Source organism: Mirounga angustirostris, unplaced genomic scaffold, assembly GCF_029215605.1.
Source record: "Mirounga angustirostris isolate CCGP_5_RB_7025 unplaced genomic scaffold, mMirAng1.0.hap1 SCAF_6, whole genome shotgun sequence".
NCBI classification, from domain to species: domain Eukaryota; kingdom Metazoa; phylum Chordata; class Mammalia; order Carnivora; family Phocidae; genus Mirounga; species Mirounga angustirostris.
In genome coordinates this window covers 115471486-115593381 of record NW_026991714.1, presented here as the reverse complement: position 1 = coordinate 115593381, position 121896 = coordinate 115471486, and the positions used below count along the sequence as shown (strand labels likewise).

At 43.3% G+C, this 121896-nt stretch overlaps 2 protein-coding genes across 5 annotated transcripts in view; both read left to right on the top strand.

Moving 5' to 3' along the window:
* Window positions 1-499: 499 nt before the first annotated feature.
* ERCC6 (ERCC excision repair 6, chromatin remodeling factor) lies at window positions 500-72983 on the top strand. Of its 4 annotated transcripts, none has more exons than XM_045878290.2 (21): window positions 500-618; window positions 4062-4497; window positions 6365-6485; window positions 8379-8490; window positions 12200-12917; window positions 27904-28029; window positions 33017-33175; window positions 40300-40435; window positions 51188-51358; window positions 51721-51897; window positions 56560-56676; window positions 60651-60746; window positions 62651-62866; window positions 63305-63415; window positions 63828-63947; window positions 64348-64442; window positions 65775-65920; window positions 66210-66911; window positions 68436-68640; window positions 69234-69312; window positions 70441-72983. In XM_045878290.2, the coding sequence occupies exons 2-21, from the start codon at window positions 4076-4078 to the stop codon at window positions 70858-70860; spliced, it is 4449 nt and encodes a 1482-aa protein (XP_045734246.1). In that variant the 5' UTR covers window positions 500-618; window positions 4062-4075; the 3' UTR covers window positions 70861-72983. The 4 variants fall into 4 exon arrangements, with proteins under 4 accessions (XP_045734246.1, XP_064451012.1, XP_045734247.1 ...); XM_064594942.1 differs by having other exon boundaries at window positions 69968-70583; XM_045878291.2 differs by having other exon boundaries at window positions 509-618; window positions 4066-4497.
* Window positions 72984-115793: 42810 nt separating this feature from the next.
* The window catches only part of DRGX (dorsal root ganglia homeobox), a 27331-nt gene continuing 21228 nt past the window's right edge, over window positions 115794-121896 (top strand). The window contains exons 1-3 of the mRNA XM_045876256.1: window positions 115794-115827; window positions 119947-120044; window positions 120943-121044. Coding sequence (XP_045732212.1) covers window positions 115794-115827; window positions 119947-120044; window positions 120943-121044 — 234 coding nt within the window. The remainder of the gene's footprint in view (window positions 115828-119946; window positions 120045-120942; window positions 121045-121896) is intronic.

Genomic DNA, 121896 nt, shown 5'->3' with positions numbered 1-121896 from the left:
CTAATGCCATCAAGACATTCATGTAGGCCCACTACACCCACACACCCCATCTCCACCCACATATGTGTGTCGGAGATGGAGGGGCAACAGAGATAAATAAGTCCTCTCCCTATTCTTTGCGTGCCAACAGCCGTACCAGAGGACCAAGAGGTAGCAACAACGTCTACCGCGCGTGGCTATTGAAATGTGACATTCAAGCCGGCTCCCTTCCCCAAGCTTATTTTCTTTGGGGTTCACGGAACACACGTACTTCTCTCTCCCTCTCTCTCTTTCTTTCTGGAAACACGTCTTTTAATTCTTATGATCGCTTTACTAAAGAGGTATTTTTTGACCAGGACTGAAGCGCGTGCCTGAAGCCGCACAGCCGGTCACCAGCCCTTAAAACACTCACACAAATCGTAGCTAGAAAGGCGGGGCTACACGCATCCCGCCAATCACGTGGTCGCGCACACTTTTCCAGGGCAGCTTGGCGCATGCGCTGTGGTCGGGTCACGCTTGGGGGCGGTGCTTACGGCGGACAAAAGACGCATGCGCCGCGGCCGGCCCCGTGTTCGGGTTCCACGGCTGGTGGCGGCGGTGGAGTCTACGTTGACGTACGGGTGGCCGCGCGGCCCTGGGGTGAGTGTTCGGGCGGCCGGGCTGAACGTCGAGCAGGGGATGTCTGGGCCCCGCTCGGACTCCCAGGCGCCCATGGCCTCGCCTCGGGCATCTGGCCGCCATGAAAGCCCATCGGCGGGGCTGGCCGGTAGCTGGCCCTCGAATCGGGCGCGCGCCTTCTGTGCCGGCGCACCTGCGGCCGGAAGTGACGAAGCAGCGCGCTCTCACCTGGGGCGGCGGGCGGCACACTACAGTGCCCTCCACGAAACCTCTACTTCTGGGTTTTGTGTCGGCCCCGGAGCGCAGGATCAGCGCGGCCCTGTTTGATTTCGATGAAAAAACTGGAGTTGTTTGTTACTTGAAAGAATCGGGGTAAATACAAGTCAGGCGCTTTGGGCATTGTTACTGTCAAGTGGGAGTGTGTAAAGGAGGATTGAGCAGTCCGTATACGAATGCTGTAACATTGATTTCCTACGTAGCATCCATCTTCACCCTGTTCCAAGCTGCAGTCATTTTTCACTCGTGTGTCTCCCATCATTTCCTTGTTGTACTGTTTCCTCCAATCCGTTGTCCATATAGTAGCCCAGGTGGTCTCTTAGGAACTTGAAATAGGTCATGCCACCGTCACCCTGTTTAAAACTCTTAAAAATCATTCCATTGTAATTGGAATAAAATCCAAGTTCATGTTTTCCTGGGTCCTTTGTGATCTTGACTCCCCCTCCATCTTCACTTATGCCCCACTCCCTCCCCAGCTAGGCATGTTTACAGCCAAATCTGCAAACCAGAATCCAGCTCCTCCCAGAGGAGCCCCAGTGCTCAAAGGGGAGGACAGTGAAGATCCTGTTTTTCCAGATGATTAAGCCTTGCAGAGTGTTAGAAGGTATTCTGTAAGATTTATACAATGAATGGAGTCTTTATCAGCAACTTTAACTCAGTTGTTCATGTAGGATAAAGTAAAAAATTCTCACTGCGTTCCATCCTTCTTTCATTTTCCCAAGTGCCCCAGCTCTTACCAGCCTTAGAAATTACACGTTTCTTTGCAAAATGTTCATTCCAGTTTTGGCCTTATTAATCCTTTTCATCCTTCAGATACTGGCTCAAGTATCACTTTATCAGAGAGGTCTCCCTTCTCATATCTACCTTTGCACTGTCAATTAGGCTCCTCTGTTATTTTGTCCTAAAGAATCCTGTACTTTTATAGCAGTTACCATAATTACATTTGTGGGTATAACTTATACATGAACATACATATTTAAATGTGTAAATATGTATGTATGTAATTCTTAAAATGTATGTCTTCCCCAAGAGACTCTAAGCTCTATGGTGACAGAAACTAGTTAACCTAGTACACTGTCTGGCATAATTGACTATCAAGTATTTGTTGAATGGATGATTTATTTCACTTCTGAAACTGTTTAGCTTCTGATGAGAACCTCCTGGTTTTCTGCGCTCATTCCCAGGAGACTTGCCCTTTGGTCCACGGTCATGCTCCAAGTGGCTTCTTGATGTCTCCCTCTCTCCTTCCCTCCCTTCCTATCCCAGTCCCTTCTGGCTTGTTTTTTTTTTTTTTTTTTAATCTCTCCAGCTTGGACCCCAAGTTCAGTTACTTGAACTACTCTTCTCAGCATTTGTATCCATGCCCTTTTGTCCTTCTGTACTTCTGCCTGAAAACTCCCAACAGTGACATTTCCCCTGGGGCTGTTAATTACCAAAGGAGGAAATTGTGCAGCCTTGGGGATTGTTGGCAATCCGTGGTTTTGGGGGGCCCTCCACACCTGTCACCAGTGTTTGTTTCCCATCATTTATTCCAGATTCTTATTCTTCTCCGGCCCCTCCTTCTGCTTCCTATCTGCTTCCTTTCTGCGATTCTCATTTTCATGACTGAATTCACCAGTGATTCAGTTGTCCACATCAGATTTGTTATTTTAGACTTCTTCATGAACCTTACTTCCCTTCAGCATATATGGAGTATCTTTTATGTTATCAGACCCTGGGCCAGGGATTGAGATCTTAGCTTGTATATGTTTCTTTAGCTCCAGACCCAAAGCATTGTCCCTTCCTCTGTTTCCAGGTGGCCTCTTGTTGGTGCCTCTTCTACAGACCTGCCCTGCTGTGTTGTTATTGACATGTTTCTTCTCCCCTAGAGAATGAGCTGCTCTGGAATGGATAGTGCAAAGTTCCTGGTGTCTTTGTATCCTAGTGTTAGTCGCCAGGACCAAAGTTTTATTTAATGAGAAATCAGTGGGGCTTATTGGGAGAACTTCTGGTATTTTTATATAAATAAAGTTGTGGTGGTGAAAGAAACCTTAGTTTATTCAGTTAAATAAAAAGCAAGGCTGTCTCTTGGTTATTGCATTGCTTTTTAATGTATTTATTGGAGTTACACAGGCAATATAGTGAACACATATTCACTATTTTCATTATTCCCCCCATTCCTTCTGCTTCCTCCTCCTCAGTGGTTGCAGGTTTAGTGTGTATCTCCAGATCACTTTGAATGCATTCCAAAATACAGGTGCAGATGTATATTTTTTTATCCAACATAAATGTATTCGTACTCTGTGGTATTTTTTCAGTTTACAAGACTTTTATATCAGTGTCACTGAAAATACTTAATGCCTATACTAAACTATTGGCATGCTACAGTGAACATCCCGTATGTATGTGAGTATTTCTCTGGAATAAATATTTGGTCACGTGCATTTTAAATCTTGATAGATATTGTTAAACTGCCTTTCAAAAAAGCTTTAGTAATTTATATTGCCACCAGTATTGTGTGAGGGTGGATCTTCCTTGTCTGTATTGGATACAGGCCCAACCTGTTTTTGCCAGCCTGATTGGCGAGAAATTGTATTGCACATTGAAATGGGGTTATTTTTGAGAGTACTTAATCTTTCTCAGATTCAGATTTTAGTGGTGATACTGTGTCTTGTTTAGAGTTTGTTTATTAGAGTAAACGTTCAACCTCAGTTTCTGCTGGTCAGATTTGTAGAGAAGCTTGTTCCTTACTTCACAAAATTTGTATATCACAGTTCCTCATGCCACACTGTATTGTGAATCTTTTGTGCCATAATGCAGTGAAGATGCTCACTTGGAAAGTAGTCAAATGACTTCAGTTGATTTGGAGAAGACTCTTAGGGTGTCAGTCAAGATTTTGGTTGCCAGTTTTCTTAGCTGGCTCTCCAGATGTCCTTTGTTGTTGATACTGTGCTTTTTTCTTCTTGTTTGTCTTTTGTTTTTGTTTTTGTTTTTTTTGGTTAATTTTTCTTATTTATTATCAGAACTCAAGAAGATGTATAGCTTGTGCCCTTTTAAGAAAAGTAACACTTGAAACATCGAATTTATCTAATTGGAGGATTACTTGATCTTTTGAGAAATCAATCTTCTTTAATTATAAAAATTTTAAGGAACTATATAAATATCAACTCTTTATAACCAAAGGCTTATTACATTTTTTTTCCTTTTAGATAGTCTGTAGAGGATGCAAAATGCGAGAATCCCCCACTCAAGTCAAACTCAGGAACAAGACTGTTTGCAAAGTCAGTATGTCAGTGATAGACAAGAAATGACAAGCAAGCAAGAGAATGATGACAATGCAGAGGTGGAGGAAAGCCTCCCTTCTTGTTCCTCTGTTAATGGACCATCCACTTCTGCTGAGGGGTGTTCATCGGAAGTTCCGAGAAGAGGGCCGGCCCTGCTGCACATCGACAGACATCAGATACAGACAGTGGAGCCGAGTGCGCAGGCCCTTGAACTGCAGGGGTTGGGTGTGGATGTGTACGACCAGGACGTGCTGGAACAGGGTGTACTTCGGCAAGTGGACAGCGCCATTCATGAGGCCAGCCGTGCGGCCCAGCTTGCAGATGCGGAGAAGGAGTATCGATCAGTCCTGGATGACCTCACGTGAGTGTAGACTGTCTTCTCTGATTGCAGAATTTGTGTTTACATGTGATGGAGAATTTCAGATAATAGCTGTGGTATTCCAGAAATCTAGGAGATTTATAGAACCTCTTATTTGGAGGATGGAGTCAATTAGGGCAGTCCTTGAGCCTGTGTGTGAACCCCAGCCCTTTCCCTCAGGAGCAGCACTGAATGTCGTAGTCAGGGTCTCAGGCCAGCTCACAACAACCTGTTTATGCATAACGTCCTAGAGAGAAATAGTGTTCTGAGTACCCTAGAACTCACAAGCATGTGCCCAGAATGGTTTTCAGGAGAAGTGAACCTGAAGGTGTGACATGTGCTACTTGAGATACAGGAGCACATCACCCTCCCTCCCCTCACATTTTTCTCTTGTCCTATAGTTTCTTGCCAGTTTCCTGTGTCTAAACCAAGTGTCAGTGTTTTGGTGATTTTTCAGATTTGCATTTCTGAAAATAATGTGAAGCAACTCCTTGCTTTTCCTTCCTTCTGTCCTACTTATGACTCTACAGGAAAGATGAAGTCCCGTGGAAACTTCATTTGTGTGTTAGAAGAGAAGCAGGCTCTGGACCTGGGCTAGAAGGCTGGGGCAGGTGAAGATTGAACTCCTTCCCTATTGCCAGCCTGCCCTGTCTTGGCCAGTGTTCTAGGCTGTGTCAGGCAAGCATGAAAGAGGAGAGTAATGAGTGGAGGAATGGTGCAGTCTCAGATGGGGGTGGCTGGGGGAGGGGAGAGGAGGGAAGAATGAGGAGCTGTTGGCTACCCTCAGCCAAGGAGACTGTGGTACAGATGGCTGTTGGAACTTAAAGGACATGTTTTCTGCCAGCAGCTTCCTGGTGTGTTCTTTTGGCTGCTTGAGTAGCAGGTATTCTGGAATACTTGTAGTATTCCAGGTGTGAGGAGCTCAACTCCTGATAAGGAGCACACTTTTACATTTGACCTTGGAAATGTGCCTACTGCTTGCATAGGTGACGTCAGAGTGCTGCAGAATTACCACGGAGATGAACACTAGATCCTTGGTGACATGTGGTTAGACTGCTAGTAACTTGCATTGATAACATCTTTTGTCCTGAAATCCACAAAGGATACAAAGAGCAGATTATACAAGTGTCAAGATTGAATTTGTCTTTTGAAAATTGGGAGTTACCATTCTGTGGTGTCTGTTTTAGGAGCATTATATTAGAGATTTTTTTTTCCCCTTCAAACTATAAAATATAATGCTACAGCAAATAAGTCTTCAGTATTGTGAAAGAAAAATATTGTCGCAGAAATCTGACTTATATAAAAAAAAAAAAATGTCAGCATTTTTAGTACTTTTCCAAACTTTGGGTGACTTCCAAATGAGCTTTAAAAACCCATGTATGGGTTGTTGATAATGGGGGAGGGTATATGTGTTTGGGGAAGGATATATGGGAGTCTCTGTACCTTCCTCTCAGTTTTACTGTGAACCTAAAACTGCTCTAAAAAAATAAAATCTTAAAAAAAAAAAAAACCAAGCCATGTGTATGTATTTTTTTATCTAAAAGGACAATTTATTGCACATTGTTTTAGCACAGTCTCTTGAATCTAGTACACACTTAAAATGCTTGTAGAGTGAATGAAACAGCTTACAAATGGGAATGTGCTGATTTCAGTCAGCCAGATCAAAGAAAACACTAGCAGTTACCTTGAACTTCTAATAACCCTTCAAGTTGTAGATGTGGCCAACAAGAATATGCATTCTGGTTTAGTTTCTTTTATCTTTTAGTTAATAAGAGGTAAAAGGACATCTTTGTAGCATTTCTGTTTTCACATTACACTATTAAAAAAATGTTACCAGAGTGGAAAATAGACATTTTATTTTATTTTTCAGGTCATGTACAACATCCCTACAGCAAATCAATAAAATTATTGAACAACTTAGCCCTCAAGCTGCTACCAGCAGAGACATCAACAGGAAACTAGATTCTGTAAAACGACAGAAGTATAATAAGGTGATTCCAAATAACACATTAAGTATTTCATTTTTGAAAAAGTCATCAGTTCTGTTCATTTAATATTTGGGAAGTATTCTGAAAAGTAGTTAAGACGTGAAGGAAATAGGTATAATAGAAAATTTTGAGTTCCTGTTTTTATGTTTAATATTTCAGCTATTTCCCTTTAATATCTTCTGTTAAAGAATATCTTTTAAAATACACACATACACATATTTTTGAGAAAAGGTTCCCTTGTTGGCTTTGCATGCTGCCTTATTGATGTTTATGATTATGGTCTTCCTTGCTGTGCCATTTTCTTTTACCCAGCTTAGGCTCCTGTTTGGCATGCCGGCCTCTCCTCAGTCTCTGTGTGTTGTGTGAACTTACTTTCTTTTTTGCTTGGCTCTTGCTTGTCCTGATTATATACACTGTGTTTCCTTTTGCTATAGCCATCACCCCTCACACACTCATGCTCACTGTTCTTAGGTATTATGGTCATCACCTGGACACACTGATGGGTCTGCACTTAGGGTTGTACAACTTCAGGGTAGGGAATATCTGTTATGACACTGTTTTTTTGAGGTTTGTAACATTTTTTAGAATTTATGCTTTATGAAAATATATCAGAGTAGGCAGGAATGACTAGTTTTGATCATTTTATTTCTGCCATCCAAAATGATGAGCAGATATCCTTGTGCTGGCAATTGACCCACTGCAGTGAGTAAAGTCCTTGCATCTCTTATTTAAGCTTCACTAGTGATGTCTATAGACTCAGTGCCTCCTTTTGCTTTCCACACACCAGTCCATTATCTTCACCATCCCATCGTCTGTCCCCTACCTCCAGAATAGCAGCCCAAAGCTTAGAGCTAGCAGTGGCTTCAGGAAGCTGGGGTCTCCCCAAAGCAGAGAGAGGACATCTGGCCTCTTGTGCGAGCATATGAATGAATATTCAGAGACCTCTGACCTTGGGCTTCTGGTGGGCTGAAGTTTCAAGGAGCAGTGAGGACCAGACTTTGGGCCATTTTACGTACTAGTCTAAGTCAATTGTATATTCCTATCTTTCTAAAACAGCCCTTTGATGGTTGGAGATAGACTATTCAGAGAGAAAGACTGTGTTTAGTTTTTAGAAAGGCTGTTTAAATGAGATGAAATGAGGGAAAACTGAAAGAAAAGGAATTCCAGTTTAGTATAACATGGCATTATACTCAGCATTTCTTCTCATCCCACTCTCATATTTGGTGTTCAGACATTCTTGAACTTGGAAGAAGAACCAGGTACCATAGGCCTAGTTAATTGGAGATGCCCTGGGAATGGCTGCATAGCTGAACTCTCGTGATGTAGAGGGAGATAAGACAAAGAGGGGTCTGGGGTGGGTAGGGTAAAAGGGTATATCCAAATGCTTTTAAAGTATAGTAATTGGGTAGAATACTATAAAAGACTATAAAAGACAATTGTAAATATGGTAGATGAGCAGAGGAGGCTTTTTCAAGTGTTTGAACATTTGTGTTTGTTTCTTATCCTTACAGCCATTGACCTCATAGCCTGTCGTTTGCAGAAACAAAGTTTAATAATTTACCCAGTGTGCAGTGGGGAAAACCAAGTAGAGCAGTTCTACCACCTCTGTGGAGAGTCAGTACATGTGAAATTAAGTGCTCAGGCACGTAGAAAGCTGGGCCGCCCAGACAGGAGAGTGGGTGGGGACAGGGATGCCTGCCTGATGGAAATGCTTTTAGGCCTACATCCTGCTAGAAAAGTGGCAGTTGCTCAAATAAGGTGCTCTATAATAATAGCAACATATGGGATTTCTGTTTTATTTTGCTCTTGATTAAAGTTTTTAAATTTATCTTTTGTATTTAACAATAAAACACTCACTTCATTGTTGTTTTCTGTATTCAATATTTACCACTCAAGGAACAACAGCTAAAGAAGATCACAGCAAAACAAAAACGTCTCCAGGCCATCCTTGGAGGAGCAGAGGTACAAGTTGAACTAGATCATGCCAGTCTGGAGGAGGAGGATATAGGTGAGGATACTGGGAGCAGTGTCTCTTTGTTCTTTTTTTTTTTTTTAAAGATTTTATTTATTTATTTGACAGAGAGAGACACAGTGAGAGAGGGAACACAAGCAGGGGGAGTGGGAGAGGGAGAAGCAGGCTTCCTGCTGAGCAGGGAGCCTGATGCGGGGCTCGATCCCAGGACCCTGGGATCATGACCTGAGCTGAAGGCAGGCGCTTAACGACTGAGCCACCCAGGCGCCCCTCTCTTTGTTCTTGAATTGGTGCCTGATGCCTGTAGTGGTGGAGAGTATCTCCTCAGTCCTGGCCTGGGTTTCAAGAAAAATCCCTTTCTTTGCCTTACTGTTAAAACAGATTTAGGAAAATTTTACTCTCTACACCTGCAGAACCAAATATCTTAAGTTATATGGGGGTTTTTGGAGAATGAAAGTAAATGCTTAACTCCATCTACTAGAGGCTGCTGGTGCACCTTTGGTATTATGTTTAATAAATTAGAGAGCTTAACATTCTTGTGTAGTTAATTTTGTAGAGACAACTAACATCTTGATCAAATTACGTTTTTACGCCCAGCATCATCAGTCAGCATTCATAGAATTGCTTTTACATATGTTTTTGGGATGTATTTGGCAGGTTTTCCAAGCATCACTTCTGTTTAAGAAAAGCTATCTTCATTCAGGTTATACTATGGCTCTGATTTTGTTTTTATTACTGCCCAGGATGGGTGTCTTTTGGAAAATGTTTTGAAAAAATGCGTAAGCTCTGAAACGAAATACCTTTGTAGTCTCTGCGTGTGTATATGTAGGTGCGTGTTTAGAAATTGTTGGTAGCTGCTCAGTCATTTAATACTTGAAATATAGACTAAGGCTTCTTAGCATTTAAGCTTTCCAAGCAAATATTTTCTACCAGCTCCTGAAGTTTATTCAGTAATACAGGAGAATTATTATGAAGAATTAATTGAGGCAATAGAAAAAAATATTAGAGAGATGGATTTCTAAATTTCAGTCTCTTAGAATTCGTTTGGCCTGCGACCAAGACTTTCACTGCTGAGGTACCGTGTTTCTTGTTCCTGTCTGGCTGCCTAAAACCTGCTACTGCGTTTTACCTCCTCTTGCTTCATTGGTAAAACTTTGCCCAGGATTAATAGTTACTTCCCCAATTCCAGAAGCCCCTTTTCGTCCTTGCTCCACTTGGCCTGTCTGTAGCAGCTGATACTTCTGTGCCTTCCAGGATCCCAATCTCTCCTGGTTTTCCTTTTGGCCCTCTGACCGCTTTAGTAGGTTGTTTGTTTTTCTTTTTTGAAGGAGAAAGTCTGGGGTGGGAAGTATAGGGTGAGGGTGGGGGCATTAACAAGCTGATTCTAAAATTGATATAAAAATGTATTGGGCCAAGAAAAGTTAATCTTGAAGAAGAACAAAATAACAAGATATGTTATCAAGCTATAGTAATTAAGACAGTGAGGTATGGGCACAAGGAAAAACAAATAGACGAATGGGACAGAATGTAGGGTCCAGCGAACAGACCCACCCATACGTGGTCACTTGGTTTATGACAGATACGGCAGTTCAGTGCTGTGAAGAAGTATCATCTTTTCAGTAAGTGGTGCTTGGTTAATTCACACGAAGGTAAAATGAATCTTGGCCCATTACACCATGTACAAAAATAAATGACAAATAGATTTTAAATATAAATGTGAGTGGTAAAACAAAGCTTTTAGAATATAGCATAGGAAAGTATTTTCATGATCTTAGGGCAAAGACTTAATGAGACACAAAAATGCTCACTTGTAAAGGAAAAGGCTTGATAAGTGAGCTATATCACAACTAAACTTCTGTTCAAAAGATAGCATTAAGAGAGTAAAAAGGCAAGCTGCAGAGTGGGAGAAGATATTTGCAACACATGTATTAATTGAAGGACAGGAATCCAGAGTGTATTAAAGAACTCTTGGGAAAGGGCTAAAGACTTGAACATTTTCTTCAAAAGACGCTATTCAGAAGGTCAATAAATCTATGAAGAAGTGCCCTAGTTCATTAGTTCGTAGGGAAATACAAATTACAACCACAAAGTGGTACCATTACACACGTACTAGAATAACTAAAATGGTAAGAATGTAGACCAGTTGAAACTCTCAAACACTGTTGGTGGAACTTAAAATTAATAGGACCATTTTGAAAAACTGTTTGGCAGTGTCTCCTAAAGCTTAACATACTCAAAGAATTATGTAGAAATGTATTACTGAAGGATGTGTACTGGAATATTCATAGCAACATAATTCATAGTAGCTAAAACCTGGAAACTACCCAGATGTCCATTAACAGTGGGATGGAAAAATTATAGCGTAGCTATATGATAGAATACTAACAGCAATGAAAATTAACAACTGCAACTATATTCAACAATAAGGATGAATCTCAAGCATAATGTTGAGCAAAATAAGCTGACACAAATGTACAAACATTTCCATTTACATAAAGCTCAAAGCCAGGGACAGCTTGTTTGTAGTGTTAATAGTGTGGTCAGTCATTATTTTGGGGTGGGGTAGAGACTGGAAGGTGCCATGGAGGGTGCATCTGGCGGTGCTAGTAATTTCTGTTTCTTGTTCTGGATGTTGGTGTACAGGTATGTTTTTTTCTGAAAATACACTGAGCTGTACACTTAGTATTTGTGCACTTTCTGTTGTGTATTTTTCTTCACCACAAGTTCAGTGAAAAACTGGCTGTGGCATTACTGCACTACAAGAAATGTAGATTTTAGAATATGGATTCCTCGTGTAATGTTGCCAGAGATTAAGTTCAGAGATTTCTGGGTGACTTTATATTATTATGACCAAACTTCCAGTTTATGTCCTCTGTTCTGTTTGCACATCTAACACAGTGCTGTCCAGTAGACCCGTTTGCAGTGATGGAAATGCTGTCTGTGTTGTCTGTTGTGGTCGTCCTTAGCCCCACACGGCTCGTTGAGCACTTGAAATATGGCAGGTGCATCTGAGGAACTGAATTTTCAACTTAAATTTAAATAGCTACATGATGACTATTATATTGGGCAGTGCAGAGCAAACATTTACCTATTTAGGTACATGTTGATTCTTTATACATTTGCAGTTTTACTGTCTCTTGAATTTTAAGTCCGTGTGGATGCTGGTATTCAAAGTGACATGGAAGCTTGGGAGATTGCTTCCTTGGGGGCTATTCTTTGATAAGGAAATAGACACATTTGTCTGTATGTTACATATGAGTAGGTCTGTCTTTGGCTGCATTATTTTAGAAAAAGTTATTGAAAATTCACCTTTTTGAGTAGGAGTATATTGAATTTGGCATGATGAATGCTATAATAAATTCATTCTCTTCTTTATATACAATATGCTTTAGTACATCCATGATATGTTTTAATTTTTAAAAAATTTTAATTTATCTTTCTTAGCATGTGCGAGTGGGGAGCAGAGCAGAGGGGGAGGGAGAGGGAGGGGGAAAGAATCTTAAGCAGACTCTGCACTGAGCGTGGGGCCTGCCATGGGGCTCAGTCTTACAACCCTGAAATCATGACCTGAGCCGAAACCAAGAGTGAAGACCCAAAAGACTGAGCCACCCAGGCACCCCCATCCATGGTATGTTTTTAAAATGTGAGTTAATCGTAGGTGCTGTTTGTTGAAGAAGTGACTATTTGTGTTGTACTCTTGGAAAGGTTTACGCTAGTGCCCACTACATTGTCATCCCTCTTTCAGAACCGGGGCCGTCCTGTCTCGGCAGCATGCTCATGCCTGTCCAGGAGACGGCTTGGGAAGAGCTCATCCGCACGGGCCAGATGACACCTTTTGGAACCCAGATTCCTCAGAAACAGGAGAAAAAGCCTAGAAAGCTAATGCTCAATGAAGCATCAGGCTTTGAAAAATATTTGGCAGATCAAGCAAAATTGTCTTTTGAAAGGAAGAAGCAAGCTTGTAATAAAAGAGCAGCTAGAAAAACCGCAGCCTCAGTCACTTCGGAACTGAGCGCAACACTCCCTGAAAACAAACCAAATGAGCGAAGCAAAGTTCTCTCAAAAACAGATAAGCGCTTGAAAAAACACATCAAGAAGCTCCAGAAAAGGGCTCTTCATTTCCAGGGGAAAGTGGGCTTGCCAAAAGGAAAGAAACCTTTGGAGTCTGACATGAGGCCAAAGGCGGAGGGCGACTCCGAGGATGACGAGTCCGAGTACTTACCCACGGAGGAGGAGCTGGAGGGGGCGGGGGGTACCGAGCTGCTGGGAGAGGGCACGGACTATGACCTGAAGCCCGGGCTCATGCCCCGGAAACGGCAGAGAAAAGTCACGGTGCAGGAGATCGAGGATGACTTTTTTCCAAGTTCTGGGGAGGAAGCAGAAGCCGCCTGTGGAGGAGGAGGTCGGAAAGTAGTGAGATGCCGAGATGATGGAGATGAAGATTATTATAAGCAGCGGTTAAGGTCAGTCTGCAGATTGTAAACAGATTGTGCTGCTTGCTTTCTCTTAGGCCACAGGTTTATTAAATAAGAGTTCTAGATTCAGCTTAATGTATTAGACCCCCGTTTATCCAAAGGTTGGACTTCCTTTAGCCTTAGCCTCCTTGGACCAGCAGAGCCCCAGTGGAGCTAATCCCCAATGCTTCTAACTTCTGTATCTTCATTCAGATTTGGGGCAAGTCTCAGAAGAAAAGCTTAGGGGAACGGCTGGGGCAAGAGGCCTGTGGAGGACCGAAGGCGGAGCCGTATGCCTTTATACTCAGGCCACCTGTAGCCAGGGGCAGGAAAAGGAACAGGCTGGCCTGTGTGGTGTATGCTGCGTGGTTGGTTTTTTCTTTTGAAGCAGGAAAGTAATTGTCCAGGACGTTCCTCCAAAAAGGAGCTGAAATTTAAGCTCTAGTGTATGAAAGAATAAGCTTGTTTTCTAAATTCCACCTTCCTTGTCTTGAGAAGGCGGCCCCCTGCGGAGTTACTAACTCCTGTCCTGCTGCGGGAAAGGCGGTTCACACGCACTGCCAACCCTTCCTTTTCACTCTCAGTTTTGATGCCGGGCACTGACTTTGGCTTTTCTTGCCATGACTTTCTCAGTAGATGATGCAAATAAGATGAAAGGGAAGGTGATTGTGTTCCTTCGGGAAGTTGGTTGCCACATATTTTTTGTAAGCCCTGAGAAACTGGATGCTGCAGGTACCCAGTGTGCCCACCGAGCACAACCCTGCCGCATCTCTGGCCTCCCACATGAGCTCACGCAGCACTAAGAAAGTCCAAGGGAAAGGGAATCTGTTTAACAGATTAGTTTTTAAGTATTTGCTCCCGGGATGGCTTTTTCCCAGTCCTCAACAGTTTTTTCTTGTTTTCTATGTAGGGAGACCTCATTTATAGTGTTTCTTGTAGCTTTCCACTGACCTCTGAATTCAGATTGTCCTGATATTTTTTCCTTCTGTTATTTAGAACTGATGACCCACATCCAGACTGTCACATAATTCCCTAACCCTTTAAAAGCAGATGTGGCATAGTTCTTTTCACAGAGTTTGAGGACCTGTGACCTAAACCGAGTTCTTGACCTCTTGTAGCATAGTTGAGGAGTGGCTTACATTTGTTACTTCTCATTGCAACTTTAACTTTATTTTGCACAATTAATATCAGTAGAGCTGTTTGAGGGATATCAGCGGGATACTCTTGAACCCTGAGCAGTGTCAGTCTATTTCTTAACTAACTGTAGAGAATTAAAAAAGTGTTAATCTCAACATACTGATTGTAAATGGAACAATATTTTCTTCTCATTCAATATTAAATTTATTTTAAATGTATTAGTATCTTGATCAGAAGCAGTTTATTTTGATTGAATTTTAAATACGGGCTTAATTTAAATTCATGGCAACACTTTTTTCTTAATAATCTCAAGACTGTAGAATAGTTATTTCTAAAGCCATATCAAAGCCAGTTTTTTGCTGAAGTTACAGTAAAATCTCAAATGAATTTCAGAAATATCAATAACTCTAATTGCCACCAAAATGCTATAGCTCTTAAAATTTTATGGCCACAGTTATTAAGGCTGTTAAACTGCAGATAACACATTGAAATGTTTGTATTCCATCTCCTTTGGTACTCTTTGGATTGGGGGATGGTAAAAGAAAAGGCTCAGGACTGAGAAGCATTATTAAGAACATTTTAGAACTGCCAGTTGCTTTTTTAAATTTTCTTTCTTCTTGTTGCTGATCTTTGAATACAGATTGAAATTGTGATGGTATTCCCTTGAGTGAACTAAAAAAAAAAACTTTAGGTTCCCTTATCTTAGCAGTGGTTTGATGATAGATGATCAGAATAAAGCCCCATAGAGTTTGCAACATAGAAAATGACTTTTTCTCTATGGTAAGAGCTTAGGAATATGTACCTAGGCCAGGCGCCTTTTATTGAACTTGTATTGGTTCTAGCCCTGTGAATTATAATGCTCATTTAGACTCAGAAGTGAAAGTGAGTCACTCCTAGAGATCTCAATTCCTTTATTCTCTCAGCTGGAGCATCAGAGGTCTTTCCTTAGCTCTAGCTTAGTCCCAACTATGTATCTTTGTTTTTAGCTGTTGCCAAGTGTGGGAATTTCCTATCAAGCCTTTTCTATAGCTTAACCTTTTCTGGAACAGGATAATAGCATTTAGGATCCTACTTTCTCTGACTTAGCCCAAGACCTCAGATCAGTCTTGGAAGTGTTACCCGTTTTTTAAAGTGCCCGTATGTTTTTTTGCCTTTCCCACATTTGTATCCTGCTTCTGTCTCTGTACTAAGTTGCATTTGGAGGCTATCTCCTCAGTGGTGTTCCTTGATTTTCATACCTCTGATAATGTACCAGGATGGGTGAGCCAGTTTGTAGAAGTACATATTCTGTCAGTTCTTACTCATGTCCTTAGTATGCAGATCCTAGAAAACATCCATTATTTTTTAATTTTCATTTTGTAGCAGCAGAGTTTCTATTAGGGTATTGCTTTTAGTTGTGAGGTTCAGCTTTCCTTAAAATACATTGCTGCTTTAGAAAGCTAGGGTCTGGGAGCTCCAGGAGTCAAAGACTTCTTAGGAATGATACATGTTCTGTGTTTGAGCAATAGGTGTCCCTGGTGAACACTTACGTGTCACTTATCTCATCCAGTATGTACAGCCAGGACAGGTCAGGGTGGCCCAGAAGACCACACGTTTCATATGTGCACCTTTCCCCTCAAAGTGATCAAAGATCAGCAGTCCTTGTTACCTCAGTGTTTCTGATTGATTTCCACGTGAGATAGGAGGCAGCTCGCATTGCTACATCTTTGCTCTCACTGCCTGAATGCATGTGTGTGCTCCAGGGCCAGGACTAGGGTTTCCGGCAAGGAATTTGCAGTCTTTTAGGGGACATGGGCACCAATAGGCCCTAACCAGTGTGAAGGGAATAATGAATTCAGACAGATATTTGGGGAAGACTTTGTGGAGGAGATTCAAACGGGCATGGGGCCTTGTCTGTTGAGTAATTCAGATATGTTAAAATAGACCTTAGGGTGCAGGTTGTTGAGAAGGAAAATCCTTGCTTTGCTTTGGAGGCACATCATTTCTCATTTGGATTGCCTTGGATAGTGGTGTAGTGGCTGTGGTGTGCAGAGATGCCTGGTTTCTAAGCCATCAGCTGTAGGACAGGCAGGGCACAGGCCCTTGCCTTGCCGGAGAACTCTTGGGCAGTGGCCATCTGTTCAGGGGGAGACCGAGGCCCGGTGTGGACTGTCTGGGAAGGAGTGCCGCAGTCCATTAGCGATGTCTGCCATGGGCACGGGGGCCTCGGGGAAGCAGCAGCATTCATGCCAGGTGTTTGCCAACCTTGAGATACAGCACAAACAAAAAATGTCACCAACCCTGGCCGCCTCCGGCAGCGGTTGGCACTGCTTGGGCCAGGCTTGGGCTGTAGGTCAGGTTACGTCCTGAGTGAGAGGATGCACTTCAAAATAAGTGTCGTCTCCTCCTGGCACAACTAGGGCTAGTGTTAAGACTTTGACTTAAACCCATACCCTGAAGCTCTTCTTTCTATTTCTGTTTGCCAGATGTTACTGTTTTAGTTGCTAACCTGACGGGCTGTATTTCCTTGGCAGTGAGCATAGAGTAAAGCAGAGGTTCCTAGCCTATGGGCTGATTCTGCAGAATCACCTGGGAGCCCTACCATTGGAGGTGCTGATTCAAGAAGTCCAGTGGGGGGCTACCAAGCAGTAATTTTTAAAAGCTCTTCTAGGTGGTTCTGATGCACTGTCAAGTTTGGGAACTACTTGATGTGTATAAATAGATTTTATATACTGTTTTTCCTTTTGCGCTTATGGCTTTTGGCAGATTCAGTTTGTATTTGTTTCTCTAAAATCCTCTTATATATACCCTGCACGAGTGTGTTTATATAGGGTCGGGCTTGAAAAGGAACTTTGAGGTTAGGTCAAAGCTACATGCTGTACATAATAGATCATCTGCTTCTTATCAGAGCATATGCTTCAGAATCACCTGGAAAGCATCTTCAGGACTCAGCCTGGAGTGTCTGAGGCAGCAGGTCAGGGGTGGGGGGAGCTGGGCACTGCGTGAGTGCTTTGACTGAGCTTCAGCTGAGTCTGAGGCAAGGGTGGTGGCATCCCTCATTATTGCAGGCCCTTACTATGTTCCCACTTAGGAAACCCTGGAGGCGATTGGAAAGAACTGTGGGTAAGGATGTTGGGGTTTGAAAATCAAATGCTTTTTTTTCTCTACTCTAGCCCAGAGTCAGCTTGGTATCGCTGCTGCAAAAACCCCCTCCTGCATTCCACTCCCACCTCAGTGAGTGAAACACAGTAGAGTTCAGAAACAGACTCTTGAGTAGGTGGTGCCTGAGTTTCCTCAAATAATCAGGTACTCGGGGGCCAAGCTGCTGAGATCACAGCCTGAAACCGATTTGAGTTGCTACCTGCCAATGGTTTGAAGGCTTTCCACACTCCCCACCTTGCACTTTTGGTGATTTCTTTTTGTTTTTTTTTTCAATAGTGAATTTATGATAACGTTAAGATAAAAAAAAACTACCTACATCTCTATTTTTCACGTTATTTGTCTACATTTCATTCCAGGCTTTGATCCTATGTATACATATTTTTCAGTTATTATAATTATAGTAAGGTGTTCAAACATTTGATCATGCCCTGTTCAAGTTAATCAACTTGCCTATGATCTCACTGTTAAGAGGTAGAGCTGGGATTTTTTTTTTTTTTAAGATTTTATTTATTTATTTGAAAAAGAGAGCACAAGCAGGGGGAGCAGCAGAGGGAGAGGGAGAAGCAGGCTCACCGAGCAGGGATCCCGATGCAGGGCTTGATTCCAGGACCCTGGGATCATGACCTGAGCTGAAGGCAGACGCTTAACTGACTGAGCCACCCAGGCTCCCCTAGAGCTGGGATTTGAAGCCAGGACAGGGTTGTGTAAATGTCATTTCCCTTCTATTTGTGGAATTGGGTGGAATGTGCAATATCTAAGTGTGACCACAAGGTGGCGCCAAGAATCAGCACATAGCTGCCTCCACCTCCCTGCGATGGAAACCAAACCGAAAACCTAAGCCGATTGGATGGGGACTTGGGGAGATTGTAGGGAGTCTAGAAGACTTGACAGGATGGGGATAGAATTTGCCTCATGTCTTGTATAACCTGCATCTGTAGTCATGATGCCTGTTGGTGTAACTGGTTTCTAATCCATCTAATAAAATACCTTTAAACCTTGAAGATTTTTCTTTTCTGCCTCTCCCCTCTTTTTTTACGTAACTACCTTTGAATGACTCCATTCATTATGTAAATCTTACACAGTGTCTTCACACTGCAAGGCTTAATCATCTGAGTAAACAGTATCTCCGTTGTCCTTCCCCTTGAGCACTGGGGCTGCTGTGGCCAGGGGCGAGTTGGATCCTGGTTTGGAGGGTTTGACTGTATATATGAAGAGAAAAAGAGAAAGAGACTGAGAAGAGAAAGGCTGTCAGCATTTTCAGATGCTTAGGGGGGTCAAGCCAAGTAGGATAAATGTTGAAAAAAAGTCTCAGGGTTTTGAAAATTTGGAGGCTTTGATGGCCTGAGCAAGGGTGGCATGTGGGGGATGGAAGGAGGTTCTCTGAGAACTGAATGCATACTACTTGGCAATGTTTCATGTCAGGTGGGCTCGTTGGTTTAAACCTCACAACCCCTGAGGAAATAGGAACTGAGAGCAGAAAGGTGACATAATTTGCCCAAGATAGCATAAATGGAGAAGGCTGGGGAAGGGGTCTGAAGGTGGATTGCGGTAGGCAGGAGTGATCTATCAGTTTGGTCAGTGCAGTGGACTGAGAAGAGCATTACTTCAGCAGCAGGTTTCTGCTGTCACTTGATGGGGACCGCCTCCATATTTTTTGTGGGTCCCATTCCTTGCCTGAAATGCTGTGGAAGGCCATGCCTCCTAGAACCACTCTCCTAGCTGCCTGTCTCCCATCTTATTGTCCTCACAGAGCCTCTTTGTCTTGTTTTGCCCAGAGCTGGCTCCCTTTGCACTGGGATTGTCTCGTTTATTCTTCAGTTAGATCTTTGTTTGCACTGGATGACAATTCAGCACATTCGGGAAAGTTGCACATAGGAAAAGCCAAATTACATTGTAGACCTTGTAACTTTTTAAAAAAAGTCACTTGATCTCTAAAATCTGAATTTATTAGAAGTTTAACCTAGATTTGATCAAGAAACCTAAAGCTAATTTGATCAAGAAACCTAATGATTTAAAGATTGTTCTTACCATCGGTTTCTGGGAGTTAATTTCTCAAGAAATAAACCTGTGTTCTCCCCGCCCCGCCCCCCCAGGAGTCTGTATTTTAAAGAGAGAAGAAAAAGTTATTCCCTTAAAGAGTTTTCTTAGAGAGAATCTTGGCTTCTTTTAAATGACGAAGCTAAGACACAAATGAAGACTAATTCTGCTTTGTGCTCTGCACACACCTCTCATTCCCAGCTCCAGTGCATAATTGTCTACATCAGTCTTAATTTACTCTGTGAGATCTGGACTCCTCACTGAGGGTATTTCATCTGCGCAGATATGCCAATTAAGTCCACCCAGATAGACCATAAAAAGGCAGATAAGAAAAGTAAAACACTGAGTATCTCAATTTAGCAAATTAGACTAATCTGTAAGGGATTCTTAGCTGTCTGAAATAGAAAACCTATCGCACTACAGAAATGCAAACTATATTAAATACCCAGCTTGGTGCCTTGAATATATTTTTTAAAAATCAAATTGTACTCATTGTGCTTCTGTTGTAGAATTTCTTTCATGGATATTGCAATAAGTGGAGAATGAGCCTGAGATTGAAATTTCACCCCGTATTGAGAGTTTAACTGTGTGGTGTGTGAATTTTTCCTCATAGTGCAGATCCAAACTCTGGGCTTGGTGGCCCTTGCAATGTGAAAATGAAGGCAGAGAAGTTAGGTGACTTTTGAATTTCAAGCAGCTCAATATATGACTTTCTTGGAGTTTTGGAGCGGGCATGTTCATTTTATTACTAAATCACCTGAAGCTACTAATAATTGACAATTCTTATTGATGGGTATATTTTGCCTTTTTGTGAGTTGGTGTAGGCATTGGTTTGTTTGTTTATTAAGTAAATGTATCCTTTGTGTTTGTTCAGCCCAGATCATCTGTAGTGAAAAGAATTGCTAAACAGATTTTACTGTTAAAAGTTGGCAGGTGTACAGTGAAGAATGAGTTTTTTTCTTTTTTTAAGATTTTATTTATTTGTCAGAGAAAGAGAGCACAAGCAGGGGGAGCGGCAAGCAGAGGGAGAAGCAGGCTCCCCGCTGAGCAAGGAGCCCAATGTGAGACTCGATCCCAGGACCCTGGGATCATGACCTGAGTCAAAGGCAGACCTTAACCGACTGAGCCACCCAGGAGTCCCAAAGAATGAGTTTTGACTCACTCTGTGCAGTATTGAGGTAGGGAAGGACATCTTTTGAGACAAATTTGAATTGAAGCTTTAGAATTTGGTTTGTCTTGTACAGTTGTTTTCATTGTATAGTGCTTAAAGAGGTGATTATTGACTCTTTGGCTTACACTATGAGACGAGAGGTGGTTTTAGGTAGTTTGAAAAATATTTTTGAGAGGCAAGATTATGTAACAGGAGTACGGATTCTGGGGGCCTATTATTTGGGTTTGAATCTTCATGTTGGTGATCTTGGCCAGGCTACTTCACCTCTCCCTGCCTACTTTAACTGTGAAAAAGAGATTAAAAATAGTATCTGCGTCAGAGGGTTTGTAAGGAGTAAATGAATTAATACAGGTAAGTTATTTAAAACAGTGCACAGCACACTGTCAACATCGGTAGCTATTCTTGTTATTATTAGTATTTGTTTTCTGACTGTAAATTAAAAAAACATATACATAGTGTGGATGTTTGTATGTGTAATTTCAAAACACAGCTGGTCCAGAGCTAGCAAAGGTTACTCAGGAGGCGATATGTAACATAGGGTTTAGAAATCACAGACCATGGAATCGAATGCCAGAGTCTTACCTAGTAGCTGTGAGATTTTCTACATCTCTTCATCTTTGAAATGGGGATCATAGCAATACTTTCTTCAGGGATGCTATGGGGATTATAAAAGATAATATATCTAAGCTATTAGGCATATGTCAGGTACTCAGTAAGTATTAGCTGTTCTTATTTGCATGCCCACTAGGTAAAACATTTTTTTTTTTTTTTAAGATTTTATTTATTTGAGAGAGAGAGAATGAGAGAGAGCAAGCACATGAGAGGGGGGAGCGTCAGAGGGAGAAGCAGACCCCCCGCTGAGCAGGGAGCCCTATGCGGGACTCGATTCCGGGACTCCAGGATCATGACCTGAGCCGAAGGCAGTCGCTTAACCAACTGAGCCACCCAGGCGCCCTAGGTAAAACATTTACTACAGAGATTTCATCGAGCCAGTAGGAGGGTCTGTAAGAATCATGAAGAAGAGCCTATAAATATTGATACATATGAAAAGGTGTCCTTTTTCCAAAGTAAAAGGCAGTTTTACAGTTGGTATTAGTATGCATAGCCAGATCATTAGCTATTATAATACTTAAGTTTTGTTGATGTCAGGCTTTTCTCACCTCTTATACATTTTTTTATTAATACGATAAGGCTCACTTAGTGATAAAATATCTGTACAAATAGGAGCACATTATCAGTAGTTGTTTGGGGAGAAATAAAAAATTATTTCTCCTTTGAATGCACTAGGGGGCACTAGACCTCTGCCCAGGGGGCATCTTCAAGCTTCACAGTCTGCTTGTCGGTTCTAAGTGTGTGTAGGTCAGGATTACACTTTGGTTCCTCATGGTTTTCTCTGTTCTCAGGTCAGTGTTCCAGATTATTCTGTTGTGTCTTGTAAGGCTGGATTTCCACACTCCTTGCTGACCTAGATGTGTAGGAGGACATCATACCCCAAGTGGACTGTGATAATCTTACTCTTGGCTGATGGCATGGGTGGACTAGCATGAGGGCCTTCTAGACTTGGGAGCTACATCTAACTCCTGAATGCCCAAGATTGCAGTAGGTGTTTTCACAGTTGTTATTTTTTATTCATATTTAACCTACAATTAACTAGAATGTCTCAATTTTACTTTTTTGTATAATCTCCTGCCAATAATTAATGTTGAGATAGCGTCTGGCATGTATACAGTGTAAAAAAAAAAAAAAAAAGTTTCCAGAGGGTATAGTACATATATTATCATGTCGTGCTGTGACAACCTCTTATTTGGCTCCTTCGGTGGCCGAGGAGACAAATGCAGTGATGTTGAATGATATTTTTAAAATTCAGATCTCCCCTTGCCATTTATAGACCTGAAATGTAGCTCTCTGCCCACATCTGGTTTTCACTTCTCAGTGGGAATCTGAAATCTGTTTTTTACTGGGTTTTCCTCTAGTGGCTGCCACTGAAGTCTGAGGAACTGTCGGAGTTAGAAGATCTCCCCAGTGACTAACGTACTTCATTTTATTTGGTTGCAGCTGTGACTATTACATGGGTGGATTAAAGAAAAAGACGAAGGTGGGATCATCAAAAACATTATTTCCTTTCTAGTGATGTCAGTGTAGTTTAGGGCTAGTTAAACTTTTTTCCCCCTCTGTCAGAAGATGAATTCTTTCATTTAAAAAGGTTGAATCTTTTGCCCATCCTTTTCCACCTGGTCCTAGGGAAGCTTGGGCTCAAACCCAGGGCTTCTGATTCTTCCTGAGGACTGGTATACAGAAACCAGTTTTGTTGCAAAGTAAATCTGCTGGAAAACCCAAAAAACCGAACTCAGGACTTGAAAATAACTTACAAAATTTTTATGACTCAGTGTAATGAGCTTCCTCTCCTGTCCTTTTTTTTTTTTCTCCTTATAAAATTAAGAATTTCTCTGATTTTGTCCTTGCCATGCCTCATTCTTTGTTGTGCACCTTAACCATGTTTGTCCAGTGGATGAATCTTGGAGTAGTACCTTAACATCATACATGTGGAAAGAGGAGGAATGCAGCAGGAGGTAGGCTGTAAATGAGCCAGAACAGGACGATTCTTGAACCCATTTTTGAATGACCTACTTTGACCATTCTCAAGCCACGCTTCTGTCCCTGGTGTCTTCCTTATCCCTAGCCCAATTCTGAACCTCATTCATTCATTCATTCATTCATGCAGCATTTACTGAGTATCTCTGTTGAGGTGGGCCATTGAACTACTGGTCTCCAGAGGTATGAAAATGACTAAAAACAGTCACTGGCCTCAAGTGGCTCCTGGTCTAATGGGGGAGATAGATACGGTTTTCAAATGAGGCTGAACACTTGGTGAGTGCTCTAGTAGAAACACCAGGTGTGCCCAGGGTGCCGTGGGGTTGGGAAGGTACCTGGAGGACAGGACACCTGACTCTGGCTGGTCAAAGAAGGCTTCCTTCTCTGGAGGCACTGCTTGAGCAGACTCTGAAGGGTCCATGGAGGGTGTGGATGTGTGTGTTTGTGGGAGGGAGGTTGGGGACAGTACAGGAATGCACATGGCACAGGAAGGAGGAAACCACCAAGTTGTGGCATAAAGACAGCTAACTGTGTTTTCCCGCTTAAATATTTTGAACATCCTTGGCATTCTGGAAATTCTCCTTTGAAAAAAAAATTAAGTTTAAATGGTGGCAGCTAGCTCTCAGGTGTATTCTTAGGGTTCCATTGACAAGGTGCCCCAGCACCTGGAGGAAGTGTTGTTCTCGGTATAGTTCAACTGGTTATGCCGTGCGTTGTTGCCAGCAGCCCGGCCCTGGGTCCGAGTTGCTTCTGACAGATCCTTGTGGTCTCCGCCCCAGGCCCCACAGCCTGGGCCAGGTTCTCGTTCTTGCATGAACGTAGCAAAGCCAGGGAGCAGTTTCTCTGCCTGCATCTGACTGGAATTGTCCGTTTATGTTTATTGCTGGGTTCTTTTCTGAGTGGCTGCCGGTGGAGTTGCTAGCAGGCTGCCGGTGGCAGGCGTGTGAGGAGCTAGAAGCGCTGCCAGGGAACACCGGGCCCACTTGCTTTTATGTGGCTGCAGCTGTGACTATGACATGTGCGGAGGTTTTTAAATGAGAGCGTAGAAAATATGAAAAACTTCTTTCTTTTCCAAAAATGTAAGTATTGGACTATTTACTGCCCCCTTCGACTTTCAAAATCCATTTTCTAGCTTATTTATTGAAATAACAGAATTTAGACATTGGGGACCATGTCTGATTTTTGTGATTTTAAATCACTGGGGTCCAGATCTTAATCTTGACCTACCCCCAACCAATTTTAAGTCATTCTGTATCTATTTTTTTGTTACTGTCACATAAAAAGCAGCCATACTTCAAACAGCTCCCTGTTTACACATCTGTTACAGAATTTTAAAATTGAGGTATTCCAGCAGGTACCTTCTGATGGGTAGGGGTGTTTACTCATGGTGATCAGTGGTCACAGTATTCATAATAATTTCTGGAGCATCCATTTGATTCACAAAGGTGGTTTTTGTCCAAATGTATGTGTTCAGGTAGTTCTCTTAAGCCGTTGTGGTGCATTGTATTATTGCAGGCAGATTGTATTGTGCTGTATGTTGCCTCCCCTTCCTTCTCTGTACGTGAACAGAGTGACAGTGCCAGTCTCTGAGGATCGCGTCTGAGTTTGTGTGAGGATTTCAGTAAGCAGACATGATTATGTAGAACGGTGTATTTATTTGTTGAGTACTCATACTCTAGGCTCATGCTAAGGGCTTTACATGTGACACCTCATTTAATCCTCCCTCAGTCTAGGGAAGTACATGCCATTGTTCTCCCCTTCTCACACTTGAGGAAAGGTAGGTGCCACAGAAGCTAAGTGACTTGCTGAGGGTCAAAGAACTGATACAAAGCAGTCAGGATTTGATTCTAGACCGTCTGAGTGCAGACTTTTCCTGTTTTGTCCTGTGCTTATTCCATGTGTCAATCCCAGGTTATTCATAGGTCCTTTTACACCTCCTGGCCAGACAGACTGCTCAGCCTGCCAGGCTGCAGGACAAGCAGGTCAAGCACACAAAAGAGAGCAACTTTAAGACCCTTGTTGGCTTCTAGGATGAGCAAGACATCTGTTTCTCTCAGTTCAGGTGACTCTGGCGCCCCTCCCCCTCCCTTTTCTGCCCTGGCGGCCTTCTCAACCGTCAGGACTTGGTGCGGCACTGCCTCAGGGGACATTGGGTAGACGGTCAGAGGTCTGTTTTGGCTACAAGCCACCTGAGGAATTACTGCTTTCTATAACAGAAGGACGTCTTAGCCTGAGCCGCATATGCATGTGGTTTTATAACCCTGGTATTTTCTGTCTTTAATATGTGTATATGATTCTACTGGGGCGATTTGTCTTCACAGTGGTACAAATGCTTGTAGGCAATAATGACTTTTCCCTACCACCTTTAGTCATCCTTTAGCCAAACTGAATAAATGTTCGGCTCTTTTCATCTTGATGAAGCGGAAGGCACTGGAATGCAATCATTTCTGCAGTGGCTTATGTGGTTTCCTAGGTGCTGTGTTCTGTGGTGACATGATGCCTGTACATTTTAGGAGGGAGGAGAAAGAGGAAGCTGAAGCCCTGTTGACTCAGAGTGATGCAGTGGGAAATTGAACAGCCACAAAGACTTACTGGCTGAGTCTGAGGAAATAGCTATCATCTATCAATGGAGTTTAAAAGTGATACTCTTTATGTAAAGTATTTAATGACTTTATGCCAAACTTCTAAAACCGGTATCTTCTGGTGTTTTTCTTTTTCTTCCTGTAAAATTATCTTTGCGTAATTGCAAAATGGAGTATTTTTAAGTGGATATGGTAGTTTTTGTGATTCTTCTGAGTTTTGTATTATTCATAAATTTGCTAAACACAAGTATCTTTTGTTTTGCAGATATTTGGTTTTGAGTTCTGATAGTAAGGAATTTGGATACTGAGGAGTATCTCATTATGTGAAATTGCTTGCTTACTAAATTTCAGATAGTAGGTAGCAAGAATCCAGATATATACACTAGGAAAATGTATGTACATCATTTTGGTTTCTAAGTTTCAGTAGTGGGTCTACTTGTATACCAGGGCCTTTCAGCCTTGGCACTATTGACATTTAAGATCAGATAAGATTTTGTTGTAGAGGACTGGCTTGTACATTGTAGGATGTTGAGCAGCATCCCTGGCCTCCACCTGCTAGATGCTAGTAGTATATCTCCGTCCCCACAGCGGTTGTAACAACCAAATATGTCTCTAGACATTGTCAAATTACCCTGGGGGGTGGGGAGGATGGCCAGATTGCCCCTGGTCGAGAACCACTGCTGTATACCATTGCACTTCACTAAATTTGTAGATACTATGAAACTCAGAAGAATAGCAAAGACGATTATAGCCACCGAGAGGTACTTCATTTCATCAGTTGCACAGAGATAGTTTTTAAGGAAGAAAAATAAAAAAGAGGAAGAGATCACCTTTAGAAGTTAAGCACAAAAAGGTCATTAAACATTTTATATAAAAAGACTACCTCATGGTTTTATGACAGCTATTTTTTTAGGCTTGGCTATGTACTGCCTCTTACATTTGCTGCTCTTCTCTGGAAACTACCAACAGTGCTTATTTATAGGTACTCTTAGTACCCTGAGAAGCAGCTTCAGATCACCAGCTACCTCTTCCTTACTGATCGCAGTTAAACCTCAGGTATCCCTTCTTTTTGTTACTTCAAAGAGTTGACATTCTCAACAAGGCGAGACTTTATCAGAGGATGTGCTTTAGGGTCCTCCAGCAGCTGCCGCGGTGGGGTTGCCTGTTGCTCTTATATTTGGCCTCCTGTGCTTGGTAATTGATACTGGAAAACACCATTGGTCTAACCGGGCAGCGTGTATGATACTATCCTTCCATTTTCTCGTTTACTTTCCCCCACACATTCTTTTAGTATTCTTACATAATCAATGGCGGTTAAATGTCATCTTACACATGTTGCTGTTCTCATTCGCTTCCTGTGAGCTTTTTACTTTGAAGGCATTTATCTGTATTGCTTTATTCCATTCCCACCATTTTGTGAAATTCACATTGTGAATATGCATACTGAGAAAGGTCATCCTTTTATTTTGGAAGTAAACAGAATGTGAGGCTATTGAGTTTTGTGTATGTGTATACACACACACACACACACACGTATTAACTCACGACACCGGTGTCCATTATAGAGTTATTTGGATGCAGAATTAGTCTGGTTAAATACTACACCTTCCCAACAACCTTAGTGTGTTATTAAGACTTTCAGATCTTTAGACATTTTTCTGGTATACATACATGGCGTCACCCCTCTGAAATAGATACACTCATTTTATATCTGAAAAGCACCATATTACTAAATTTATAACTTAGATTTTATTTAGTGAACACATTTTTTTCTAAGTTGTTTACTTATCAGTCCTTTGATATTGTTGATGCCCCCATTAAGTAAACAATATGTTAATCTGATATATAGCAGTTTTGACCCAAAATTTGCTTTATGTTCAAAATACTATGCTGTTTTATGCTATGACTATCATATCTTTAGCACAGAAATAGTAATTATAAATAAAATCAATTTTTTGTTACATTGCCATTTTGGAGATAGTTATATTGAAATTTTCACTGAATCTTTTCTAGAATTAAGTTCATATATCTTAGGAAGTAGCAGAGAAATTCCCCCTTAGGGTATGCCAGAAGAGGCACAAGTAGTTTTGATAATGAAATGGGACCTTACAGAAATATTTCTAAAGCAGCTGTAATAATTCAAATAAGAATTGAATTGAAAAGGAAGGAAAAGAGAATTTTTTTTCTTTGAATATCAGAGTTTTGGGTAATGACGGTAGCAGAAAGCTAAAAGACCATTCTGATTTCCTTCTTTTTCATGTGCATTATGTAGAACTGTATTTTAATCTGTCTTGTAACCAAAATAATGGAAATATGACTTTTATTTTCATGGTAGGAGATGGAATAAGCTGAGGCTGCGGGACAAAGAGAAGTGTCTGAAGCTCGAAGACGATTCTGAGGAGAGCGATGCGGAGTTCGATGATTTTAAAATGCCGGGTTTTCTGTTCAAAAAGCTTTTTAAGTATGTGCCATGTGTTCTTTTCTTTATATCTGTCGTCAAGCCATTGTGTACAAATTAATATTTTAGATATGACTCAGTAGTTACCTGTGGGCCCCTAAGGTACTTGCAGTAGTTTATTGCAAATATAGATACTGTCAAATGAAATTTTAGCCACGTGCTGCTCATTAAAGTAGATGATAATAAATTGACTAAAGTGCGCATGGGGCACGTTGGTAAGCTGGTGAATCTGTGTGGACCTGTCTCAGCCGGCTAAAAGCAACACATTTAAAAGCCATCTACATTGAATTATTTTTTTGTTCTTAGTAATTCTAAGGGACCAAACCTCTAATTTCTTAAGTCAGATGAATTAAGTAAGAAGAGTAGTATATTAAAATCAATATTGAGGTTTTTTTTTTTTTTTTTTTACTTCTGTGTAGAAATAAAAACTATTCTGAGTAGTTTGTTTTATGTTGTACCTAAGGGTATAATACTTTTGAGCTGACCAAATGTGCTTCTAAATATTTTATGTAGATGTTCTAATGTCAAAAGAGAAGATCTAGGCAAACACCTTCAGCATTAAGTTGCTATTTGAAATTGACTACGTTTCATATGTGAAGTGGCTGAGTGTTCCAGATAACTGGAAGCTGTGTGATAGATGCCTGGGCCAGTCTCCCGTGATGAGTGTAAATACTGAGGCACATTTTCAATCTCATCACTCCTGGGATTTACTTAACAAGATACTTTAGGAAGGCTTCTTCGATGCATATAGGAAGTTAAGCCATTAAATAGCTACTTTCTGTTTAGTAGCATCACTTGGTAGTTGGGTGTGGGATGTAAACTTCTTTCTTTGAAATGATTATGCTTAATCTCCTTCATAGATTCGGTTGTCTGCCATGCCTTAAACTTGTGCAGGATGTCTATTTAAAAATAACATGCTTTTTATATTTCCTTTCAAAGGGCTTATATTATAGTTTTAACTCTTACCTCAATGAGGGGAGGGTGGGCAAAAGGAGTTGGGAGTAGTTATTTTATACCACTAAATATATAGGAAAGCTGAAATCCTAAAAATGTGAAGTGTCTTGGTTGGGCTGCCGTAACTGGGCAGAAGCCGACCTATGTAGAAATTCAAATCTGAATCGCTCTAGTAATTTTTGCAGACAAATCATTCTTAGCCCAGAGAGGTGGCCACTTTATTGCTTCTCCCAAATGAAAATTAACTATGGAAGGGTATGTAAACATTTATTGACAACTCTTTTTATCTTCTCTAAAGTGATTGCTTATTAAGGAACAGTCCAAATAGTATCAGTTTGTACTAGCAAAAGGAATACCCAAATTATAAATTAAATTGATTTAATGAAGAAGGATACTTCTGCATGTGTAGTAAGTTGGTATATATCCTTAAGAGTCGAGTTGAATGTGCATTGTTGTATAAGTGTGAGATTTTCTGCTAAAGAAATTTCAGTTACTAGAACCAAACTTTGCTTACTAAGAGTATATAGGCTTCGGTGTATTGACTATTAACCCTATAGTAGTTAATGTAAATACATGTCATATTTGTTTGTTTTAATTAGTCTTAATTATACATTTCTGGAAAATATTTTGTGTTTCATTTCTCAAAAACAGGTTTTTAAACATTTCATAAGTGTTATTAAACTTCTGTTCCTTTTCTTCTGCTGTATGAAAAAAATTAATAGGATTGGTAAGTTTCCATTTTTCTTTTATGATTAAGTTTTAGCTAGGCCAGTTTAATTTTAAACCATAGATATTTTTTTGCTGTATTTACTGCACTCTGTGGAATTAAATTAACAGGGTATAGTTGTACGCAAGGGAGTTAGAGGTACAATTATCCATTTAAGTGCTATTTTCTGCAAGATCATGTTTAACTTTTAAAATTCTGTTTTGAAAGTTTGCCCAGCAAATGCATTCATCTGTATAATTTAGCAATAAAATGACAAACTTCAATCTTTTGACCTTACTTTTAGCCACACTAGCAAATGCAATCTTGGGTTAGTGTGACAATGCCAAGATATACCAATTATTTGTGGTTATTTTGTGATACTTCAGTCTCATGGGGGAAGCAGAGTATGGTCATTTTTTTTATTATTGTACAATAGTTTGTAAAAAATCTTTACAAGGAGTAATTTTTTATATGCTTTTCAAAGGTTCTGAAAACTGTATTCTGTAACCTGCTTTCATTTGAAGTATGTCATTGTTTATAGTGTTTATTAGGAAATCAAAGCAACAAAACCTAAGTTAGTTAGTGGCACTGCTGAAACCAGAACCCAGGTTCCCTAACTCCTCCTCATCCAGCGACACACACCCGCCAGCCAGCGTGCTGATGCGATCTGAGGGCCTTTGTAGAAAGAAAGAGCCACTCTTTGCCATCTTTGTACGATGTCCCAGTTGTTGGGGATTTCCATGTAGTGATGTGACTTATAGGGCCACCTAGTAGATATTTTTCCTTAAACCATTTTTTTAGTGTTAATCATTTTATAAACACACAATCATATGCTCTTGGAGATTACATTTGTTGATGAGGAGACACCCATCACACTACTCTTGCCTCTCCTGGGTCACATAGGATGCAGTTGTCTTAATGCCCTTCTAAACTCCCTTTGGGATACTGTGCAGGTTGCCACTTTTCCTTTCATGGTTTCTCAAGGTCTCCTCTAAGGATTTTCCCTGCCTTAAGTTGATTGGCCCCAAACAAAAAGAGGTGTTGGACCTGTGTTGGGGGAGGCGGTGTGGTGTAAGTGGTGGAACACTAGAATGATCACTGGGAGATTTTGGTCCTTACTCTGCCTGGAGGAGTTGCTCCCATACTTGTTCTCCACCTCAGTAAAAGGAGGTTGATTATTTAGTGCTTCTGATCATACATCAGTTTTTTGTACTACATCTTTATCCACAGCTGAGATTGGTCCAGTGTAATGGTTCACAGTCAGCTTTTAGTCTAGATCAGGGGTTCTCATCCTCAGCACAACTGACATTTTGGATAGAATAATTCTTTTGTTGTAAGGACGATTCTGTGCATTGTAGGATGTTGAACAGCATTTCTAGACTCTACCTCCTAGATAACAATTGTACTTTATCAGTTTGAATGACCAAAAATGACTCCAGGGATTGCCCAGTGTCCCCTAGGGAGCAAAATAACTCCCCATCAAGAACTGCTGGTCAACATTATCTCTAAAGTAGAGTCACTTTGGAAGGAGAGGTTCTGGATTTCAGTTCAGGCTTGCTCATTTTTTTCCTAGCAGTATGATCTTTGGCAAGTTACTTAACCTCTACGTGCTTTCATATCCGAATATAAAATGGGTTGCTCATCTTTATGTAGGGTGGTTGTGAGGCTATATCCAAACCACTTGGCCCTCTGCCTCCCCAGCAGTTGGCTTCTTAAGGAGTTGGTTAGCCATTATTCTCTGATTATGTACCATGTATTAATAGAACTTGTCCTTCTTCCTCAATTCAATGATCTTTTATCCATATAAGACTTCACCGTGTTTTGATTTTTAATCCTCTTCTTCAGGGTGCATATTCAGTGTGTATAATAGCAAACTTAATAAGCAACAACATTCTCATTCAAAGTTTTCTTTATATGATAGATAGTAATAGCAACAGCTAGAGGTAAACTTCTGGAATTGATTCTAGGGGAAACTACTTCCCCTAGTAGTGATTAAGAGTTGAAATAAAACTAGTTCAACAAGGACTAGAGTTCACAGTGAGATTTTAGCTAGACATACCACACAAACTGGAGTAAATATCGGGCCAGTAAACCAACAACAAAACCACCTGTGTTTAAGATCGGAAGCTTATCAGCCTTGGTATTTTCTTCGGGGGAAAAAAAAATCTTTAGATTTCATGGTCTTTTTTTTTTTTTTTTTTTTTAAGATTTTATTTATTTGACAGAGAGGGAATACAGGCAGGGGGGAGTGGGAGAGGGAGAAGCAGGCTTCCCGCTGAGCAGGGAGCCTGATGTGGGACTCTGTGACCTGAGCCGAAGGCAGACACTTAACAACTGAGCCACACAGGTGCCCCTAGATTTCATGGTCTTTTAAGTATTTTTTGCCTTAGATTGGTTTTTAAACTTGGCATATAATTTTCATACCATTCTATGATGTTTTTCCTTAACTCTCAAAAATTCTTCTTGCATTAATCCTTTTTTTAGCTTCATTTTTTTAGATTATAGATTGACTATGCCATTGATGGAGAAAGGAAAATACCAACTTTGTTTTTAGAGAGGAACATATTATTTTTCTTTGTCTTATACTCCTTATTTAAAATTTTAATAGCTCTGATCTCTCTGTATTTATGATAAAGCCCCAGAATCAAGTTCTGCTTTAAAAAATTAAAAAGACTTTTTGTATTGTTGAGTCTTTAAACTGTTCTTTTTTGCATCTGCTAATAATACAAGAGAATCATCTGTCATGTACTAATTTTGTGAGCAGCCTTTTATTCAGACTTGTTTATGGCCTTAAAATTCAATTAAATTTTTCCTATAGAAGATAATACAATTGTCAAGTGACTTTTCAACAGTATATGATGTAAATTGTGGTGTTCTGTCTCTTGCTTTTTGATGCTGTTGAGATAGAAAAAGTAAACGTTAATGCCTCTTTTTTCATAGAAAAATTGTGGGAACTTTATATAACTAAAAGTATTTGAGATTTTTTTCCGAAAAGATACTGAATAAAATATAATAAATTTATGCTTGTTTACCAAGCTATTTCTAATGTTGAAAAAGAAATGAAATAGTCCCTAACTACCCGGGTCATCTATCAGTTTAATTAGAAATGTGTTAACATGTTCTATAAAGAAAAATTTGTGATTTTATGCCTAGGTAATCAAAAATGTATGACCTTATAAATATAATACTCATGTAAAACACACATCCGGCATGTTTCTCTGACTGGTACTAGAACCTAGCCAAATGATTAATTCATGAGTACTTTCTGTTATGATCTCTATCATCCACCATTTGCCATTTTCTCTTTCTTGTTGGTGTTTGTTGTTGTAGGTACCAGCAGACAGGTGTTAGGTGGCTGTGGGAATTGCACTGCCAGCAGGCCGGAGGAATTCTGGGAGACGAAATGGGATTGGGCAAGACCATCCAGATAATTGCCTTCTTGGCAGGTCTAAGCTACAGCAAGATCAGGACTCGTGGTTCAAATTACAGGCAAGTGCTCCTCTGCAGACTGTCAGTCTGTGGAGCTCAATTAATATTTCATCAGCTGTATTGCTGTGGAGGAGGGTCTTGTGAATTATTGATGACATTTCAATTACAATATTCCTTTAATTCTTTTAGTGGGGGACATCAAAGGAAAATTTTTACGAGACAATGGAGCTGTAGGGCAGGAGAAATTAAACATGTAACGCTTTTAATGAATTCCAGGCATTGATGCTTCATTTTGCAGATGAGCCCCACTAGATATTTTGGGTCAATACAGTGTCTAAGGTTAGCTTCTACAAATGGATTGTTTACAAACTCAATTATGTTAATATCGATAGTTTACACAATATGGAATTTTAAATTGGGCATAATACCTTTAGTTCCATTTATTAAATTTTACATTAAAATATTTGTTCTGGCAGGAGACCAGGTGAGCATTACAGTAAGTACAAAGTCTGTTCATGGGGAAAGTTGGAGCTTTGGAGAAGCCATTCTCCCGAATTTCTTTTATAATCAGTATGTGCGATAGCATTTACAGATAGTGGTAGTGTTTTTTTGTTTGTTTGTTTTTTTACATGACATTGTCTGCTCACTATGGTTTCTTCTCCCTCTCCCAGTCTTCAAGAATTTTATATCAACTCTAAAGCCAAAGCCTAAATGATTGCCTAAAATGATGGAAAATTATGTTTAGATTGTGATCTTTATTCTCTTTAGGAATTTAAATGAACTATTAAAGCTGTGGTATTCGGAAAGAATCAACATTTAAACTGTGTTAGTTCAGTATGTTGGGACTGAAATATTTTATCTTGAAATACAGTGAGCATTTATTTACATACTGAAGCTGTAAATTGGCTTTATGTAAATCAGTATTGGTAAAAATAATACGAGGTGAATTATGTAGGATATTTATCTCGAACCCAGAAAATCTGAGAGCTCCTTGGATTCAAGTAGGTTTATCTAATGAGTAACAGCAAGATATTTACCAGATGGTTATGTTGTAGCAACCTCAGACACTCACTAAATAGGGTTTGGAGACACCTTTAACATAGTGCCAATGTGCTGGAAGCTAACAACTGCAGAAAGTGACTGTCCTTGCACTTGGGTTTAGCCCCAGAGAAACGTTTAGTATGGAGCCAAATGCAAACCATAAACTATTGAGTAAAGAATTTTTTTTTAATCTTAAAAATAGTGCTTTGTTTTTATTCCTATTCCATTAATTTAACAGATCATACTTTTCACGAGGAGTATTTGAAGTTCTAGAATATTTTAGGAATATTTTATATGATGTAGGAAAGGGAAAAAACATTTAGAGATTTTAAAATACTAAATGCTTTGTTGTTATTACATGGAAGTTGTATTGAAGCAGAGGTTTTCCTTCAAATATTACAATTCTATTGCATATTTTATTTGGAACCGTGAAGACATTCCAGCCCAAGGGAAAAAGAGTTGAAAATGAGCATTTAGTGTTTTCCTATCTATGAGTGTCATTAGTTTAGCATTTGCAAAAGTGCTTTCTCTGTTTTAAATAAGCTCTTTGATTGGCTTGGCTCTGCATCTCTACCTGGGTGTTTTTTGTTTGTTTTTTTCTTTTTGGATAACTGGAATGCCCCAGGCTGCCCTAGATTGTTTCTAGGAGTGTCTTTCTTTCCTTAAATGATTTCTGGGATTTTCTTACTTCCCATCTCTTATCTTTCCTTCCCTTCCTGTTATCATGAAACTTGTGTGGAGTCTAATACTCTGGGCCTACGAAAACTCAAGTCATCCCTGCAGTGTAGTTTTGATCTAAAAATTAAAACATGCTCTCCAGAGTGGTGGCAATCCTACTAGGAGTGAAGGCAGGGCTAATAATGAGCAGCAGCTGTAATCAATTAACTATCAATGCTCATATCCTTTTTTCCATAATGAAATAGTGTGGCATGTTGGACGATAGCCCAGATTGTCTTTATTAAAATAGTATTGGTAGAAGTGGCTTCCCAGAATGCAGATGTATCAGCCAGCCAGGCTCTTTATGAATAGAGGTGTGCTGGGGAGCTTGGTCCCCTCCACTTCCATGTGCCAGAGCAAATTGTATCATATTTTTCTCACAATTTTATAACCTGTCCACCTCTGCAACTGGATGAACTTGGAGTTCTTCTCTGTGTTTATGTCCTAAAGAAAAAGAGATGAATGGTCAAATGAAGTTCTCAGGGAGCTGACATGGCTCATTTTGGCTATTTACATTTTCTCGGAACCCCTGTGAGCTGTAGATTTGGGGGCCCAAACTTGAGATGGTCTTCGTGTTACAATTTTATGGTCCATGATCATTGAAACAGTGTAAGTCTCTGGGATACCAAGAAGAAACTTCATGGTAAAGAAGTTTTTTTGGTTTTGTTTTTTAATGTGTTTTGCATGTGTGTTTGTTTTTAAAATAGGGAGAAGCTTATAACATGCAGTTATAAAAATCTATACTGGTTTTTGTGCTCCCAGTTCATCATGTGTATACTACCTTCTCTTCCCTTCTACTCCCTTCTCTGCCATTCATACTACAAAAGGTCCCCTGAATTTCATGATGAGGAAATAAATTATTTACCTTTCAAACTTCAGTTAACACTTTAAAGCCTTGGATATCATTTAGTAAATTCCTGGTTACAAACAACGTGGCCTGAACAAGTTAATGAACTTTCAAAGGTAAATATTTTACTTTGTAATTCCTCGTAATAAGTTCTAGCCTGTGGATAGCAGGATTTCCATCTTGTAGGTTGAAGTATTTGACCATTGGAGCTATTGGCTTGTCCTAAACTCATTAGATAATCAATGCTAATCAAAGATGAAAGGAATTTTAGCCAGTTTGGTAATTGATGCTAATTACTCTAGTACATTTAGCCATTTCTTATTTTCATCTCACTGGTTTTGAGGGTTGGAAAAGGGTGGTTCAGTTGATGTGACTGTTAATGGATTTGATTGCCCCTCCTGTGGTTCAGGAACAATCTAGGTCTGCTCCTAGATTTCCACTCAGTGTGAAAACCTCCGTAGTCTTCTAATAGCGGGAGAATGGCAGAAATGAAAGGGCACCATAATGCCAGATCTGTGTTCAGCTAGAATAAAATATTGGCCCTAAATGACACACTGTGAGTCATCAGTGTAGCTGTTCACATTAAGCATGTGATAAAAAGAAAAAATGCTATATAGCTGAATAAAGCATGTGTATATATTTATGCTTATTTGAAAGTGACTTTGTAAATATTTTAAACAGGTTTTGATTGGTTGTTTCCTAATCCCTGCTAAGTGCATATTGATAATAACTCTTGTTCCCTAGGGAGGATATAAAGAAGCTGGTGCATTTAATCCTTTTAGAAAGAAATATTGTCATGGAAGGGGCCAGAGCAGAGTCATGCCATCCTCAGGGAGCTTGAGGGGACGCCTGCACGGGACCTGCCCTTAGTGAGGAGCAGAGCCTGGCTTGGGAATTCTTTGGGAAATGGAAAGTCTCTTGTAGCCTCTACTTCTTGAGCCCTTAATATGGAGCAGAGGGGCAGGGGCAGCAGCTGTGGCTGAAGGGTGAGAGGATTTAGAAGTGGATGGAGGCAGTTTGTCACATTGGAATATAAGGGTGAGCCTCATTTCAGTTATGGCTTGTTTCTGTATTAGAACTACAGGTATTTTTGAGTTGTGTGGAAGATTATTTTTAATATTTCAAGCACTGTGTGATTTACTCTGAGTGACTTACAAAAAATTTTTTTAAGCTCAGAAATTATTTACCGAGCTGTAGCAAAAAAATAAAAATTACCCATGATTCCCTAACTCACAAATAATCTCTTTTAACATTTCAATATATTTTCTAACAACCTTTAAGAAAATGTTTTTTTTTTTTTTTTAAAGATTTTATTTATTTATTTGAGAGAGAGAATGAGGTAGAGAGAGCATGAAAAGGGGGAGGGTCAGAGGGAGAAGCAGACTCCCTGCCGAGCAGGGAGCCCAATGCGGCACTCCATCCCGGGACTCCAGGATCATGACCTGAGCCGAAGGCAGTCGCTTAACCAACTGAGCCACCCAAGCGCCCAAGAAAATGTTTTCATTTAATAAATCTAATATTCATTAATTACGTCCCGTGGTCTCGGCATTTGAAGAAGAGGCCATTCCTACCCTCAAGGGGCTTAGGAAGGATCTAACGCACAATTACAATACGAGTGATGCATGTTATGGTAGGGTTAGTATGGGGTCCTAACTAGTGTGGATATACCAAGGAAGGATGCTTAACTCATCCAGAGAAAAAAGGAAGGCTATAAAAGAACCTCGGGCTAAAGCACAAGTAGATGGTAGCTAGGATAAGGGGTAAGAAGGGACAAGGGGAATTTCGAGAGATCAGAGGAATATGCACTTTGTAGGAACTGAAGACAGTGCTGGCAGTAGGAATGCTGAACCACAGAGGCAGATGTTGGGGGTGGGGGCAGTGAGAGAGGTGAGGCTGAAGAGGTGAGCAGAGGTCATCCTTGTGGTCTCATAGGCCAGCTTAAGGTGTGTAGATTATTCAAGAGCAGTGGGCAAACATTAAAGCCTTTCAAGCAAAGGGATGAGACATTCAGATTTTGCTTTTTTGAGATGTCTGTGCTAAAAAGTGCAGTAACCTAGGTAAGAGGTGATAGTGGCCAGACCTGGAGTATCAACAGTGTAGGTGGAGAGACAGGGTGCCTTTCTTGGAGGCAGACATGACATGAACTCAGTGTAGGTTGAGTAGGTAGAGAACAAGAGGGACAGATCAGTGATGAAGCATGGATTTTGAATTTGGGGACCTCGATAGTGGGTGACAGTTCTTTCCATTGGGTTTGGAAACATGGGAAGAGGGCACGGTGGGGGAGGATGATGTGTGATGTTGTGGGGGCGTGTAAGTGGAGAGCCAGCAATTAGACATCCAAGCGTATGGTACTTTGGAGTTCAGGAAAGAGATCTGGGATGGGGACCTAGGTTTGGTGTCATCCGTGTAGAGGGAGTAATTGCAACTATGGGAATTAATGAGGTAACCTGAGGAAAGTAAGTGCAGTGTGCACCTGGCTTCAGATATTCAACATCCTTGTTGGGCTTTTAGAAAAAGGTGGGGCAAGGGGAGAGTGGCAGTGATTCTGCCCCAGAGTGAGCGAAAGGTAGGCCCCGTGGCCTCAGCGTCCTCAGTCAGTCTTGGCTCCCACTTGCCTCCTGTAGCACAAGCTGAGCATGAGTCTAGTGCTGAATTCCTGGAGATAGTCTGACTTTTGCTTAATTTTCATCTTATGTACCAACTGGTGCCTAGCTCCCAGCAGGACTGAGGAAGAAGTAGGCACAGTAATGGGACCCTTGACATAGTGGATATGGTATGGGCTCTGAGGCAAAGGCAAAGGGATTGGTCACACAAGAGGACGGGTACTTGTTCTACTATAATGGGGGGAAGGAAGGCAGGATGGGGCACATTCAGTTACCTGTGGTGTGCAATGTATTAGGATATTTTGGCTGCAAGTAGGCAAAACCTTACATTGAGTCAGATGTTCACAATATGTGTGATACACCTAGGAACCTACAGAGGAGGTGGGCAGTAGACACAGTGTGATCCGCAGCCCAGTGATATCATCGGGGACCCAGGGACTTCAGTTTTCTCGTAACGTCAGTTATCCTGGTAGCCATCAGATCTCCGTGCACTGTAGCCCAACTGCCCGGCAGCCACTGGGCTACACTTCCTTGTTCATATGCGGTAGGAGAGACCAGAGAGACAGCTCTCCCCCAGCCTGGAATGGAAGTCCTTCCTTCCTTACCTTGAGTCAGCCAGTCTTACCAGGCCCCGAGTGGGAGAGTGAGCAGTGCCGGGGTGTGTGTGGGGGGGGTACTGTGTGCTGACAGCTGTGTATGAACCTGGGTTCCTGCTTCTCCCGTCTTTCCACCAAGCCAGGCAGTGGTCAGAATCCCATCAAGTACAAGTGTGGGAAGGAAGAGGGGACACCCGCACAAAGTCATGGTTCTGTTAGGAAGGAGAGAGGGAGAGATAGATGTTGAGATAGTGGCCACCACCACCTATCTACCAGCTCTCTGTGTGAAAGTGAGTTGGAGTGATTACATAAGTAGTTTTGTTTTTTAAAAGACTTCTTATGAGCATTTTTCCAGGTTTTTAAATATTCTTCAAAAGTGATTTTAATGGTTCTGTGATATTCCATCTTATTTAATAAGCCCTTACAATATTTGCTATATGGCACTGTTCTAAACACTTTACAGGTATTAATTGAATTAAATCTTCATTTAACGCTATGTGATCAGTACTGTTATTACTCCCGTTTTAAGATGTGAAACTGAAGTTCAGAGAGGTTAAGTAATGTGCCCAAGATCATGCAGTTAATGTGTGCAGAGCTGGGGGGTTTCAGACCCAGGCAGCACTCCTAACGACTAGCTTGTGCTGAATTAAAGAAATGGAATGGTTTGTTCGTCCCTTGTCTTTATGGACGTTTAGGTGGCGCCCACTTTTTCCACAGTGTAGATAATGCTCCAGTGGATATCCCCGTACATCAGTGTTTGTTTGGGACTGCTGGGTCAGTGGGTGACTGCTATTAAGCCTCTCGCTGTGTCGTGCTCTGCTGCTTCCCATAAGAATAGCACAGCTGCACTCTTGCTATGGGCTTTCCAGGGGAAGTGGTCACTGTGATGCGCGCCCCACCATGCAGAAGCGAGCAGGCTGCAGCGGTCAGGAGATTGACTGTAGGCATTGCTGCGTCTGCTGGTAACAACGGTGCCTTGGGCATGCCAACCTTCAGAGCCCCCGAGCACGGCAGCATTTCTGTCCTGCTTACTTCCCATGGCTGGGAGGTTGACTGAAATCGTGTGGGTGAAAACTGCTAAGATTCTCTTAGGTTTGAAGGGATACGTAATGCCTTCCCTCACCTGGAATAGAAGAGGAAAGGAAAGTACTTTTGTTAGTAATTTTTGTTTCATTTTCTTTTACTTTACTCTAGATTTCACTTACTGGGTGTTAACCTCAACGGCTTTTTCTTTAAAGAAAATATCAATAAATTTCCATAGCTAGGCTTTTCTTTTTCAGATGGTTACCTTTCTATTTGTTAATTTTTCTTGTTTTTTGGCGGTTAATCATCCATATATTGTCATTCATGGTTGTGTTTTCTTGGACGTTTTGGGTGCAGGTTCAAGGGGTTGGGTCCGACTATAATTGTCTGTCCAACGACAGTGATGCATCAGTGGGTGAAGGAATTTCATACATGGTGGCCTCCATTCAGAGTGGCAGTTCTACACGAAACCGGCTCCTATACTCAAAAAAAGGTAACACTACAATACTTCAGTACCTGTTGGTTTGCTTGGTTTTAAACGTCTCCATTTTACATATTTGTTTTTCCTTCGATCCCTGTATTTCTCAGATACATGTTCCTGTGTTTCTTCTATGCATTACTGTTACTGATGTAATTTAGAGCTCTGTATTTTCAAAACAATTATGAATGTAGGCTTTATCATTCTAACAGTTCATAGTGGCCTTGAGACGTGTTTGTTGTCCAGCTAAACACAACTGGGCACAGACAGGGCACCACGAGCCTGCTAGTGTGAGTGGGACCATACAGTGGGGGCTTAGAGAGCAGTTAACTAGTTGGATTCGGGCCATTAGTGGCTTTCCACAGTTTTAGGAAAGTGTAATGTAGTAACTCCTCATTGGTAAATGCATTTAACATGCTTTTCAACATATTTTTAATGAACAAGAGAACAGCCTGCCATTTTGAGAATTTCCTAATTTGTTGCTTTTCCTATTGCTTTTTTGTTAAATTGTGTTCTCTGAATCTGGTCATCATGTAAGCACAAGCACTGTATTTTGAATTTCTTCACTAATGTGTAATTTTAGTCACACGATTAAAAAGGAGGTTATTTGTGCTCAAATGGGTAGCACAGAGAGGTTGTATTATGCTTTTTTAATTCTCAGATCTGACCATCCAGACTGTTTGCTGAATAGCTGATAATTGCCCTTCTTCACTGTGGGTTTGCAGGTTGTTTTATTGACACAAAGTGGCAGTTTGCTATGAATTCTTTCTTTCCCAAGTCTTTGGAGCTCTTGAGTGAGCTCTTGTGGACTCACAGGAGAGCAGCATGCCTGAAAGAGCTACTGAATGTTTGCCTCACTGAGTTAGACACGTGAGCTCCTGAACTCCATTGTTTCTGCACTTTCACCCAGTACCCCTTTCCTCCAAACTCCCGTTTTGTTCACGATCATGAGTAAGTGCAACTTTTGATAGAAGTCAATCAGGAGTCTCTATAATTTGGTACCTCAGGTTTGGTGAGATGGAATCTTGCTTATACTAGCTGCTGTTAAACCAACTGACTTTGCCCTGAATTTTAAATGATAAATGGAAAACAAACTGAGTTAAAATAATTAATGAAGTAGGGTTAATTCTGTGGACAAAACAAAACGAAACAAAACAAAACAGTGATTTTTAACAGCATAAAAATAACCATTTAGATTGTTTTTCTAGTCAAACCAAATTGTTGTAAATACCTTTTTTGTCACCCTTGTAAAACATTTTTGATGCCTTTTTTCATTTCCATCGTATGTTGACATTTCTTAATGTTTTGTATTGCAAAATCCAGCAGGATTCGTTACTTGATGTTTCTCTTTAAAAGGCACATTTTCCGTATGTTCCTCTTTATCTCTTTTGGGCTACTGAAGGGCATATATTCACTTTCACCTTTATCATAGCTTACCTGCATTTCCTCTTTTATTATAACCTGAAGAACTATCTTCATGTAAATGAAATGTCTCCGTTGGTGCCCTGCTTCCTTGTTTGGAGGGCAGAGCTTTAGAGAATAGATATTTCACTTTTGTTTGCAGTGATTCCATCTTCTGAGGTTGTTTTGCACACACAAACACATGCATATATGTGATTGTTCATAATTTTTTTGGTGCTTTACAGTTTGCTAAGGACCTTAACTTGAAGTTTCTTATTTAACTTTTGAGAAAAAGCAGTAGACATGTGTTTTTCCTCTGACCCTTAATTAACTCTGTTTCTTTTCCATTATAAAGTATCCCCGATCCCTAAAGATGTAAGTTGGCATGCAAAAGACCAAAAAGGTGTTCGTTTGCATCTTACAAACCATACTCTTGACTTAGAAACACAGTTTATTATTTATCATTGTTAATATCAGTTTATTATTTGTGATGAGGACACATTAAAAATACATTAAGTCGTTTGCACAGACCTTGTTAGTAACACTTCCAAGATCAGAACTCCAGCTGCTAGATTCAAACACCAAAGTGACATTTGATACCTTTGCTCCTTCCTTTTAATATTTGTTCATGAAGATCTTTGTCACCACCCCGTGCACACCTGTTGGCTTGCAGATACTGTGTTAGATTACAGTTAAATATGTTTTTTAATCATGTTTCAAATATTCTGTCTGACCTCTAACCCAGCATCTAATGCTTGACTTCCTTTCTGTCCTTATCAGCTGAGATTCTTTTTCTCCATGGGGGAGCTTTCTGTGCCCACGGGCCTGTCCAGATAACGGTGCTCTGGCATGGGGACATCCAGTGCTGGAGAAAATACGGAAGAGGAGAGAATTTCTCTTTAGAAAAGTTAAAAGTCTAATTCAGTAATTGTTCTGCTTCTCATTCAAGTAGATTGTCTTTATTTTCCTAATGATTTGTTGTGGCTGATAGGACGTAAAATTTTGAAAATTAAAAAAAAAATTTTCATTTAGAGCACAGGCATCAGATGATCACTTTCTGAATGGAACACATCCATCATCCTTCTTCCTTACATTGCCTTTTAGCTTCCTACTTCTCTCACCATGTGACCCTGTATTATCTTTGTTAGTACTCTCTTTGATTGACAGCATAATTTAGAATTATCAGATGCAAACCCAGCAACCATGCAGAAAAATATGTGGCTGGTATTTTCAACCAAACAATCAAATCAGATAAAGACATTTTCAGTCTTCTGGATCTTCTTTTAATGGTCAGTTGAAATCTCATTTCATAGGAATCTAAGATTTTCCTTTTCTCGTGTTTTATGATCCCTTTTTTCTAACATAGAGAAACTTGATACATGAGTTGATTAACATACATTTATTGAGTAACTATAAACATGACATTGAGGCTGTTAGGGCTCCAAAATATGGATATGATGTTTTTAACTGACCTTGAAAAACTAGCCATTTTCTTGGGGAGAGAAAATACCTGAAAAGATAATAAAAGAAGGCAGTTTTGTGGTACTTACCTCATAACTCACAGTGGGTGGTGGCATCTTTAGCACTGTGTTAAACGAAGTTTATTTAATTATTAAGGACACTTTTTTCCAATTTGTTGGAAGATGTTTTTGTTTTGTTTTTTTTTAAAGATTTTATTTATTTATTTGACAGAGAGAGACATAGTGAGAGCAGGAACACAAGCAGGGGGAGTGGAAGAGGGAGAAGCAGGCTTCCCGCCGAGCAGGGAGCCCGATGTGGGGCTCGATCCCAGGACCCTGGGATCATGACCTGAGCCGAAGGCAGACGCTTAACGACTGAGCCACCCAGGCGCCCTGTTGGAAGATGTTTAATGAGAAATTTCTTGCTTGTATTCTGAACCAGTAGTCACTTTGTCTCTGCCACCTTTTCCTGTTATATCCTACAGATATAGTAATTCTGTGGAATATTTTTGATAATTCAAAGAGTTTTATCGCATTTTGACAAACCTGTGGCATTTAGGGGCATGAGAGTGGGAAATGCAACAATAGCACAAAGGTTCCAAAGCATAGCTTTTATCATTACCAGATCAGGGTTTGAATCTTGGATTTGCCATTTTACAGCTTTGTGACCTTGAACAAATCACTTAGCTTCTCTGAGCCTAGTTTGATCTCCAAAAAATGAGTATTTTTTGGTAATTTTGTGAAGAGTTGTTGAGGGTAATAGGTATGCATGAGAAGCTTAGTGTCGTCCTTGGCATGTAACATTTACTCAGGTAATTCTTACTGTTAGAAATAAAGAATGTTGTAGACCATTTTTCTTGGTAGTCAAAAGAAAAGATTGCTGTTTCTGACTGATTCAGTATAAATACTTGCTAGCTTGAAGGTTCACACTTGCTTTATCAAACATGTTTGTGGGCATTCACGTCTAGACCTTTTTTTTCCTCACATCCAGATGCATCTGGCCCCAGATGGATACAATGAAATAGCATGCTAAAATTCTTTTTGCGAAACACAAGGTGTGACTAAAGGACAAACCACAGGAAAACATGGCTGTTTGATGAAACTGCCATCACGTGTTCTTTAAAAAGGCCCGTTTTCTGGAACACTAGTCAGAGGACTTGGCTTTTTAAAGAGCTGGAAGGGAGGCAGGCAAAAACATAGCAAATAGAAGTAGAAAAGGGCCACATGGTCCCTCCAGCATCCTAAATATTTCAGGCCCATTCCAAGTACACAAATTATAACACAAAGTGATGTAATTCCTATTAACTTGAGAGACGGTGTATACACCTGATACACGAAATGATAGATGCTATATGCTTGTTCTGTGAGGTGGATTGTAGAATTATGGTGCTGGAGCCCCTTTTTTCTTCATTGTCAGCACAAATCCTTGTTTATTAAAGATTTAGCTTGAAGGAAATTTTAATTAATTACAGGTGCCGTAAATCCTGCCCGGGAAGCCGCGCTGTGTTTCCCGTGAATGGCCTTCCTGTGCCTCTGCTGCAGCCCGCTCGCCCCGCTGCCTGACAGTGTGATTTATGGCTCTTGTTTTCTACCGGTCCGCTGTTTGCCCTCTAGGAGGGATCGGTCTCCTGAGCCTCCGTAATAACAGCAGCGCTTTCACAGACGTCTTTTAATGACAACCGCACTGCATTCAGTAAGTCAGGCTAATTGCAGATGTACCCTATTAATTGCAAAAACTAGGAGAGGTTACATATTTTACAAGCTTTTAATTTGAAACCGCCCGAGATGATTTGTCTTAAGTGTTTGGATAGAGACGTCCGTAATATTCAACAATTCGCCATTATTGAAACTCCAGTCTGGGCCGTTCTAGAATTCTGAGATTGAATCAGGTGAAAACAAATAGTCTTAGATGATGTTTTTACCCAGTGGCTGTTAAGTGGAAGTTACATTGTCAATAGGGACATTAAAAAAAAAAATTCTTACGCTTCTTATGAAAGGGTCTTTTTGATTATTACTCATCATCATACATCTTTCTGAATATGGTAGAAATTGTGTATTTCTATGGCTTAACATTACAGAATTTTCCAAATCAACTTCAGTCCTTATTAAACATGCAAAAGAAGCTGACCATGGTGCCAGTGGTGTGTATTTGAGAGACTTGGCATCTCATTTGCTCAGCTGTGGTGAAGTGGCATCCAGAATCCAGTTCAGGGGGGCATTCCTTGGTGGGTGGGGGCGTTAAGGGAATGGCCGTGGTGAGTCTTTGCATCCAGCAGTTGCAGGAGTTCCAGGGTCCCAAGCAAGTGGATGCACATTTGCAGGGCCTGGCTGCGACCCAGTGGACATTTCATAAACGTGGGTGGTAATCTGTCCTCTGTTGGTTTTGAAGCCCCAAACACTGGCAGTTGTTTTCATCCCCCCTCGTCTCTGTGTGTGCACAGAGCTCCAGGCCTAGAGGAGAGTTGGGCACGGACATTCTCGGTTTCGGTCCGCTGCCTTCTTGGGTCCTAGCTGCTTTATGACTTCTAGCAGCCACTGCTCTCCTGGCGGGGAAGACGGGCGTAGAGTTGTGGCAGCTGCCTGTCCACAGTCTCCGTGGAAAATTTAGGCGCAGAGGAGCTCTTAGCATCAGCTCTGGCTTCTGAAAGTCCCGGGACTGGCGGGATGAGGCGTGTGAGGTGGAGCCCCGCATCTTTGCACGGCCCGCTTTTCTTCATGGGCACTAGGAGCTGCAGCGGGGCCTGTAGTGGTGGATTAGCAGTGTAGTCGGGGTGAAGGGGAGGGAGGCGAGTCCAGGAGAAACCTGGCTGTGTGTTTGGAAAGCTGTGAGCCCTGAGGTTTTTACTGTGCATTCACCGTAAGGTACAGAGTTGGGAAATGGTTAATCAGCTGTGGTCTTCAATGTAGGACTGTGCAGGCATTGAAAACCAAAACTGTTCATGAAAGCCATGAACAGGAAGCCTGCAAAGTAGTGGTCATAATAATAACATAGCTCTCCCTGTTGAACCTTTAATACGTACCGGGTACTGGGTATCGTAGGTGTTCTCTAAAGCAGTTTTATAAACTCGCAAGTTTTGAGTGGGTATTATGACATGAGAAAGTCATTTCTCCCTCTTTGTTTTTCTCTTTCAAAATGTTTTTGGCTCGTACTACACCATTTTATACTCTGTTGAGTTAAAAAATATTCCAATCCTAGTTTATTAACATAATATTAAAATCATTTTTGAAGATGTTGAGTTTTATAAAATTTGCATAATTGTGATTACATGAATGATTGCATTAGGTTTCCTGATACTTCGCTCTTCTTATATTCCTGTGATGAGCCTTATTAGGTTAATATACGGCTAGATTTTATTTATAAGTAATGGATCTCTAGTAGGGAGTACACGTGTAAGTGTGGTGTGTCTGTTAGTTTTGAAAACAGGGTTTTGCTAGCCTTACAGTAATGAATTGAAATGTGTCCTGTCTTTTCCTGCATTTTGGAATAGTTTAAACAACAGGATGGATTCCTACATTGCTCGTGAAACCATTTGGGTCTGGTTGACTTTTGGTGAGAAGAGCATACCATCTTTTTCAGGTTCTTCAGTAATTGCTCTGATTGGTTTGTCTCATTTTTCTTGGGTCCATTTTGGTACTTTATTTTTTTTTTAACAGTTGTCCTCTGTCAAAGTGTTCAGGGTTTTGGCATTAGCTCAATGGGGGCAGTGGTGAGAAGACACATTTGTGTAGTATCTACATCTGGGTTGCGCTCTTTTGACCTCACGCTGTGCAGCTGAGTCTGTTCTTTGGGCTGACTTGACAGAGCTTTGTCTGTTTTGTTTTTTTCAGTGAGCTATTTCATTTTATGCTTTTGCAGTTCTACCAGTTTTGTTTTTTTTATGGTCCACTAAGTTTTGTTTTTATCTTATTCTCTCATTTTCCTTTTTTAGCAGATTGCATTGACTGACTGCTCAGCTTGCTTTTAGCCTCAGTGGCGTGTGAGGAATGAGTATTCCTTGTGTGGTCAGAAACTCTGCTGATAGCTCTTAAAAGGAGCTCACGGATGGTGGTGCTCAGATCATTTGTATCTTAATTTTTGACCTCTTGTTTTCTTTAATCTTAACTTTCTCTCTTCTGGTCTGTCAAACTCTGGGAGGCTGCGCCTGGTCCCCTGCAGGCTGTGGATGTCCTGCTTCGTCAGCGCAGCTATGAGGGCTTTGCACCCCTGGTTTGGTGCAGGGCTTGTTGGTAGGTGAAAGTGCGTGGCTCCTCCTCCAGCGCGCACTGTTGCCTTTAAAATATAAAATATCCCTCTCTGTTCCTGTTCAGTTCGTTTTGTCTGCTATTTGTATTTCTAGTCCTACCCTGTTTCTGTTTGCATTTCTTGGGTAGTTCCCATATTTTCAGCTTTCAGTGCCAGGCTCGTTTTGGTCTAAGGGTTTGGCTGTATGTACCCCCTGGAAAGTCTTGCTGCTAATAACCCACTGTCATTGTGGAGACTTCTGGTATATTTAGTCTGAAACCAGCGATCGTATTTTCTGTTTATTGTATTTTCTGTTTTCCTGATTTTTTTTCTATTTTCTATTAGTTTTTTCCCCTAGAGTGGTTTGATAATTATACAGTCTAATTCTTGTATTTATGTGGAAGTAGCAGCTATGGATCAGTAGATGGGCTTGTTTTTTTACAAATGTAATCCAACCTGTTTTTCTTTTATAGTTAAAAGGCAGACAGTGTCAAAGGGGAAGGGAGGGAAAAATGAAACAAGACGAAACCAGAGAGGGAGATAAACCAGAAGAGACTCTTAATCTCAGGAAACAAACTGAGGGTTGCTGGAGTGGTGGGGGTGGGAGGGATGGGGTGGCTGGGTGATAGACATTGGGGAGGGTATGTGCTATGGTGAGCGCTGTGAATTGTGCAAGACTGATGAATCACAGACCTGTACCCCTGAAACAAATAATACATTATACGTTAATTAAAAAAAAAAAACCAGACAGTGTCTGTCACTTGTACTCCTTTCTACCCTTGGATGGGGCAGGATTTTTAGTGTACTTTTATTTCCTCCTGTTCTTACTCTAGGTTTTGTTAAATAAGAATTATAGTGACACTTAAAAATATATCCCTTTTTATACTTTAGATTTATGCTTAATAATATTTACTTACTGTTTTAATACAGGTTTCCCTACTGTCCAAAAGTAGAGCATTCCTATAAAACCCGAAATGGCTCGAATTGAAGAAGCACTTACCATTAATTTATATTGAAAAGTTCTTGAGCTTTCCTAGACCCAAACAGTAACCTCTCTTAGGCTTTTCTGATACCTTAGGACACATCTTGCTAACATGCACAAAATAAATCGAGATAATGCATAGGTGTTCAGAGATCCAGTTCAAAGCTACAGCGCTTGCTGCCCAGACGCTGAGTGTGGTTCCCGGGCAAGGAGCTTGGTGGCACCACTCTCGTGCTCAGGGTGTGCGCTGCCTCATAATGGCTCACTGCGAAACAAAGACAAAAACTCACCTTTTTTCATAAAAGCGAAAATCCTTTTTGGCTTTCTTTTGGTCGGCAAAAACAGATACGAACGTAGGTCTTTTGTAAAAGTGAAGAAGCTAACTGAACTTTGGAAAGGCAGAGAATACGTGTGATTTTTTTTAAAGAACTGGTGTATGTATTACATGTAATTTTCCCTTAAATCTTTTTATTCTTTCACGGTGAAGTAGGAGGCAGCGTTGCCTAAGATTGAGTTAATATCAGCTTTGGAGGTGGCTCCCTGTCTACATTCAAATCATGACTCCACCACTTCCCAGCTGTGTGACCTGGTGTATTATTACAGTTTCCTCCCCTGTAGACCAGGGGTTTGTAACAGGACCTCTGTCCTGTTGCAGGGGCTTGCTGGGAGTGCTGTGTCTGTGATGAGCATTCTGGGTCAGGGGGCTCCGCTGTCCGCTGTTCTGCAGGCGCTGTGCGTTCCAGGCACACTTTCTTCTGCCCTTGGTGAGGGACCATGTTCTTTTAGTGACCATACCTCTGCCCTGGCTGGATATGTAGTGTACTGTGCCTAGCCTCTCTCTGGCTGGTCTGTTTTCTGTTTTTGCCTGTCTGGAGGTGGAATTTATTTTTTCTGTCAAGCATGACTGCCAGTTTGGATCAATGCAGAATTCCAGGGTCAGAGCGTTTCCCCTAGAATTATGGAAAGATTGTCTCTTTGCTTTCTGACAGTTCAGAGAAACAGAAGAGTTATCCAACTCAGGTGGAGTATTTTTCCTCTGAAGGGAATCTTTTCTTCTTCTGTTTTGTTCTGACTAGAAGCTACAGCATTTTCTCTTTACTTTTGGAATTCTAGTAGGTATATGCCTAGGTATAGGTCTCTTTTCATTGTTTCTGCCTGACGCTCCATTACGTTTTGCTCTATAGACTCCTGTTCCTCTTCAGAATTTTTTTCTATCTTTTAAAAAAATCATTGTTTTTATATCCTTTTGTATTCTCCCCTCCTGGAATTCATGTTCCGTATCAGTAGAGTGCCTGGATTTGTCTTCTTGTCTCGAGACCCTGGCTTTTCTCTCATTTTCTTTTTCTGGCTTTAAAATAAAAAAATCACTTCCCATCTATCTTGTTGTTTTAAGTTTAACAAGAATTGACACACAGAATATTTTAGAAAAATAAATATTGGATAAGTGTTTACATATGATAACTTTTTCTAGTCTTCTTTTGAGGGCCCTCCTTTTTTTTTTTAAATTATGTTAATTTAATCACCGTACATTACATCATTAGTTTTTGATATAGTGTTCCATGATTCATTGTTTGCATATAACACCCAGTGCTCTTTAATACCCATCACCAGGCTAACCCATCCCCCCACCCCCCTCCCCTCTAGAACCCTCAGTTTGTTTCTCAGAGTCCATCGTCTCTCATGGTTCGTCTCCCCCTCCAATTTCCCCCCCTTCATTCTTCCCCTCCTGCTATCTTCTTCTTCTTTAAAACATATAATGTATGATTTGTTTCAGAGGTACAGGTCTGTGATTCAACAGTCTTACACAATTCACAGCGCTCACCATAGCACATACCCTCCCCAGTGTCTATAACCCAGTCACCCCATCCCTCCCACCCCCACCACTCCAGCAACCCTCAGTTTGTTTCCTGAGATTAAGAATTCCTCATATCAGTGAGATCATATGATACATGTCTTTCTCTGATTGACTTATTTCGCTCAGCATAATACCCTCCAGTTCCATCCACGTTGTTACAAATGGCAAGACTTCATTCCTTTTGATGGCTGCATAATACTCCATTGTATGTATATACCACATCTTCTTTATGCATTCATCTGTCGATGGACATCTTGGCTCTTTCCATAGTTTGGCTATTGTGGACTTTGCTGCTATAAACATCAGGGTGCACATACCCCTTCGGATCCCTACATCCCTACATCCCTACGGTATCTTTGGGGTAAATACCCAGTAGTGCAATTGCTGGGTCGTATGGTAGTTCTGTTTTCAACTTTTTGAGGAACCTCCATACTGTTTTCCAGAGTGGCTGCACCAGCTTGCATTCCCACCAACAGTGTAGGAGGGTTCCCCTTTCTCCGCATCCCCACCAACATCTGTCGTTTCCTGACTTGTTAATTTTAACCATTCTGACTGGTGTGAGGTGGTATCTCATTGAGGTTTTGATTTGGATTTCTCTGATGCCGAGAGGGCCCTCCTCCTTAATAGTAGATCTAGTAGTCAGTGTTTACCAGTTACAGATTAATGAAACATAAACTTCCAGTGCTGATAATGTATAATTGTAATCGTATGTATTATGATTGTGTACATATTTTTAAAATGCATTAGATTATATCATTGAAAGGTTGCCATTTAAAGAATCATGCTCATTTAGTTTATTTAAATGAGCTTATTTAAAACTGGCTTTACCATTTTATCATCATTTTAGGAGAAACTAATTCGAGATATTGCTCATTGTCATGGCATTTTGATCACTTCTTACTCCTACATTCGGCTGATGCAGGATGACATTAGCAGACATGACTGGCACTATGTGATCTTGGACGAGGGGCACAAAATTCGAAATCCAAACGCTGCTGTCACCCTTGCTTGCAAACAGGTATGACCTTTTTTATAGCAAGGGAGATTTCCAGGTGGAAATAATGCAGAAAATTTTTTATTCTTGCCCATAATCATGGTTTTAAAAATTCTCATTGTTCACATTACTGACTGTCTCTCGTAGGGGTCAGTTGTTAGAATGTAACCAGATCCAACTCTCATCCCTAGTATTCAGCTTGAACAATAAGAAAAATTCTTCCCTGTTTTTCTATATTGCATAAAACGTATACATTTTGGAGATGATTAAAATGATACGTAAAAGTGTTAAATAACCAGGAGTGTATGGGAATATTTTGGGGTGGGGATGGTGGTCATCTCTTGAAAAGTGAATTTAATAAAAAAGGGTTTTCTTTCCCCAATTAGTTCCGCACCCCTCATCGCATCATCTTGTCTGGCTCACCGATGCAAAATAACCTCCGGGAGCTATGGTCGCTCTTTGACTTCATCTTCCCAGGAAAGTTAGGCACATTGCCCGTGTTCATGGAGCAGTTCTCGGTCCCCATCACCATGGGGGGATATTCAAATGCCTCCCCGGTGCAGGTAACGTATTAGGCAGGTGACATTTCTAGGTGTTTTAATATTTAAACTGTTCCTACTTAATACTATACTTTGTAGTCACGTCATTCGTAATCTAAGGGAAATGGCCAAGCTTATAAACTGGTACCTGCCAAAAATCACAAAATTATTTTTGCTTGACACCTCATATTTTTCCAGATGAGTTTTAAAAAATCATGTAATGTATTCAAAACCGGTCAGAAATTATGAAACAAGAATGAATCAGTTCTGGACACTATATAATTTAGTGCATCTTCTAAGATAGTGTCAAAGCTTAGCAAAGGGGAAGCCAGGGAGGATTGAGTTGTTCAGAGAGGATCCGATTCTGGGAAAACAGGCCAAGAAGAGTGGGGCCATTCTAGATTAGGGCAGTGGTGTGAACACAGTCGTGTTGTGTGGCTACCAGCCACAGTGAAGAGACATGCCTCATTGCACTGGAGATGCTTGTGGGGTAGCATGGAAGGTGTGGATGCCAGATATGGGGGCCTTGAAAGGGAGGCAGAGGCTCTCAGCCAGCGAAGAGCCACTGAAGGTGTCTGAGCAGGAGGCTGAAAGAGGGCTGCTCTTGGAGGGTCCCTCAGGCTGCAAGTGGTGAGGGACCCCCAGGAATTGTTAGGGGTGAGGGCGATGAGGACCTGGACCTGGACTTGGGTGGTGGTTCTGAGAAAGAAGGTGGAGAGCAAAAGTTCCAAGTGGCATCTTTTTCCGTAGAACAAACAAGATGTGGGGGCCGCTAAGATAAAGGAAATGGGGTGGAAGTGGTGAGCTTGCTATAGCTGACCCTTGAGGTTTTAGACCTGGGTGACTGGCAGAAGTTGGGGGAGGGGGTTGTCACAGACAGGAACATCAGGACGCTGACCTGAGGGCGGTCTGTGGCATGTGGAGGCAGACCTCAGCCGTGGTGAAGGGCACAAGCCCTCAGGTGGGGCCTGCACCCACCAGGTCATGACTGAGCCAGAAATAAAGCCATCTACCAAAAGAGACATTTATGTGTTTAAAAATACTTAGAGAAAGAATTTTGGACCTTTAAAATTAGGGGATTGTTAAAAATCATTTTAATACTTGAGATGGAATGACTTATAACTAACTTTTATAAGAGCCCCTCTTCCTCCACGGAATCCCTGCTGTCCTTCTTTTATACCATTCTTTTAGAAATTTTATTTTGAAATAATTTCAAACTTAACAGAAGGTTGCAAGAATTAGAAAAAAACTCCTATGCTCTTCACTAGATTCACCAGTTGTCAGCATTTGCTAACATTTTGCCACATTTGCTTTATCTTTCCTTCCTTCCCTCCCTCCTCCTTTCCTACTTCTCTGTACATGTGCACACAAATTTATACTGTTTGTTTTTCCTGACTCATCTGAGAGCAGGTTGTAGACATTATGTCCCTTTTATCCAAGTCCTTCAGTGTGTATTTCTTAAGAACAAGGACATCCCCCTACGTAACCACAGTAAAAACATCCAAATCAGGAGGAAATTTAACACCGATACAATTCTGAGGTCTATAGTCATTCACATCTTGCCAGTTGTTCAAGTAGTTTCCCTGTCTCTTTAATCCTCCTTCAATCTGCAACAGTTCCTCTAGTTTTGTTTTAGCTCTCGTGACTTCGATATCTTTCCAGACTATGGGCCTTGTATTTTGTAGAATGAGCCTCACTTTTGGTTTGTCTTCCATTCTCTGTGACTTGTCTTTCTCGGTGCTTCACCTCTGGAGGCACATGCTGTTGGTTTATCCTTCATGGGTGGTGACAATTGGTGGTATCTGATTACTGGGGTAAGGTGGTATTTACCAGATTTCTGAACTCTTCAAATTAACCACTTCCTTTGGAATTAATAAATCACTTGTAGGGAGAGACTTGGAGACTCTGTAAATATGGTCTCTTTCGTCCTTATGTTAGAAGTCTGTGTACTTACCTATTTTCCCTTTGTAGGTATAAGGTCTTTGGGAGCAGAACTGTTGGGTTTTTTTATTTGTTTGTTTTGTTTTAAGATTTTATTTGTTTATTTGAGAGAGAGAGGGAGACAGAGCACGAGCCAGGGGGAGGAGGTAGAGGGAGAAGCAGACGTCCCACGGAGCAGGGAGCCTGACGTGGGGCTCGATCCTAGGACCCTGGGATCATGACCTGAGTTGAAGGCAGACGCTTAACTGACTGAGCCACCCAGGCTCCCCAGAGGTGTTGTTTTATATTCGCTTTTTTAAGTCCATGGTTGCCGTGAGTTACTGAATCCCAAGAAGATCGTCTGTCAGCAGATATTTATTGTGTCAGGCTGGGGCTAAAATGATGAGAGGTGGCTGGCAACCAGAACCTTCCCTTGAATAGTGTTCTCAGTCCAGTGAGATTATCATAATGATGACTGTGATGAGGGGAGATATCCAATATCAGAGCTTGTGGGAGTCAAGAAAGGCTTCTTGGGGGAGAAATGACTGTGCTAGGCTGAGGAAGGTGAGGGGAAAAAACATTAACTACCAAGAATATGGCCTGCTTCTTAGCTTTGCATGTTAAGCTTAGATTTTAGAACTGAAAAGAAAAAAATAACTGAAAGAACCTCCTCATTTCTTGCTCAAGGTTATTGAGACTCAGTGGTTTGGTGAATGGCCTAAGGTCCCTCAGCTCTGGAATAGGCAGAACTGGGGAGTAATTGTCACTCTGCCTTGTCAGGAATAGGAAGGAAACATGGACATGCTCAGTTGGTCTTCATTTTACATGGCACTGGGAAGTTGGGAGTGATAGTTAAGAGAAATACAGTTGGATCCCTATCATGTGTGTACTCAGAGAGACAGGGAGGCAGATGGGAAGTAAATATAGAATTAGCTTTATTGCCTAAAGCACAGGATTGCCTAGGAAAGTTGGACTGAGAACGTGGCCGGACATCAAGGCTAAGATTGGGTTTCTTAGTCTTCCTTGCTCTCCCATTCCCACTACATTCTAGAGTTTTAGTTCTTCCTCTGAGGAGAGTTGGTTATGAAAAACAGACCCATCCCCAGCCACTGTGAGTTTGACCCCTGTGAGTTCACCACAGTGGGTCAGGGACAGGGAGGGGTGGTAGAAGGAGAACTCTCCAGAGGGGGTGGACAGGCAGGAGAGAGAACAGATATGAGCTGCCAGGCCACTCACCAACCCAGCCCTGGTTTTCCAGCATTATCATCCAGCTCACTCGTGCTTCTGGAGGAGAAATATGTGAGTAGAGGTGGGGATGTGGAGATAGTTTCCTTACATACTGTATATGTTTTTAGGAAGATTTAAACAGTGTACTTGCTTCCTTGGTGGGACTGTAAAGTCATGTTAAATTTTGAAATTTATCATCTCTGTATTACAAACCATAGTACGTACCTGATCATCATCTTAAGGGTAATTTTTAATCTGTGTCTGAATGATACATTTACGAGGTTACCTGTAACTAAAAGTTGTTGATTAATTGAACTTGTTATTGTCTGCTATTCCAAGTAAATCCTGTTTTTTCTGTGTATGTACTCACATACACACAAGGTGAACACACATATATATGTACATATGTGTATACATAGTTGAGTGAGGTATACTTAGGGTCTTTTAAAATGATTTTCACTGTGTTATTTTTTTTTAAAAAAGATTTTATTTGAGTGAGAGAGAGAGCATGAGCGGGCAGGGAGAGGCAGAGGGAAAGGGAGAAGGAGGCCCCCTGCTGAGCAGGGAACCCAGTGTGGGCTCGATCCCAGGATCCTGGGATCATGACCTGAGCCAAAGGCAGATGCTTAGCTGAGTGAGCCACCCAGGTGCCCCTATGTTAATTTTTTAACATGAATTTTTCTGTATGTGTTATGGTCATGCTTTTTTTATTGTCATTTATTTTGCAGCTAATTTTGTTAAACTTAGACTTTGGTTGGAATTTTTCTTGTTCCATTAAATAGTAATTTACTAGGTGGTTAAGCCTATTTAGATTTTTTTTTAAAGTATCAATAATTTATTGAATTCTTTGTTTGCCTTTAAGTGAATTACCCTCTGCAGAGGGTGTTTTTCCTGAGCTGTGGGATCTTTGTTTTTCTACATACAGTTAATACGCATCTCATGTGGATATGCTCCATTACAGAACCATATGCTCCATCTCAGGCTAGAGTGACCTTTCATTTCTGGGATCATAGAGCTTTTCTTGAACTTACTCTCCTAAGTCCCCAGTGGGCAGTAATCTCTGCTTATTATCTGGTTGCTCCCATGGCTACAGCTTTCCCCCAGAGTTAGCTTTTGATCTTCAGTCTCACAGAGCAGCAGTTCCTTTGTAGCTTTTGGAGAATGCAAGATTATAAACAGAGATTCATTTGAAAGCCGTTTTTTCCCTAGAGGGTAGTCGAGGACTGAAGAAATCTCTACTTTAGGGTTTAACAATATAATAATAATTAAAGCAAAGTATGGAGGAGGAATAGGGCACAAAATCACCAGTTCTTTTGTTGTACACTTTGGTTAATAAGTTTTTAAACTGATGATATCTTCTGAAAGGTACCACCTGGAGTATATGGAACTTATCCTAATTTTTCCAAACCATTTTCCAACCATTTCCAGCCAATTTTGTATAAATTCATTAGAAAAATTTTTTTAACATCGGAATCAATTGAGAAGAACAAATGCATTTGCTAAACATAAGTAATTATTTGCCCTTTTCTCTTATTAAAGGTTAAAACAGCTTATAAATGTGCGTGTGTCTTACGAGATACCATAAATCCATACCTGCTGCGGAGAATGAAGTCAGATGTCAAAATGAGCCTTTCTTTGCCAGATAAAAATGAACAGGTCTGTAAATCCAGGAGTTACCAACCCATTCCTAATGCGTGGACATACTTGGCTGTTTATTCTGCTTTTCATATGCAGAATTGGTGAGGCTGACAGGTGTGGTTGCGGGTGTATACAGCTGGTCTCTGTGTACACCTGCATGTGACAGGTGAGCTGCTGTGGCATCTGCCCTCAGCAGGACTCCTCCTCAGTCCACAAGCTTTGATCTCTCTCGTATTAACACACAGATGCCTGCAACTGCACTTTTTGAACTTGTCCATTTTCCTCAAGCCCCCAACTCATTCATGCCACAAATCAGAGGGGCCAGGCATGTTCGTGGGAGATAGCAGTGAACAGAGCAGCTGCTTGCTCTCCCGTTGCTCACCTTCGTTCTTGAGGAGGGGAGACAGTCGTAGCCACATACGTCACCCAGCAGGCAGCAGTCATGTGGAGGAAACCCTGAGCAGGGTCAGTGGGATGGGGCATGTAGGGCGAGGATTTGGGGAAGTGGGCTTCTTACAAGGGATGGTGAGAGGTCTCCTTTCTGATAAACAGACATTTGAGCAGAGGCCTAAAGAAGGTAAAGGAAGCGAAGCATGGGGTTTCGGGAAGAAGAGCGTTCCAGGTCAATGGAAATGGAAGGGTGTTGGTACCTCCAAGGACCAGCAAGGAGGGCAGTGTGGCCTGAGGGCAGGAAGAAGGATGAGAGCACTTGGAGGGAGAAGTCACTTAGCCAGCCAGGTCACCAGGGCCTGCTGGTCATGGTGAAGACTTCAGATTTTACTGTGAGTGAGGAGGCAGTTCACAGGGAGACACTGAGCCAAGCAGTGATGTCATCTGACTTAGGTTGTAAAAGGGGCATCCATTTAAGGCCCGTCCTGGGTTCCATTGTCTCAACAGGTAACTGCACCCTCTTTTCAACATCTAACAGTAAATACGTTGTAGATTCTCAGTGTCAAAACTATAAAGGATCTTGGAGATCTGTCACCAAGGCTGCTTTCATCCCCGCCTCTTCCCTCCCCACAAACTCATTTCCAAAGTCAGCCCTTGATCTTAGCATTCTCCTTACAGGTCTCCCTTTCCCGCCAGTGTCTCAGGCCACGGTGCTCTGTGCTATGTCTCATTCCATATCCATCGGTTGTTGCTGTGCTGTTTTATTTGTGCTTTTTCATGCTCTCGCTTCTTTGCTCCACATCCTCGTAAATTAGGGCAGCCAGTGTCTGACTGCTCTCCCAGCCATTGGCACTCTCCACTCCACTCAGTATCGCACAGCGTCACTGGCTTAGTTTTTCCAGGACTTGTCTTCCTGCTGACATACCTTCATGTCCCTCTTCCGAACATCAAGAATCCTGATTTAGCTTATTTGCACCAATTTATTTTCACTGTGGAGCCCCAGAATGTCTCTTCTTTGTAATCCATGTAGCAGCCAAGGCACATGGCTTGGAGACAGTTCCTGTTTTCCTGACATGTGCCACTTGTCTTTCCATTTGCATGTGATGTTCCCTCTCCCTGGAGGTTTTTCTTCCTCCACGGTACCCACCCACCACACCCCCAGGTTTCCCACAACAGAAGTTGTAAGATCCCACTAGGCTCTTTTTTTTTTTTTTTTTTAAGATTTTATTTATTTATTTGAGAGAGAGAGAGAGAGAGAGAATGAGAGGGGGGAGGGTCGGGAGGGTCAGAGGGAGAAGCAGACTCCCTGCCGAGCAGGGAGCCCGATGCGGGACTCGATCCAGGGACTCCAGGATCATGACCTGAGCTGAAGGCAGTCGCTTAACCAACTGAGCCACCCAGGCGCCCCCCACTAGGCTCTTGACTAGAACTCCTTGAGATCAGGACTTTGTCTTACTACCCACCTTAAAGTGCCATGTAACACCTAAAACTGATTAGCAGAAACTAAGCATCTGGTGAATATTTAGTTCAGTTAACCTTGTGGTTAACAGAGGAAAGGCTTTTCTCTGTTGCCATTGTATTTAAAAGACTGAAATACAAATTTATGAAATCAGGAATTAGAAATACTCAGGTTCATATTTTCAAAAGATCACTCAGGCAGCATGTGAAAGCATTGGAAGGGAAGGAAAATGGAGGCAAAGGGATGAGTTAGGTGGTCCTTCCAGAGTCCACAGAGGGCATGGGCCTGAGCCCCGGAGGGTATAGGGCTGGCAGGTGCTTCCCAGGTTTCCTGTTTAGATGCTGGGACAGATCTGCTGCCAGACACTTCAAAAGGACAGAGTGTGGAGGAGATATTTGTGAGTTGATTCGGGTCGTTTGAAGTGCTCACGGCACATCTGCCTGTCCCAAAGGCAGTTATAAATGGGCCTCAGGTTCTGAGGGGAGAGTTCTAGGCAGGGATGTAGTTGTGACCTCTGAGCAGGGAAGGCGTGAATATATGAGCAGGGATGAGGTTGCCCAAGGCGCATACACGGAACGAGGGGAGCGAAGCTGCAGCATTGTGGAGACGGTACCAGGAGGGGCTAGCTGGGAGGACAGGAGGACAGGCAGAAAGGCAGGAGGTGGGTTCGGGCAAGTGGCATCCTGAGGCCTAGGGACTCAGTGTGGCGGGCTGCTAGGAAGTCATTAGCTTGTCCACAGCACTTTCTCAGTGGCCATGCCCTCCAGGCTTGTGCTGGGACCAGAAGAGGCTGGAAGGTGAGTATGTGGGGATGGTGATTATACATAAATCCTTTTAGGGAATTTTCCCCATCACTTTTTGGAGAGTCTAAGGTGGCAGAGCACTGTCCAGAGGAAGAGGAGAGGGTTTTTAGATCTGGTATGAAGGTCAAAGGGTTGCCCTCTTCCCAAACAGGGAGCTGGCTGTTCCCCTGAAAATAAAGGAAAACAAAGTGAGGTGGATAAAGTAGATAAATTTTAGGGGGTGAAAATTAGGGAATCATGACTGATAGCCTTGGTTTCGGTTTTTGATGTTTTCATTTGTTGTGTGTGGGTTTTTTTTTTTTTTTTTTTTTTAAGATTTTTATTTATTTGAGACAGACAGTGCACGAGCCAGGAGGGTAGGGGCAGAGGGAGAGGGGGAAGGAGACTCCTCATGGGGAGGGAGCAGGGAGCCTGATGAGGGGCTCAATTCCAGGACCGTGGGATTATGACCTGAGCCGAAGGCAGGCATTTAAGGTTTTGAGCCACCCACGTGTCCATTTGATTTTTTTAAAGTAGAGATTGAATCAAAGGTGGGTAGGTCAGTAGGTGGCTTGGGGAGAATGAGGAGTGTTGTCACAGCCATTCTGGGTTTACAGAAGGGGCTGAGCAGGGAGTGCCTGCAGAATTCTCCCCGAGACCAGGAGCAAGACACTGCCCAGATGGGTGAGGTTCTCCAGCAGCACTCAGCACTTAGCATAAAAGGAATAGAAAAGGCAGGTGTTTGAGTCAGTCTTCATTTGGAAGTTTACAAGGCAGATGTAGTGGGTGGCAAAGGGATAGCTGAAGGAAAATGTCTTGGGTTTATGACTAGCCAAGGAATAGAGTGGACATGAAGAAAGAGGAAGATTGAGAGGCAGAAAGTCAAGGAACATTCTGGCATGGAGTAACAGGCACAATCGGGCTGGGAGGATGGACAGGTCTGGTAAACTCATGGACCTGTGCTTTGGCCTCCAGGATAGGGTCTCTGGTCAGGTGTGCTGAAGGGAAGTGTGGGCGAGGGGCATGGGCGGTGAGACAGTCTGAGCACTTGGAGGCTAGGATGGAGGAGGGCTTGTGCATCTGGTCCTGAACTTTGTTGTGGGAAGGAAGCCAGTATTGGGGGACTGTTGGGATAGTAGGTAGGGACCAGGAGGTGGATGGATGGCAGAAGTGGAGGGGCTGATGAGAAGGGGTAACTGTGTCTTTGTTTAGCTCTGAGATGGGGCACCATTTTGGCTTTTTAAAATAAGAGGTGCATTGTTAAAATTGTATACATTGTACTTTTTTGATTAGAAAACTTTGTTGATGTTTTAATTATTTTAATTCTCTGGGTTGTTGTTTTTTTTTTCCCACCCCCATAGGTCTTATTTTGCCGTCTTACAGAGGAACAACATAAAGTCTACCAAAATTTTATCGATTCCAAAGAAGTTTACAGAATTCTCAATGGAGATATGCAGGTCAGAAACGAATTGTAGAGCAGGGAAGCGGGGGAGGAAAGGAAGCTAGTACTAGTCATGTTTCACAGGTACCTCTTGGAAACACTTGGGTGTGAACCATCTCTTAATTCAAAGCCGGAAGTAAGGGAACGTGCAGTTACATTTGAGCACACTTGCTTTTGTCTGCATTGCAGCATGGTTACACTTGAACCCCACGTCACGTGGTGTAGCAGAAGAGTAGTGCTAGACGCAGGGTCTGTAGTGGTGAGTCCTGCACCGATGTCTGGTCCTATGCAGAACGCAGGGAAGTGGCCCCGACTGCTGGGGCTAGCAGGGGCATGAAGGAAGAATGATTATTATAAATGTTTGTGTAAGTAATAACAAAATAACATTTTATTATTAACAATAATATTAGTAACAGCATTATTGGCAATACTCAGCAATAGATGTTGGGAAAGGTCTGTTCGATAAGCATATGTAGTAGGTTTATATCAGCATATACTTTGAAGCTCCATATGAACTATTCAGTTTCTCTGTGCTTCAGGGTCTTAAAGTGTAAATTGTGTTCTATTTATTAGACACATAAAACTTCCTTAGTCTTGGGTCTGTCCTCATGGGAGGTACAGCTGAGTAGCAAGCATCTTACTCTCTGAAACACACTTCCCTATAAACAGAGGTTGATAAAGAGATGAGTGCGGGAGGCATGGCTGCCTGTGTCCCATCATGTCTGCACGCTTCTTCTTCCAGAGGAAGTCATTTCAGTTCTTTTAGCCATGGCTCACCATTTCTTTTAGTTCATCAATCATTGGCCTCTATTAGAGGTTCTTAAATCATTCACATTTATTCATCTCTCCTAAATCTGCCCTTCACGTGCCTCCAAGTTGTGAAGCCTTAGGTGGTCTAGATTAGCACTGGCCTGTAGATACAGAATGTAAGCTGCATGTGTGATTTTAAATTGTCCTAATAGTCATATTAAAAAAGGTAAAGAGAATTTTGGTAATGAATTTTATTTAACCTGCTCTATCTAAAATGTCATTTTAATACATGAGATAGTGTACCTTTTTTTTTTTTTAAACTATGTCTCCAAAATTGGATATTTTACATTTTCAGTACATTTCAGTTTAGACTAGCCTCCTGTGGCTTGTGGCCACTGTATTGGAAGCACAGATATAGAGGCAGAGGAGTTACAGATGACTCTGGGGGAGTTCTGAAATATTCCTGATTTGTTCACATTTTTTATTATTTGTTTAACTGTTGTTTGCTAGTTAGAACTACCATACTCTTTGATTATTGGCTTAACTTACGGTTTATCTTTTCTCCTTGAGTGTTTGTACTCATGAGCTTGATTTGAATCATACTTGGAAAGCTGTGAAGGATGCCCTCCTGCTGGGGCCTGGAGGGCAGGCACTCCCGATCTCCTGTGTCCTTCTGCTGCGTGAACCACCCCCATATCTTTCCCATTTGTGTATTTCCCATGCAGATATGTTTTTGTTTCTAGAGAACTTACCAAGAAAAGATGAATGAAGGTTGATTTCTTCTAGCTCCTAATATGCTGAGAATAGGGAGGAAGCTAAGAAGCTGGTGAAGAATTACTTTTTTTTTTTTTTTTTTAAGATTTTTAAAAATACTCATTTATTTGAGAGAGAGAGAGAGAGAGGGAATGGGCAGGGAGAGGAGCAAAGGGAGAGGGATAAGCAGACTCCGTGCTGAGTGCAGAGCCCGTTGCGGAGCTCTTTCCCATGACCCCGAGATCATGACCTGGGCCTAAATCAGGAGTGGATGCTCAACTGACTGAGCCACCCAGGCACCCCAGGAATTACTTTTTAATCTGTGTTACATATCGAATAGCATTCTTCCCTTCCTTCCCAAGTGAATGTTATTTTACATGGCATAATCCAAATGCACGTAATTCTTTTATACCATAGATTTTCTCTGGACTTGTAGCCCTAAGAAAAATCTGCAACCACCCTGATCTCTTTTCTGGAGGCCCAAAGAATCCTAAAGGTATTCCAGATGATGAACTAGAAGAAGACCAGTTTGGATACTGGAAACGCTCTGGGAAAATGATAGTGGTTGAGTCCTTGTTGAAAATATGGCAGAGGCAGGGTCAACGAGTATTGCTGTTTTCTCAGTCAAGACAAGTGAGTATACAGACCTCATACAAGACACAATTTGGTTAAGACTTATAACAAGTTATTAAGAAAATGGGCTATAATCTAAAATGATTCTAAAAGCAAATTCACCTGCTGATACTGAGCTGGCAGCCTGCAAATCTCTTTGGGAGCTTGGATCTTTCTCTAGAGTTGGTGCTAGAAGTTGGCTTTTGTAAAAGGTTTACCATGTGATTCTAGGGTGTGAGCAGGTTTGGGTCTGAACTTAGATAGATGCCCTGTAAGAATTAGCAGTAGGGAAGTATCAAAAATACTCCCGTAGTAGTTATATTTATCTGCCTCAAAGCAAGAGGCCCCTTTTAATTTAAGCCTGTTGGGGAAGGTGTGACTGTTTAGACAAATGTGGACCTCACTGGAGGTGTGTGTTTGATTTTTAAACTCTTATCCCCTTCCCCCTCTCCCAAACAGATGTTGGACATACTTGAAGTATTCCTTAGAGCTCAAAAGTATTCTTACCTCAAGATGGATGGTACCACTGCAATAGCTTCAAGACAACCACTGATTACAAGATATAATGAGGTAACAAGTGAATTTAACAGTAAAGCCAAGTAGTGCTACTCTGTGCAGAGGAAGAAAGAAGAACAGCCTCACCCACCTGAGCCCTGCTTACATTGGGGATGGGCAGAGGGTAGAGGGAGACTTTCCTCTTTTAACTCTGGGCATTCCTGGAGTGAGTGAGTGAGTGAGTGTGTGTGTGTGTAAACAAAGAATGTATATTCCTTCTTGAAAAGCCAACTCTGAGATATTGCCAATATAATTGGTATTAAAAACAGGAGCTGTGAGATGGCATCTTGACTGACCAGCGATCTCTAGGACGTAACCCATCCTTTGTATTGGAAGAGATTCCCATGTGTAGAATATGTAAAGACAGAGGGGAAGAGCTGTCACCAGTCTTCAGTGTGCATACTGAATGTTGTGCGTCTTACTCTAGGACACATCCGTATTTGTGTTTCTTCTGACCACTCGGGTGGGTGGCATAGGAGTCAACCTGACGGGGGCAAACAGAGTCATCATCTATGATCCCGACTGGAACCCAAGCACAGACACACAGGTAAAGGAGCGTGCGAGTGGCAGACAGTTGAGTGGCCAGCCCTTGTGAGGGGCCTTTGGTGCCCCTGTCAGCTTCCGCATGGAGCTCCCATCTTGGTTGTTGCCTAGTCCTCAGCATGGAGGAATAATCTTCAGCAGTTTTATCTGTAGCATGCGTCGCTACATCTGGGGTACAAAGAGAGTGCAAAGTTACAACACACGTTGTTTTTCATGTAGATGTGGCTCAGTCTATCTTTGGGACTTGCCTGTTTATCTTCCTTAATGGGCCTGAGGTGTATTTAGTGTCATTAGGCAGAATTTTGGCTTTGGCAGGGGGAGGAAGCAGCCGGCTGTCTCTGTTTCTTTTCGAAAGCGCTTGTCACCGGGAAGGGCGCTTGTTGAAATGCATCTCTCTGCCGTAGGCCCGGGAGCGCGCATGGAGGATAGGCCAGAGGAAGCAAGTGACTGTGTACAGGCTGCTGACTGCGGGCACCATTGAAGAAAAGATTTACCACCGGTCAGTACAGATGGCGGCCCGCTCCGTGGCCGGAGACTGCTCTCCTGGCTGCCGCATGTACGATGTAGCTGTAGAAGGATGCCGCCCGGGTTGAGCTGGGAAGGTTTTAAATGTATTGCTTTAAAAATGTGTTTTTATCTTAGAGCAGTAGTTACTGTAACTTAAAGGATATGTGAGGGGGTTTTGTTGTTTCCTTTTTGTATTTTTTCGTTCTCATTAAGCTTAGATGACTTATTGTGAGTTTTTAAAAAATGTCTTTGAACCTGATCATTTTTCTACCTTATTAAACATCAGAGACTGCTTATGTATAAACTTCATCTTAATTTTTATTTAAGGGAAATGTATATACTTTCTATAGTGTACCATCTTTTTTTCAGAAAAATTTTAAGAAGTGACAAAGTTGAAATACATATGGGAATTTTCCCACACCATGCAGCTGTGATCAGTGTGGGTAGCCTGGTGGTCTTTGACTCAGATGCCCCCGAGGGAGGGGTTGACTAGGACACCTGTTCTTTTTCCATCTCTCTGTACAACGAGTCGGGGTATAGACAAGGGTCCCTTTAACAGTGGGGTGGAGATACGGCCACCTTCTCCCCCTCCTCTGCCGAAGACTTTATTCTTGAACTGCACCCCCTCTCTTAAAGGGAGGCTCCCTGCTTTCCACCATGCACTGGGCCACTCCCTGATAGGTGTGTGTTCTTCAAGGCCTTATTCTGAGAAGGCAAGAGACGAGCTGTGTCCTGTGAGGGAGAGCTTCCTCTTAGACATGTTTTAGCCTTGGGGTGGGGAGGTGTGGGGGGAGGGGGAGCAGGACTGCTTTGTGGGGGCGTGTGGGCAGGAGTGACAATGGTGTGGAGCTTCAGCTAGAGTGTGAATCAGCAGGCAGAAGGTGGGTGAGATGGCTCCAAGGGAAAGCTTTGCAAAGGCCAGGTAAGAGCGTTCCAGAATCCCATCACAGAAGGGTTCTGAGGAGGGCCGGAGGGGACCCTTGGTCCAGGAGTCCCGGAATCCAGCTGTTTCCAGCTCAGAGAGGCTGTGAGTCACATGATTGTATGTAGAAAGGTGATTCCTGACATGTGATGGATCTTGGAGATGGAAAAAGCTCACTGGGTATAAATAAGATACTCTTTGTGATTTAAATTCTGTCAAGCATGGGAGACCACCCGATATTTTATGTACTTTCTGAATTGTAATTTTCCAAGGCGAAAAGCTTGGGGATGATTTAGACATTTATTCAGCTACAGTTATCGTATCTCTCAGATTGTTTTAGAACTAGGATTTCGAGGTGCAGCTAAGCGTTGTTTTATACCAGTTTAATTTTTATCTCTTTAGACAAATTTTCAAACAGTTTCTGACAAACAGAGTGCTGAAAGATCCGAAGCAAAGGCGATTTTTCAAGTCCAATGATCTTTATGAGCTGTTCACTCTGACGAGTCCTGACGCATCCCAGAGTACTGAAACAAGTGCTATTTTTGCAGGTATTCCATAAAATAAGTTCACTTAAAATAATAAAGTACAGGGGCGCCTGGGTGGCTCAGTTGGTTAAGCAACTGCCTTCAGCTCAGATGATCCTGGAGCCCCGGGATCGAGTCCCGCGTCGGGCTCCCTGCTCAGCGAGGAGCCTGCTTCTCCCTCTGACCCTCCCCCCTCTCATGTACTCTCTCTCATTCTCGCTCTCTCAAATGAATAAATAAATAAATAATAATAATAATAATAAAGTACAGAAGAATTATGTCATGTAACTTGAGCGTGTTTTTCCCCTTTCAGGAACTGGCTCAGAAGTTCAGGCTCCCAAGCTCCATTTAAAAAGAAAACTTCCGCCGGCCTTTGGAGCAGACCATAATGTTCCAATATGCAAAAAGTTTCCTGATTCTAATGTATCCACAAACGAGGCCACATCATCTGAAGAGAAATCTACAGCTACAGGAGCTGAAGTGAATGCAGTAACTTCTGATCCATGCGATCCTTTGAAAGATGCCCCCCAGCCCCCTAGGACTCCACCTGGCAGTGACGGGCTTAGAGAAGACATGAACACAGTGTCTAGACTAGAGGAATCATCCGTGATTAGTGGACATGGGGATTGTTCAGATTCTCTGAGAATCAGCAAAATGGACGGGCTGTCTAGTGAGGAAAGCATCAATGAAAAGCAGGGTCTTCCCGACAGAAGAGAAAGCTGCCAGGCTCAGACAGAGCCTCTTTGGGAGAGTAAGCCATCGGAAAGTAATTTTTCTAAGCACAAGTCAAAAACGAAACATAGTGCACTGGAAGAAGAGCCCCTGGAGCAGCATCGGAGGCCAACGCAGAAGCCGAAGAGCCCTAAGCATCCCAGAGATGCCAAGTTTGAAGGAACTCGAATTCCACACCTCGTGAAGAAAAGGCGGTACCGGAAGCGGGACAGTGAAAACGAGAGTGAGACCAGTGAACAGAGCAATGATGATTATGTCTTGGAAAAGCTTTTCAAAAAGTCAGGTAATCTTTTTGCTGAATTTGCCGCAGGTGTGCTAGGAACAGAAGAGGAGTAGGCTGTTGCTAGCAGTGGCAGCCTTGACTCACAGGGCAGAGTGGGCTCTCAGCTGGAAGTATCTTTTCTTCTAAAATTCAGATTTGAAATGTATCGACATTTTGAAAATTGAATTCACCTCTCTTTTTTGAAGACCTAGAGGAATTTGAAACTCTGGAGAGCAACAGTACTTGACTCACAACCACACACAGGAGGGGTGCAGTGCTTTAAGTAGGTTTGTAGTACTGAACGGTGATAGGAAGTTTTTGTACGTGGTGTATTTACCTGATTTTCCAACCACAGGAGATTAAAGTAACAGCCATGGGGGAGAGGCAGGGGCAGGCCAGGGCAGGCACTCTGGAAGTAGGAAAGCTTGCTTGCTCACATCAAGGGAGAAAACTCAGGAAGGCAGACGCAACAGTTGCTCAGAACCGGAGAGGATAGGCAGTCCTGCATAGCTTTGTCGTCCCTGGGGGTGTCGTCTTGTTCAGGCCTTGGCACTCACTGGGTTCACATTGTGATGGCCCCGAGTTACCAGACATCACTGTTCGTGGTTCTCGGTGCGGGAAGGCCAGGTTTCTGTACGGCATTTCAGAAAGAGACCATCTGGGCCTGATACCTTTTTGTAAGGTAGTTTATTGGTAACTTTTTATTTTTTCTGTTTTCCTAGGAAATGATCTCTTTTGTCTAGTTTTCAAGTTTATTTGCACAGAGGCATTGAAAATATTCTTGTAACAGGTTTTTAAAAATTTGTTTCTGTTTCAAGATAATTTCTCCCTGGTCATTTCTAATTTTGTATATTTCCTCCACCCCTTTTTTGGTCAGGTTAAGCTAGGGGTCTCTTTTGTGATTTTTCTTAAAAACATAAACCAGCATTTTAATTTATTAATTAAATCTATGGTTGTTCTCTACCTCATTAGTTTTTGCTTTTATCTTTATTACTTTCTTCTTTGTGCTTTTGTTGTGTTTCAGTGAGTTTTTTTGGCTTAATTTTTATAAGACTCTTTGACTTGGAAATTTAATTCATTTGTTTTTATTCTTTCATTTCTATTGATGTATAAATATTTAAGGCTGTGAATTTTCCACTGATACCTGCATTAAATTCTGATAAGTAGCATTTTCACGATCATTAGTTTTTAAAAATTCTATAATTCTGGTTTATATTTTCATATTTTTCCCTTCAATAAAGAATTGATTAATAAGAGGTTTTAAAATTTTCCAGATAGCAGGGATGTTGAAGTTGTGGTGACAAAGGCATTATGCTTCAATTATTATAAAACAGGGGTAGTGAGTAGTCCCTACCTTGTAGGGTAATGATGAAGGTGAGTGGCAACGGCATTTGTGAAGTTCCTGGGTCATGATAGTCACCTTGGCAAATAGCTGAAAGTGTTCATTATTTTTTCTCTACCCACAACATACTAGACTATACAGAAGAAAAATGTAATTGTGTACAAACTGAAACAATATGTCACGGTTTTCTTTGTTCTTGCTAGTCGGTGTGCACAGTGTCATGAAACACGATGCCATCATGGATGGAGCCAATCCGGATTATGTGCTGGTGGAGGCTGAGGCCAACCGGGTGGCCCAGGATGCCCTGAAAGCGCTGAGGCTCTCCCGCCAGCAGTGTCTGGGAGCGGCGTCTGGTGTTCCCACCTGGACGGGCCACCGGGGGGTTTCTGGCACACCAGCAGGAACAAAGTAAGAGATTCCTGCTCTGCCCTGCATGGGAGGAGGCCATACAGTCTAGGCTAGGAATAGAGCCAGGGCAGGTGTAGTAGAAAATCTCTCAGAGAGGGATTGAGTCGTCTAGATTTGCAGGACTTGGGGAAAGACATATAATCTTACATTCTTCCTTTACATTGTCCCCTGCTTTCCGAAGCTGAGTTTTCAGGGGAAGGAGACATGATCTGTTTTGTTTAAGAGTTGATGTTAAAAATAAGAGATACAGAATAGCGATTACACTTTAATGAGATGATTAGCTGGTGTTCCGCAATCAGTAATGACTGTGCTATTTGGTATACTGGTTTAGAATAATCTTCCTACCTAGAATTTGAGGATAGTTTCCATCATATGTTGAACAAGATATTGAGTGGTTCTTGCTTGAGATGCATCAGTTATTTCCTAGGAGAGTAAAGTAGAAAAATTGAAGGGGATGAGTGTCATGGCTATGAAAGAATAACCTTGCAGAAGAAAACTTTTCCAGGAAAAGATTAAGTTGTTGAAAGGGCATTTTCATCTCTTAAGTCACAAAAGCAAACATTCTATCTACTGTGATTCTTTTCCTTACTTAGGAGTAGATTTGGTCAGAAAAGGAATTCCAGCTTCTCTGTGCAGCATCCTTCTTCAACATCTTCAAAGGAGAAATGCCAGGTAATATGATAGCCTAGCTGCTTTTCATGTCTGAGACTTGCGTGATTGAATTGCCATGAAAATTTAACCTGATTCGGATGTGAGGTAAAACACTGGCATAATGACACCTGGTATTTGTTTTGTAGGCTCTGATTAATGAAGCATTTTCATTTGAAGCTAAAAGGACCAGCCAACTTTGTAAAAGACAGAGTCTTAAACTCAAATCTGTAGCAGAATCTGTTTTGCCCCGAGAAAATTAACACAGGGGATAGGTGATGTGAGTTGCTGCCCATGCAGCCTGCTCCATCCAGAGGTGAAGTACCAGCTCCAGAGGGCACTACCCTCTAAAATGAAGGTTGAGAAAACCCCCTCGAATGTTGTGTGTAATTTACTAGCTGCTGGAACCTTGTGCCCGTCTCTCCCTGTCCTGTGACCCCCTGGGTGCCTTGAGTGCTTCACTGAGTAAAGATTAGACCAAACTCTGTTATGCAGTGCTCTCTCTTGGGTCTTTTCTGGTCAAGGGTTATGTTGCTGATAAAAGTTGAAGACTCCCAAGTTCAGACTCCTATTTTAGATTAATATGAACACATTTGGAATAGAGAACCTTTTTTGACTTCCCATGTTATGTTCTTTTAGCAGTAGGGATGTGAAAAAAAGATTTGTGTTGTTGTTCTAGGGCAACTCACATGAGGCGTAAAGTGGGAAGAGTCAAAAGATTTAAAAGTGAAGAGAAGGAAGCACAGTTCTGCAGTTGTTCCTTGTCCTGCAGTGCCTAGATCAGGGTGGATTTGGGAGGAAGAACGGGAGAAGCCCGTGGAAGCCGCACCTCCTGGAACCTGCTCTCCCGCCAAAGGGAGGCTTGTTGCCCGCGTGTCCCGCCCCCCCCGCCCCGCCCACATACACACATAGAATGGTGATGAAGTGAAGAGTGCAGTTTGGGGGATTTGGGTGTTTTCAGAAATGTTCTTTAATGGTGGGTGGATTTCAGTACTTGACTTGCCCCCTCCCTTTTCGGTGATCTCATTCTTTCTTGTCAGCCTCATTGCCTTGGGCTCGAGTGTTCGTTTATGGCTCCTCAGGGCTTTTGGGGAAGTAATGGGAGTGTGAACTAGAAGCTGACGTGTCACTGCAGTGGTCTTCTTTCTCCAGGATGGTGTCACAAGAAAGGATGGAAAGGATAATGCTTCTGAGCACTTCAGTGGAAAAGTGGAAGATGCAGAGTCTTCACCCGGGTCCCTCTCTTCGTCTTTACTGTTGGCTAAAATGAAAGCTAGGAACCACCTGATTCTGCCAGAGCGGCTGGAAAGTGAAAATGTGCACCAAGAGGCATCTGCTCCACCATCCTCCACCACCGAACATGATGACCTACTGGTGGAAATGAGAAACTTCATTGCTTTTCAGGCCCGTGTTGATGGCCAGGCCAGCACTCATGAGATACTGCAGGAGTTCGAATCCAAATTATCAGCCTCACAGTCTTGTGTCTTTCGAGAACTGTTGCGAAATCTTTGCACTTTTCATAGAACTTCTAGTGGTGAAGGAATATGGAAACTTAAGCCAGAATACTGCTGATCAACATTACTTTTTAAACTTTCAATTTCCTAATGGAAATTTCTATTAATTATAGGTTTAATAATCATGTTCGTCAACAGAAGTTGGCTGCATTTGATGTTTACTTTGAATGATATCTACCTCATAATTGAAAACTTTAAGGAAGAAGAAATTCATCTCTAAAACTTAAAAGTTTTAAAAATACTTGGGTTGATTTATTTTGACACTATGAATTATGTTGCAAAATCAGGGACCTAACAGTTAATCCTTGGATCACATTTGTTCCTTTACCCAAAAGATGCCATCAGGGAGCACATTACTGCTCATGTAGATGTTTGTAGACTAGAAATCTCAATTATTTTTACTGGTGCTAAAAACATGTCTTATATTCAGTCAGACCTGTTCAATAAATTAGTTCACCAATATCTGATAGCAGATACTTATTTTTGGTGCATAGCTTTTAAACGTTTAAATTTATCACTTGCCACCCATAAAAAAATGAGACTTACTGTCTTTTGAATATATTAATTGCCTTTAAATAGTCTTCCTTTTAAGGTACTGTAAATCGGCAGGTATTTTTCATTAGTAAAGCATGAAACAGCTTGGTAATAAATGATGAGACCTGTACTTGCAGAAGGTTGTAGTGTACTCAGCTTATATTGGCTTACCTTTAAGCAAAGGGCATCTTTTTCCCCCCTATGGGGACAGTTGGTTTTAGGAAAATAAAATATATTATCTTAACACAAATCTTAAGCAGAACCAAAAGTGAGTACAAATAAAACAACCAACACACACATGCACAGAAACGTCACTCCAGACCACAGCTGATACGCCATGATTACAGTGTAGTGACCACCACTGTGTCCCGCTCTCTCTGCTCTTGTGCACTGGGAGGTGACTTTGAGCATTTCTAATTTTATTTATTGTTTGCTTTTCTAAGGATGCTGATTACTTTGTATTGGGCACCATTGTTCTCCTTATGTATTATCTTCTGTCCAGTTGTTTTCACCTCTCTTTGTCCTTTGCATTCCCTGTGACTCTCCTGTTCTAGACATTTGGTTTTCAACTGTTTTCTGGCTGTTGCTTCTGTGTTTATAGTTCTGTGATGGTGTCGTTTTGATCCTCAGGTTGTTTTCCTAGCTTTGATTTTCTTGTTTCCTTCTCTTTGTTGTTTTATCATCTCAGCACTGAAGTCTGGTTTTCTTAAATTCATTACATTGCTTAAATTTCTTCTAGAGCTGTCACAATGCAGTTTGTTTCTTGGGTTTGTTTTCTATCGCATGCTGTTTTCCTCTCTGCTTTTTCTGTGTCACGCTTGCCTTCCTCCCATGCCATTTCTTTACATCTTGCTTATGTTACAAGTGAGCAGCTCTGTCCATATCTGTATGCTCTTCCCTGTGACCCAGAGAGAAGGGATTTGGGTTTGGGGGTTGGGAAGAGCCTCTGCTGGGCACCATGCAGCTCTGGTTGGAGGATTTGCGTTTTACCCCTCTGTTCGGAGATTTTGTTAAATAGCTCGGGCCAAAGAATCCCTCCCTGTAGGCAGGAGATGTCATAGAGTCATGATTCCCACCAGGATTTTCTGCTGCCCCTTTTTTTTTTTTGAATTCTGGCTTATTCATTTTATTCTGTTTTTAGAGGGATTTATATATTAGAGGAAAAAGATTCTATTATTATCTTCAGTCTGCTATCATTATCTAGAAGTCATAGAAGGGATTTTTAAACAGCTCAATAAATCCTAAACTTGAGAATTTGGCTCAGAAGGGAGTCAAAACTCATGACAGTTTTTTTTCTGGGAAGTTCTTTTTTTATTTTTATTTTTGTAATTAGCCTGTAAGAAAATTGCTTCCCCCTTATTCTTAGATTGAATGCAGTTCATTATCTTTCTTTCTGAAATCTGACCTCTACTGAGAGAAGTTGTTTTTTTTTTTTTTTAAGATTTTATTTATTAGAGAGAGAGCATGAGCAGGGGAGAGGAAGAGGCAGACTCCCCACTAAGCAGGGAGCCCCATGCGGGGCTCAATTCCAGGATCCAGAGATCGTGACCTGAGCCAAAGGTAGACTTAACCGACTGAGCCACCCAGGCGCCTCAAGAGTGAGAAGTTGTAGCCTTCTCATCAGATAGAAAATGCCATTAAAATTATGATGCAGTTAAAGGGTGGTCCTCACTCTCATTCTTGTCTCAGCTCTGCCACTGGCAAGCTAGGACCTTAGGCAGATCCCTGTCCTGCCTGTTTCTCAGTGTGGACATCTATGAGCATTGTCATCATGCCTCCCAGGTAGAGAGGCTTCGAGGAAGATACTCTAATATTTTTAACAATAGAGAGTAACTTATTCGTTTAGATAGAATCTACTTTTTGGAACTTTAAAAGCTTTGTACAATGTAGACAGATTTAATGTATTTACCGTTAAGTGTTATATTGGTATCAAGCTACAATAAAGGATTTTAAAATTTTGTGAAATTTTAAAACTTCCTAGTTCATACGTGAATATACTATCACCGTTTAAAAAATTTCAGGCAGTTACTGTCTCCTCACTGTTCTTGTTCCTATTCCAGCGATAAGGACTATAATTAGTGTGTATTTATTCTTCCCGGCTGTTTTTCCATGTATTTGCAAATACATGGTGGCAGAGATTGCTGTTGTCATAGCATTTCCCCCTTCTTCCTTTACTGACGAGTTTCTGGAGTTTTACCTGGACGCCTGGCAGGTGAAGACTCGGCTTCCCTGCCTCCCTGATAGTTAATTGTGGCCCCGTGACTGGGCAGTGGGATGGATGTGAGTGGAACTTCCAGATTGGGCTCTTAAATAATCTCAGCCTCTTGCTGGCTGAGATTCTGGGGGGACCTTAAGCAGTGATATGGGAGCTACAGAGGTTGTGTGTTGAGGCTGGAGAAGCTGGCCTGCCAGCCTTGAACTGCTTTCCTTCTACCTGTTACTTAAAAGCAAAATAAATTCCTGACTTGCTTAAAACCACTGTCTTTTGGAGTCTCTTTATTACAGAAGTAGCTTTGTTTTATAGGTGTGATTTAACGTGGATGGGATTATATTATCCTTACTGTTTTGCAGCTAGCTTTTCATTTAATGTTATATGCAAGACATCTTTTCATCCCTGAAATTATGGCTCTACATTCATGGAACTGCTGGATTAAAAATGACATAGATTTTTAAAAATTAAAAAAATTTTTAAATTTAAATTCAATTTAATTAGCATACACTATATTATTAGTTTCAGAGGTAGAATTCAGTGATTCATCAGTTGCATACAATGCCCAGCTTTGCCTGTTACTTCAAGTGCCCTCCTTAATGCCCGTCACCCAGTTACCTCATCCCCCCACGCCCCTCCACTCCAGCAACCCTCAGTTTGTTCCCTAGAGTTGTCTCTTATGATTTGCCTACCTCTCTGTTTTCGTCTTCTTTTTCTTTACCTTCCCCTATGTTCATCTGTTTTGTTTCTTAAATTCTACATAATTGAAAAAAATGACAGATTTTTAATTTTAATGGATGTAGTGAAACTGCTTCCTTCCATTTACACTCCATAAGAGGACCCATTCTCCACAACCTTACCAGCAATCAGTCTCGGGAGGTTTTTGTTTTTGTTTTGTTTTTAACCAATGTTAACGGTTGAAAAGACCTTGTTTGAACTTCAGTTACTCTGATTACTTATACAACCAAACACTTCCATGTTTTTGGCCATTTGTAGATCTTGAGTGTTGCCTGCTCACGTCACATTTGCCTAGTTTTACAATTGGGTTATAAATCTTTTAGGGTCCCTCCCCCCAAACAAAAATGAAAAGGCGATTGCCCCCAATTATTACTAAAGCTTTTCATTCTTCATTCTTTTCTCTGTTCATTCTTCTCTCCACCCATCTGAAATGCCAAGGTTATATGCTAAATTGTCTCTTCCTGGACAATGGATCCAGATAGCTGTTCTACCAACCACACTCTTCACTGTTGACTTTGAACTATGTTTTGGTATCTACTCGCAAGTTCCTAGTCCTTCCGGCCTCTGCCCCCATTGTCTTGTGTATTTCCTGTTCTGGGTAAATCTTAGAATCAGTTTATTGTGTCACTAAGATTGTGTTGCTCTTTTGATTGGGATTGCATTCGTTTATTCATTGATTTGAGGATAATAGACTTCTTCAAATTAATACAATTTTTCACATTAGGATCATGATAAGTCTCATTAAAGTATTTTATATTCTTGGATAAAATTTTAATAACGTTCTTCATAAAGGTCTTGCCACATTTCATATTAGGCTTATTCCTAGGTATTTTATAGTTTTTTGGTTTTGGTTGGGGATCTTTCTTACATAAAAATGTGGAGAATTAGAACATCCATGTATCCACTTTGCATATGATGTCATTTATCATATAGAAGTTTTAAATTTAAGTATAGTCAAATTCAGTCTTTTCTATGTTTTGTTTCCTTATTTAAGAGTCCCTTTCCTAATCTGAGGTCATGATTACATTCTCAAATTTTCTTGTAAATCCCACATGGATAGTTATTTTTCCAACACTTCTAGAAAAAATAGCCCATCCTTTCCCTCTGATTTGTGAAGCTATCTCTATGATTATATCAAACTATCATATAATTATGGAAATATTTCTGGGCTCTGTATTCTGTTAAATTGGTCCACTTAGCTAACTTTGCCAATAACTCATTGTTTTAATCATTGTAGCTTTATAATTGTTTCTCATATGGTAGAATGATTCCCCTCATCTTCCAAAAATGCCTTAGTTCCTGGTTCCATGTAAATTTGGGGATCAGGTTGTCACATTTAGATTCTCATTTTCAAAATTGTAATGATTTATACAGATTATTTGGGGAGGATTGTTTATGATCTTGAGTTTCTCATCTATGAATAAGACATTATTCCATTTTTATTTTATTTTTTTATTTATTTTTTTTTAAAGATTTATTTGAGAGAGAGAGAATGAGAGAGAGCACATGGGGGGGGGGAGGGTCAGAGGGAGAAGCAGACTCCCTGCTGAGCAGGGAGCCCGATGTGGGACTCGATCCAGGGACTCCAGGATCATGACCTGAGCCGAAGGCAGTCGCTTAACCAACTGAGCCACCCAGGCGCCCCATTCCGTTTTTAGTACATATTTATTATGAAGACATAATTCCACTATATCTTTCACTTATAATAAGGTCATGCACATCTTACATTTATGCTTAATTATCCTACGGTTTTGGTTGCTATAGTAAATGACATTAAAAAGACATTTTCTAGTTCATAAGAATACTGTTGATTTTACATATTGGTGTGTTAGCTAGCAATCTTGCTAAACTATTTTACTACAGCTGATTCTCTTATATATTCTAGGTATTCTAAATATCATCTACAAATATTGTCAGGATTGTCTCTTGCTTTTCAGTACTATGACCTCTTATTTTTTTCTTAACGTAGTTCCTCTAGCCCAATGTTAGCCAGGAATGGTGAATAGTGTGGCCACCTGTGTCTTGTTCCTACTTGAATGAAGAATACTTCCCATATGTCAAGCATATTTGTGCTGTTTATGGTTGATAACTTTTATTTTATTAAGATTTTATTTATTTGAGAGAGAGAGAGCCCAAACAGGGAGAGGGAGAAGCAGTCTCCCTGCCAAGCAGAGAGCCCAACGCAGGGCTCGAGCCCAAGACTCTGGGATCATGACCTGAGCTGGAGGCAGAGGCTTAACTGACTGAGCCACCCAGGCACTCCGGTTGATACTTTTTTTTTTTTTTTAAGATTTTATTTATTTAGGGGCGCCTGGGTGGCTCAGTTGGTTGGGCTACTGCCTTCGGCTCAGGTCATGATCCTGGAGTCCGGGGGTCGAGTCCCGCATCGGGCTCCCTGCTCGGCGGGGAGTCTGCTTCTCCCTCTGACCCTCCTCCCTCTCATGCTCTCTGTCTCTCATTCTCTCTCTCTCAAATAAATAAAATCTTAAAAAAAAAAAAGATTTTATTTATTTATTTGACAGAGAGAGCAAGAGAGCACAAACTGGGGGAACAGTAGAGGGTGAGGGAGAAGCAGGCTCCCTGCCAAGCAGGGAGCCCAATGCGGGGCTCGATCCCAGGACCCTGGGATCATGACCTGAGCCGAAGGCAGACGCTTAACCATCTGAGCCACCCAGGCGCCCCTGGTTGATACTTTTTAATGAGTTAAGAACTTTTATTCCTATTCCTAGCTTGCAAATTATTTTTATTAAGAATGAATGTTTAATTTTTCAATTGTATTTTCTGCATTTACTGAGATGATAATACTTTCTTTAATCTGCTAGCATTCTGAATTGGGTTAGTATAGTAGATCTAGTTTTTGTTGAGTCAACTCATTCAGTCATTCCTGGGATGTTCTCAATACTAGGTTGGAGGTGGGAGATCCCTATTGGGTTGTGATGTATTTTGTGTTTAATATACTGCTGGTTTCAGCTGGCTACTACTTTGATTTTAACCCTTTGATTCATAAAGGAATTTGTGCTATAGATTTTTTCTCTCATTTTTTGATGTGCTCTCTATGTATGTATACTTTGTGTTTGTGTGTGTGTGTATGTGTGTGTAGGTTATTCTACTCTTGGAAAATGAATTGGGACACTCCTCACCTTGTTCTAAGAAGATTTCATACCACATGGGGATTATATGAACATTTGATAGAATGCTTGTAAAACTCTTTGGGTTTGGTACCTTTGGGTGAATGTTTCAGCTTGATCCTTAGGCTCATTAAATTGATTGTTAACAGTGTCAGTTCTATTAGTCTGTCTATGCCTTGCTGTGTTTCTTTTAATTTCACAGTATATTGTTCGTCTCTAAGATTTGTCATTGGTCCTTCTTTCCTAATAGTCTATTCCTTTGTCATGGATGCATTAGGCTCTTTTATCCCTCAAGTGTGTTAATTATCTTTAATATCTCCTTACATTTCCTCTAGTCAGTTCATTTCCTTGAACTCCCGTGCTGCAGTTTGGTGTTCTGGTACTTCCTTTTTGTGGTGTTGGTTTTCCTCTTTGATGATTGATTCTTCGTTGTGTTTGTACGGATATGTGTGAGCTCCTCCGTTCTGCTTAGAGATGCTCTTGTTTATCCTAAGCTGCCTTGAGAAGGAGGGAACTGGACTCTGCTGCTGGGGAGGAAGTTCCAAAGCAAGTCTCAGGTGCATATGGGCACCCCATTTCTCCCCACTGCTTCCAGCAGAGGGCATGGTAAAGCCCCTCTGTCCAAGTGCTTGCCCTCATGGCAGAACTGAGGGTGGGCCCAACCCCTGGCTGATCCTAAGACAATGACTTACTGCTGCCTATGGGCTCAACACCCAGCCACTCCCACCTTGGCAGCCATCACCTGCTCCATGGGAGGTTGCCTTCTCATCCCATTGTGTCTGCCCTTCAGGGATGCTTCATAATTTCTGATTCACAGTGGCCCTCCTTTACTCATCTTCCAACACTCATTGATATCTATCTATCTATCTATCTACCTATCTATCTATATCTTATACAACTATATATGACTATTTTTATATGTGTATATATATTTTGTCTGGAAGGGGTGTCAAGCATTTATGCTCAGTCTACCATTTGGTTCGGTCTTCATATAATGACTCTGATTTAACTTCTTTAACCTAAGTGTATTAACACTTAATTCATGAGAGTAATTTTAGAACATATTTTTCATCTGAATCTTAATTTACTGCCCAAGTGGGAAAGGTTCTTTCGAAGTTGAATTTCACTTTCCCATTCAGTGTCCTCCACTGTTAAATCTCTGGGAACTTCCTTTATGCAGAGAGGGGAGGGAAGGTAACCTCCTGATGATCCCGTCACACCAAGGGGACATTTTATACCTTCACTGGCACAAGTGTCTGAAGTGAATGCAAACGAAGTAACTCTCCACAGGCGAAGAATGTCACTAATGTTTTTAGTCTATTGGATATGTTTTCATCCTCAAATTAAGGGAGTATAATTTTGAAACTGTTTTTTTCTGGAGGGTAAAAATTTCATTTTGCTGAGCAAGTAGCCTGAGAGTAAAGGGAAAATATTTTTCACTAAATAAATGAAATTTTGGAGGTGAAGAATCTAACAGGACTGTAATCTCAGTCCATCTTAACAGAAGAAGCTCTTCATAATTCTATGACCACCTGTCCCCTAGCAAGACCAACCCAGCAAGAGTGCTGGAAACCCTCTGCCCCAAACCTTATGTTTTGCACATTTCCTCTTTTGTGCATTGTAGATTTCAGATTTGAAAACCTTTGTTCTCACCTATTTCCTTTACCTATATTGTGGATTTCAGATTTGAAAAAAAGGCTGGAACCCAGCTTCAATTTAGATTATTGCTTTGGATAACCCTGAGTTTAAGACAAATGCATCTTTGCAACTGACTACTGCATCTCATTAGTATTGTCCCTGTCAAGAATTTCTAAGTTGCTTGTTAGAACCCTCTGCTTCTTTGGAGAGGGAGAAAGGGCAGCACCTTAGCTCGTACCTTGGTTTGAGAAACCGTATCTGAATATTGGCCACCACCATTTATCGTTGTCTTTTGCACAATGAATTGGGTGCCCTCAACTTTGTAAGCATTACACAAGGAAGTCTACAGACTTGCTTTCTTTTTGTTTTTTCACAGCAATCGGGGTAGACCAGGCCACTCCCACTCAGCAGGGGGACTCCCACTGGGCAGGCAGAGGGAGGAGGCCTGGAGAGGGGCGTGGTCCACAGCTGGTAACCTTGACCACAGAGTTGCAAACTAGGAAAACCAGGCGTTTAACTCTTCTGTCTGGGGGATGGGCAGGAGAAAGTTGGACATTAGCAACTGTGGCTATTCACTTTAGTTTCCCCCCCGAGAGGTGGATACCTCCAGGGCAGCAGCTCTGTTTGGATAAAACACCCTGGAGTGGGAGAAGATCTTCCTGAAGGGGACCGAGGTGCCTTGGTTTCCCTTGCTCCCAGGAGACTTTCCGGACTTCTCTCCCAAGATGAAGTTTTACTTTGAATTTGGAGGACCAGCTCTCTCCCTCTCTTCACCTGTTCTTTCCTCATTCTCTCTCATTCGCACCTCATCTCCTTTGGGCTTTTAGTGGCTCAGAACCAGTAATCAAAGTCACCAAAGCTCCATTTTTAAAGCCACGAAATCGGGCAAACAGCTTTGTAAAGCTGCGCCAGAGTTGGACAGGCTGCTGGTGCTGTGGGCGGAACTCAGCCCCGGGGCACCCAGGGGTGGAAAATCCATGCCCTGGGTGACACTGGCAGTGCACAGAACATGCCCCCACCCCTGATGTGGGACAACGTATTTTACTGTTAAGAAATCAGGATGCAAAATTGTACACCATGCATAATGAGTTTGTATCATGGTAAAGAGGCAAAGAACAGGGAAAGATGTAGACAGCTGTTCTGCCTTGAAGAGGACAAAATGGGTTTAAAATTCCTTTTCATTAGTTGTACTTTTATAATAGTCACATTTTAGAATAGTTTTAATTTGCATTAAAAAAGAGGTGCCCTCCTCCATTTAATAACCACAGTTTGGAACCTCGAACACTCAAGAGATGTCAAGGTGGGAAGGTAATATTTTAATAGGGTTTCCTGCTGCTTCCCCCTCCCTGCTCACCTGTTTCTTCAGATATGACAGCCCCCGACCCTCAAGCTTCTCATTCTTGAGGATAAATCTTCATTTGTATGGTGCTTTTCTCTGCTGCATTTCCCCTATTTCTAAGTTACTAGTTTTCAATGAAGTACATTTTAAGTTATGCTCTTTCATGAAGGCAGAATTAAATGATATTTTGCCCAGCTTTTGCAAATATGAAGATTATGCAAAATTTGTTTCAGATTTTTTTTTCTTAAAGAAATAAATGTGACAGAATGAACCAACCATCTCAATTCCTTTTCACTTCCTCTCCCTGAAGTAACTAGATACCTCATGTTGACATACGTTAATCTTTTAAAGTTGACATATGTTATTCTAGGCATATTTTTATTCATTGACTATATACCTAGCCCTACACTAAATAGAGTATTTTTTAGAAAAAAAAATTAAACAGGATAGTGTCATTCTGTGCATACTTTTTGCAACTTTTTCACATACCATATGATTCTGAGATTAGTTCTGTGTTGGTAATGCATTGCTCTTGGTTCTTCATTTTAACTGCTATATAATATTCCACTGGGATCTAATTCCTTACTGATAGACATTTTTGCTATTATTAGGAATAATGCTATGAACAGCTCTGTTCCAGATTCTTTGTGCACAAGTGCAAGGGCTTCTCTATGACAGACATCTAGTTGTGGGGTTGCATTTTTAGCTTTTTAGGAACTAACAAATTGCTCTCTACAATCATACTGATTTACTTGGCTGCCAACAGTTATGAGAGCTACACCCTTGCCAATATTAGATTTTGAGAACCTTTATACATTCAAAAAAGTATTTATTTTATTTGTTTTTACTTTGATATTAAAACAACATTAAAATATGTCTTAGTTTCCAGTAGAACTTTAATATGTCAAAAGCCATATTGTCTAAATGTGATTCTTAAGCAAATACCAAGTAATGTTTTTTTTTCAAAGATTTTATTTATTTATTTGAGAGAGATAGAGCATAAGTGGGGGGGGGGTGAAGAGGGGCAGAGGGAAAGGGAGAAGCAGGCTCCCCACTAAGCAGGGAGCCTGTTGTGGGGCTGGATTCTGGGACCTTGGGATCATGATCTGAGCTGAAGGCAGAACTTAAGCAACTGAACCACCCAGGTGCCCCCCAAATAATGTTTTAAATTCAGAAATAGAGCTTTATGATGAACACATAGAAATGATGAATATTCTTTTTAAAGACTTTTTTTCCTTTTAATCATACAGTCAGGAAATACCTTCATTTCATGGTTACAGAATGGTGATAAGTAATATCTGTCCTCTTCTCTTCTCGTCTTTCTCTTCATCTTCTCACTCAAAGATATTATTTTATTTGTTATAGCAAATGCCTAAATGAAAATTAGGCAAGTAATATCATATCTAGCCAGCTGCAACCTCTGGCCTTGACCTGTATACTCAGGGTTTCTTTGTTGTTGTGAGACTCTTGATTACATGGCCTTGGGTCATTTTTGCTAGTCATCAGCAAATTCACTTGTATGACATTACTGCCAAATGCAAAGGCAGCTGAATTACTGTGAGTAATTTTGTTGGAGGGTTGCGCCTTATGTTTGTGGACAAATATTTACCTATGTTCATTGAATTCATCTTGTTAAGTGGCGATGCATATTTAAATGTATTTTAAATGGATAGAGAGTGAAATTGTATCTCATTGTTTTATTTTCATTTCTCCAATTACTAGAAAAGTTGAACATCTTTTTATTTGCTCAAGAGACTGTTCATGTTCCCTTTCTGTGAATTGCCTGTTTATATCATTTGCTTATATCCATTATCCTACCCCCCTTTTTTTGTACTTATTTTAGGACTTACATAGTCTAGATACCAATCTTTTATCTGTATGTTGCAAAAGTTGCCTCTGAGTGGCTTGTGTTTCTACTTTGTATTAACCTGTCTCTTATCAGAGAAGTTTTCAGCCATCGGTCTCTTTATTTATGGTTTGAACATATTGTGCTATGTTTATGAAATCATTCCCTCTCCCCAATGTCATAAAGATCATCTGTATTTTAAAGTTTTCTTTTTCTTTTTCTTTTTTTTTAAAGATTTTATTTATTTATTTGAGAGAGAGAGAATGAGATAGAGAGAGAGCATGAGAGGGGGGAGGGTCAGAGAGAGAAGCAGACTCCCTGCTGAGCAGGGAGCCCGATGTGGGACTCCAGGATCATGACCTGGGCTGAAGGCAGTCGCTCAACCAACTGAGCCACCCAGGCGCCCCAGTTTTATTTTTCATATTCATGTCTTCAATCTGTGTGGAATTTGTTTTTGTGGATGATGTGAGTTAGGAATCTAATTTTATCTTTTTCCATATAGATAGCTGATTGACCCAGCACTATTTATTTATTTCTCCTCTGACTTATAATTTTACCTCTGTCAGATGACGGGTTTTGCACATATACATACATACACACACACACACAATGTATGTGTATATGATTTTATATATATATATGACATATATTTATCATATTGTTCCAATTTCTGTAGCATTATGGTAAGATTTGATATGTGAAGTAGAAAGTCTATCATCTCAGTCTTTAGAAAAGGCTTGGCTTTTTTCTTTTCCATTGGAATTTTAAGATCAACTCTTCAGGTTCTATGAAAAATCTTGTTTGGGTTTAAATTAGAATTGCATGGAATTTATAGATTATTTTAGTGAGAACTATTATATTTCTGATTTGAATAGACTATTCAAACATGGTATACTCTCCATTTCTGTAGGTCTTTTATATCCTACATGAAGTTTTATACTTTTTTTTAAAGATTTTATTATTTATTCATGAAAGAGAGGCAGAGGCAGAGGGAGAAGCAGACTCCCCGCAGAGCGCAGATCCCGATGCAGGACTCGATCCCAGGACGCTGGGATCGTGACCTGAGCCAAAGGCAGAAGCTTAACTGACTGAGCCACCTCGGCATCCCTGAAGTTTTATACTTTTACAATAAAAGTTCATATATATCTTTTTTATTTAGTCAAAGATACCTATAGATTCTATTGCTATTGGGATTAATACCTTTTAAAAATTTACATTTTCTCATTATCAAGTGATTGGATCCTCTGATTAGATCTTTTAGTTTTACCTTTAAGTTCTCTTGCTTTTTCCTTAGCAGAAGATTCTTATTCCTTGTTTTTAAGGTAATAATTTAAAAGTTTCACTATTATGTATGGTATATGCATTAGGTTCTGATAGCTGGCCGTTATCAGACTAAGGAAATTTCCCTCGCTGATTTTACTAATAATCATAATCACATATGGGTGTTAAATGTTATCAAATGCTCTTTCTACATCTATTGAGGTGATTATGATTTTATTTCTTCCTTTGATCTCTTCATGTGATGAGGCCCACTGCTCTGTTGTCATTGTGTTCCTGTGATAAATCCTACTTTGCTATCTTTTTAATTTTTATTTATTTATTTATTTTAAGATTTTTATTTATTTATTTGACAGATAGAGACACAGCGAGAGAGGGAACACAAGCAGGGGGAGTGGGAGAGGGAGAAGCAGGCTTCTGCCGAGCAGGGAGCCCGATGTGGGGCTCGATCCCAGGACCCTGGGATCATGACCTGAGCCGAAGGCAGCCGCTTAATGACTGAGCCACCCAGGCACCCCGAGGTTTGTCTCTTTTATGAGTCTCTTCGAAGAACCAGCTTTTAGGTTTTGTCATTCTATTATTTCTTTGATTACTATGTTATTAACTTTCTAATGGACCTCAGGTGCTCAGAATTGGATAAGTGAGAATTCTTGGCTCAGGATGCTCATCATTATGCTGTCATGGTCTGTTTCATTGGTTTATGTATGTAATAATAAGCATGTGGGAGCCCACTGCTCACGATGAGAGAAAGGACAACTCCAACAGTTCACACCTACCATTTATTCCTCCCCCTCCCTCAGCTTTCTCCTCCAACTGACTATCACGATTCTGGATCTTGTGCCTTTCATTTTCTTGCTTTGTGTATTTGTGTGTATTTCCGAAAGTAATTGCTTAATTTTAGGTACTCTTAAAGTAATAAAAAGGGCATTTTGTAGTACATGATATTCTGGAACTTTTTTTTTTGAGAGAGCGTGTGGGCAAGTGGTGGGGGTCAGTGGAAGGGGGAGAGGGAGAGGAAGAGAGAGAATCTTAAGTAGGTTGCATGCTCAGTGCGGAGTCCAACACAGGGCTCAATCTCATGACGCTGAGATCATGACCTGAGCCAAAATCAAGAGTTGGATGCTTAACTGACTGAGCCACCCAGGCGCCCCTGGGACTTGTTTTTTAAAGTCAATATTATGCTGCTGTGTCTCATCCATGTTGCTGCATGTAACTGTACTTCTTCAGTTTTCACCATTATGTGATAGGCCATTTGGTGAATATTCCATAAGTTATCTATTCACTTATTGAAAGGCATTCGGTTATTTCCATGTTATTTTTGTATTATAAACACAGTGGCTGTCAACATTCTGATATATGCTTCCTGGTATTCCATGAGTAAGACCATCTCTGGGACATATTTTGCTGGACGTAACCAGGAATGCAATTATACCAATTGTTCCAAAAATCATGCTTTCAAGCAAAGTATAAGAAATCCTGTTGATTCATATCCTTTTCAACAGCTGATGCTATTGACCTATAGTTTTTGTGGATCAAATGAATACAAAATCTCCCCCTAATCTTTTTTTTAAGTTTTATTAAATAATCTCTACACCCCCTGTATGGGGGCTCAAGCTCACAACCCTGAGATCGAGAGTCATATGCTCTTCAGACTGAGCCAGCCAGGCAGCATTCTCCTCCCAATCTTAATTTGATTTTCCCTTGGTCATTGATTCACAAATGATATTGAACATTTCTTAATATGTGTTTTCTTCTTCATTTCTTTCTCCTGTTCATTTTTATTGGTTTGTTTGTCCTTCTCGTTGATTTGTAGGCGTTCTTCATATTCGTGGTACTAATCTGGTGTAGGTTATACATGTTGCAAATATGCTCTCCCAGTCTATAACTTGTCTTTGCTCTTTCTTTTTTTATTTATTTTTTATTTATTTATTTTTTTAAAAAGATTTTATTTATTTATTTGACAGAGAGAGAGATAGCGAGAGCAGGAACACAAGCAGGGGGAGTGGGAGAGGGAGAAGCAGGCTTCCCGCCGAGCAGGGAGCCCGATGCGGGACTCGATCCCAGGACCCTGGGATCACGGCCCGAGCAGAAGGCAGAAGCTTAACGACTGAGCCACTCAGGCGCCCGTCTTTGCTCTTTCTTTAAGGTGTTTATTGAACATAAATTCTTAGTTTGATACAGTCAAATTTATCAAAATTTTAGTGCCACTGCTTGCTGTCTCCTGTTTAAAAAATCTGTTCAGAAATTCAGAAAGATGTTTACTTCTATTTTCTACTAAAAATTTCACTTCACCATTTAAGTCCTTAATCCACCTGGAATTCATTTTTATGCACAGTGTGAGGTAGAGGTTCAATTTCATTTATTTCCCCAAATGGACATTTTTTAAAAAAATCATTTTCTTCCCTCTATGGTATTGGAGTTTTAGCCTATTATACTTTTAATAATGTCTTGAATTGGGCTCTTGTTTCATGATTCTTCAATCTTCCTTGTATTTTATTTTATTTTTTTTTAAAGATTTTATTTATTTGTCAGAGAATGAGAGAGAGAGAGATCACAAGCAGGGAGGAGTGACAGGCAGAGCAGGTAGAGGGAGAAGCAGGTTCCCTGCCTAGCAGGGAGCCCGATGCGGGGCTCGATCCCAGGACCCTGGGATCATGACCTGAGCCGAAGGCAGACACTTAATGACTGAGCCACCCAGGCGTCCCTCTTCCTTGTATTTTAATACAAGCATTTAAAGCTATAAATTTCCCTTTAAATGCTTCTTTGGTGCATCCTATAGTTTCTAAGCTTATGTAGTCATCATTATTTGGTTATAATTTCTTTTTTTTTTTTTTAAGATTTTATTTATTTATTTGAGAGAGAGAGAGAGAGAGAATGAGAGACAGAGAGCATGAGAGGGAGGAGGGTCAGAGGGAGAAGCAGACTCCCTGCCAAGCAGGGAGCCCGATGCGGGACTCGATCCTGGGACTCCAGGATCATGACCTGAGCCGAAGGCAGTCGCTTAACCAACTGAGCCACCCAGGCGCCCTGGTTATAACTTCTAATTTCCAATACGATTTCTTCTGCACCTCATAAACTGTTGCTAGTGTTGAACTTTCTTTTTTTTCAAGATTTCATTTATTTAGTTGAGAGAGAGACAGATCATGAGCAGGAGAGGGAGGGGGAGGGGCAGAGGGAAAGGGAGAAGCAGGTTCCCCGCTGAGCGGAGAGCCCGATGCAGGACTCCATCCCAGGACCCTGGGATCATGACCTGAGCCAAAGGCAGACGCTTAACCGACTGAGCCACTCAGGCACCCCAATCAAGTGTTGAATTTTCAAATACATTTGCAAGGTTGACTCTCTTTCTTTTATTGATTTCTAATGTTATTTTACTATGGTCGGAGAAAATGGTCCACAGGGTATTGATTTTTTATATTTGTTGAAGCCAGTTTTGTTGTCCAGAAACTGGCCAGATGATGCTGATTATTAGGTGTACTGTAAATGTTTGTTAGGTCAAACCTGTAAACTGTGTTGTTTAAATGTTCCATGTCCTTACTAATCTATTCTTTCTCTACTTTATCAATTACTTAGTAAGGTTTTACAAAATTTTCTATTATGATGTGGATTTTTAAATTTTCTTTTTATAAGTCTATTGATTTTTGCTTTATCTGTTTTCTCACTGTGTTGTTAAAAACATACAAATTTGGATTTTTTATATTTTTATGGTGAATTGTTTCCATTATCTTCATGTATGATCTTACTGACTCTAATAATGCTTTTTGTCATAATGTCTATTTTGTCCAATGTAAGTAGAGCTTCAATTGCTCTTTTGATTAATATTTGCCTACTATATTTTCTCATCTTTTTACATTCATCTGTTTTTGTGTGTGTCATAGTGTTTACTACATCTCATAAAATAGCATATGGCTGGATTAAAAAAATCCCATCTGAGATTGTTGTATTTCAATGGGAAAATATAGTCAGTTTATAACTGAGATTACTAATAAATCTGTATTTACTCCTATCTTTTTAGGGTATTTGTTTTTATCATGCTTAATTTTAATTCTCAACTTCATTTTTGTCCTGTCTTCTGTGAATTGTTATTTTCCCTTTAACTTTTTGTTGTTGTTGTTATTCCCTATAACTTTTATTTACTTGGAAGTTATACAGTTTATCCCTATTCTTTAAAAGTTGAATATGCATTTTTTTTTTAAAGATTTTATTTATTTGACAGAGAGAGACACAGCGAGAGAGGGAACACAACCAGGGGGAGTGGGAGAGGGAGAAGCAGGCTTCCCACGGAGCTGGGAGCCCGATGCGGGGCTCAATCCCAGGACCCTGGGAACATGACCTGAGCCAAAGGCAGGCGCTTAACGACTGAGCCACCCAGGCGCCCCTGAATATGCATTTTTAAAAATCAACATTTTTATACTTTTTCTGAAAAATAAAAGAACCACAGGACCCTTGCACTGTTTTTTTTTTTTTAAAGATTTTATTTTTATTTATTTGACAGAGAGAGACACAGCGAGAGAGGGAACACAAACAGGGGGAGTGGGAGAGGGAGAAGCAGGCTTCCCGTGGAGCAGGGAGACCGATGTGGGACTTGATCCCAGGACCCTGGGATCATGACCTGAGCCGAAGGCAGATGCTTAATGACTGAGCCACCCAGGGCGCCCCAGGACCCTTGCACTGTTATTGTATTGTTTCCACCAACCTGCATGCATGTTGTCTTGCCTTTAGGTCTGTCTTGCTTCCAGTGATATCTATTGATATAGTGTTGCTCTGTACAGTTTATGCTCCCTTAGATGTGCCTAGAGTTCCCTCATTTCTTTGTTCATTATTGCTGGCAACATCTCTTTCCTTACTTCTAGGTCCAGTTTCTCTGCTTTGGAAGTACAGTGAGTGAGCAAGTGAATGAGTATAAATGGCACACTCTACTTGCATGAAAATTACTCTATCCCACCTCTGGGATGATTCTTCAGCAGTTTATCAGGTTTATCAGGTATGTGTTTTCAATATATTGAAGATGTCCTTCTCTTGTCTTTTGGCTTCTTCTATTGCTCTTTAGACACCTGCCATCAGTCAGACGCTCATTGCCTTATAAGGTTATTGGTCTTTTCTCTCTTGTTGCTCTCTAGATTTTCTTTTTGTCTTTGCTTTTTAAATGATTTTTAGTGAGGTATAGCCATGGGTTCATTTTTTATTTTTCCTGCTCAGGACTACTTCTTCTTCCTCAATCTGAGGATTCATATTTTTTATAATTTCTTAAAAATGATGAACCTCTCAAAAATGGCCTCTCCTCCCTCTTCCTTCCAGAATGCTTATCGATGTGTGCCAGCTCATCCCATCCTAGTCTGTAGTTCTTGAACTGCTCAGAGAGTTCCTTCTGTTTCTTTCGCTGTGATGCATGCTGGGTGATTTCCTCAGACTGTCCCGCACCCTCTCACTCATTCTCCTCTCAGAGGCATTTAACTTGCTCTTTAACCTATTGAGTTTTTAATTTCAGTGACTTACATCTTTAGATGTTTTGTTTTGTTTTTCTTAGCTAATCTTTTCACAGTTCCTTGTTCCTACAGGATTTCCTTTTAAGGATTTTTATTTATTTATTTGAGAGAGAGAGAGAGAGAGAGACAGAGAGAGACAGAGATAGAGACAGAGAGCACAAGTGGGGAGGAGAGAGAGAAGCAGGCTCCTGCTGAGCCCCCTGTGGGGCTTGTTCCCAGGACCCAGGACCCGAAGGCAGACGCTTAACTGACTGAGCCACCCAGGCACCCCTTTTACAGGATTTCTAATCTTTTTAATCATTTAAAATAGTCTTACCTTACAGACTTTTTTTTTTCCTTATAAACTTTTTCATGTTTTGCTCACTCAAGTTTAGTGGAGGTAGGAGAAGCTTGTTTGACATTCCTGCTAATTTTTACTCATCTTGTCTTATTCCCTGTATATTTTGGAATTTTTAAATTGGGACCTTCTGCATAACAGGGGTTTCATTTATTTGTTTTGAATGTGGGAATCTTTGGGCTGGGAAATTATTCCTAAGGATTGGTTTTGCTTTTGTTTCCTCTAGGATGCCTGAGGTCTCACCCAATCATAACCAATTCTCATATTATTTTTTGCAGTTTAGGGATTTCCACATTTCCCTGATTGTGTACATGGGGACTGCAAGCCTATGTGTGATGTAAGCTTAGGTTTTCACTTTCCCTTGGGACAATCCTCCCTCTTCCCTGGCCTGCTCCCCACTTCAGAGGCCTGGGCACATACCAGCTACCCTGACCTCATTTTCGCTGCTGGGCAGAATTTTCCTTGTTCCCCTTTCATGGTAGCCCCACACTGCCACAAATCCTAGCTCTGTGCCTTGGTCTCAGTTCCGGCGCTCGGGCTTGAGTGGGCACAATGAGTTTTCTCCTGTCTCTTTTTGTGATATTGAAGCATAGGGCTAATTATCTCTAGCCTGCAATAGAAATATTCCAAATACAAGTATGAATCTTTTTAAATATTAAATCAATGGTGACGTGAAATGTACACTCAGTCAGAATGAAGTCCTTAGGCCAGCAGCATGAGCATCACCTGCGAGAGTGTGAGAAGTGCAGGACCTCAGGCCTCAGAACCTGCATTTTGACAAGATCTCTGTGATTCATGTGCATGTTTGAGATCAGTGTTCTGAACCTTGGGTAGGCATCACTGTGTCCAGGAGGGTTCCTTAAATCAAGAGTGCTGGGCCCCACCCCCAGAGTTCCAGAGTCAGTAGATTTAGGGTGGGGTCTAGAATCAGCTTCTCTAACAAGATCGTGGGTGGTGCTGAGGCATCTGAGGACCTCACTTTGGGAGCCACCTACTCTCTATATATTCTGTAGGATAACAACCAGATATGTCCCTAGGACCTAAATTAGGGGTCAGAGCAAAGTTCTGGGGATTAGTTATTTTGGAACTTATCTTCCAGGAGTGGGGTATTGTCTTCTTTCTGCTCCTTCATACCAGGTCCTCTGAGAGCCATTCCCAAATCCCTACTCTTTCAAATAGATTGGAGCAAAAATCCTTTGAAGGTGGACATGAAAATTACAGGAATGTGAAAAGTCTTTCCTTTGCTCAGAGATGGGAAAGAGCTTCCCAGGCTCCATTCATCATCTACCACTCGCCTCTATTCTCCATTCATCATCCACCTCCACTCACCTTTATTCACCTCCATTCACCATCTACCACCACCCACCTCCATTCACCACCCACCATTTACCTCCATTCACCATCCACCATCCACTTCCATTCACCATCCACCATTCACCTCCACTTACCATCCACCACCATCCACCTCTACTCACTTTTATTTACCTCCATTTCCCATCCACCACCATCCACCTCCATTCACCTCCATTCCCTTCCATTCACCATCTGTCATCCGCCTCCACTCATCATTCTCCATTCATCATTGATGTCCTTTCACTCTCTTGGTCTTTACAACCTGCACGTAGGTTTTCTTAACAGAAGGATGAAGCAGCTGAGGCTACAGGAGGTAAGCGACTCACCTAGTGTTGGGGCAGAGTGGGCATGCTTTCTTTCCCTCTTTTTAGAGCCTCCTTTCAGCAGCATCAAACATTAGTGCAGCAACTTCGCTCCATGCTCTCATTTCCTGTACCTTCTTCTATGATGAGTAAGAAGTTGCTGTTCCAAAGACAGAGCTGAATCCTGCCAATACCACACACCCAGGCACTTGGGTCATCAAGCAATTTGAGATCTTAAAGATGCTTGAAAGTTGTCATTCTTGGCTTTCAAAGGTGGTTATGCCCACTTCTCATGTCCAGAGAAGTTAAGAAACATTCTTCAAAGCAATATAATGACTTAGAAAATGGGACCAGAGACCTCTAGTTAGAAAGTGTGGCTGAGGTCACAGCTATCTCCCTTCCTTCCTGAACCACGGTGTAGACCCACAAGGGCATGAGAACAGAAGAGGAAAGAGTGGATGAAAATACCAAAAATATTTTCAAAAGACAAAATGCAGATGAAGGCGGGTAAGTAATCTAGCAGAATAAAGCTGAAGGGGGAGGAAGACAATGTGCTGAGGAAGGCCAGAAAGCCTCAGAATTAGAAGCACAAGGGCCTGCTGGAGGCTGAATGTAGCAGAATCTCCTCCAAGTCTGGAAATGCCAGATCCCTTCTGCTACCCAGACAGTGCAGGAATGTGGACCCTCTGCAGAAATGAATTAGAGGAGCTGTGGGCTTTGGGCACCAAGCACAGCAGAGAGTAGGGGTACAGAGATGTCGGCAAGGTAGAAATCAAGTGGACATCTGTAGAGATGGTGAGAGCCAAGCCACTCTCTCCATCCTGGGCCCAGAGTCCCAGTGGCCAGACTTCATCCCCTAGGTAGGAAATTGGCAGATTCTTCTGGAAAAACTGAATGACCAAGAGAAAAGACTTCATTCTTCAGGTCCTTCAAGATGGAGGGGACTCCAAATAGTGGGGGCCCCCCAGGAAAGTCACCAAGCAGCCAGCTCTGTTCTTGCACATGGAGCTTTCACTTTTGATGCCTCTTTATGCAATAAGAACAGGCAGGGAAGGATCCAACATTTGAGGACAATGTGTATACCTGTGTAGTTCCACCCCAATCAAGGCATAGGGTCCGTTTGGTTAATGACCAGCTTTAGAATAGCATTTGACTTTTAAAACATATACATATATTGTTTTGTTAAAAAATAAAAGAAAGACAAAAGAGCCCCATTGCTCTGAGGGACTTTCATCTCCTCCAATACACACATGGACTCCCTCGAGTGAGTGGCCCCAACACAGCTTCAGCTCCAAGTCACATGTCCTTGGATGTGAGCTCAAAGTGAGCAGAGTATGCTTGGAGGATGGAGAAAGGATGGGGTGTCTGCAGTCCCACTTCCTGTGGCACCCGGGCTGGGTCTCATGACTTTGGCTGGGCTAGTGGTGAGGGTTGTAAGGGAAACCCAGGGCCCAGGGCTTGTTGGTTTGGTTATATTCCCAAATGAGGGCTGACGGTGCATGGAGAAGCCAAGGGAGGCCCCAGAAGACGGAATTTAAGGTACCCCAATGGTTGCTTGGTTTTCTCATCAACAGGCCCTTTCCACCTGCAGCGAGTAGGGCCTGTGCTGGGCTCTTGGGAAGAGCTGAGAGGCTGAGTGTGTTTCCCTTCCTCTGGAGCCTGTGGTGAGGTAGTTGGGTGAGGGATAGGATGGAGAGGAAGGGGCCCAGGCTGACTTCCAGGGTCCCCCTTGTGCGGCACATTAAGGCTGGGTGAGGCCATCTGTGAGGGTTTCCTTATAAAAGAGTGTGCGCTGGGAACAGCCATGAGAGGAGCAAGCTGAGTAGAGCAATTATCACAGGGTGAGCAGGGTCTTTGGGGGAGCCACCCACCAGTGATAGGCTGGGAGACTGCTTCCTTCTCTGCACTGGTCCCAGTTGAGCCTGAGAGAGCATGCCTGGGAAGGGATGACCGGCCTTGGCCGGTCCGAATACACTTCCCTGAGCTCTCAGATTGCCCACAGCTGGTGGGCCCAGAGGCAGGTTGGGACTGAGGTTTCTGGTCTCAAGGCCATCTGAGGGAATGCCTTCACTCTGAGGTTGACTGGGAGGCCTGTAGAGAGATTTTGGAGTGAAAGAAGCCATGGAGGGTCTTTGAAGGAGACAGGGTGGGCATCCGCAGCAGCAGGAATCGAGGTGGCACAGGGTGGGCACTCTGTGTTTCTGGTGTGAATTTAGCAAACCCCTAAATGCACCTTTCATTTCCTTCCTTATACCTCCCTCTCTCCTCCTTCCTCTCATTTGGTCATGTTTATTGGGTGTCAACTGTATGTACCATTAATCCATTCTCTAAGAGTAAAGACTGTTCTCAGAGACCCTAATCCTAAGGGAGATGGGCTCTCAGTGAACTATCAAGAGGCTGGATGAAGCAACGCCTTGGTAAGAGTCTCAAGCGACAGGTGGATGGATCGCAGCAGGGATTCCAAGGGAGCTGGTGTCAAAGCTGGAGTTGTACTTGTGCAGGCCCCAGCCCTCTCTCGGACAGCGTCCCTGCAGAGGTTCCTGCCCTCTGGGCTCTGAGATATGCATAGGTGCTACTAGCCAGAAAAGGGAAGGTATTATAGAAGGGGGGCAGGGAAGGCTGTGTGGGAATGTGAGTAATCATAGAAGGCCTGGAATGAGAAGAACGGACTGGACTTTATTCCATAGGTAACAAGGAGACATTCGCTCCCTGGAAGAACTTTGGAAGTTTTGTGATGTGTAAAGAAGAACTAGTAAGAGTATCCATAATCGGGGCGCCCGGGTGGCTCAGTTGGTTAAGCGACTGTCTTCGGCTCAGGTCATGATCCTGGAGTCCCAGGATCGAGTCCCGCATCGGGCTCCCTGCTCGGCAGGGAGTCTGCTTCTCCCTCTGACCCTCCCCCCTCTCATGTGCTCTCTCTCTCTCTCTCTCTCTCATTCTCTCTCTCAAATAAACAAAATCTTAAAAAAAAAAAAAGAGTATCCATAATCATACTTCTCATGGGCAGCTATCACTAACTTCTAGATGTATTCACATCCAGTCTTTTTCTCTCGTGACTTTTCTTTGATGATAGATTATATTTTATAAATATATCTTTCATTTGATGTCTTCACTAAATTATTTTCCCATGTTAAGAATTCTCTTGGTCGCATAATGTTGTATCATGCAGATGAGTCATAATTAACATCACTTCCCCATTTTCTCCTGTTACAAATAACACTGATGGACATTTCCAGGTACAAATGTTTTTTTCTCCCTTCTCATTCTGGATTAGTTTCTTGGAAGGATTCCCAGGTCAGCGGCCCTTCAACTTCCCCAGAAAGGAGGCAGCCAGCTCCCTGGTGGTCAGTGCTGTGGCGTTTCTTGGCATCTGGGTCTTGTTTCTTAATGGTGCCCAGGGCAGCTTTCCTCCTTCTCTTTTAGGAATGTGAGCACTGCTCACAGCGGGATGCCATGTTCTCACGTGTAAGACCATGAGGGCCTGAGATCCACCCCAGAGTGGGAGCGAGGGAGCCTCCTTTCAGCCTGGGACTTGCCTCTGACACCGACTGGTGCTTGATGTCCCCTGGACAGGAAGGGGACAAGGGCCTCCACTCTCTGGGCTGGAGGGGTTTGGGGGCAAAGGAGGCAGCACTGTTGAGCACTTACGATGTGCCGGGCCCCACTCCCACTCTTCTGTACACATCATCTCGAATGCGTCTCCCCCAGCCCTCTCCAACCTGAAGCCCAGGCTTCTCTGGTTCCAGCGCCCGGGTCGTGCGGTCAGGCTTGGGGGTCCCCGGACGCCGAACGCGGGTGCTGGACCGCAGGGTGTCTGTCGGCCACACCCTCTTTCACTCTTTTTTTTTTTGGAAGGGGGACCCGGATCTGAATCTGGGACCTCTTGATGTGCAGCCTCTTTTCACTCTTTCAAGGATGCCCAAAGCAGAGAATCTGGGTCAGTACATAAATACCTTTAATTTAAAAATACTTCTATTTTGAAATAATTTCCAACTAACTGAAAAGTTATGAGAATGGCAGAAAACTTCCATGTGCCTTTGACCCAGATTCACCAACTGTTTACATTTTTGCCCCATTTGCTTACGTGCGCGCACACACACGCACACACACACACGCACACACACACGCACACACACTTTTGCTCCTGAACATTTGAGAGTAAGTTGCAGACTCATGCCCCTTTGCCCCTAAATATGTCCTTGTGTTTTTCCCAAGAAAAAGGAAAATCTCTCAGTTATCCGCGGTATACTTGTCAAGGTCAAGAAATTTCCTATTGATATACTACTGTCACCTGATAGAAAGTCCATCTTCAAATCTCGTCACCTGCCCCACACTGTCCCCTGCAGCTCCCCCTGCCCACCTGTCCAGGACCACGCGCTGCCTTGGGTCTGCCAGCCTTTTAATTTCCTTCAACTGGCAAGTCCCATTTTCCCTCTGCCTTCGTGATCTCCCCAGCCCAAACTCTGGAGGGATTCTCTCCGTTGGAGCCTGTGGGGTCGGTGAAGTACTGTTAGCAGAGGGGGTGTGGTGTCCCCTCAGGGCGTGGTGCGGGCAGGCACAAGGAGCCTCTGGCCCCGTGTGGTTGTGCCGACCTTGACTGCCATGGGACGGTGGGCTCCTCCACTCTGCATTACTCTTTCTTTCCCCCTTTAGGCTCAGTAAGTAATTTGTGAAGAAATTCTTTGAGATTGTGCAGCTGTTTGTCATCACACTTTTGCCCCGTATTTTTTTTTTAAACAAGTTGTTTATTTATTTATTTAAAAAAAATTTTTTTTAAGATTTTATTTATTTATTTGACGGAGAGAGACACAGCGAGAGAGGGAACACAAGCAGGGGGAGTGGGAGAGGGAGAAGCAGGCTCCCCGCAGAGCAGGGAGCCCGATGTGGGACTCGATCCTAGGACCCTGGGATCATGACCTGAGCCGAAGGCAGTCGCTCAACCGACTGAGCCACCCAGGCGCCCTTGCCCCGTATTTTTAACCTTCATTGATGCGTTTGCCTGAGTCTGTGATTACTCTGATGCTTGCCAGAAGATGTTCTAACTCTGCCCTTCCCTCTACATTTATTATTGGCATTTACTGGAAAGAAGAGCTGTCACTGCTTATGTATTTATTTTCAGCAGAACGGACTCCTAGAATTTTATTTTGTTCAGTAGATTCCATTAGTATCCTCATTTAGTTTGATGCTCAGATATTCCTAGTCTTGGCCAGGAACTGCTTTAAGTGAGCTCCTGTGGCCTTTTGACATGTTTCCATCATTTTTGGCCAATTTCTTACCTCCTGGCATAGCAAGATGGTTCAGGCTCATAGTGTACTTTCCCTGCTTGAGCTGGAATCAGCCATTTCTCTGAGGAGTTCTGCTCCTCTCTCTCTCTCTCAGCCATTTCTCTGAGGGGTTCTGCTCCTCTCTCTCTCAGCCATTTCTCTGAGGAGTTCTGCTCCTGTCTCTCTCTCGCGCGCGTGTGCACGTGCATGCATGAGCATGAGCAGGGCTGATGCAAGGTTCGATCTCATGACACTGAGATCATTACCTGAGCTGAAATCAAGAGTCAGACGCTTAACTGACTGAGCCACTCAGGCGCCCCTCTCTTTCTCTCTTTTATTTTTTACTTTTTATTCTGAAATAACTTCAAGCTTACACAAGCGTTTGCAATCTGGCTCCTGTTTTAGTTGGGAATGTTATTTAGAAACCAAGTACTATATGTGCTCATTGCTATTGGAGTATTGTTTTTATTCTGTCCTCATGACCAGAAAGATAATGGGTTTACAATAGCGTTTTAAAGTGTTCCTTTAAAATAAATTTGGGGTTGGGATATGAATCAGTGAAGTTAGGAAAGCCCCAGACCATATAGTCATGGACTTGGTTTTGAACACCAGGGGGCGCTTTAAAGTACAACCCCCAGAACACTGAATACTGAGGATGCCCTGCTCATGGGAAAGTTGGGTTAGGCTAAGAAAAACAGCTCATTTATACCAAGTCATATGAGTTAATGCTCTCAGTATCTCATGAGCTTTAACGCTTACTATTGTACAGATGGAGAAACTGAGGCACAAAAGGCTACTCAGTGAGGCAGGTCTCCTTGGTGCTGTAGTAATTCAAGTCTATAATGGTGACCAGGGATGCTGATCTCTGCTTTCCTAATTTGGGATGTTGGATGTGGCACTGCATGAAACTTAAGGTGTCTTCCATTGCTCATATTCAAAGATAAAATGTTTATTGGGGTTGTCTTTCCATTAAAAACACACCCTGGCTTGGGTCTGTTTAAGCAAAAAACCATGACTTGCCCTCTCAGTTTGTCTTAAGGGGAATTGGTACATATTAAGGACTTTTTACTTGTCTCTACGTGCCTTGTAAGTCTCAGATCCTTCATATATAAAATGGGGATAAATATAGTTCTTACTTCTGAGGCTATTGGAAAGATTGGTTTCAGATAATGCACAAGAAATATCAAGTGTCTGGCACATAGTAAGTTCCCAGTAAATGTTAATCATTAAAAAAAAAAATCACTCTGCTAATAAGGGCCAGAGTCAGAGTTTGGACCCTGGCAGTGTGGCTGAAGGACCATCCTGTTTAACCTCTCCCTACCTGTTTGGCCCCTGGCACCTGGATGTTGTCCCCTGGTGACTGCTCGGATCCAGAGGAAAGCCTCGGCCAGGAGCTCTCTGGTCCTGGCCACAAAGAATGTGGGCAAGCCACGGGGCAGCGACGGCAAGACTGACCAGGAGGGACAGGAGAGGAATGGGGACTTTTTGCAGGTTGTCTACACCAACAGGAGAAGCCCCTCGGGGGAGACTGCCTACCCCTGCCCCTGCTGGCTGGGGAGGACGAACCACGCTCAGACTGGGTAAGCGAGAGCTCCGTTGTCAGTGCACTGGGCGTCCCGGGAACCCTCTGACAGGCAGGGGAGGCATCAGACAGGCAGGGGCCTTGGGGGGCCAGGAAGGAGGCCTGGCATCAGCGGCAGGCGGCCCCCCATGCTGTCCGGCCGCAGTCTGTGGATGGCACCGTGCATTAATGAGGCCCTTCAAGATCCCCTCTTGGGTCACACTGGCACGAAAACTCTGCCAAGAGGTGGTGCTGTGTGCATTCTACACTCTGAAACAGAGGCATCAGGCAGCCAGCCGTAGGACGCAGTGGTTAAGAACGTGGGCTCTGAAGCTTCACCGCCTGGGTTCAGATCCTAACTCTGCCATTTACCTCCTGACGACGTGGTTCATCCACTCACCCGCTCTAACCTTCATTTCCTTTTGCATAAACTGGGGTCAGGTTGGGGTCTTGTAGGGTTGAATGGGTTATTTAATTAAGCCCGCCCCCATACCAAGTCAAATGACTTTAATGTTCCCAGCAGGCCTATGAGGTGTATGCTATTATTATTGTGATTGTATAGTGGGGGAAACTGAGGCACAAAACACCACTCAGCTAGCAAGAGCCAGAGCCAGAGTTTGAGCCCAGGAGGTGTGGCTGTAGGAAGATCCTATTTAACTCCTACCCATCTGGACCCCAGCATGTGGGTAAAACCCAGGGATCACGTCTGACACTTGACCATGGCTCACAACTGCCCAGCAGGCAAGACGTGGGCCAGCACCTGGGAGGCAGTAAGAGTGCTTGGTCACAGGTAAAGCCCTGCCTGTACGTACCAGCCCCTGGAGAACAGAGGGGGAGGCTGAGGCTCCGGCCGCCGCTAGGTGCGCTCGCCTCCATTGCTCTGCAGCTGCCAGCGGCAGCCACCTTTTCGTGTCACCAGCGGCCGCCCCGGTGGCTGTGGACTGTGAGAGGCAACTCAAAGGGGCCTGTGGCCTGCCAGAAGCACCTCCTCCATGCAGACTTCCAGGATATCAGTGAGTAGGGGTGGGTCCTCCTGCCCCCAGCTACCAGGTCAAATACTGCAAGGTACAGTGGGTCTGTCCACTGGGCCACAAGATCAATGCTTCTCATCATACCTCCTTCATGTCCTTCCCCTCCCACTATACGGGGAACCCCGACATCTCCCGCCCCTCCTGTGTCTCCAGTAAGCTCAATGCTGTCAGCTTCCTCCACGTCAAGGAGCGGAAGGCCACCGCGCTGTGGCAGCATGCGGACATGTGCGTGGAGGGCTGTGGTTGCCGGTAAGGCAGGGGTGGGTGGCAGTTCTTCCTGCAGCCTCGCCCTGGAACAAGCTTGGCTCCATTGAGTAGAGGGAGCAGGAAGCGGGTATGGGAAGAAAAAATCCACTTGGAAGCCCAGAGCACCAGATTTTGTGTAAGGATGCATTGAACTTCCTTTGTGATGGATGGGGCACAGATGCTCCCTAAGCCTTGGTTTATCCATCTGCAAAGTGATGCTGAATCTTGATTGACCTCCCAGGATGAGCCGAGGACTTGGGAATGGCACTGGCTGGGGAGGAAAGCGTGGCTGGGTCCATTCTGTGGGGCTGTTATTGCTTGTGTCATCCTCTCCTGCAGGGTCACTCACTGCTGGGTCCCTGTGGACCACACAGGCTGGGCACAGAGTCAGCCCTTGATAGTACTGAAACAATAATAAATGAACTGGAAGCTTCTGTAGTCACTCTTCTCACAAGGCCATGTCTGGAGGAAGCAGGAGGAAGAGTTTCATGTCTTCCCTGCCTTCCTCCATCTCCCCCACTGCTTGGGTCCTGAGTCTTAGCTTGGGGCCTTCCCCTCTCCCAGCTGGCTGGACGGTGGATGGTGGGGGCAGTCAGCCTTAGAAGGTGGGTCAGCAGTGGTGTTTATGAAGCTCAGGAAAGTAGGTCCCTGGCACAGCTGAGGTCTTGCATAGCCAATGAGCCAGGGGCACCTGCCTGCCCGTGCGGCTGAGACAGAGCAGTAAAGCAGAAGCTGTCTCTGATCCTCACTCTTCTCCTTGACATACTCACCTGAATCCCAGGCAAGATCTCCAGAGGTCTAGTGAAATCAGAACAAGAACTTTGCCTTGTTAGTAAGCTACCACTGGCAACCAGGTAGTGGAAAGAGAAGGAAGTCTTCCTCTGTGGGTCACTGTAGATGCATAGTGTTGCTTAGTGTTGCTAAAGGTGAAGCAAACAAGAAAGAAGAAACTCCTGTCAGCAAATTCTTCAGTATGTTGTCAAGGAGAAACCATTTGAAAATAGGTGTGAACTAAATGTCCATCTATAGGGAACTAACTGGTGAAAGGATGACCTTCCTTCCTTCCTCCCTCTCCTTCCTTCCTTCCTTCTTCCCTCCTTCCCCCTACCTCCCTTCCTTCCTCCCTCCCTCTCCCCTCCCTCCCTTTCCTTCCTTCCTCCCTTTCTTTTTCTTTCTTTCTCCTTCCTTCCTTCCTTCCTTCCTTCCTTCCTTCCTTCCTTCCTTCCTTCCTTCCTCCATCCATTCATCTTCCATCCACTTTTCTGTCTAAGTTATGGAGAAGACATTGAAGATGATGTTCATAGCAAGATGTTCACAACATCATTGGATGAAAAAAATTGCTTATAAAACTGGTTAGAAAAATTGGTTACACAATTGGTTAGTGAGATCTTGTGCGCTTTTTGTTTTCTTCTCACTTATGTTTTCTACCTTTTCTACAATGAAGATATTAGGAAGAGGAGAAAACAACTATTTTTAAAACAAAGCAGATGTGCTCTCTGACTTGGGCAGCATGGAACACTGACCAGGGGAGATGTGTGTCTTGGCAGGGGGAAGCAGGGAGGGCCAGGGAAACAGGGACATCTCTTGGCCTTGCCTACACACCTGTTGTGGGCTCCTGCCTGGTACAAATGAGGTTCTGGTGACCCCTGAGGCCTCTCACAACTTGGGGTTCCCAGAACAACTTAAGATCCCATTCAAGGATTATTTCTCGGTGTCCTGCAGACTTAAAGATGAAGGCTGTTGGCTTCCAGTCCTTTGCACACTGAGAATGTGGTCAAAGTCCTATGTTTGAACCTGGCTCTGCCCCTGGCCGACTGGCTGTGTGACTTTAAGAGAGACATCCAAGTTTTCTGAATGGCAGACTCCTTATCCATAAAGAGCGGGAAATGCCCCATCTCTCAGAGTTAGTGGAGTAGTAAATGCACAGTAAGAAAATAAAAAGTAAAGAGACACTCTAGTGAGGGAGACAAAATAAATACTATTCACTCAAAGGGTGGCAGAGAAAATGGTTCCGGGCCAGGCTAGGAGCATCTAGGAGAAGCTTTCACTGGACCCTCTTCTGTAGGACCAAGCCTGGTCCAGAGCTGGTGTTTGGGACTGCTGCTACTTAATGAAGACACGGGGGAGATCATGGGGTGGAGAGGAGAAAGAGATGGGACCTATGTGTGCCTGGGGGAAGGGAGGAGTGTCAGCAGAGGGGCCATTAAGGCTGGTCCCTCTTGGCACTCAGTGACTACGTGCTGGATGAATGGATGGATGGATGAGCAAGCTGGGTCTGGACCAGGGTTTCTCGGGTACAGTACTGTTGACATTGGGGTCAGATGGATGATTCTTGGTTGTGTGTGGGGGAGCCCTCTGCATCGCAGGAAGTTTAACAGTATCTCTGGCCTCTCCCACTAGATGCCAATAGCAAACCCTCACCCCAACAGTTTGTGACAACCAGAAACATCTCCAGATGTTCCCAAATGGCCCCTGGGGGTAAAGTTGCCCCAGTTGAAAACTACAGGTCTAGAGGGATGAAGAGGAGCTCTCAAAAGTAAGAAGGGAGTGGGTGCTGTGGAAGGAGTGCTCAGAGTCTTTCTCTGATTGCCCCCTGCCGCCGCCCGGGCTTGGTCCCTCTCCACTCTCCCAGTCACCTGCCCACCCCATCCCACGCAGTCCTGCCTGCAGGGCCTGCTGGAGACAGGGCCCAGCTCTTGAGCTGCAGAGCCAGGGCTCCAGCTCTGGCTGCTTTCCTGCCAGTCCATCGTGACGGGGCCGGGGGCCACTGGCGGTGCCTCACCCCGGCCCAGCTCAGTCTCGACACAGTCCCGTGCTTTTATCCTCCTGTCCCGCCTTCTGTGAGTCCGGGGCCAACCACCAGCGTCCCTGAGCGCCCACCCCAGACGGAAGCTCCGTGATCTTGCCGTGAAAGCCCAGCTGCTCAGAAGGGAGTCTTCGGGAGCACTGGCCGTTTGCAGAGCACAACAGGCACGGCATCCTTAGCAGACCCTCGGAGCCTGCTGTTGCTTCATCACACGTGCCCAGACAGCAGGCACGTCTGGGCATGTCTAGGCCCCTCTGGCCTGGTCCAGATTAGTGACTGTTAGATGGCAGCACGCACAATCCCCACTGTTTTCAAATAATCCCTGGGCCATAGTTAGGAGCCAAACAAGCCCCCGACTTGCTTCTGTGCCCCTTCAAGGTTTTGTGTGCTCTGGGCCAGGCCAGAGGGCTGCCCCTGGAAATGCTGTGTGAAGGGACCTGCCCTTGCTCGTAGGACTCCAGCTCCAGGGTCGGGGTGGCTCTCTAGAACCCAGTGTCTCCTGAGGCCTCGGCTGTTTCCAAAGTTCCCCCACCTCCTCTGCAGCTGATGCCCCCCAGATCTCACCCTCAAACACTGCCCTGTGGGACAGCAAGAGCTGAAATGCGGCCGCACTCTTGCATTTGCTGACGGGCCACAGGGTGCGGAGAAGTCTTTCTGTGAGCACACACAGCGAGGGCAAGCCATCATGCAGGGTGCTTCCAGGGCTCCTGGGTGTCCTTTTTCTGGATGTTTCCTTTCCCCTTAATTCTCTCACAGAGCGGTTGGTTGGGACTGTGAGTAGACGCACCACCCGCCACTGGCTCATGATAAACCAAGAAAAATGTTTGCAAAGTGGATGTCAAACAGAAGAGTAAAATCTTAATTGCATCTTGAGTTCTTACAAATCATTAATCCTCCAGTAGAAATTACGAACCCTTCATCAGAAAAAAAGGCACGAATGAGAAAACCCTTCTATAAAAAGAACCTCAAAAAAATACAATACAGTATAAGCCATATGTGTATGGTAAACTAACCCCATAAAATGATTTAAAAAGAGAGAGAGAGAGAACATAGAAAAAGACGTCTTTTGTGTGTGGCTTGTCAGACTGTCAGAAATTATTTTGAAAGTTGCTTGCTGCCTCTGTGAGTATGGGGGAACACATCCATGCACCTGGCCCATGGGGAACTTCCATTGTCCCTTTGGTCCCTGGGTTCCCGATTGCTCTCCACGAGGGCCGACATCCTGCTGGGGTGGCGGGCTCAGAGCCAAAGGCAAAGAGGGATGAATAAGTGATGGGTTTCTGGGCACAGGGAGGCAGCCGGGATTACAGTAAATGAGATCTGAACAGCAAGGCCCTCACTCCCCAGCAGCTCTGCACCGGCGCCTTCTCTAAATGATCTCCTTTTGTGCACCATTGCCGTAGTTTCATTATGGCCCATTAAACAGCAATAATTAAAACAGAATATATTGGATTTGTTTATCCTGGACTTCATAAGTCTACGAGGTTTGCCATGGTGCCCGTGCAGAGCTAGGACTACAAGGGCTTATAATTAGCAGGGTAATTAAAGAGAAGTTGTCTTTGTAGCAAGAAGGTGCATTTCTCAGGGGCGACAAACTTCTGGTGGTGGAGAGTCCTGCCTGGGGGTGGCCCAGGGGACTGGGAGCTGCCTGCCGGAGGCTGGTCCACCCCCGGGGACGAGCCGGGGTTTTTCAGTCAGCAAAATGCTGTGTGCCAGGTACTGTTCTAGAGGCTGGAGGTGCCATTAAGCTCGCATGCTCTCAGGGAGACGACGCTAAGCACATGCCATTAAAACTTGTGGAGGGTGTTGATGGCTAAAAGAGGAAATTAAAGCAGGAGCTGGGTGGAGAGTTGGGGAGGGTGGGGCTGTGGTGGCCCTGGAAATCTTCTCTGGAAGAGATGACTTTTGAGGATGGATGAAGAGCGGCTCAGAGCCCGAAGCCTTCCCAGACAGAGAGAAGGGCAACGACAAGGGCGGGAAGACGGCTGGCCAGGCTGGGGCTGGGAGGGTTTCGGGAGGGGCTTCGCTGATGGACCAGGAAGCTACTCCGGGGTGGGTATTTCCTGCCCGAGGGGAATGAGCTCCCCCTCTGTGGTTTGGCGCCACCTGGTGGCCGCTGTTGGCTCTGGCGGACATGGTGGGGGCGATTCTGGGTTAGGGGGCTCCATATGACTTCAGGACAGCAGCCGTTTCAGAAGTCACCCAGTTGCTTGGTAACTCTTTCTCAAGGAAAGCAGAAACCTGAGAAAACTGGGCTGGAAGAACCGGGGATGCAGAGACCCTCCCCATCCCCTTCCCTGCTTCCCAAGCTTTCCTCCAACCTCTTTCCTTCCACTTCCCCAGTCTCCTTTGGGGGCACCAGGGTCTAATCTGTATTTAGATTTTCATGGAGTTTACTGGGCTGACCAGTGACCCAAGAAGTATGGGTATAAACAGAGAGCCCCATCTGCTGGTGGCAGCCCCCTCTAGGACCCACCAGAGTTGTGCAGTGGGTTTAGGGGAAGTCCTCAGGACCCCCGCTAGATGAACCTGTCTTGGGGAGAAATCGGCCAGTGACCTGGGGTCTTGACTTCCCTGGTATTTGACCTTGTAAATATCTCTTGCCCCAGCCCTGGGAAAGAAAGCTCTAACTTCCTGCCTCTTCCAGGACCTGCCTCCCCAGCGTTCCAGCCCACATCCCACTGTCCTTTTGCCTAGGGTTTCCTGACTGTGACCTGTGCCTCCAACCAGCCTCTTTACCTAAGAGCCTGTCCAGGGGTATCAGGGGCTCCTTTCAGACTTCCATCCCCTGATCTGGGGCTTCTCCCCAGGAGTACCTGACATTCCAGACTGTCCCTGAGACCCCACTGCCTCCAACTTTGCCACCCCCAACTAGAGGGGGCTGATGGATGCGGTTTTCAGTGGGGGGCTATGCTCACTAATGTTTACCACCCATGCAAGCAGGTCCCCTTTTAAAGGATGGAGACCTGAAGTGTGCTCAAGGCAGAAGGGAAGCCAAAAAGCAAAATATTTAAGTGAGTATGACCTTTCACAGAAATGGGAAGAAGTGTGAATGGCTCTTATGAAACTTAAATATGCTTATTCTTTGATCAAAATAGTTTGCCTACTGAAAATTTATCTTGAGAAAATAACAATGAGTGTGGATATCCCGCCAATAGTCCCCAAAGTAAGATAGTGGCAGTAATTGACAATTATCCCCCAATATCTATTCCCAATGATAGAACCTGTCAATATTTTATCTGGCACATGGATGTCAAGATAAGAACTGTTTCTAAATCTCCGATCAGTTGGGTGTGTCCTTGGTTCTGGCCAATGGGGTGAGAGCAGAGGTAACAGGTGCAACCTGCAGACCCTGGGCCTCCAGTGAAGGCTAGCCTCCCTGGTGGCTGCACAGCCAGTGTGGGGAGGGGTCCTCCTGGGCCATGCAGACAAGGGCCACGCTCAAGCGATAGTGGAGAAAGCAGATTAAGGAAGTCTTGCTACCTCCAGGATCACAGTTACTATACCAGACTGGCCATCCACATAAAAGGGAAAGAAACTCTCTTGTTTCAGCCACTATTTGGGGTCTCTATTCAGCACCTGGACATATGTCCTAACTACATATAGAACCTCTAAGAATATTGTGAAACCTTCAATGACATGGAAAGATATTCACAACAGATTGCTAAGTGAATAAGAAATTAAAAAACCAGGTAATGGTATGATCCCATTTTTTTTCTTTAAGAAGTATGCAGACGAGAAATTCGTGTAAAATATCATAAGCTATAGAATAACATGTTAATAATGGTTATCTTTAGGTTGTGAGATTATTGATGGTTTTAGTTTATTGTCTTATGTGCTATTTAAAAAAACATTTTAACATTTAATTTATTGATGGATTGATTTTTTCCTTTAGAAAACTTTTTCTGAAGAGCACAATAAAAGGCAAGTCAGCCATAAGCCCACTATTTTTAAAAAATCTATCCAAGGGCTGTAAATTCAGATGCCTTCAGAGGTCACACAGAAATCATCATTGCGTGAAGAGGTGAGATGCTACAAAGGGGGCAGGGTCTGGACCTTGGCCAGTTGGGTTCCATACAGTTGTTTTCACATTTTAAATAATATAAAGTATAATATAAAATAAAGCCAATATCAGTTCTGATCAAACAGAAAAACTCTTACAGTGATAGCCAGATGGCAACCTCTGCATCAAGTATGACATGAGGGTTCCCCTCCCCTAAACCCGTTCTCCACCCCCATCTCCCTCCACCCCCTACCGCCCCCCAGCCACTCTTTACTGCTGAGAGGGAAGGAGGTAGGCATCCCTTGGACAGGGCGGAGCTTAGCAGGACTTGGGGCAGGGCGGAGGCAGGAGGGAGAGGGAGGGAGTGGGAATACCAGAGCAAGGCAGGCATGCTGGGGGCTTGACAGAAGCACAGGAGGGGAGGGCTGTGACTCACTCCCCTGCGCATCCCCCTTTAGCTTTATGAAAGGGAGACCACGAGAGCTGCCACCACCACAGCCACAGAGCACTTTACCACTTCATAAACGACTTCTCCTGAGATGGAGGAGTCTTTTCTCTTTTGCAGGTGGGGACACCGATGTTCAAAAAGGTCAGATGACTCGAGAATTGGAAAGTAGCAGCAGGAATTTTGGACACGGAATGCCATATCCATTCTACTACTTCAGGCTGCACAGTGGGGAGGCGGAAGGCTCTAGAAGGGGGTGTGAATGAAGTTTGGCAACATAGGGTAGGAGAATGCTTTCATAGGGTTGTAGCCTTTCCTGAAAGATGGGACAGTGTGTCCGCCTTGCTCTGCAAACCGTGAGTCACTTATAACCACCTTGGAGGTGGCCCCTGTGACTGCTGAGAGGTTTGCAGCATCGTTTGGTAAGAGATATGAGAGAGAAGAGATGATTGATTGGCTCTTGATTCGTGTACTTATTTATGCCCCAACTTGTCCCAGAGAGCATCGAAGGACATAAGACTGCACTGCAGGGAGAGGCATTGATCGCCAAATGTCTGTTCATGTCTTTGCCCTCTAGACTTGAGCCCACAGATCTTGCCTTATTCATTTATGCACCCAACAGATCTTTACTGCATGTCTGCTAGGTGCCTGCCATTGGGCTAATTGCTTAGGATATCATGATGAGCCCACGCTGGCCTGCTCTCTACCTTCGTGGCATCTACTTGGGGAGACAATAGTAGCAAATACAAAACAAAACAACAACACACACATATATTATATTAAAAGGTTTTAAGAACGGTGAAAGAAAAGACATCTCTTTTCCCTTGCCCCTAGCATCTGACAGGCACAAACATGGTTCTCAGTGAGCATCTGTTGAAGGAATGTTGAAGGAATGTTGAAGGAATGTGAAGGAGAACAGGAAGCTTTGGGCTACAGGATGGACACCTGGGGGTGCTGTGCTGGGGACCGCCACCTTCCCAGCAAAGGTGAGGCCTGTCCATCCCTGCTTCAGCTGCCCTTCTGCAGCTGCTGGAGCTCATTCCTTCTGGCTGGGACTTCCTGGGCCAAGCTGCTGTGGGGCTGTGGGGGCAGTCATGGACAGCTGGGGTCCTCTCCAGGGGTGCAGCCTGTCTCTGGAGACCTGGCTTTGGCAAGCTCTGCTACAATGCTTATGAGAGGCTTTCCTGACACACTAATCTCCTAGGTCTCTGGGATCTTGTTTACAGGTGCATTCCCTGAAAGCTACTTGGCACAAACCTGGTGCTCCATGGTTATTTGTGGAATGAATGAAGAAATGAATGACTAGACAGGTAAACAGTGAAGGCTCCTAGTGGGTCTCAGTGCGTGGTGCTGAGCTTTGCTCCTTTCCTGGCTGGCCTGCAGGGCACTGGGGGCTACTTGGCCCCGAGGCTGAGAGGTGGAAGCTGCTGGCACCAGCCTTGCTCAGACATCGGTCAATTTCATTCAATAAATATTTATGTTGGGATTTAAGTATACTCTGAGAGCCTGCTGTTGGATGAAGCTGAGGCCAGCAAGGGAAAAGGAGGCAGTGAGTGCCTCCCTGGTGTGTGCAGAGAAGTGCACGGGTATGAACACACGTGACCTGGACATGTTAGGCAAGGTGATGGCAAGCCAAGTCACAAAGAGAGAACCAGACAGTACAAGTAGAACAGTGGGGCGGGCAGGTTGGGGGGGCAGCGTCCTGGAGGGATGGGTTCTGATCGTGGACAGGAGTGGGCTGGTTGAAAGGAAGAGGGAGGGTCCGACGAATCCTGGTTTGCAAAGGTATCACAGAGAAGTCACAGTTACTAAGTACCCACTTTGTGTGTGGGGGGGTGGGAGGCCTAGGAGCAGCTACTGATGGCTGGGACAGACAAATAACTGCGGGGTAGGCATTGTCAATCCTACTTTGTAGACGAGGAAAGGGGGGCTTAGGAAGAACCCAGCTTTGACCCCCAGTCCACCTGATCGAAAACCCACTTCCCTCCCACTGGAGATGTTTACATAATTCAAGTCTATTAGAAATTGGAAAGCTTTCATTGTGTTTACTAATCATTCATGTAGCAAACTTATTTCGTTTCTTCAATAGTCATTTCAATTAAATTCTGCACATTTACTGAGCACTTAGCATGGGCGATTGACCGTGTATTTTATTTCAAGAGAAGCCTGTCTTATTAAAGAGAATGTAGCGACCAGCACTGGGCTTGGGCTGGGAGGGTGGCTTCCAGTCATGTTTCTGCTGGTTGCTAATGGCACGTTGTTCTCTCTCTGCTCCCACTCTTCACCTTCTACAGCTCTGTTATTTCATTCTTACGGAGAATTGTTTTGCGCCAAAGAGCTGACCTTGAAAGTTATTTTTCCTAGGTTTATTGGTGAGATAATGTAGACTTGAAGACTGAGATCATTCTTCTATTTTTGGCTGGATCTTATTTGAGATTTCCTTGGATTGATTTCATTTTCTTGTTTGCAATTCATTATTACATTTTTAATAATAGTCAGTTAGACTTACCAAACAAATGTCTATTAAATGATTTTGCTCCAAGCCAGTGACTCCAGGAGATCCATCAGAGTAGTCCTGGATGTTGGGATCTTAGAAATTGAAACAGTAGGTGCACCTGTAGGACAAATCCCAGACTGATGTGTGATCTAGTCCCCCAAGGTTCTCCCTGCAGCTGGGAAGCAGGGGGCGGGAGGCTGATGCTGAGCCTTGTCAAGACTTCTGGGCCCCCAGGGGACAGAGGGGAGACTGTCTGTGGGCTTTGGGGAAGGAGGGCGCTTCTCCATCTAAGGCTGCATGAGGATACATGAGTGTGGGGATCCTTCCCCCAGTTTGGGGTAAGCTGTATTCTGAGAGTTGCCCTTCCAGAAAGCTTTCTAGGGCAGTGGAAAGAAGGCCCAGTGAATCCAGTGGCTTTTCCTATGGTACCAGATAGTGCCAGGTTCCTTTCTCCCTGCTGTCTCATCTCCTTTCCTAGCCAGAATCTCTGGAGGCTGGCTTCCAAGGCCAAAACCTCAGGTCTGTGTCCTCTGCGCCTAACACAGATAAATGCTAGATATAGGTTTGTTGAATTGGACTGAATTAAACTCTGGAACTCCAGAGGCTATGGACTTTGTCTCCGCTCCCCATCCTAACGCTTGACAAGAAGTCATTATCAGTCTGAAAATTATGATAGACTCATGCAGAATTTATGTGAGGGGTAGAAAAGTCAGATGCCTGCAGGAACCAGGTGGGTCACACAAATGCAAAAAGTGACATAGAGGAAAGTTGTGTGGAATAGTGGGGTTTGTGCCTAAGCAGGGTTGACATGCTCAGTCTAAGGGCAATCCATTTGAATTTCTAAAAAAATTTCTGTTGGCCAAATAAAATACCTTTGTTCCAGCTTCAAGGCCCTTGGCTTAGGTTTTCTAGTCAAATAGCTGTGTACTGAGGGCAACTCAACAAGCCTGACAACGAAGCATGAAGAAGGAAAAAATATAAGGAGGCAAGCGGGGCAGACTGGCAGAGAGGTAGGATGAGGAGCCGCAGAGAAGCTCTCCCCAGGGTGGTGCTTCTTTGGCCCAAGGTGGGCTCGTCCTGGAGATGGCCAGAAAAGGCATGTGCCATCTATAAGTAGCAGGACTGGGTAGCACCTGTCCAGGCACGTGTCCCCGAGTGGGCTATTAGTAGCAGCAGGGCGGTAACAATAATGATAGTAGAACCATCACAGCTGGTGTTTACGGAGTGGTTGCTGTGTGCTGGGCATTGTTTTCAGCACTATCTTTTTTTTCCCTTTATTTAAAAAAATAGACTTTATTTTTTCGAGCGGTTTTCAATGCACAGCAAAACTGAGCAGAAGTGTAGAGAGTTCCCATGTACTCCTTGCCCCTACACGTGCACAGCCTCCCTGTTATCAACACCCCTCACCAGAGCTGTGTGTTGACACATCATAATCGCCCAGAGCCCATAGTTTGTATTAGGGTTCATTGTTGGTGCTGTCCATTCTATGGGTTTGATAAAAGTATAATGGTATGTACCCACCACTGTAGTATCATTCAGGATAGTTTCACTGTCCTGAACATCATCTAGCACTGTTTTGAATCCCCTCACCAGCACTTGATATAGGCATTTTCAAACTCCTTTCTCAGAGGAAGTCAAGGAGTTTCTGAAAGAATGAGTGGCCTTCTCAAGTGCACCCTGTTTATGAAGCTAGTATGCACGGACTCTGCAGGGACTCTGCGGGGGGGGGGGGCTGCATCAGGTGCCCCGTGCCTGCTATGTTATCTTGGGAGGATTAGGCAGCTTTGAGCTGAGCCACAAGACTCCCTGGGAACCACATGGGAATACACTTGGTCCTGTGGCCATTGCAGATGAAGCTATTGGAAACTGGCTTGCATTTTAGTAGCTGCTATTACTTTTCCATGACAGTAAAACTAATGAATGATAGGAAATTTCCAAGATAATAAAATGCATATCTACCCCTTGTTGTATATATATTTTTTCTGTTCATAGTTCCCTGTTCATCTGGAATTTCAATTAGATGCTGTTTTTTTTTTTTTTTCCCACATATCCTATCATGTTTAGCTAACTCAAGTGTTCTTGGCAATTTCCAAAACTACAAAATGACAATAGATTAGCTGACAAGTAGAGAATACGTGGTGTCCATACTGAGCATGCATATGCTTCACCTTCTGCCTTGGGACACCAGGGAGGCTTTAAAAAAAATTTAGTAACAAAACAACATCACAAATCACCCAGTCCCTTCTAAAACACATAATTAGGAATTCAGTGTGGTTTTTTTCCTCCCTGAAAATGGAAATATTGTTATGGTTTTAAACCATGTTTACTGAAATAGTTTCTGCTAAACAAAGTTTTAAAAGGAAGGTTGGGACAAATCTCTTCTGAGCACAACTGAGATGTCAAATCCAACATATGTTCATGTATCCAGGCTCAAAAGATGTTGACAGTGGTATCTTGAAATGTTTCTCCAGTTTCCCCAAAACAGAGCAAACAGTAAGACATGAATGCCACATGTGATGATTGAGACATCAACCTGGAGTCTCAAATCTCTACCTTTTCTAAGGATTTGGGATTCTTTTCAGGAATCAATTTAAAATAACTCATAATTCAACTGAAAGACAATTTAGGGCTTTCAGGTATAGATGCTCTAGTTTCCAGCATTTTATTGCTGCTCTCAGTGTTTTTGAGATGACGGTTTTCCCTTCACAGAACAAGCTTAAAATTAGAAAAATCAAACACCCATTAGAGAAAGTAGATTTACTCTGCTATTAATTGATGTAAAGATGTAAAACTCCCATCACCCAGGCGGGAGCCTAGCACATCGCCTGCAGACATTTTCAGGGGCCAGTGGGCCAGCGGCAGCCCACTCGGCCTAAACAGGAGCTGTCTGCCTTTAAGAGTGGAGGTTTGAATTTTCAGTGGTAGAGACGTGCTGGGAAGGGAGGAAGCCACATCTGCACACACATCTTAGGGAGTATGTGACACTCTCTTCCCACTTTGTTTTATTTTTAAAAAAGTGAACAACCTTGAAAGTTGAACAATCCACCCTATTCTGGCTTCTCTCTGCTCTGCTGGACAGGAGGTAAAGTAGATCGCCTATTTAGTAACCAGAAAATGACTCAGAGGGAAGGGAGACTCTGCGGCTGCTGTGAATTAAATAGGGAGAAGAAGGAGCGTTGAGGACCAACCACAGGATTGTCTCCTTCCAGGGGCTGGAAGCAACCCAGGTGGGGGTGGGGAGGGCCAGCCGTGTAAGAATCTGTTGAAATATGACCCGTGGTTTTAACTTTAAATAAGCATTTCCGTCCTAATAGAAGCCCCATCTAATGTCTCCTGCAGCTCTGATTTTGGAACACGTCACATTCCTCATTAAAGCAATCACTGTTAAAACATAAAGCAACACAGGATTTATTTCTTCATTAAACTGATGATCCGTATATGAAGCCAATTAACATTATGAGTCTGGTGAACATCAAGTGTAAAGAGGTTAGAGAAAATTAAAAGCAGTCACCTTGGTCTTTAGATAAAGAAAGTACACTTTTAGGTTGTAAATTATCAGAGTGTCCAAGCGGGACAGATCGGTGAATTTGGTTAATTGAAAAATACATTTTACCGCACAAGAATTAAGGAAAAATAACCTTTTCGTTTCGAACGCCCTTTTTGGTGGGGGAGGGGGACCGTAGCGAATACATATTAGTCACCTTTGGAGGCCGAGTGTCAGAGACAATCGGAAGAAAAAAGGGGGGTCGCGTCATCAAAGTTTGCAGTAGGCTTTCGTTTCTACGTTACTTCGCTGTTTGTTTATTCGCTGTTTTGCCAACAGAAAGGAGTCGGTCTCGCGGCTCAGGGACAGGGACGTTGGGCGAGGCGAGGCGGAGTGTCCCGCGCTGACTACGCGGGAGGTGGGTGTTTTCCGGAGCCTGGCTAGTTGTCCCTCTAGGGAGACGGCCGGGCTCGCGTCGGGGACGCTGGGAAGGCTAGGGTCAGGCGGCGACCTGCGGCGGGCCGCCTCCCGGCTGAAGCCGCCGGGCAGGAGCAGCGCGTGGGGCTGCGGCGCCGAGAGTTCGGTCCCTTCTCTGAGCACGGAGCGCGCGTCCCAAGTTAACTTCCGCAGGTTTGAATCGGGATAGGATTGGGGTCAGTCCCCCAAAGCCTGGGATCCGGCAGGGGGGTCCCACTGCTGCGTCTCACAGAGCCCCAGAGGGGCCTTCGGGATCGGCATATTTTCCCTCCGCAGCCCTGGACGGTCCGGTGCCGCTGTCCAGGGTTCTGACCTGCCCGGAGGCGCGGGGAGTGAGCTGCCCGCAGACTCAGGATGAGCCTGCCCAGTTCCCGGGACATCTCTGGGCCTTGATGGGAATCTGCTTCGGCGGATATGAGGGATGGAGAACTGAGACTGGGGCTTGGACTCGTTGGCTTTTGGGGCCAATGCAGCGCTGGGCGCCTGGTGCCGCGGGTTCCCGCACGGTTACCCAGGTGCGACTGGAACATCTTGTCCAAGCCCTCCGGGATACCTTCCTCAATTCGCTTGACAGGCACTCGGCTCTTGGAGAGCACAGGGTGCGCAGGCGGGGAGCTGCCGCCTAGGGCAGATGGGAACCCGAGGGGGCTTTTGGCAAACTGGGGAACTCAAGGGTAGCCTCGGGCTCTTTGAAAGGGCTCCAGAGGGCAGGGGTCCTCTGAGCGACACAGGGAGGGACACAGATAGCGCGCCGAGCCTCTTGGCCTGGGTTGACACAAGGTCCGCTCTTGGGGCTCCAGCCCTCTCTGGATGAAGTGGAAACGGCGCTCTCTGCTGCCCGGCCAGCCCCTCCTGCTACCGCACCCACCTACCAGACCTGCAGGCGTGTTCCCCGCGGCCGGCCGACTGGACTGGCAGAGTCGGTGACCCTGGCGGAGCTGGCGCCGCGGACTCTCTCCGCCCTGAACTGAGCCAGAGTTTCCAGCGGTTTCTTCCATGTGGCGCGGCCAACTCCTCACTCCGGGGCTGCCTGAACCCAGGAGGGCAGCTGAAGTGCCCTGGGCCCTAACTTGTCTCCATTGGAGCGGTGCTGCGTCTTCCTCCCACTGGTTTTCAGAGGGTTGTCCACCGGCGGCCCAGGTCCCCGGCACTCTGCCCTTCAGCTCCACAAACCTCGCCCGCGGCAGGTGTCCACGTGTGGGCCCGCCAGGCCTTTTGTTTCCAACATGCTGTGTCTTTAAGATCAAGGCTGGATCCCAGGCGGTGCAGGGACCGGACCCACCGCCTCGCCAGGGCTCCTGAATGCAGCATTAGAATGTTTATAAAATATTCAATTTATGCAGTCTGTCCAAGAAGCCATCGTCCCAAAATAAAATCAGCAGTCTAGACGGAACACAGACACCAGAACTTATCAACAGTTGTCTGACTTGCATCTTCTGATGCATCTTGAGTGGGTCATAATACCAACTTTATTTTCAGTGGTGCATAAATTAATTACACGCATTTAATAACCAAAATATCATTATATTCCCCCTTTAATATCATAAAGGCTTTCCGCCAGGGAAGCACTTAATAGTGCAGGGGGCCGTAACGGGCTATTATCCTGGTGTAATGCTATTACAGAACCAATTATGCGCCATTAGACTTGCTTTTTTTGCAGTTTATGTGATTTGATCCAATCCCGTGCCCCTGACTTGAAAATTTCAGCCCGGTACTTTAGAGTTTAATTTTCACCCAGGCAGAGGGAAGGGCGGTCTCTCTCCGCTGAGTGTCTGCCTCGGATGCATTTTAAAAGTAATTGCGAAGGGTCCCACCGCATATCATTTGCATCGAGAAGCGAACATAAATTCAGGGACCCCTTGCTGAGAACAAAATCAAACTTTCCTTTTGTACGGTCGCTTGGAAAGGGAAGCCGTGTGCAAAGAGTCCCCCCAAAAACCCATCCGGCGGCTACAATTAACAGCGCTTTGTCAATTTGCAGCCCGGGAGTCGCCAGGCCTCTGACAAGGGCGAGCCCAAATCCAAGCTTTTACGGAGAAAGAAGGTTTGAGTCAGATGGGAAGAGGGGTGGGTGTGGGTGGAGTGTTCAGAAAATAATGCCTTTTTGGGGGGTGGTGGTAGTGGTGGTTGTTTCTATCCTCTTTTAAAAGAAGAAAAACATTTCTAATGTTTGCTGAGAAATGATGGATTTTTTTTTTTTTTTTTACACCACGTGGGCCATTTGTAAGGCCCAATAGACCTATCCAAGTTACTCGCTGTAGACAGCGCTGGAAATAATCAGATTAAGGCCAATTATGCGTGAGATTATAAAGGCGAGTGCTGAGCGGCGGCGCGCGCTGTAGACAGACAGCAAGACATCTGGCCACTTCCCGAGTCACTTTCTGGTCCTGCGGGCGCCAGGCGCGCCGAGCCCCGCCCGCTTCCAGCCGAGCCCGGCGTGCGGACCGGAGGCGGTCACGCTCCGGCCTTCCTCGTCCGCAGCCCGCCGAGGTACGCGCGGCTCCCGACCCACTCACCCGGCCCCGCGCGCCCGGCCTTGGGGCTCGGCTGCCTTCCCGGCCCGGGCTGCAGCTCGCGCAGTTGGCCTGGCGCGCTCGCTGGACCCGGCTGCGGTGGCCGGGGTGGCCGGGCTTGCGGCGGGGACCCCAGAGAGCCGGGAGCTAGATTGCCCGGGTTTGGTGTTGGGGCCGAGGTGGGGGCATCGCTATCTGGGAGGTGGACCCGAACCGAAGGGCTGTCCCACGGGGACCGGGCTTAAGACGGAGCTGCCGTGTCGCCTTCAGTCCCCACAGTGGGCTTAGGGCATTGGGAGGGTGGTGGCTTCCGGGAGGAGGGCGCCCAGTGCGCACTAGGGCTAGTCCGGGGCGCGGGCAGAGGGAGACTTAGACTCTATCGCTATTTGCTTTGCAGCCAGGCCGGAGATACGCGCTCCTTGTCTGTCCAGCGGTCACCCTCCCCAGGCCCCGCCGTCCAGCTGATCCGGCCGTCGGCGATGTTTTATTTCCACTGCCCGCCACAGCTAGAGGGTGAGTAAGCGCCGCGCCCGGGGCCGCTCCGAACAGCCCGGAGCTGGCCAGAAAGCTCCGGGGCCGCAGCGTGGCGGGTGGGTGGGTGGATGGGTTCCCGCTCCGCGAGGGTTGCAGCCGCCGGGAGGTGGGTACGGGTGCCCCTGGCCTCCTCCCTACATCTCACTCCAGCCTTCCGCCCTGTCGCCACCTGCCTCCCACCTCCCTCCCCGCCTGGGCCGCTTGGCCCGGGGCTATTCGCACAGCAGGGACCCGCCGGGTCCTCCCAGCACAGATGCTGGTGTCACGCCTCTAATCGGGTCTCCCGGGCCCTGGGGGCCGCATCAATCTTTCACGGTGTTTTGCAAACATCCCGAAAAACCAAGGTGGAGTAGGGAGTTGGCCCTCATCGTCCTGACACCGACCATGAGCCATGAACGACCCATTGCTAGGCTGCTCTCCCTTGGAGGGCAGGGCCGTCCTGCTCAGGGAAGCTTTAATGTCTGTTCTGGGCCACTGCTGCCCTCTGGAACTAGGTGGCCCAGCCCACCACCACCCCAAGTGCCCTGGCCTGGCTCCTCCCCTGTGACTCACTGGGTTTCCTGAGCCCAGACACCAACCACTCCCCACTCCCAGGGGCAGCCCCATGGCCAGGGTTTGAGAGTTTGAGGGTCTCCAGGCCTTAGAAGACATTTTGCCTCAGGATCCCTCATGTGTTCTCTGCCCTGGATTGTTAGGTGGGAGTAGGTTTGTGAGAAGGAGACAGCTTGGCTCTCTGGTGCCCCCACACAGGGCCTGGGGGGACCCCCTGGGTGGGCATTAGACAAATGCAAAGCCATACCTTCTGGACTTGTAACAGCATCTTCCTCAGAGCAGGAGTCTCAGCCGTGAGATACTAGAACTTTTATAACTGGGAGGAATACCAGGATTTGGCTTTGACAACCTACTCCCTTGATTTATTTGTGGGGTGGGAGAATTTTGGAGGCCAGGAAATCGAGGGAGGCATGGGGGAGGGCAAAGGCGGTGAGGCACTGAGGGGCTTGAGACATCAGAGGACCTCATCCACCTTGTCTCCAGTTACCTGGAGCAGTAACTGGGCCTCCGATGGCCAACATGCCCAGGGATTTCAGAAAGTTTGTTTTTGTCTTAACCATGGACGCTTTTAAGAGTTCAGTAGAATTTTCTAAAGGAGGCTAAGGATCCGTGTTTAAGCCCTGCTAGGTCAGTCAGCATTCCTAAGAAGGGAAGACCAGACACTTGTCTGCATTTCACCTCCTTTAATCTCCAAGGACCCGTGCTGCCCAGTTTTAGGAGGTGCATCCCCTGACACTGTACCCCAGGCCTGGAGGGACCTTTGCATGTGCGGAGGACACAACTACTCTGCACTTCTGAACCTGGGGTTTGGACTGATGGGTATGGCACAGCCCACTCCTCAGGTTAAAGAGGGGAAGGTCAAGATGTGGGTATTTAGCAGGTGGTGGGCTGCTTGGATAACTTAGGGGAAAAGCCCTGTCTACAGGGTGGGTTGCAGAAGTCACTTAGGGTGAGTCCTGGCCTGGCCGATCATGGCCCCAGTGCACTGAATTGTTGGCTGCTCACCTTTCCTTCCCACACCCCAGGCACATCCCACCTCAATGCTGATTCTGAGTGCTAGGACCAGAAGAAAGGAGATGTGTCTTTAAGAGCCTTGTTATCCCTCTGCAGATGTATTTCTGAGCTAGTTTTGCAGAAAGGGGTGTTTTTTTTTTTTTTTTGTCAGTTTAGTGTTGCTGGGGAGGTGATCTGCTGTGCTTTGCAGGGCTGAGAACAGACCTTTGGAGTATGACATCTCCCTCAGCTTAGGAGCTTTTTAATTTTTATTCCTTATTAATCTAGAGAGGCATAAAGAAGAAAGCAAAACATGGTTCATCATCTCACCTCTCAGATAATTTTACTAATATTGAATTAAAAAGTACTACGTATACCTGCTTAGGAAATTCAAACAGAACAGAAACCTACACATTGAAAAGTGAAATCCTCCTTCCTCTCCACCTTTTTTTTTAAAAAGATACTCCCTATTATTGGTTTCTTGTGATTCCTTTAAGAAAAACACACTTTTTCTTTCTATATGTTATGCCTTTTTTATGCTGAGATCATACTTCCACATCCTTTGGGTCGTTGCTTTTTTTACTTTGTAACATGTTTTGGGGATTATTCCATGCCAATATATGCAGATCTACTGATTTCTTTTAAACAGCTGTGTAATATTTCATTATATGTTGTACTGGTGGGAACTTTGGCTGTTCCCAGTTCTTTTTTTTTCCTTCTACTGTGTTGCCAGGAATGTTCTTCTTTTTCTATTTTAGCATACTTTACCTAATTCATAGATTAAATATGTATATGTGCACTTAAATCTTTGATGAATATTGTCAAATTACCCTCTAATAAGGCTGCACCAATTAATGCTCCTACAAATCATTAATGAAAATGCACATTTTATTACACTCTTAACTGTACTGGGTATCATTATGCACCTTATTTTTTTTTTTTTGTCAAAATGGTGAAAATAGTAGTTCATTGTTTTGTTTAATTATCGGCAGCGTTTAACATTTTCGTATTATCAACATTTCTACTTATTTTTAAGTAAAAAGCCTCTTCTCATGTTTTCATCTTTTCTATTTGTTCTTATTAATTCGATGGGCCATTGGTCTTTTTTAGGATTCAATTAGGCACATAATGTTTCACTTACAGATATTATGTGCACATGTTGTAGAAAAATTTCGGACCAGCAGGTATAAGTTAGAAGGCTGAGGCAGATAATGTTTGGAGCATCTCAGAGTCTGCATTCCATCCTCACCAATCAAAGAGAGACCATTTGGTTTCCTGCAAAATCATGGAAATAAGGCTGCTTTGAGGCTGTCCCTTTGAAGTTGCCAATGAGCTGGAGAGAAATCTTTGTAACTAGGGTTTTGAGGAAGAGTGCAATTTGGACAAGAAGCTGGAGGGGAAGGCTTCAGGAGAGACTGGGGTATTGTGGCAAAGGATGGGGCACTAGAGAGCAGAATAATAAGTAGAAGGGACCCCCCTTAGTAGATAGAATTTTAAAAAGTCCAGAGGACCATGCTTCTTTGGGACTGAGGTCTTTCTGAGGGAGGTTGCCTGTGTGGCTTGCCAGCTCCGAATGCCAAACAGGCAGTGCTTCTGAGACCAGAGCCCATGGCAGGTACAGCATTCACTGGCTAATGGGAACTTGCTCATTTGTTTTTCTAAGAAGCCATTGTAGACTGTGGAGTAAATGGTGCATATTCGGAAAATGATCTGAATGCACGTTTGGGGCCGAATTCTGTTCTGGCTTTATATGAGCTTTGGAGGCTGCTGGGGAGGGTGGTGGAAAGGACGCTTTTCTTTTCAGGGAAGTGAGAGCAATGGGTCCTTTATGAGCCTGGCCAGAGGGTGGGATGCCCTTTGAGAGTGGCCCTGCCTAAGTCTCTTGGAATTCAGGACGTTGGCTATGGGTGCAGACCTCTTGTTAATTGACATCTATATAACAGATCCACTATGGTGCTGATGAGCTGTGACCAACAGTAATTAATATTCATTTATAAACTTCTTACCTCCTTGTGTCCTGAAGTTCTAGGAGAAATGTGCAGTGAAAGCGCTTGGTGTTTTTCTTCCTTCCCAACCCCCAGCCGGTCAGCCTTGTTGTTTATAGAAACAAGGGAAAGTAAACTAGCAGGTGAGCAGACGAACTGTGGAGGCTTCTATGAAAGAATCCGAGGTAGGGGATGAGTTCAAGGCACATTGGACGCAGGTGCAGCTGGAAACCAAAGGGCAAGTGAAGGCTCTGCCTCAAGCCGGTGATTCTTCCTGGCACAGAGTCCAGAATTTCACAAGAAAAGCGGATTTGGCCTTCTTGAGGGAGAAGGTCTCCACCTGCCTGATGAAATAAACATAGTTGGGGCCTAAAGTCAAAGGTTACTGGAGGAGAGAGAGAGCACAAGAGAGTGGAAGAGAAGGGGCCCCAATGAGAGCAGCAGAGAAAGATGCTCTGGGACAGGCAGGACTCTGCTTGGAGGTGCCTCCGAATGAGCATGTGTGTCCAGGGTCGGTGTGAGGACAGGGAGGCCCTCCGGTCAGGCTGATTCAGTTTGCTCCCAGTAGGCACTGCACCCTTTGGCAACCACTCTCCAGGAGATTTCGATGATGGGTTTCTGCGCAGAAAACAGCGCCGGAACCGGACGACGTTTACTCTTCAGCAGGTAATGATGGCGCTCCCTTTCTGAGAGTCAGCGACTTCCTGCCTCCCAAAATTTCAGAGTTTGAGCAGCTCTTCTTTGTCTTTTAAAATAAAGCCAACTATGGAAACTGGATCTTTCTGTTTTCTTGAGTGCTTTATGTGTCAAGAAATCTGTTTGGGGAGAGAGTAGATGACTTGGATCTTCTGATCCCAGACAGGAAATAAAGGGACAATAGTGATCACTCACATTTGCCCTAGGTTGGTAGTTTGGGGGAACATTTCCACATCAGCAATATCATCTGAACATTGAGAAATGCAGGTAGGACATTCTTAATCCCAGCAGATAGATGGGAGGACTGGGGCCCAAGAAACTGACTGATTTGTAGAAGATATTGCCGTCCATAAATGGAAAGGTTACTAGTGGGACCCTCATACTGTATTTCCTGGACCTGGGTTCTTCTTAGATCTGTGCAAACTGGAGCTGTCAGGAAGGTGGCCCAAATACCTCTTGGGAGTTTCTGGGGGCCTGACACAGTGAGGGCTTCTGCAAGTTGTTCCTGTTCTCCTATGTCCTATGGGGAAGGCTGTGTGGATTGCTCTGACTCATAAGGCCCCCCCTTAGAGCCTTTGATTCCTATGAATCTATTTAAATGGAAAAGCATATAAATATTTGTGCTTCTCTTCTTATTCTTATTTCTTGGGGGAGCACCGATGTCGTTAGTGAGTCTTAGCTCCTAAGTCACCCGTGGTTAAAATTTTAATTCTGTGGGATCTTTTCAAAGAGCTTTCTTCTCCCTCTTCCTCCCCCAGTTGATCTGTGCAACTATATTCTCACCGCTCCTTGCAAATTTGAAATATGCATCTGCTTCCTCTCACCTTGCCACAGCCTCTCACCAGTAAATATTTTTTCCTTTTACTAGCTGGAAGCTCTTGAGGCAGTTTTTGCCCAAACACACTACCCCGATGTCTTCACCAGAGAAGAGCTAGCCATGAAAATAAACCTCACAGAAGCCAGAGTGCAGGTAAACCTTCTTTTTAATTATTTAACTCTCTAATATTAAAACTGGCAAACTTTTTTTTTTTTTTTGACATCATGACTGCAGAGTGCACATTTGGCCAAAGAAAGCAAATGAAGACTATCTGTCATTTTCATGATGCACTTTAATAACATCAACATAATGTGGAATATTAGATTAGGTTGATTAATCGGTCATTCATAATTAACTAGTGATAATGTTCTACACTAATTTGTCCGCGTCTCTAAGGTACTAAATTACATCAATGCACATCCATTTCCTTGCTTTGGGAAAAAAAAAAAAAGAGCTGAGATGCTATTCTCAAAGCAGCTCTGACCGCTCTGGGGTAAGGCCGCTCAATTGCAGAGAACTATGTTTTCAGATGGGAACAGGGTAGGACCTGCTTTCCAGAAATTGCATCATGTCCAACTTTTCCCCTGGATGCGGACTCTTTCAGCGAAGTGGATCCGAAGAACTTGTGCAATTTAAAAATCTTTAAAAGGCAGCAGCGAGAGGGCTGCCTCCGAGCTGAGCATGGCCCGCGGTGACCGTCTCTAAGCAGGATTTCTTTTTAGAAGCCACACGGTGATTACGTTTAAGTGCACAAACCCGTCGAGCCCGGCAGATGTGCCCGAGTGCGGGAGGAATGGATTCGCAGAGCCGCCTCTCCGGGAGAGCTATTCTTTGAGCACAATTATATATTCATTTTATTTATGGGGTTTCCTCCATGCTGTTTCTGTTCTTTTTTATGTAGGGGCTTGGGGTTAAGACTATGCAAAGATCTAATTGTAGGAAATATAATAGTTTGCTTTCGGTTCCCCTGGGTCATGTTAGTATCTCTTAAAAACCAATGGCTGA

Coding starts and splice junctions, on each gene's coding strand:
- ERCC6 (XM_045878290.2), top strand. CDS start 4,076: ATGCAAAATGCGAGAATCCCCCACTCAAGTCAAACTCAGGAACAAGAC. Junction 40,436..51,187: donor GCTCCTATACTCAAAAAAAG/GTAACACTACAA, acceptor TCATCATTTTAG/GAGAAACTAATTCGAGATAT. Junction 60,747..62,650: donor TTCTCAATGGAGATATGCAG/GTCAGAAACGAA, acceptor TTTATACCATAG/ATTTTCTCTGGACTTGTAGC.